This window comes from Bubalus kerabau, chromosome 10 (genome assembly GCF_029407905.1).
Source record: "Bubalus kerabau isolate K-KA32 ecotype Philippines breed swamp buffalo chromosome 10, PCC_UOA_SB_1v2, whole genome shotgun sequence".
NCBI classification, from domain to species: domain Eukaryota; kingdom Metazoa; phylum Chordata; class Mammalia; order Artiodactyla; family Bovidae; genus Bubalus; species Bubalus kerabau.
Genome location: NC_073633.1, coordinates 103,831,701 through 103,975,879, shown reverse-complemented (window position 1 = coordinate 103,975,879; position 144,179 = coordinate 103,831,701).

The window sequence follows — 144,179 nt, the reverse complement described above, 5'->3', positions numbered from 1 at the left end:
TCTCTCTTTAATTGCTTGAAATCATAGAGTTTGGAGATTTCACTAGACTTGGCAGCAGTTCAAACTGAGGACTGTTCTTTTTTTGGTAGGAGGCTGAGAAGCCTGAAATGTGGATGATACCTTTAGGAAAAAAGGCAAGAAAAATAAACTAGGGAAGATAATGGAGAAGTTATAGCTAGAGATGCAGAAAGAAGTTCAATTCCATAACCTAAGGGAAACTAAAAGAGAAGGAAGTTCAAGGAAGTCTAGAATTGTTATCTTCAAAGGCAGAGAATTTAAATATCCTAGACTGATACAAGTTAATATATTAAAAAAAATGGTAGTTTAAAAAAAAAAACAACTCAGCATTATATAACTGGGAGTAAAGTTTCAATAGAAGGAAATATAGTACTGGGAATTTATCCAAACAATATGTACTTGATACCCGTAGGCAGTTAATTTGTTAGCAAAACAGGCCATGCTGGGATAATTAAATATTATGAACCATTTCTCATTTCTTTTCTCTCTGAGATGTCCAGTTAGTAACTTTCCTTTTCCTAAATAATATTCCATTAAAAAAACTACCAATAAAAATGCAGTTGATACTGTAATTGTGTGATCAGTGGTAAGATTTCTATGACTTTCTTTCTGTGTGAATGTGATGGTGTATATTTCTGTGATTTGAGGGAGAGAATTCATTATGTATTCACTCAATAAGCATTATGTAGACAATTATTCTGAACCAGACTCAGAAGCAAAAGATTCAGCTTGAAATTCAGAGATATATCTAATATGGTAGGATATTAGTATCAGTCAGAGTTCCATACAGAGACAGAACTTTTTTCTTGGCATTATATTTTATCATTTCTATAAAGCACATATTTTCACTTTCTTCATCTTTGAAATGATAAAATTGATGGTATTATTATAGCTTAATTAGATATTAAATTTAGGTGTTATAATTTAATAGGTATACCTATTAAATTAAATATCTAAAAATAGGTATTATTATAATTTAATTATAGTTTAATAATTCTTTCACAATTCAGGGGGGTGAAGGTCATGGAGAATTGCTTCTAAGTGTAAAAAACGAGAAATAAGAATTATTGGAACCACAGGAAGCTATATCTGTTTATTCTCAACTGCTTGTAACATTGAAGGTGTCTTTTTTTTTAATTAAAATTTTTTTAATTTAACTTTACAATATTGTATTGGTTTTGCCATATATCAAAGTGAATCTGCCACAGGTATACATGTGTTCCCCATCCTGATTATCTGGGTCATTGAAGATATTTTTTGTACAGTTCTTCTGTGTATTCTTGCCATCTCTTCTTAGTAGCTTCTGTTTCTGTTAGGTCCATACCATTTCTGTCCTTTATCAAGCCCATCTTTGCATGAAATTTTCCCTTGGTATCTCTAATTTTCTTGAAGAGATCTCCAGTCTTTCCCATTCTGTTGTTTTCCTCTATTTCTTTGCATTGATCGCTGAGGAAGGCTTTCTTATCTCTTCTTGCTATTCTTTGGAACTCTGCATTCAGATGTTTATATCTTTCCTTTTCTCCTTTGCTTTTCACTTCTCTTCTTTTCACAGCTATTTGTAAGGCCTCCCCAGACAGCCATTTTGCTTTTTTCATTTCTTTTCCATGGGGATGGTCTTGATCCCTGTCTCCTGTACAATGTCACGAACCTCATTCTATAGTTCTTCAGGCACTCTATCTATCAGATCTAGGCCCTTAAATCTATTTCTCACTTCAACTGTATAATCATAAAGGATTTGATTTAGATCATACCTCAATGGTCTAGAGGTTTTCCCTACTTTCTTCAATTTCAGTCTGAATTTGGCAATAAGGAGTTCATGATCTGAGCCACAGTCAGCTCCTGGTCTTGTTTTTGTTGACTGTATAGAGCTTCTCCATCTTTGGCTGCAAAGAATATAATCAACCTGATTTCGGTGTTGACCATCTGGTGATGTCCATGTGTAGAGTCTTCTCTTGTGTTGTTGGAAGAGCGTGTTTGCTATGACCAGTGCATTTTCTTGGCAAAACTTTATTAGTCTTTGCCCTGCTTCATTCCGTATTCCAAGGCCAAATTTGCCTGTTACTCCAGGTGTTTCTTGACTTCCTACTTTTGCATTCCAGTCCCCTATAATGAAAAGGACATCTTTTTTGGGTGTTAGTTCTAAAAGGTCTTGTAGGTCTTCATAGAGCCATTCAACTTCAGCTTCTTCAATGTTACTGGTTGGGGCATACACTTGGATTACTGTGATATTGAATGGTTTGCCTTGGAAATGAACAGAGATCATTCTTTCAGTTTTGAGATTGCATCCAAGTACTTGATTTTGGACTCTTTTGTTGACCATGATGGCTACTCCATTTCTCCTGAGGAATTCCTGCCCGCAATAGTAGATATGACGGTCATCTGAGTTAAATTCACCCATTCCAGTCTATTTTAGTTCGCTGATTCCTAGAATGTCGACATTTACTCTCGCCATGTCTTGTTTGACCACTTTCAATTTGCCTTGATTCATGGACCTGACATTCCAGGTTCCTATGCAATATTGCTCTTTACAGCATTGGACCTTGCTTCTTTCACCAGTTGCATCCACAGCTGGGTATTATTTTTGCTTTGGCTCCATCCCTTCATTCTTTCCAGAGTTATTTCTCCACTGATCTCCAGTAGCATATTGGGCACCTACTGACCTGGGGAGTTCCTCTTTCAGTATCCTATCATTTTGCCTTTTCATACTGTTCATGGGGTTCTCAAGGCAAGAATACTGAAGTGGTTTGCCATTCCCTTCTCCAGTGGACCACATTCTGTCAGACCTCTCCACCATAACCCGCCTGTCTTGGGTTGCCCCACGGGCATGGCTTAGTTTCATTGAATTAGACAAGGCTGTGGTCCTAGTGTGATAACACCTAAATACTCACTTTAAAATATTTTAGTATTCAAACCCTCATATATTCTTATATCAGGGTAGATATTTTTTATCATTATACATATATATTTTTTCTATTGTATTGCCAGTACCATCCTTTTTTTTTTTTTTTTTTTTTTAACTGTATTGCTATGACCTGCCTCTTGAGAAACCTATATGCAGGTCAGGAAGCAACAGTTAGAACTGGACATGGAACAACAGACTGGTTCCAAATAGGAAAAGGAGTACGTCAAGGCTGTATATTGTCACCCTGCTTATTTAACTTATATGCAGAGTACATCATGAGAAACGCTGGGCTGAAAGAATCACAGACTGGAATCAAGATTGCCGGGAGAAATATCAATAACCTCAGATATGCAGATGACACCACCCTTATGGCAGAAAGTGAAGAGGAACTCAAAAGCCTCTTGATGAAAGAGAAAGAGGAGAGTGAGAAAGTTGGCTTAAAGCTCAACATTCAGAAAATGAAGATCATGGCATCTGGTTCCATCACTTCATGGCAAATAGATGGGGAAACAGTGAAAACAGTGGCTGACTTTTTTTTCTGTGGATGGTGACTGCAGCCATGAAATTAAAAGATTCTTACTCCTTGGAAAGAAAGTTATGACCAACCTAGATAGCATATTCAAAAGCAGAGACATTACTTTACCAACAAAGGTCCGTCTAGTCAAGACTATGGTTTTTCCAGGGGTCATGTATGGATGTGAGAGTTGAACTGTGAAGAAAGCTGAGCCCTGAAGAATTGATGCTTTTGAACTGTGGTGTTGGAGAAGACTCTTCAGAGTCCCGTGGACTGCAAGGAGAGCCAACCAGTCCATTCTAAAGGAGATCAGCCCTGGGATTTCTTTGGAAGGAATGATGCTAAAGGTAAAACTCCAGTACTTTGGCCACCTCATGCAAACAGTTGACTCATTGGAAAAGACTCTGATGCTGGGAGGGATTGAGGGCAGGAGGAGAAGCGGATGACAGAGGATGAGATGGCTGGATGGCATCATCGACACAATGGACATGAGTTTGAGTGAACTCCGGGAGTTGGTGATGGACAGGGAGGCCTGGCGTGTTGCAATTCATAGGGTTGCAAAGAGTTGGACACAACTGAGTGACTGAACTGAACTGAACTGAACTGATGATAGCTAGTACTACAAATCCATCTCATTAGTCTTGTTTTCCAAACTGTCTGATATATATTCACTTATTTTATCATTTTGGCTAAGTTTAGAAAGTTTTCCAATCCTCCTTCCAAAACACACCTTTAAAATTTTTGCTTAGATTCCTTTATCTTCTAAATTAAACTTTCAATTGGAATCATTCCTCTAGGGGTTTTTCAAATTACTTTGTTTTAGGATTTTTTCTATTTCCCCCAGTGATTCTCTGTAGATTTTCTCATAATGGTTTTCTTAAACATTGTTTTTGAGCTTACTCCTAAATACTTTGTGATATGGTCAGTATTAACAATGACAGTTATTTTTCCCTTGCTGGTATCAGAAAATGTTAGTTTTTAAAAATGTTCATTGCTATCTACCCAAATATTCCAACACAATTTAATACTGTGTTATTGTCTTATTACACAGTTGTATAATCTATAATTAATCATAATTGTCCTATTCTTGAATTTTATCGCTACACTTTTTCCTTTCCCCCTTCCTCTTCCTTTTCTTCCTCTATCTCCTTTTTCTTCTTCTCTTTCCTTACTCCTCTTTTTCCTTTTCATCTTCTTCCTCCTCTTTCCCCCTCCCCCATTATCCTCCCCTCTTCTTTCTCCTCCTTCTCCTGTGACAGTTACTAGAACTTCAGACATTGGTAGATATTAATGATAGAAAGTGATAGAAGTAGTGGAAGTCTTGCCTCTGATTGTATTGGTCGTGGTTGGTGTTCCATTCAATTGTCAACTCTACCTCGCTGCCTTCTTATACCTGAAACATTCTTCCCACACATACACACTAGATTTTTCACCTCACTGCAGGGTTTATTCAAAGCTCACCCCCCGTTAGAGTGTAAACTCCATAAAAGACAGGGACTCTCTGCCTTGGATATTCTTTATGTACTCACATCTTAGGTGGAACTGGGTAAATATTAATTCAATCAAAATCAGTGAGTCATTGAGAGTAGTGTTAGTTGATTGCTTGAGAGAGTTATCTTTTATTTTGTTAAATACATTCATTGCATGCATCTACATACCAGACCTGCAAGTAGATTCATCTGTACCACTTTTCTAGATTCCATAGATGGGTGGAATGGAGGGGTGGCAGTCAGGTCCAAGAGAAAGGGAATATATGCATACATAAATCTGATTTATGTTGTTGTACAGCAGAAACCAACACAACATTGTAAAGCCATTATACTTCAATGAAAAATTAAATAAAATAAATTGAAAAGGAACTAAACACACACACACACACACACACAAGAAATTCATTGTATTCCTCTTTTGCTTACAGTTTGCTTGGGATTGGACTTTGAGTTTTACTAAACATTTTAGGATATCATGAAATGAAAATGTAAAAATTTTTGATCTAATGATATAAGACCTATGTTATTAGATATTCTAATATTAAACAACCTTTGTATTCTCATCATAAACACTGCTTGTTTGCATAGTGTATTATATTTTAGTATCATGCTGAATTTTATTTGTTGGTATTTTTTTTAGATTTCACATTTAAACTCAAATGTGAGAGTTTTCTGTAATTTTATTTTTGTTTGTTAGGTATAGGTATCAGGATTATGTGAGGTTTAAAAGCAGCAACTGGAATATTTTCCACATTTTGTTTTCTTAATGTTGTATCAAATTTTATAACTATATATTTCTAAATTTTATGCTTAACTGATTTTATTACTTACAACTGGTTATTTTATACTAGCACTTGGATAGTAGCTGCTTTATTCATCTCTTATTAAGAGGGAGTTACTAAAATCCATTGCCTGCTCTATCCCTCTTGCCAGAATGTCACAGGTAAGGCCTATTTTCTGCATTTCCTTGTCATTTTATTTACTTTCACCTAAGGAAAGTTATGACCAACCTAGATAGCACATTAAAAAGTAGAGATATTACTTTGCCAACAAAGGTCCGTCTAGTCAAGGCTATGGTTTTTCCAGTAGTCATGTATGGACATGAGAGTTGGACTGTGAAGAAAGCTGAGTGCCGAAGAATTGATGCTTTTGAACTGTGGTGTTGGAGAAGACTCTTGAGAGTCCCTTGGACTGCAAGGAGATCCAACCAGTCCATTCTAAAGGAAATCAGTCCTGGGTGTTCATTGGAAAGACTGATGCTAAAGCTGAAACTCCAATACTTTGGCCACCTCATGCGAAGAGTTGACTCATTGGAAAAGACTCTGCTGCTGGGAAGGATTGGGGGCAGGAGGAGCAGGGGATGACAGAGGATGAGATGGCTGGATGGCATCACTGACTTGATGGACGTGAATCTGAGTGAACTCCAGGTGTTGGTGGTGGACAGGGAGGCCTGGCGTGCTGCAGTTCATGGGGTCGCAAAGAGTCAGACATGACTGAGCGACTGAACTGAACTGAATAATGACTTCATTGGTTTTTGTTTTATTTTCACAAAACTCTGTTTTAGTGTCCAAGAAAATAAAATCTGTCACTGTTTCCAGTGTTTACCCTTCTATTTGCCAAGATTTCACGAATGGGAACAGAGAGGAAAGGTATCCAGAGGGAGAGAACAGCAAGACACAGAAGAAAGTACAGACCATATACACAGACAAGAAGAAGAGTACAGACCATGTACACAGATCAAGAGGAAGAGTACAGATCATGTATGCAGATCAAGAAGAAGAGTACAGACCATACACAAGGATCAAGAAGATAAGTACAGAACATGTACACAGATCAAGAAGAAGACTGCAGACCATGTACACAGATCAGGAGGAAGAGAACAGACCATGTGTGCAGATCAAGAAGGGTACAGACCATTTACACAGATCAAGAGGAAGAGAACAGACCATGTACGCAGATCAAGAAGGGTACAGACCATGTACACAGATCAAGAGGAAGAGAACAGATCATGTATGCATATCAAGAAGGGTACAGATCATGTACACAGAACAAGAAGGGTACAGACCATGTACATGGATCAAGAGAAAGAGAACAGATCATGTATGCAGATCAAGAAGGGTACAGACCATGTACACAGATCAAGAGAAAGAGAACAGACCATGTATGCAGATCAAGAAGGATACAGACCATGTATGCAGATCAAGAAGAAGAGTACAGACCATATGCACAGATCAAGATGAAGTCAGTGTAAGCAGCTCAGGTGACCTGGTCACCTCAGGTTCTCCTCACCGAAAGTCTGCAAAAATACCTTATCTGGGATTCACTTGGAAGGTGACTTGATAGCAACCACAGATCTTAGCCATAGCTGACCTTGAATTTTGCTTCTTTTTTATTTTTTAAAAATTATTTAGATACCCATGCCCTTAAATGTTGGCTCTAAAGCTTGAGCATGTCAAGAATCACCTAGAAGATTTGTTAAATATAGATTAATAGGTCCTACATAGAGTTTCTGATATCATAGCTATGGAATGGTGTCTAAGAATCTGCTTTCCTAACAAATCCCAGGTAGTGCTGATGCTGCAGGGTTAGCGGCCAAGTTGAGAACCACTGCCTAGAAAAATATTCTTCAGTTCAGTTCAGTTCAGTCGGTCAGTTGTGTCTGACTCTTTGCAACCCCATGGACTGCAGCATGCCAGGCTTCCCTGTCCATAACCAAATCCTGGAGCTTGTTTAAACTCATGACCATTGAGTCAGTGATGCCATCCAATCATCTCATCTTCTGTTGTCCCTTTCTCTTCCCACCTTCAATCTTTCCCAGCATCAGGGTCTTTTCCAATGAGTCGATTATTCACATCAGGTGGCCCAAGTATTGGAGTTTCAGATTCAACATCAGTCCTTCCAATGAATGTTCAGGACTGATTTCCTTTAGGATGGACTGGTTGGATCTCCTTGCAGTCCAGGAGACTCTCAAGAGTCTTTTCCAACACCACAGTTCAAAAGCATCGATTCTTTAGTGCTCAGCTTTCTTTGTAGACCAACTCTCACATCCATACATGACTACTGGAAAATCCATAGCTTTAACTAGACGGACCTTTGTTGGCAGAGTAATGTCTCTGCTTTTGAATATGCTGTATAGTTTGGTTATAGCTTTTCTTCCAAGGAGCAGGTGTCTTTTAATTTCATGGCTGCAGTCACCATCTGCAGTGATTTTGGAGCCCCCCAGAATTAAAGTCTGTCACTGTTCCACTGTTGCCCATCTATTTGCCATGAAGTGATGGGACCAGATGCCATGATCTTAGCTTTCTGAATGCTGAGCCTTAAGCCAACTTTTCCACTCTATCCTTTCACTTTCATCAAGAGGCTTTTTAGTTCTTCTTCACTTTCTTCCATAAGGGTGGTGTCATCTGCATCTCTGAGGTTATTGATATTTCTCCAGGCAATCTTGATTCCAGTTTGTGCTTCATCCAGCCCAGAGTTTCTCATGATGTACTCTGCATATAAGTTAAATAAGCAGGGTGACCATATACAGCCTTGATGTACTCCTTTCCCTATTTGGAACCAGTCTGTTGTTCCATGTCCAGTTCTAACTACTGCTTCTTGACCTGCATGCAGGTTTCTCAGGAGGCAGGTCAGGTGGTCTGGTATTCCCATCTCTGTAAGAATTTTCTACAGCTTGTTGTGATTCACAGAGTAACTACTGCTTTTATGCTTTCTTCAGGACACTTGAGCTTGAAATAAAGATACAGTACTCTAGATTAAAGTACACAAAGCACATCCACTTGTAGAGGATATACACTCATGACAATGTATATGAGACACATGAACTAACTTATGTGATTGGACATGTAAACAGAGATTTGCAGTTTTGAAAGTTCACTCTAGGCTTTGTATGTAGGATACTTACTAAATTTGCAGATAATATTAGAGACTAGTGCTAAGGTAAATAAGAATTTAGTTAAACACTTTTTAAAAATCTATTCAAGTCATATCACATGATACCCTTGAACATACACCTACATCTTAGTCAATAACATTATTTCAATTTTCCAAAATCAACTACCACTTTATGTTAAGGCGAGAAGCAATCCTTATGTAAGTTTCTGCTGTGAATCACATAATTCTCACACCTATCCTCCTCCAGGCATTTTGTCTTTTAGAATTGTATTTTTGAGTGCATTACAAGATTAAAAAAAAATCAAAAGTAACTCTCTTGCCTTGGTACACAAATGCATCACTTCCAAGGGATGTGGCAGCAGCTTGTTGACAGTATGAAAATAGAACTAGTAAGCGCAGCTTCCAGATGCCACGCACAAAAAATACCACGTGAGGCAACTGAGTGGCCTTTAATTTTAGCTTGTGTCCCGAGATCTATTCCTTCAAGTTTGCTTTTTTCATTATCTTTATAATACCTGCCTCATGGTTCAGTGTTAATACCAGAGAACCTAACTCTCAAGTTGCCCTAAGAGATCAGCATTCATTCATTGGATTAAAAAGTATCTGCTGAATATCTAATATGTGCCAGGCACTATTTTATGTCCTGGGGGTACAGCATTGAAAAGGACACACTCTTGCCATCATGAAACTTATAATCTAGTGAAGAAGCAAACAGGCGATTAAATGCATGTGTACATAAATATGGAGAAGGAAATGGTAACCCAATCCAGTGTTCTTGCCTGGAGAATCCCAGGGACAGAGGAGCCTGGTGGGCTGCTGTCTATGGGGTCACACAGAGTCGGAAATGACTGAAGTGACTTAGCAGCAGCAGCACATAAATAAATGCATGACTAAACCATCCCCATGGGAAAGACATGCAAAAGCAAAATGGCTGTCTGGGGAGGCCTTACAAATAGCTGTGAAAAGAAGAGAAGTGAAAAGCAAAGGAGAAAAGGAAAGATATAAGCACCTGAATGCAGAGTTCCAAAGAATAGCAAGAAGACATAAGAAAGCCTTTCTCAGTGATCATTGCAAAGAAATAGAGGAAAACAACAGAATGGGAAAGACTAGAGATCTCTTCAAGAAAATTAGAGATACCAAGGAAACATTTCATGCGAAGATGGGCTCGATAAAGGACAGAAATGGTATGGACCTAACAGAAACAGAAGATATCCAAGAAGAGGTGGCAAGAATACATAGAAGAACTGTACAAAAAAGATCTTCATGTCCCAGATAATCACGATGGTGTGATCATCACCTAGAACCAGACATCCTGGAATGTGAGGTCAAGTGGGCCTTAGAAAGAATCACTACGAACAAAGCTAGTGGAGGTGATGGAATTCCAGTTGAGCTACTTCAAATCCTCAAAGATGATGCTGTGAAAGTGCTGCACTCAATATGCCAGCAAATTTGGAACACTCAGCAGTGGCCACAGGACTGGAAAAGGTCAGTTTTCATTTGGATCCCAAAGAAAAGCAATGCCAAAGAATGCTCAAACTACCGCACAATTGCACTCATCTCACATGCTAGTAAAGTAATGCTCAAAATTCTCCAAGCCAGGCTTCAGCAATATGTGAACCATGAAATTCCTGATGTTCAAGCTGGTTTTAGAAAAGGCAGAGGAACCAGAGATCAAATTGCGAACATCTGCTGGATCATGGAAAAAGCAAGAGAGTTCCAGAAAAACATCTATTTCTGCTTTATTGACTATGCCAAAGCCTTTGACTGTCTGGATCACAATAAACTGTGGAAAATTCTGAAAGAGATGGGAATATCAGACCACCTGACCTGCCTCTTGAGAAATCTGTATGCAGGTTAGGAAGCAACAGTTAGAACTGGACATGGAACAACAGACTGGTTCCAAATATGAAAAGGAGTACATCAAGGCTATATATTGTCACCCTGCTTATTTAACTTATATGCAGAGTACATCATGAGAAATGCTGGACTAGAAGAAACACAAGCTGGAATCAAGATTGCTGGGAGAAATATCAGTAACCTCAGATATGCAGATGACACCACCCTTATGGCAGAAAGTGAAGAGGAACTAAAAAGGCTCTTGATGAAAGTGAAAGAGCAGAGTGAAAAAGTTGGCTTAAAGCTCAACATTCAGAAAACGAAGATCATGGCATCCGGTCCCATCACTTCATGGGAAATAGATGGGGAAACAGTGGAAACAGTGTCAGACTTTATTTTTCTGGGCTCCAAAATCACTGCAGATGGTGATTGCAGCCATGAAATTAAAAGATGCTTACTCCTTGGAAGGAAAGTTATGTCCAACCTATATAGCATATTCAAAAGCAGAGCCATTACTTTGCCAAAAAAGTTTCGTCTAATCAAGGCTATGGTTTTTCCTGTGGTCATGTATGGATGTGAGAGTTGGACTCTGAAGAAGGCTGAGCACCGAAGAATTGATGCTTTTGAGCTGTGGTGTTGGAGAAGACTCTTGAGAGTCCCTTGGACTGCAAGGAGATCCAACCAGTCCATTCTGAAGGAGATCAGCCCTGGGTGTTCTTTGGAAGGAATGATGCTAAAGCTGAAACTCCAGTACTTTGGCCACCTCATGAGAAGAGTTGACTCATTGGAAAAGACTCTGATGCTGGGAGGGATTGGGGGCAAGGGGAGAAGGGGACGACAGAGGATGAGATGGCTGGATGGCATCACTGACTCAATGGACATGAGTCTGAGTCAACTCCAGGAGTTGGTGATGGACAGGAAAGCCTGGTGTGCTGCGATTCATGGGGTTGCAAAGAGTTGGACACGACTAAGCTACTGAACTGAAGGAGAAAAAATGATCAAGTGACAGGAAACACTGTGATGAGTTACTTTATTTATTTATTTTTTTTTTATTTTTTAACTTTACAATTGCCAGAAAGATGAGGTACTTTAGATGATGCGGACAGGAATTGTCTCTTTGTAAACGTAACATTTGATGTAAGAAGTAAATGTCAAAAGAAACTCCGCTATGCAAATACAGAGAAGACCATTCTAAGACGGAGGAAAAGCACAAGAGTGAAATTGCCAAAAAATTCCATGAGTTTATGAGGTGCTCTACTTTACCATTATTGTTGTGAATTTCTAAGAAACTCAACTGCTTTAGCAAAAATCAAAATTTAAAAAAAAAAAATTTCAATGGAGAATAAAAGAAATGGAGCACTAAAACATTTCAGACCTGCAACAACAGTTAGTTTTCTTGAAATAATTACAGTAAAGGGATTTCTAAATCTCTCAGCAGAGATGGCATTAAAAATATTTAACGTCAATCAGAATGGATACTAACAGTGATCCTGCTTGGAAGTTAAGTTTTCAGGGTTTTGCTATAAGACAAACATCTATAAAGTAAACACAGTGCTGGCTGGTGAGCCAGGAATAGTTCTACAAAGAATATTAGCTTTACTTATCATAGAGCATTAGAGCTACAACCGTCAGCATCATGGTTTTCATAATTCTTTGTCCCTTGTGTCACCCATTGCTAATAAAGCACAAAACCATTTAAAAGATAACTGGATCCAAAAGATGCCCATCTCCATTTCCACAGTGATAGGCACTCACCTTAATGGTAGTTCCAGATGGAAATTGCAAATTGGAACGGAAAATTCTGGATATTGCAAATTGTACACTGAAAGCAATCAATTATATTATCACCATTTTGTTATCCAATCTCATTATTTACTCATGCTATAGAGATTTCTTGAGTCCCTGTGCCAACTAAAAGTTGTCACTGGGCATTACAAGAACAAAGTCACTAACCAATGGAGTCACTAACCTCAACACACTCTGGAAGGGCTTCAGGGCTGAGATCTGTAACGAGGCACTCCCTGGCAGGCCAGGCCTGCAGATAGATGTTTGCAGGGGATTTTATCAGCCCAACTGCACGTATCTTCTCATCTGAAAAAGCAGGACTGCCATTAGTGGAAGCCTGCTCCTTTGACTAGCAGCGACCTGCTTGTGACTAGCAGCAACTTTCTGCCAAAATGTGTGCATAGCTGCATGCATCTGTCTTCACCAAAATCACATATGAGCTTGCCATTCCCTGCAGTTCCTCAGAGCTGTCTGAGAGACCATCTCCTGGGCAACAATGCCCATGTTGCCCCCCAAAAAACTTAACTCATAACTCGCAAGTTGGGCAGTTTTGTTTTATTTTGTTTTTTCAGTCGACACTTAACTATGTTCCCTGCTCTGTTCTGAGGTCATGGGAGTGAAGAAAACAATAGAATTCCTGCCCTTGTGAGGCTTATGTTTCAATGAAGGAGACCAGCAATAAACAAGACGTATAAATGAAATGTAAAGCATTTCATATAATAATAAGGAAAAAAAAAGAAACCAGGCAATGAGAACAAAATGTCAATGAGAGATTAAAATTGGAAGAAGCATGGATTTCTCAGAAGGTGAGTTTAAAAATAAGACCCTCAAGGCGATGAGGAATCAAACTGTACATTTGTTTGTGGTGAGAACTTTCCAAGGAGAAGGAAGGACAAGTGCCATGTTACTGAGGCAGGAGTGAGATAAGGAAAAGCTGAATAGGAGATGGCTCAAAAAAGCAAGGAAAAATATCATCCATGCTTCAGAGGGCAAACATAAGCCATAGCTTTTGCTCCGAGGAAAACAGGGAGCCAATGGAGGTTCTGAGCAGAAGAGGACTGGCTGAGGAACCCTCCCTAAAAATGCAGTAAAACCCACAGAACAGAAACAATGTAAAAAACAGAAGAAAGCTAAATGATATTAACAATTCAGTAATCATAATCCAATGATATAGCATAAGAGTTTTGATTTACCAGGAAAACTGAAATTTCAAAAGATAAATTTTGAGGATTAAAAAAAAATTCAAAACACATCTAGGCAGAAAGAGCTGCTTCTGCATAGACAAAATCATAGAATGATTTCAAACTCCTTTTCCAAGAGGAGAAGGAGGCAACAGATGGTGAGATGGTTGGATGGCATCATTGAGTCATGGACATGACTCTGAGCAAGCTCTGGGAGAGAGTGAAGGACAGGGTAGCCTGGCATGCTGCAGTCCATGGGGTCGCAAAAACTGGACACGACTAAACGACTGAACAACAACTCATTTTTAAGTATTAAAAAGATTCCTTTCTTTGAAATTTTTCCCTTCATACCAGTAATGTCGATAAAACTTACTTACCAGTTTTTATTCCATTTACTATTTAAACCTTTTTTTTTTAATGAATAATGGTGTGCATACAAAAAGTGCCAATACTTCACATGTATAGCTCAAGAAAGTGGTCACTCAGTTGTGTCTGACTTTTTGTGACCCCATGGAATGTAGCCTGCCAGGATCTTCCGTTCATGGGATTTTTCAGGCAAGAATACTGGAGCAAGTTGCCATTTCCTTCTCTAGGGAATCGTCCCAACCCAGGGATCGAACCTGGGTATTTCACACTGCAGGCATACTGTTTACCTTCTGAGCCACTAGGGAAGCCCTGTACAGCTCAAGGGGATTTTTATAAAAAGCTAAACATACCTATGGAAGTGTATTGTATCGAAGAACAAAGCATTTCCAGCAACCAGAAACACCTTCACACTCTGTTTTAGTCACTAGCTACCCCTAAGGTGAAAGTAGCAACTATCTTCATTTCTAACAGCACATTATATTAGTTTTGACAACTCTTACCTGTAATTGTTCAATCTGTGTTTGTTTCATTCAGCCCAGTAGTGTGGGTGTGGAGCCTTGATCACTTTATTAGATTGCTGAAGGATCACTTCTAATAGCAGCATTGAACCATTACAATATCACTTCTAATAACACACTGTGTTTGATACACCTCTGGGAGAATCCATCCTCTTAGAGACTGAAAATTAGGAAAGAAATATATCATCATATTATCTACTACAGTCAGAACCATGCAAACCTGCTTACTGACAAGGCTTCTGAAAATCTTTCTTCAGTCTTCTTTGTCCTCTGACACCTGTCTTAACTAGCCCTTTCCTTTGTTTTCTTAAAAAAAAAATATTGGAATATAGTTGCTTTACAGTGTTGTGCTAGTTTCTGCTGTACAGCAATCAGCCATACATATGCTGCTGCTGCTGCTAAGTCACTTCAGTCGTGTCCGACTCTGTGCGACCCTATAGACGGCAGCCCACCAGGCTCTGCTGTCCCTGGGATTCTCCAGGCAAGAACACTGGAGTGGGTTGCCATTTCCTTCTCCAATGCATGAAAATCAAAAGTGAAAGTGAAGTCGCTCAGTCGTATCCGACTCTTCACTACCCCATGGACTGCAGCCTACCAGGCTCCTCTGTCCACGGGATTTTCCAGGCAAGCGTACTGGAGTGGGGTGCCATTGCCTTCTCCAGCCATACATATACGTACATCTAATACTTTGGCCACCTGATGTGAAGAGAGGACTCAATGGAAAAGACCCTGATGCTGGGAAAGATTGAAGGCGGGAGGAGAAGGGGATAACAGAGTGTGAGTTGGTTGGATGGCATCACTGACTCAATGGACTCGGGTTTGAGTAAACTCCAGGAGATGGTGAAGGACAGGGAAGCAAGGTGTGCTGCAGTCCACGGGGTCACAAAGAGTCAGACATGACTAAGTGACCAAACAACAAGAAATACATATATCCCTTCTTTTATTGGATTTCCTTTGCATCAGGTCACCCCAGAGCATTTAGTAGAGTTCCCTATGCTATACAGTACATCCTCACTAGTTATCTATTTTATACATAGTACTGTATATATGTCAGTTTCTATCTCCCTTTTCCTTTGAAGCAAATGGCCTGAGATAAATCCTTCATTGCAATATATCACCCTCTTCTATTCTCTCTTCCTTTTAGCCTCACCTCCTTGACATGCCTTGCCCTTTTCCACTGTACTTGGTAACCTTTCCTGGAATGAGGGAGGTATTCATTGTTCAGTTCTCTGGAACGCTGGCTTGCCGTCTTCAGAAATGATTACGTGTGCATTTATTTCCCCTTTGGTGTGCATTCATGAGACCCTAAAGTATAAACTGCAGAGCAGGATTCCTGTCTTGTTTATCATTGTGCCTGTTGTTGTTCAGCTGCTAAGTTGTGTCTGACTCTTTGTAATCCTATGGACAGCAGTATGCCAGGATTCCCTGTCCTTCACTGTCTCCCAGAGTTTGCTCAAATGAATGTCCTTTGGGTTGGTGATGCTATCTAACCATCTCATCTTTTGCCACCCCCTTCTCCTCCTGCCTTCAATCCTTCGCAGCATCAGGGTCTTTTCCAATGAGCTGGTTCCTCACATCAGGTGACCAAAATATTAGAGCTTTAGCATCAGTCCTTCCAATAAATATTCAGAACTGATTTCCTTAAGGATGGACCGGTTTGATCTCCTTGCAGTCCAAAGGACTCTCAAGAGTCTTCTCCAGCACCACACTTCAAAAGCATTAATTCTTTGGTGCTCAGCTTTATTTATGGTCCAACTCTCACATCTGTGCATGACTACTGGTAAAACCATAGCTTTGACTATAAGGACTATTGTCGGCAAAGTGATGCCGTTGCTTTTTAATATGCTGTCTAGTTTTGTCATAGATTTCCTTCCAAGGAGCAACCGTCTTTTGTCCCTGTAGCACCCAGAATGACCTGACACATAACTGATGCCCAACAAATCCTCATTGAAAATAATGAATTGTTTTCATGAGCAATAACTTTTTAAAATAATAAACATTTCAATGAGAGATTTTTAAATTTGAAATGTCCTGTCTCTGCCAATGACTAACCACTTGACCAGTCAAATCATTAGCTTCCCCATGTCTCAGTATTTCCCTTTGTTAAGATGGGACTGTGGAAGTTATCAAAGGTCTTGATTGCAGGAGTGAGCATGAAGGAAATACATGAAGATGGGGACTATGGCGAACAGTCCTTCCAAGCGGCTGCCTTCATGAAGCCCCAGGAGATTATTACTAAGGGAAAGCTTACAACCAGTATTGCTTCTGTATTTCTAGAGCTGCTCAAACTCAATTTTTCTTCAGTGAAACTCTCATGAAATGTTCACAATGAATTATATCAAGAAACAAAAACACCTTTAAGTGAAAGACACCACAGTGTCACTCTTTGTTCTTGGGGCTAAGGAAGCACTAGCAATAATTTGACCCATTGATCATTTTCTCTTCCTAAGCAAAACTGTATCTTAGGGTACAGTTCATCACATTTCTTAAGATTTCTTAAACATCAAAAGAGGCTTGAAAGTGAATCTTTTTCTATTTCTGAAAGAGTAGGAGTAGCAATCATTCTTTCAAACTGTCTTCCTCCCTATGTATATACTTCTGTAAAATGGCACTTTGATATCAGATCGTTTTGATATATGTTTTCATATTAATAGCAGAGTGGCCATGAATCAAATTTCATGGATCACTGACTTTTTCCAGAATTTCATATATCAATGTCTATGAATATATACTCATAAAGTTAAATTTTCTTATACATTTAAATTAAATTAGCAATCATAAAGTTTACAAAAGAAGCTGACCAAAGAAAAATTGAAAAAAAAAAAAAAACTCAAACTACAATATAGAGCAATAGAAACAATAGGGAAATGATGGAGGAAACTAATCTGACAAAATATTAAAGTGTTCAAAAATGACAGTAAATCTTTTACAAAAATGAGAAGATAAATCAAGACCAAGGACAAATAAAGAGCAAAATACTATAGGATATTTGGAATATGAAGCTGTTTTTAAAAATGTTGCTGAATTAAACACTGATATAAAAATATGGCTAATGGATTAGGGAGGAAAATTTAAATGAGCTTTTTATCTTTTATCTCAATTTTCTGGATAGTGATCCTATCAATTAAATTTTTTCACATATTTGTGTATTTGTGAGTGTATGTGTATTATAGTGAGTTAGTTGCAAGGTCGTATCTGACCCTTTGTGACCCCAGGGACTGTAGCCCACCAGGCTCCTCCGTCCATGGAACTCCTCAGGCAACAATACTGAAGTGGGTAGCCATTCTCTTCTGCAGGGGACCATCCCTACCCAGATATTGAACCTGGGTGTCCTGGATGGCAGGTGGATTCTTTACAATCTGAGCCACCAGCGAAGCCCATGTGTATTATATCCTCTGCCAAATTTATTGCATAATACCGAATGCATTTATCAATGGAACAAAATGAAAACAAGTCATAATATCAAACTGTATTTTATCCTGCTATGTTCATGATTTTTATCCTGAGCTTGATTCTCGACTCGGCTTCACTCTGCCCATATGTAGGCCTTCCTTGCAAATTCATATGAAGGAAGATTTTAAATGAGACCAGATGCTAGTTTCCTGAGCATCTTCTCTTAGATAAATAGCCAGATGCTCCCTCAGTGGGGGAAAATGAGCTGTAGGGGTTGTCACAGAGATTAGAAGGAATGCCTAACGCAACACCTGCAGGAGCACGTGAGGATGGACGTGTCTCTGGGGGAAGCCCCCAGGGCAGGCTCAGGCCCTTGCTTGGGCTATCTGAGGTCAGCACAAGTGGCGAGCATGCACTTGACACCCTGAGAAAACAGAGGCTTCGAAAGAAATGTCAGGATCGGTCCAGGGAATTCATTTGTTGACACAGCTTTGTTGCAGTATTCTGGGGAGAACAAGATAAAACTATGTTGCTCAGAAGTTCTATTTAGAGTTGAAAGCACATTAAAAAAAATAAAATATCATGTTTAATCAGTTTTTACACTCTCAGACTCATTCAGATAGGAAGGAAAGGGCATGTATTCCTGGAAGACTCTATTTTTAGATCATGAGTAAGGTAGATTCAGTGATGGGGGAAGAGGTAGATTCATAAATGAGAGAGAAGCTGATAAATAGAAGCTGCTTAACAACGTTCATTGCTAAGCAGATGACAAAAAATAGCTGAGACCCTCGTGTCAAAACCCGCCTCTCATGGGAAGATTATTTGAGAGTATTCCAGACAGAGGGAATTAAGTCCACTATCATAAAGTAGGAATGTGTAGGCAGCTATTAAAACCTTATAGTCTGTGAAGACCTGGTAGGTATAGAGTGATGGTTGGAGCAGCTGGTCCTGAAGAGAAGACGGGGCAAAGTCATGCAGGGCTTTTAATCTAGGTTGAAAGATACTTTCTTAAATGCCTAGGAAGCCACTGAAGGTGTTTACCTGGGGTGATGGGGGTGATCTGATTGCCATTTTTTAAAGATCACTCTGGCTTATGATGACATGCTTTTCAATATTTTGCATTTATAGTCTCGCCTTTGAATATCTAGGCTCTAATCCAAATCAGCAGACACAAAATGGTGACATGATTAGGAAAAGGCTGTCTTTATAGTACCCATTCTGGACCAATCTGTAGCTTTTATGTGCACATTATCATTGCCCCGGAGCCATAATGGGCCCCAGATTGGAGGCAGCAATCCACCTGAGTCATCATCCACACCACTTCATGAAGCCGTCGTCCGTATGAGCCTCCAGACGCTCATTCAATCACTCATAAGGCCCGACCTTTCTCAGCTTATGAGGAATATCAAAATCACAGGTTTGGATGCGCCTATTAACACCAATTTGAGTGATTCTGTTTTCACAAAGGGTCTGCAAGAATCCTTCCACACCTTAAATGTAACAAATATGACAACGATACAAAACAAGACAATGATACAAATGCAACAATGATATAAACAGTTTTGTAAGTCAGTGAAGCTTTTGTTTTTTCTAATTTTCGTTTCTCACTTAATTCTATCCTAGCAGTGTCTTGGCAAAAGGCAAATCTCAGTATTTTGCCAGACTCATGTTATTTCAAGCAAGAAAGAAGGGTCATAAACACAGAAATAAGTCTTGGGGGAAATTACATATATATTTAACTAAACCACCACAAAATCAACCCTAATTTGGGTATACATGTTCTCAGCTCACCTCCTTCCAAAGCTCATAGCTGGAGAATTGTCTTTCTCCTCAATTTCCCAGAACTTTAAGGAGAGTCTGACCCTCACCAGAGAAGTTTCTGGATGTTTGTGGTGGAGAAAGGGAGAATGGGCACATGGAAGAGCTGAGTGTCATGAGACATAAGTGCTAACAAGATACAGATCAGGTTGGCGTTAAGTGGGAGAAAGGAGAAAACAGAAGTGGTCTTTCAGCTGGGCTTGCAGGGATCGAGACAGGGGGCATATTATGAAGATGAGAGGGCCTGAGAGATGGGGGAGAGGCTTGGGGGGAGGGAAGGAGATTTGAGAGAAGTGATCTGGGAATGATGATTCTGACCAGAATTCTCTCTCTCTCTCAGTTTTTCTTCAGACCCACTTGAAGACAAGTACTTGAGTGATGGGATCAGTAATTTCAAAGGGAACAAGTAAAACTTTTCTTTTTTTTAATTCATTTGGTAAGAAAGAAGGTACAAGAAAATCTAAAAGAGGAAAGAGAGGGAGATCTATGCAGGAAAGCAGATTCGAATATGGGAGGAAAAGACGCACACATATTTAACAGTTAAGGGTTTCATCACTTATATTTTCTAGCTCTTTTCCTGTACAGAGGTCTTCTAAGCTGTGAAAGAAGCCTTCTCTTTCACATGGAAGGCTGAGCCATGTGATGGAGGAAGAGCCACCTCTTCCTCCTCAGTGATATCGGGTAGTTTGCTGGGTATGGAAACGACGTGCCACCTGACACGGAAATCAAAAGTGCTCGAGAGTCTAGACTAAAGCTGCCTGCTCTTCCAGGCTCATCTCCCTTCAAAGTGTCTCCAGCTCTTCACATCTCAGTCAGAGGCTGTGGCTTACTCTCCCCAGGCACACACCGGCCTCAGCGTCTTATTTTCTCACCAGGAATGCCTTTCCTTCCACTTCCCTTCATTTATTAAACAGTGATCTATTTTATGTATTCTTTTTTTTTTTTTTGAGAACAAATATTCAATCTTCCACTTCCCAGAACTGCTTTTGAAATTATATGAAAATGTTAACATTTTCAGTATAATACGTTCGGCAAGAATTCCTATAAACATGCAACCCTAGAGTAATTTTCCTAATCCTCTTATCTTTCTCTGCATCACACACGAAGGCACACACGTGTACACAGCTACAAAACACGTGCACAATTGTACATCCTTTCCCCAGCCTCACACATATATTAAGGGTAGCAGATCTTTTAGTTAAAAAAAATCATTTCTAGAGTCCTGTTTTCCATTTTGCCTTGGTCAGTGACAGCTGTGGTCCCAAAGCATTGCATGTTCCCTCACCAGCGCCAACGAGTTAGCTGCCGTCCAGCGTCAAGATCCTAGTAAATATATATAATCTGCACATTATACACACACACACACACACATGCATTTATATATGAATGCATGCATGCACGCTAAGTCCCTTCAGTCATGTCTGACTCTTTGTGACTCTATGGACTGTAGCCCACCAGGCCCCTCTGTCCATGAGATTGTTTCGGCAAGAATGCTGAAGTGCGTTGCCATGCCCTCCACTGTGGAATCTTCCTGACCTGGGGAGCGAACCCCTGTCTCCTGCGTTGGCAGATACGTTCTTTATCACTAATGCCACCTGGAAAACCCATATGTGTGTGTGTGTGTATATATATATATATATATATATATATATATGAAGATTCTCACATACATTCTTGTTTATTATATATCTTATTTACAGAATTTAAAGATTGTGATACAGCTTGTTATAGTTATTAACAAGGAAGAGATAGGATTTTCAGTTGAATAACTATGACTGCAATCACCTAAAACTCAATAATTAACTTTGTCTAAACATGTAGGCAAAGCATTACTATGGCTAATCAAATACTGTAAGAAATTAATCTGACTCCATGGTAGCAGCTTGACTAGGAATAGAAACCTAGTCAGCAGGTGGGGGTAATGATCACTAAGGAGTGATTTTATTTTACTGTTTGGAGAAAGGAAATCCATTCATGTGCCAAATGAAATTCTAAATCAATTCTTCAGTTTACTGTTTAAATGCAGAGTACTCAAAACATTACTTGATTAAGCACTTAATTTTGTGAAGCAGGATTCTTGAAAGAAAGAAGCTTGATTGTATCAGTGCTACAATGATTTTCATTTATAATACACTAACAAAAAGGCCAAAGCTCTCCAAGGAGTAAACATGAATACAAAGTGCTTTGAATTATGGAAGGGTGACATAAAGTACAGGAAGATTACTCTCAATTACACTCTTTATCAAGGATAACATTTATGATTCTGACTTTAATAAAATGAAGACAAAGCAGATGAGGAACTTGAAAGATTTGAATAATAAAAATAATGATGTATCCACTTCCTTGGCTCTATTTCCCCCAGAATTCATGAATAATTCTAAAATCTGAGTAGGGGTCAGTCATCTGTGGCTGACTCCAAAGTAAAGCTTCTACATGCCCTTATAATTATTTACATCAATTGAAATAGATTAAGTACTTTAAATAGCTTAGCACACAGCCCTAGATTAGATTAACTATTTGGGAATTAATTACTGGACACTTACAAATCAGTTACCTATTTTTTAATAAAAGGGATTGTAAGAGATATTAACGCATGCTGTTTTGTTTCACAGATATATCATGTCAGAAGCAAGATTTGAAAATTTTCCAAAAGTTTTAAAAAACATGTTTCAGGACCTTTATTGTAGTTTCTCAGTACAATTATACTTAGTAAATGAGCTTATTGTTTTCTTTTTGGCCTATTTTTGAGAGAACAAATGAAGCACTTGGTATATCTATATAAACCATAAGTGATTGAAAGGGAGAAAAAGAATGATTTTCATGAGAAGCAGTGGAAAAGTGAAAACTCTATCAAAAATATCTCCAATAAAAGCAATTAATTACGTTTAGAAACTCAGTAGTTTTTGGCCACTGTTATGAGCTGGGAATACAACACAATACAGCTAATATAAGGAATATATAACAGTAAAGGTTCATACTTTTAAATGAGAAAGGACAAACTCCTATTCTTCTAAGTATAGCCACAAGACCATTAACATATGCACTTTACCTATCCAGAAAGGGTTTCTGAGCAAGATTCTGCAACTCAAACAAGAACATGAGATATTATGCAAATCAGACTTTGAAACGTATAAATTGTAACTTGTAACATGAAAATCTGAGGTGCAGTGGAGAATACAGTACAAACAAGTCTTTGCCGCCACTGCTTTCAACATATTTCAAGGAAAAGCCTTCCACCTTTAAGAGATCCCTCTTTCCACTAATGCCCTTACACCAGAAAGTGGCAACCCCACTAACAGCATTTAACCGGCACGTGGAGTGGACGCTTCTCCTGTGCGTAGATCAACTTCCAGCAAAAACAGGTTAGCACTTGGTAACCAAAGCAAGGCTTCTAGCTGAAAAACTACCTGGTCAAAGTATACACATTCGACTATTTTAATTTTTTTTTTTTAATTGGGATGGTTACCTTACATTATAGTGTTAGTTTCTGCAGTACAATGAAGTATTTTTTAAGATCAAATTATGGGTTATATTCCTTTTCTGAACTCCAGAAGTCTCAATTCTGTGAAATTTCAGAGTTAAAATCTAGAGTATTTCTTTCTGACTTCACTCTGGGTGGCAGATTCTAGGTATATCCACCTTTCTACAAAAGAAAAAGGATTTACTGTATATTAATGCATGTATGTCAGAGAAGGCAATGGCACCCCACTCCAGTACTCTTGCCTGGAAAATCCCATGGGTGGAGGAGCCTGGAAGGCTGCAGTCCATGGGGTCGCTGAGGGTCGGACACTACTGAGTGACTTCACTTGCACTTTTCACTTTCATGCATTGGAGAAGGAAATGGCAATCCACTCCATTGTTCTTGCCTGGAGAATCCCAGGGATGGGGGGAGCCTGGTGGGCTGCCGCCTATGGGGTTGCACAGAATCGGACATGACTGACATGACTTGGCAGCAGCAGCAACGCATATATGTGGAATCTAGAAAAATGGGACAGATGAGCCTATTGGCAGGGCAGGGATGGAGACCCAGATGTAGAGGATGGGCATGTGAGCACAGGGCCAGAAGGAGGGTGGGATGAATTGGGAGAATAGGATTGATATAGATGCACCACCATGTGTAAAATAGCCTACTGGGGGCCTTCAGTGTAGCTCAGGGAGACCAGCTTGATGCCCTGTGATGACCCAGAAGGGTGGGATGGGGTATGGTAGGATGGAGACCCAAGACGAAGGGGATATATATATATACAAACAGCTGGTTTACTTGGTCGTACAGCAGAAATCAATACAACATTGTAAAGCTACTGTGAAAGTGAAGTCGCTCAGTCGTGTCCAGTTCTTTGGGACCCGGTGGACTGTAGCCTACCAGGCTCCTCTGACCATGGGATTCTCCAGGCAAGAGTACTGGAGTGGGTTGCCATTTCCTTCTCTAGGGGATCTTCCCAACCCTGGGATCAAACCCAGGTCTCCCACATTGCAGGCAGACGCTTTAACCTCTGAGCCACCAGGGAAACCACTAAACCACAATACATTTAAAAATATCCTGAAAAGAGGCAGAATCTGTTTATAAATGAATGCACACTATTCCATCTTTTTCTGTTTTTTTCTATTCTCAATACCCTTTCATCTTCCCCATGCCTTATCACAAAGGAGGTCTACTGCTTGTCACTGTTTCATATCTTTCTGTTTTACATGCATACTGCTGTTTCACTGAAGATGTCATTGGCAGAAAGTAGTCAGTATCTAAGAGAAAACTATGGAATCTTCTTGTGGAAATAAAATTTATGAATAAAATAAACAACCCTAAAATACAAGATGAATGTTAAAGTCTGGATATAAAAGTCAATATAAAAATAAGTTATGTCTACCCAAGTTGATATTTCTTTACACAATTAATGTTTTCCTAAAAATTTATATAAACTGCCAATGCAAAATTTTGCAAGAGATTATCTAAACTGTATGTTAACCAGAATCATTTCTTATAAAGAGTATGAAGTTAATGCTGTCTATAGTTAAGACTTATTCAAAGTTTAAACACCCATTTGCTTTTCTATAATAGGGGTTTGAAATATTTTCATAAAGCAATGAAATTTGATTCACACCTAGTGAATCAAAATTAAATAGGAAGTTGAGTAATTGTCTGGTAGCTCTACTGATGCTAGACACTCTATGAGATGGGCTTCCCAGGTGGCACAGAGGTCTAAAACCCACCTGCCAATGCAAGAGACACAAGGCACTATGGGTTTGATCCCTGGGTCGGGAAGATCTCCCTGGAGAAGGAAATGGCAACTCACTGCAGCATTCTTGCCTGGAAAAGTTCCATGGACAGAGGAGCCTGGTGGGCTACAGTCCATGGGGTCGCAAAGAGTTGGACAGGACTGAGCGACTGAGCACACACACATATATTGGGTAATAATTCACTTTCCAACTTGAATAACTTATTTCTTTTTGGAGAGATTGGGGGACGGGAGCATGAGATGTGGCATTCGAGTGTTGCCCTATTTATTTTGCCCACAGAGATACTGCGTTTAGAATGGGCACTCTATGTTGAAGTTGCCTTCCTCTGGGCTATGACATATGCCAGTTTGTGCTAGCCAAATTTTCTGGCAAATACTCAAAATGGAATTATTTCCAGTATTTTTAGTCAGGACTCTCATTCACATTTAGCCTGTATAATCTTTTAGTCACAATTCTTCTTTCCAAATATTGTCCTTTATGTATCTTGCCTCGGAAATAATTATTCATCACTCTTGTCATTTTTTCTGAGCATATATTTAATAAAAACCCATATATTTTACTCTAGGGTTAAACTTCCAAAACTTCTGATGCTCCATGAAGTTCATGAACAATTTCCATTTCCAGAAATACCTTCTGAGATGCTGTTAAAGCCTGTTTTAATATAGCATGTGTTTATTTAAACTCAGAGCCAAATAGCTCCTTGGTGGTGGTTTCTGCCTAGAGCCAAAGGTTGAAGAGCCCACAGAGAATAATTTGAAGTGTGGAAGAGTTTGTCCTGTGACAAGTCTAAAGCCCTCTAGGGAAGAAAGTGCTAGCAATTGCACCTTTCACCTTTCAGGAGGAACAGTTCTGTCTTCATTTCTCATTATTGGGTCATTAGGCTTGTCAAAGTCTAATACATGTTTAAGGTTCCATAGGAACCCAGATATTAACGCCCCATTTCTCCTTCCTGGAATGGAAGAAATGTACCTAGTCATATCTCTTAACATCGAGATGTCAGACAACCTAGCCAGAAAAAGATCAGAATACAAGTTTATTTTATCATATGGAAATAACTCATGATTCATTTTTGAAGAGAGAGAAAACAGCCCTTTAAAACTTCAGAAAGAATTGAAAATGGATACACAGCATAAACAATGTTCCTTGAGTGCACCTAATGCAATTGCTTGAAAAACCACAAAGAAAAGGAATTTGAATGTATCAGCCACTGAAGACAAATTCATAGTGATTTAAAAATTAAAAGGTTGTTCCACAATGTATCCTTGAAAGGGAAGAAAAAAATGTTTTTCTTTTCTTTTTTCTTTTATTTCTCTTTTTTCTATTTAAACGCCTGGAGCTGGTTGTGTGCTTGTATTTAAACATCCTCTAGGAGCTGAGCGTCCTGATAGTCGCTTTGGCAGAGCCACCTGCCTGCAGGGACACAGCCCTCCTCTCCTCGTCCCGGCCGAGTCGCGGCTCTCCGGTGTCCCCAGCAACAGGTGTCTCATTAGCACCTGAGCGGTGCCAGCTCCTGCGGAAGGCTGTGAACTGATTAAACACATGCTCCATTTTTATATCTTTATGAGTCATTACTTAAAGGCTTTATCACCAGATTGCCACACTTAATTATGTGAAGCCATAATTAAAGATGAGCATTCCTAGGCCTGCCTTTTGAAGTTCTAGTTAAAACTTCAGTGACAGGTTATGCCATCTGCTAATTCAAAACTATCTTTAAAAGAACTGTAGGAGGTGCTTTTTTTGAAGGGGGCATAGCAGGGTGGGGTTTTTATTTTTTCAGACCTAAGTTACTGTTTTTGTTTTTGATTCTTTTAAAGTCGATTAAAAAAAAAAAAACCAACTTCCACCAGCATGTGAAGACCTTCAGAGTATCACCCAGAATAGGATTAATTAAATAATTAAACGAGAGTGCACCCAGTTTGTTTTTCTAGGGTGCAAGAAAGTAGAGATTGCTCGCCTTACAAGTTACATTTTAACAGAGACACTATGAAACCCCAGGCAGAATCAGATGACTAACTGAATTCTTCACTCTTCTTGTGTTTTGAAGACATCCATTAATTGGTTGAGGACAATACAGAACAAGTTATCCATCTTATTAAGATTAAAACCACGAAGATTTTCTTTGACCCATGTTTATTTGTTCTGATCTTTTAAAAATTGTCCTAAATGTATAACTCAGGCATGAACTACAGCCCTTATCCACGTCTCTCATTTGCCCACCATTGGGTGGGCAGGACCAGAAGGTTTAATTTTATTGTTACCATCACACTGGCCCTTGGACTTGCCAGGACATTCTTATAACATCACAAATCTTTTAATGTTCTACAAATTCTTAAAGGATGGTCTCCGTTACCAGTTTTATTAGAGGACACCATAAGCCTTAAACCCTTCATGGTCTAAACCCCACCCCACTCCCCACCTAGGACCAATGAGGAAAAATAGTCACCAACTTCCCTCCTGTTCTAGAAAGAATGCCAGATTGCGTAAGCTATAAACGGTGCACAGTTAGAGGGCAACCACACAGAGGCACTGTGGAAAAGAAAGTGTAGCTCTCCTTCTGAATATTACATGAGAAGGTGCCTGAAATCTGAGGGTCCCAGGAGAAGGACATTCTAGAAGAGACTCATGATCTGTAATGAATATAACTCACCTCTCAAGCACCCTATTTTTTGAGACTTACAGGCTGAAACTCAATTGACTTTTGAGGGAAAATTTCTTCTATTATCTTGAGAAAGGATTTCACTTTAGTTTCCTCTAGGGCCATTCCAGTCTTGAGAAGTACTCTGGACATCAGCCACATGGAGTTTCTTTTGCCTTTTCCTATATGACTTAGAAAAGGTTTCATGGGGTGATGGTGAAGGACAGACTGTGGTTCCATAAACAAGGATCCAAGTTGATTCTTTGGTGCAAGTTTTGATTTTCAATCTCCCTTCATGAACTGCAGATCTGCTGGTTCTTTTACTAGTTGACCAACTATTAAACTATATAGTTGACCAAATGTAAAAGAAAAGAAAAATGAAGACCAACATGAAGCTTCTCAACTCTCACTGGATTCAGCAAAAAGGAAATAGGTTGACTTTCACTCATGAGAAGCCTGTGAGTGCATGTTGCTTCAGTGGTGGCTTGACGGAAGGGCTTAAACAGTATCACCGGGACCTGCAGTCTTTCCCTCCTTTCCTCAGTCCCTTTCGAACTGGTTCACCACTGACTACGTGAATTGAAAGTGGGGGAAATGTCAAACAAAAAAAAAAAAATTGTACTGGATGGAATTAAACCAGTAAGAGCAACTTTATTCAAGACTTGTGATGGAAGAAAGAGACTGAACTCAACTTCACTCAACCTCACGGTAAGAGGACTTTTAAGCCCTAGGGTGTGGGAAAGTACTGGAGGAGGTTAGTGGGGAGGTTGGCCAATCATCTGTGTTTGCTAACTGACTTGATAATTACCAAGAAGTTAGGTTCCTACCCTCTCGTAGAAACTGGGAGACAGGGGTTCTGTATTTCTTGAGGATAGAAATGATTATGCAGTAAGCCCTCTACAGGTGAACAAGTTCCATTCCAAGAGCATGTTTGCAAGCCCACTTTATTGGTAAGTCCAACAAAGTTAGCTCAAGTACCCAACTAATACAATTGGCTAAATAGTACTGTACTATAATAGGTTTATAATTCTTTCTGCACAAATAATACAGAAAAAAACAAACACAAAAAATAAGCATTTAAAATCTTATAGGATAGTACATTAAAAAGTATAATAGTGTACAACAGCTGGCACATGGGGGCTGGCATCGAGTGAACAGGTAAGAAGAGTCACTGACTGGAGGGGGATCGGGGTGGGAGATGGCAGAGCTGAAGGGTGGTCTGCGATCAGACCCGGGGCAGCGGGGGGCGGGGGGGCAGGGGCAGATGCAATGTCACTCATGCCTGATGCTGATGGCACAGGTATTGGTTCCTTGCTGGATTCAATCCATTCACATCTTGGAAAGTTTGCAACTTGAAGGTTCATACTTTTTTGAGAAAAGTATTCCTTGATTGTAAAACTGGCAAGACGCAGGAGATTTACTTCTCCAAAGAGCAGAGAAAGAATTTACAGTTGAAAGTTTCTAAAGTAAAAGCTCTGAGAAAAGGGAGATGAAGGGCCTATCATCAGGAAGAAACCTGGTTCTAGATAATTTAGTCAAACTAAGAGGAACGTCTTGGTGAACACCCAAATGAGACTTAGAGGCTTTGAAAGAACTTATGCTAACAACATAAACCACCAATAGTTAGCCACTAATCTCTTAAACTAAATTCATTTTGATTAAAAAAAATTAGTTGCCCCAAAAAGCCAGACTTTAGCCATGGCAATTCAATGACGGTTTTGGGAGACTTACGTTCTTCCCTGTTTTCAGATTGTAGCTGGCAGAACCACCCTCCAAGCTTTCTCTATAATGCATAGGTAAAGGAGACAACAAACAAAACTAAATTAAGTTAGTCGGATTTGAGTACCATTTCTAGACAAGTCCACATATTTTGGAAAAAAGTGATGCCAACTTTGGACACAAAGGTTTTGATCAAGTTTTTCCAAGTTGTAGCACTAAAGATTCGATTCCCTGTACCTACTTCTTGGAGTGTACCTAGATCTGCACCACTTGCAGTACCTCTCCCCTTAAAGGCATTATCCCTCGTGTCTTCAGAAAACTATCTTTCTCTAAACCAATCACTTCTCTTATAACCTGAGCACAAGTCTCAGTCTCATTTTTGGCCTCAGAAATATGTTGTGACCTACTTATTTAGAGGTGAAGTTGATGTGAAGAAACTTGATTTTCAAACTAAAAGGATTGGCTGCCTTTCCAGCTACAGAATTTGCAAGAGATATATATATATATATATATATATATATATTTAATTTCATTAGGTTCCTATAACAATGAGAACAGGATAAAAATTAGTAATTCTATAAATTATTCTGCTATATAATTTTTAATGCCTCCTCTCTCTTTCACCCAGGAAATGTCTCTGGCCTTAACTGAATTATTTTGATTTATATTTTCTCTCTGAAAAAAATGTGTGGGCTAGGATGTGGTAGAGAGGAATACATTCCACAATTTATAGGAATGTGATTACACAGTTTATTTTGCATTTAAGTAGGACCATTCCATCCTGCTAGATCTGCACTTTACAGTCATCTCTTATGAATTTAATTTTTGTCCTGTAGGCTAACTGCCTTGGCAAAAGAATAAAGGCAGAGGTTAATCTTATGCAGTCCTAGCAGTACTTAATTTTTGCTTCACACAATTGTTTGCAGACCTCAGAGGGAAGTGCAACATTTGTTGATGTCATTTTGTTGCTAAGTCATTTCCAACTCTTTTGTGACCCCCATGGACTGTAGCCCACCAGGCTCCTCTGTCCATGGGATTCTCCAGGTAAGAATGCTGGAATGGGTTGCCATTTCCTTCTCCAGGGCATCTTCCTGATTCAGGGATTGAACTCATATCTCCTTCACTAGCAGGTGGATTTTTTTACCACTGAGCCACCATGGAAGTTCAAAGTGCAATTTAAGATTAAAAAAAAAAAAAAAGGCTACTTAGAAAAAAGAAAATGTGAGAATAAGTAGGGGTTAGTTAGAATGAAGGGGAAAATCTGGGAAAGAAAATCATATTATTCATAAGAAAGTATTACATACATTTTGGGGAAAAAATAGAGAAATTACTCAAAGGTGGAATAGTGATGAGAAAAATGTGATAATGCCCCAATTGTAGGTGAAAATAGAGAAAAAGTGATTTTTGTGTGCTTAGAAAAAGGGAACTCATAAAACTGTGAATACCTTGGATCAGAATTTGACCTTCTTAGGTGTGTTTATAATTTTTAGCTACACTTGCATATAGTATATAATAATTCAACTGCTTACCATTTTTCCTGAACCATAATTAGTGCCCAATATACCAAGGAATTGATGTATTGAGGGGAGGGAATTCACCTCCGATTTTTAAGCTTTGTTAATAAGTTTTAATAATGCCAAATCTCATCTTTTAGGGCACCACTGGCGATGGCATCCCACTCCAGTGCTCTTGCCTGGAGAATCCCAGGGACGGGGGAGCCTGGTGGGCTGCAGTCCATGGGGTCGCGAAGAGTCGGACACGACTGAGCGACTTCACTTTCACTTTTCACTTTCATGCATTGGAGACGGAAATGGCAACCCACTCCAGTGTTCTTGCCTGGAGAATCCCAGGGACAGAGGAGCCTGGTGGGCTGCCGTCTATAGGGTCGCACAGAGTCGGACACGACTGAAGTGACTTAGCAGCATGATGCTTTAGTTTGCAGTGGAAATGGCAGAGTTTGATGCCTCAGAAAATAAAGGAAGTGTGCTTTTTATAGCATGCAATTTCTTTAAGGGACATTTATTATTCACGGTATTCTTGAGATAAAGACTGAGGATATTCAACTCCCTGATATTGGCTGCAAATAATCCTCACTCCCTGCCCACACTTGGGAATTTTTTCTTCCAGGGAAATTCTATGAAGAAACAGTATGGCAATTCAAAATGTCTTGTTTATCCATTAAGAATTTATGTAAAAAGGAAACATTCTAAGGAATTTACACTGCCAGTGGTTAATTCAAATGTGGACAGCATGGAGCCTTTAGGAACCTCTTGGGATCTTAGAGGACAGTCCTTTCCGCCCTAGTAATGCAGGGACTCTAGTGGGAGCCGATTCCCATTTAATCGAAAACTCCTTTTTAATTCTCAGCACTTCTAGTTCAAATGTTTGATGTAACATCTTTGTTGTGCCTGCTTTGCAGTGACTTTTTTTCCCCCCAATGAGGGTTTATTTGTCCATATTTTAGTTTAAAAGTTGGGGATAATCGAGCATCTATATTTTTCAAATGGTTAGTGGAGAGTTTCAAGTATGATATTGATATAGAATTTATATTTTTAACTAGTAAAATAAATAACACAACAACTTTCCCAACGTTGAAGATTTTAAAGGATGTATCATTGGAAGGACTGATACTGAAGCTGAAGCTCCAATACTTTAGCCACCTGATGTGAAGAGCCAACTCATTGGAAAAGAACTGGATGCTGGGAAAGAATGAAGACAAGAGGAGATGGGGACAACAGAGGATGAGATGGTTGGATGGCATCATTGATTCAATGGACATGAGTTTGAGCAAGCTCCAGAAGTTGGTGAAGGACAGGGAGCCCTGGTGTGCTGCAGTCCGTGGGTCACAGAGTCAGATATGACTGAGCAGCTGAACAACAACAATTAAGTGTCTGCCGTGTCAGTACAATTCTACGAAGAATTTTCTACTGTTTTTCTTTTTTTTCAGATGTTATTAGAAAGCAAAGATAAATAACACCAGAATGTTTTCTTTTCTCCAGAAGATTACAGTTTGGGACAGAGACAGAGTGTGAGTTTTTTTCTCCTACACCAAGCAACCTGGGGGCATCAGCTGTGTGTCCTACAATTTAAGTCAATTTTGACACTACCTACCAGAGAAGGCAATGGCACTCCACTCCAGTACTCTTGCCTGGAAAATCCCATGGACAGAGGAACCTGGTGGGCTGCAGTCCATGGGGTTGCTAAGAGTTGGACATGACTAAGTGACTTCATTTTCACTTTTCACTTTCATGCATTGGAGAAGGAAATGGCAACGCACTCTAGTATTACCTGGAGAATCTCAGAGACAGTGGAGCCTGGTGCGCTGCTGCTTATGGAGTCACACACAGTCGGACATGACTGAAGCAAATTAGCAGCAGCAGCAGACACTACCCACCTGGAGACACTGTCTGATCCCACCGTTAAAGGGCTCAGTCCCATGTTGCCAACTCTAAGTAGTAAGTTCCCAGGTTACCTGCATCTTGTAGGACTCAGCTACAAGTTGGAGGTTCCTGTGACTTCCTCCTCTTTGGATTTGGTTATGTGCTTGAACTGCTCACAGAACTCAAGGAAACACCTGTTAGTTTATAAATTTATTAAAGAAGCTATACAGGATACAGTTAAGTCACCAGATGAAGGGATGCAGAGGGTGATGAATGGGAGGGTCCTTATCACAAGAGCATCTCCCCTCGTGGAATTGGGGTGTGTCAATCATCCTCTTTGTACATGGATTTGTTCACCAACATGAGAAGTCCCCAAACTCCACACTAATTAGCGTTTTTAACTCCTGTTCATTTTTTAACTCCAGTTCTTCTCCTCCTCCCTTCTCTAGAGTATAAGGGACAGGGCTGAAATTTTCAAGATTCTTTCATGGTTCGGTCTTGATTGGGGTGACTAAACCTCATCCAAAAGCCATCTAGAAACCCACCCCAGAGTCATTTTGTTTGAACAAAAGACACTTCTGTCACCTAAGAAACACCAGGGGATGTAGGAGCCCTGTGTCAACAACTCTGTTCTGGAAAGCAGGGGCAGAGACCAATAAATATATTTTCTGTTAACTCACAGGTGGGCAAACAAAGAAAAATAAGCACAATACAGGTAAAAACCAAGCGACTATCACTGTACTGATTGTTTTGGAGATAACAATAAATTCTCATAAATATTAGAAAATAAAACCAAAAAACAAAGACTCCAGAGAGCAGACAGATAAAGGAGGAAAACTGAATGTAGAGGGAGGGGATGGATCTGGTGAGTTTCACATTTTCATAGCTTCTACCTTGACAGCAGATCCAGCCTGCCCTGTGGGGGTAGCCAAACTCCCACGGAAAACTCATTTTGTGGTGGGAATGACAAAAAAAAAGAATTCAAGACAACCATAGACCCTGAAAAGTAAGGATGGAAATGCTTGTGAGGAGTGAGCCTGAGCACAGGAGACCTGTGATCCTAACTTTAGAAGCAAAGACTAAGAAAACTCAGAAAAAAAATATTCATCAATATGGAAATAAATGAATAAATTTTGGTATATTTCAAATTGGAATCTTATGCAGCACTTAAGATACAGTGACTTTAAAAGTTTCAAAAGTATAATATTAAAGTGAAAAATGTAAATTATAGAACGCTATTACTACAGACTGAATATTTGTCCTCACCATTCCCCCCAAAATTCGTATGTTGAGATTCTAACTCCCAATATGATGACATTGAGAGGTGGGGCTTTGGGGAAGTGATTAGGTCACAAGGGTAGACCCCTCAGGAGTGAGATTAGTGCCCTTATAACAGACCCCAGGGGCTTCCCAGGTGGCTCAAGTGGTTAAAATATCTGCCTGCCGATGCAGGAGACATAGGACATGCAGGTTTGATGATCCCTGGATTGGGAAGATCCCCTGGAATAGGAAATGGCAACCCACTCCAATATTCTTGCCTGGAAAATTCCATGGACAGAGGAGCCTGGTGGGCTACAGTCCATGAGGTCACAAAAGAGTCAGATACAGCTGAGGAACTGGGTACACACACTCACAGCAGAGAACCCAGAGACCTCTCTCATCCCTTTCATCTTGTAATGGCATAGCAAGAAGGTGACCCTTTTTGAACCAGGAAGCAAGCCCTCTCCAGCTTTCATCAGATATCAAATCTGCCAACCCCTCCATCTTTACCTTCCCAAACTCCAGATTTGTGAGAAATGAATTTCTGTGTTTTATAAACCATCCTTTCTATGATATTGTTATAACAGCCAGAATAAACTAAGATATCTATAACGTTGTCTTTCACATGCAATTTTAAAATCAAAACAGACTATAGTATATATAGTATGTATTTATAAATGTATGTAGGCACATATATAAAATATATATGAAAAGATATATACCAAATTAGGCTTGTGCTTACCAGTTTGGGAGAGAAGAAAAATTGGGGAGGATAAAATAAGCAAAAAGCTAATTTCAATTTACAGGTAGAAATATAATTTTATCTTAAAAATTTCAAAGGAGAAAAAAATACCTGTGAATTTGCCAGTAGAAGCTGAATGTTTACCTCCAGTCAAAAGTATGAAAAGATGGCCTTATGGTTTCATAGAATTTTATGGTGTCAGGTAAATAAATAGCTGCTATATCTACTTGTAATGTTAGAACATAATTTTTCAATAGATACATCATTATTGTGAAAAATTAATCCGAAGTGTTTTGCAAAACTCATTTAAAATTTTAGTTCTGATGTAGTAAATGTGCAACTTCTCATTTCTTCTTCTAAAAAATTCCATAGGTGATTGGTGATGCTTTTAGCAGAAATGAATGCAACAGATTGAGTTTACCATGTTATGGAGTTGATATTAAGAACATTTATCATAAAAGTAACCTTTTGCTGTTTACCCAATGAACTGCTAATCTGAGAAAAATCTGATTAGTTCCATCCAGAGTTGGATTCAATTTAGTGGAGACAACATTTGCTTCCAACTGAATAGGCAGAACTGTTTCTCTCTTTTCCCACTTATCTTCTCTCAATCATTCTTTATGGGTTCAGGAGCAAATTTAATCACTTAAATGTAACTGATCTTAAAATTAATGGCAAGCATGGCCAGAACCTCTACTGTGGAATAGGTCATATCCTCTTCTATAATATTAACTTCACTGCTTATCAGTTCCTTTTACCTGTCATATGTTTGGAGAAAGATGAATAATTGTGAAACCATTGCAATCCTGCAAGCAAGCATGCAGATAATGGGAAATAAGGTTGCATAGAATTAGCTTAAAATATGCAAAATAAAACTGGAGACAAATTAATAAGATATAAAAGACTTTCTAAAGACTATTTCTTCTCATAGGAAACAAACAAGGAAACAAACAAACAACAAACAAACAAACCAGCCCAAACTCACTTCTACCTGAAAAGCAATGTTTCTATTTGTCAGGAACACAGAAAGGAGTTGTAAGCATCTTTTAGACATTCATTTTAGAAACTTAGTCCATCTTCGACAGACTAATTGCTTGTTCACTGGAGAAAAATCCCAACAATGGTTAACGATCCCCTTTAGTTAAACAATCCCTCTTCTGGTGATGTCAGCTATGCTGGTGTTGGAAAGAGCTTCTGAAAAATGTTTTGCACTTAAAAGGCACTTTCTCTCTGATGGAAACATCGATTTGTCCCCATTAAAAAATAGTAAAATAAATGCACATTAACAGACATTTAAAGAGTGGCTGCAGTTTTCCTATTTATTCAGCTAGTCCGTTTCAACCTTGGTTGCTTTCTTTATATTTTCTATTTTAACTATGCATCATTAGATATCAGTGTCTCAAAGACCCAGCAGTGCAACCATACAGATGTTTTTCTTTGTTTGCATTTGGTCTTGAGATATTTGCTTTCTGAAGGACTATAAAACAAAAACAAAAAAACAAGTCAGCTTGCAGGGCACAATCAAGAGAAAATGAGTTAAACAAGTAACCTGTGTGGTTCCTGACACTTTGAGTTTAATGTAACACAAATCCACCTTTCCCTCAGTGTAAGAGTGGTTGCAGCTTCAGAGATTACTTAGAGTAAATACATGTTTGACTTTGTGGTCAGAGCTCATGTGAAATTTTGCAGAGGTTGCGTTTTAAGGGTCAGTCATCACATTGAAAGCATCTAGAAAGAGAGCAACTAGGAAGGTGAAGTGTCTAGAATCCACATGCTATTTGGATCTCTTGATGAATCTTGGCAGAGTTACCTTCTCAGAGAAGCAAGAGAAGGTTAAGAGTAGACAGGTATGTTTGCTCCCTGTAACTGGGAAATGATCGTTTGCTAACAAACATGGCAACTGTGCTATTTCAGCAGTGGAGTTAGTACCAAAGGATGAATGCTGCAGCAAAGCATTTTTTAAATCAATGTAGCAAAGAATTTCCTTACAGTCTAAAGATGCAATTGTTGATGAGAATATGAACTCACTGCTCCTGATTTTACTTATGAAGTTAGAAAAAAAAAAGTCTCTGAGAAAGAGATGCACCTAATGCTTTCATGCATTGGAAGAATGAATGTTTTACTTACATCTCTTTGAATTTGTGACATCTGATTTCTCTTCCTGGTGCTAGAGCCCAAGTCTGCCTTTCTGAAGTAGTCTGATGCAATCTCCATAATAGTTTCCTTAGACAAGAGGTTGGTATGATTAGATAAGTAAAGAAATATTTAACATTTCTCGGAGATCCAGTGGAAACAGACATCATGATAATCTGAACTGAATTCAGAACCTAAATGTCAGATAGAGGCCTTACTGGCTTTTAGCACTTAGAGGTGATACTAACTGACACCAATTTCAATCAATTTCAGGACCTTGGTTGCTTTGTGTATATACACAAGAATAAAAACAGGACAAATATTCTTAGAGAGACTTCCACAAAAAGTGATGTTTTAATATGACATGGCTATTTGCTTTAGGAATAGAATCCCTCATTACACTTTTCTGGTACTTATTTCATAGCACATATTACCAACTATTTGTTTCATTAGTTCATATGGTTTGTAGTTTACTGATTGAGTATTTTGCATAAAGTGCTAAATGTTGGCACACCAAATAATATGTTTGGGAAGATCTTTTATTTCATAATGAATCTATAATGGTATGTGTTGGGAGTAAGAAGCAATAAGAAAGTTAAAAGAGAAGGAATAAGGCAATTCCTTATTGTGAGAAGTGTTGCTTAAAAAAAAACCAAGGACTATAAAATAATAGAACAAGTCACACAATTGATTGTGCTTGCTGATTTAGAACAAGAGGGATTTCTAACTCTGGGGAGTCTATTAGTCAGGATTCTCAAGGTAAACAAAACCACTGCACAGAATGTGTGTGGTGGGTGAAGGAAGAGAGATTGAGAGCTAATGTTGAGGTCCAAGTCCACAGGTTATCAGACGGGATATCCAGAGAAAATCTGACATTGCAGTTCATGTCTGAAGGCCATCTGCTACAGAATTGCTTCCTTTTGCAGAAAGGTCAGTCCTTGGGCTTTTAAGACCTTCAACTGATTGAACTAAAGCTCACCCACGTTATGAAGTGCAATCTGCTTTAACTCAAAATCTACTGATTTAAATGTTAATTTCATTTAAAAACATCCTCAAAGAAACATCCAGAATAACATCTGGGCACAATGAACCAGCCAAATTGACACATAAGCTTCACAGGAGGTAACATTTAAGTTAAAACATGAATGCAAAAGATACAAGGGCAAAGAATTTCAGAAAATTTGAAGAATAGGTACAAAAAAAAGAGTTTCGTGTTTGAGAAGCAGAAAGAAAGCCAGCAGGACTGTACTGTAGTGAAAAAGCTGGAAAGTGATTGAGAAAGTAGGAGAATAGGGGTAAGTTATGTACAGTGACATTTTTAAACCTTGACTATTAGAATTACCTGGGGAGCTTTAAAAAAAAAAAAAAAGCTTCTGGGAGTATAACCAAAGCATCAGAAATTTCCCTATGTAATGTTCTCAATGTGCACGAGAACACTGAGAACACGTGTAAACCAAATGCCAATATTTTATTCCAATGAAAGATGACGTTACTGGTAAGTTTTAAGAAGGGGTGGTGCATGATATGTTCCATATTAAAAAAAAAAGTAATTAATGAATTCTGATTCCAAGAATGGCTGGACTCTGCTTCTAATAACAATCACAAAACTGAACAAAAGTACTCAAAAACAAATAAATCAGTGGCAATGGAGAGCGATCTACAGCAGTCAGAAAATAGGGGTAATCTGATACTGAAAAAGGAAAGTGGATGGATGATCATGTATATGATTTTTTCCCAAGGGCACTTCCCAGAGTATGCAGTACAGGTTGGCTAGAACTAAAGAGTAAATCTTTAACTCCAAAGAAGGCAGAAGAAGAAGGTGGGGGATAACAGCGTGGATACATATGAACCAAATAGCAACATGTTATAGCTAAACCCACTATGTTTGTTTAGTCACTAAGTCATGTCTGTCTCTTTGGTGATCCCGTGGACTGTAGCCTGCCAGTCACCTATGTCCATGGAATTTCCCAGGCAAGAATACTAGACAGTTGCTATTTCCTTCTCCAAAATCCTACTATACAAATAAGTATATTAAAAATAAATAAATAACTTAATTAAAAAGTTACCATCACTTTTGGTTTTGTTGATTTTTGCTATGGTCTCTTTTGTTTCTTTTGCATTTATTTCTGCTCTAAGTTTTAAGATTTCTTTCCTTCTACTAACCCTGGGGTTCTTCATTTCTTCCTTTTCTAGTTGCTTTAGGTGTAGAGTTAGGTTATTTATTTGACTTTTTTCTTGTTTCTTGAGGTGTGCCTGTATTGCTATGAACTTTCCCCTTAGGACTGCTTTTACCATGTCACACAGGTTTTGGGTTGTTGTGTTTTCATTTTCATTCGTTTCTATGCAAATTTTGCTTTCTTTTTTGATTTCTTCTGTGATTTGTTGGTTATTCAGCAGCGTGTTGTTCAGCCTCCATATGTTGGATTTTTTAATAGTTTTTCTCCTGTAATTGAGATCTAATCTTACTGCATTGTGGTCAAAAAAGATGCTTGGAATGATTTCTATTTTTTTGAATTTACCAAGGCTAGCTTTATGGCCCAGGATGTGATCTATCCTGGAGAAGGTTCCATGTGCGCTTGAGAAGAAGGTGAAATTCATTGTTTTGGGATGAAATGTCCTATAGATATCAATTAGGTCTAACTGGTCTATTGTATCATTTAAAGTTTGTGTTTCCTTGTTAATTTTCTGTTTAGTTGATCTATCCATAGGTGTGAGTGGGGTATTAAAGTCTCCCACTATTATTGTGTTATTGTTAATTTCTTCTTTCATACTTGTTAGCATTTGTCTTACATACTGCGGTGCTCCCGTGTTGGGTGCATATATATTTATAATTGTTATATCTTCTTCTTGGATTGATCCTTTGATCATTATGTAGTGACCATCTTTGTCTCTTTTCACAGTCTTTGTTTTAAAGTCTATTTTATCTGATATGAGTATTGCTACTCCTGCTTTCTTTTGGTCCCTATTTGCATGGAAAATCTTTTTCCAGCCCTTCACTTTCAGTCTGTATGTGTCCCCTGTTTTGAGGTGGGTCTCTTGTAGACAACATATGTAGGGGTCTTGTTTTTGTATCCATTCAGCCAGTCTTTGTCTTTTGGTTGGGGCATTCAACCCATTTACGTTTAAGGTAATTACTGATAAGTATGACCCCGTTGCCATTTACTTTATTGTTTTGGATTCGAATTTATACACCATTTTTGTTTTTCCTGTCTAGAGAATATCCTTTAGTATTTGTTGGAGAGCTGGTTTGGTGGTGCAAAGCTGGTTCTTTGAAAGGATAAATAAAATTGACAAACCATTAGCCAGACTCATCAAGAAACAAAAGGAGAAAAATCAAATCAATAAAATTAGAAATGAAAATGGAGAGATCACAACAGACAACACAGAAATACAAAGGATCATAAGAGACTACTATCAACAATTATATGCCAATAAAATGGACAACATGGAAGAAATGGACAAATTCTTAGAAAAGTACAACTTTCCAAAACTCGACCAGGAAGAAATAGAAAATCTTAACAGACCCATCACAAGCACGGAAATTGAAACTGTAATCAGAAATCTTCCAGCAAACAAAAGCCCAGGTCCAGACAGCTTCCCAGCTGAATTCTACCAAAAATTTAGAGAAGAGTAACACCTATCCTGCTCAAACTCTTCCAGAAAATTGCAGAGGAAGGTAAACTTCCAAACTCATTCTATGAGGCCACCATCACCCTAATACCAAACCTGACAAAGATCCCACACAAAAAGAAAACTACAGGCCAATATCACTGATGAACATAGATGCAAAAATCCTTAACAAAATTCTAGCAATCAGAATCCAACAACACATTAAAAAGATCATACACCATGACCAAGTGGGCTTTATCCCAGGGATGCAAGGATTCTTCAATATCCGCAAATCAATCAAGGTAATACACCACATTAACAAATTGAAAAATAAAAACCATATGATTATCTCAATAGATGCAGAGAAAGCCTTTGACAAAATTCAACATCCATTTATGATAAAAACTCTCCAGAAAGCAGAAATAGAAGGGACATACCTCAACATAATAAAAGCTATATATGACAAACCCACAGCAAACATTATCCTCAATGGGGAAAAATTGAAAGCATTTCCTCTAAAGTCAGGAACAAGACAAGGGTGCCCACTTTCACCATTACTATTCAACATAGTTTTGGAAGTTTTGGCCACAGCAATCAGAGCAGAAAAAGAAATAAAAGGAATCCAAATTGGAAAAGAAGAAGTAAAGCTCTCACTGTTTGCAGATGACATGATCCTCTACATAGAAAACCCTAGAGACTCCACCAGAAAATTACTAGAACTAATCAATGACTATAGTAAAGTTGCAGGATATAAAATCAACACACAGAAATCCCTTGCATTCCTATACACTAATAATGAGAAAACAGAAAGAGAAATTAAGGAAACAATTCCATTCACCATTGCAACGGAAAGAATAAAATACTTAGGAATATATCTACCTAAAGAATCTAAAGACCTATATATAGAAAACTATAAAACACTGGTGAAAGAAATCAAAGAGGACACTAACAGATGGAGAAATATACCATGTTCATGGATTGGAAGAATCAATATAGTGAAAATGAGTATACTACCCAAAGCAATCTATAGATTCAATGCAATCCCTATCAAGCTACCAACAGCATTCTTCACAGAGCTAGAACAAATAATTTCACAATTTGTATGGAAATACAAAAAACCTCGAAAAGCCAAAGCGATCTTGAGAAAGAAGAATGGAACTGGAGGAATCAACCTGCCTGACTTCAGGCTCTACTACAAAGCCACAGTTATCAAGACAGTATGGTACTGGCACAAAGACAGAAATATAGATCAATGGAACAAAATAGAAAGCCCAGAGATAAATCCACGCACATATGGACACCTTATCTTTGACAAAGGAGGCAAGAATATACAATGGATTAAAGACAATCTCTTTAACAAGTGGTGCTGGGAACTCTGGTCAGCCACTTGTAAAAGAATGAAACTAGATCACTTTCTAACACCATACACAAAAATAAACTAAAAATGGATTAAAGATCTAAACGTAAGACCAGATACTATAAAACTCCTAGAGGAGAACATAGGCAAAACACTCTCTGACATACATCACAGCAGGATCCTCTATGACCCACCTCCAAGAATATTGGAAATAAAAGCAAAAATAAACAAATGGGACCTAATTAACCTTAAAAGCTTCTGCACATCAAAGGAAACTATTAGCAAGGTGAAAAGACAGCCTTCAGAATGGGAGAAGATAATAGCAAATGAAGCAACTGACAAACAACTAATCTCGAGAATATACAAGCAACTCCTACAGCTCAACTCCAGAAAAATAAATGACCCAAACAAAAAATGGGCCAAAGAACTATATAGACATTTCTCCAAAGCAGACATACAGATGGCTAACAAACACATGAAAAGATGCTCAACATCACTCATTATCAGAGAAATGCAAATCAAAACCACTATGAGGTACCATTTCACACCAGTCAGAATGGCTGCGATCCAAAAGTCTACAAGTAATAAATGCTGGAGAGGGTGTGGAGAAAAGGGAACCCTCTTACACTGCTGGTGGGAATGCAAACTAGTACAGCCACTATGGAGAACAGTGTGGAGATTCCTTAAAAAACTGGAAATAGACCTGCCTTATGATCCAGCAATCCCACTGCTGGGCATACACACTGAGGAAACCAGAAGGAAAAGAGACACGTGTACCCCAATGTTCATCGCAGCACTGTTTCTAATAGCCAGGACATGGAAGCAACCTAGATGTCCATCAGCAGATGAATGGATAAGAAAGTGGTGGTACATATACACAATGGAGTATTATTCAGCCATTAAAAAGAATACATTTGAATCAGTTCTAATGAGGTGGATGAAACTGGAGCCTATTATACAGAGTGAAGTAAGCCAGAAAGAAAAACACCAATACAGTATACTAACGCATATATATGGAATTTAGAAAGATGGTAACAATAACCCTGTGTACAAGACAGCAAAAGAGACACTGATGTATAGAACAGTCTTATGGAGTCTGTGGGAGAGGGAGAGGGTGGGAAGATTTGGGAGAATGGCATTGAAACATGTAAAATATCATGTATGAAACGAGTTGCCAGTCCAGGTTCGATGCACGGTATTGGATGCTTGGGGCTGGTGCACTGGGATGACCCAGAGGGATGGAATGGGGAGGGAGGAGGGAGGAGGGTTCAGGATGGGGAACACATGTATACCTGTGGCAGATTCATTTTGATATTTGGCAAAACTAATACAGTTATGTAAAGTTTAAAAATAAAAAAAATAAAAAAAAGTTACCATCACGGTAAAAGCAGTCCTAAGGGGAAAGTTCATAGCAATACAGGCATACATCAAGAAACAAGAAAAAAGTCAAATAAATAACCTAACTCTACACCTAAAGCAACTAGAAAAGGAAGAAATGAAGAATCCCAGGGTTAGTAGAAGGAAAGAAATCTTAAAAATTAGAGCAGAAATAAATGCAAAAGAAACAAAAGAGACCATAGCAAAAATCAACAAAACCAAAAGCTGGTTCTTTGAAAGGATAAATAAAATTGACAAACCATTAGCCAGACTCATCAAGAAACAAAAGGAGAAAAATCAAATCAATAAAATTAGAAATGAAAATGGAGAGATCACAACAGACAACACAGTAATACAAAGGATCATAAGAGACTACTATCAACAATTATATGCCAATAAAATGGACAACGTGGAAGAAATGGACAAATTCTTAGAAAAGTACAACTTTCCAAAACTCGACCAGGAAGAAATAGAAAATCTTAGCAGACCCATCACGAACACGGAAATTGAAACTGTAATCAAAAATCTTCCAGCAAACAAAAGCCCAGGTCCAGACGGCTTCACAGCTGAATTCTACCAAAAATTTAGAGAAGAGCTAACACCTATCCTGCCAAACTCTTCCAGAAAATTGCAGAGGAAGGTAAACTTCCAAACTCTTTCTATGAGGCCACCATCACCCTAATACCAAAACCTGACAAAGCTGCCACAAAAAAAGAAAACTACAGGCCAATATCACTGATGAACATAGATGCAAAAATCCTTAACAAAATTCTAGCAATCAGAATCCAACAACAAATTAAAAAGATCATACACTATGACCAAGTGGGCTTTAATCCAGGCATGCAAGGATTCTTCAATATCCGCAAATCAATCAATGTAATACACCACATTAACAAATTGAAAAATAAAAACCATATGATTATCTCAATAGATGCAGAGAAAGCCTTTGACAAAATTCAACATCCATTTATGATAAAAACTCTCCAGAAAGCAGGAATAGAAGGAACATACCTCAACATAATAAAAGCTATATATGACAAACCCATAGCAAACATTATCCTCAATGGTGAAAAATTGAAAGCATTTCCTCTAAAGTCAGGAACAAGACAAGGGTGCCCACTTTCACCATTACTATTCAACATAGTTTTGGAAGTTTTGGCCACAGCAATCAGAACAGAAAAAGAAATAAAAGGAATCCAAATTGGAAAAGAAGAAGTAAAACTCTCATTGTTTGCAGATGACATGATCCTCTACATAGAAAACCCTAAAGACTCCACCAGAAAATTACTAGAACTAATCCATGATTATAGTAAAGTTGCAGGATATAAAATCAACACACAGAAATCCTTTGCATTCCTATACACTAATAATGAGAAAACAGAAAGAGAAATTAAGGAAACAATTCCATTCACCATTGCAACGGAAAGAATAAAATACTTAAGAATATATCTACCTAAAGAAACTAAAGACCTATATATAGAAAACTATAAAGCACTGGTGAAAGAAATCAAAGAGGACACTAATAGATGGAGAAATATACCATGTTCATGGATTGGAAGAATCAATATAGTGAAAATGAGTATACTACCCAAAGCAATTTATAGATTCAATGCAATCCCTATCAAGCTACCAACGGTGTCCTTCACAGAGCTAGAACAAATAATTTCACAATTTGTATGGAAAAACAAAAAACCTCGAAAAGCCAAAGCGATCTTGAGAAAGAAGAATGGAACTGGAGGAATCAACCTGCCTGACTTCAGGCTCTACTGCAAAGCCACAGTTATCAAGACAGTATGGTACTGGCACAAAGACAGAAATATAGATCAATGGAACAAAATAGAAAGCCCAGAGATAAATCCACGCATATATGGACACCTTATCTTTGACAAAGGAGGCAAGAATATACAATGGATTAAAGACAATCTCTTTAACAAGTGGTGCTGGGAACTCTGGTCAGCCACTTGTAAAAGAATGAAACTAGATCACTTTCTAACACCATACACAAAAATAAACTAAAAATGGATTAAAGATCTAAACGTAAGACCAGATACTATAAAACTCCTAGAGGAGAACATAGGCAAAACACTCTCTGACATACATCACAGCAGGATCCTCTATGACCCACCTCCAAGAATATTGGAAATAAAAGCAAAAATAAACAAATGGGACCTAATTAACCTTAAAAGCTTCTGCACATCAAAGGAAACTATTAGCAAGGTGAAAAGACAGCCTTCAGAATGGGAGAAAATAATAGCAAATGAAGCAACTGACCAACAACTAATCTCGAGAATATACAAGCAACTCCTACAGCTCAACTCCAGAAAAATAAATGACCCAAACAAAAAATGGGCCAAAGAACTAAATAGACATTTCTCCAAAGCAGACATACAGATGGCTAACAAACACATGAAAAGATGCTCAACATCACTCATTATCAGAGAAATGCAAATCAAAACCACCATGAGGTACCATTTCACACCAGTCAGAATGGCTGCGATCCAAAAGTCTACAAATAATAAATGCTGGAGAGGGTGTGGAGAAAAGGGAACCCTCTTACACTGTTGGTGGGAATGCAAACTAGTACAGCCACTATGGAGAACAGTGTGGAGATTCCTTAAAAAACTGGAAATAGACCTGCCTTATGATCCAGCAATCCCACTGCTGGGCATACACACTGAGGAAACCAGAAGGGAAAGAGACACATGTACCCCAATGTTCATCACAGCACTGTTTATAATAGCCAGGACATGGAAGCAACCTAGATGTCCATCAGCAGATGAATGGATAAGAAAGTGGTGGTACATATACACAATGGAGTATTATTCAGCCATTAAAAAGAATACATTTGAATCAGTTCTAATGAGGTGGATGAAACTGGAGCCTATTATACAGAGTGAAGTAAGCCAGAAAGAAAAACACCAATACAGTATACTAACGCATATATATGGAATTTAGAAAGATGGTAACAATAACCCTGTGTACGAGACAGCAAAAGAGACACTGATGTATAGAACAGTCTTATGGAGTCTGTGGGAGAGGGAGAGGGTGGGAAGATTTGGGAGAATGGCATTGAAACATGTAAAATATCATGTATGAAACGAGTTGCCAGTCCAGGTTCGATGCACGATACTGGATGCTTGAGGCTGGTGCACTGGGATGACCCAGAGGGATGGAATGGGGAGGGAGGAGGGAGGAGGGTTCAGGATGGGGAACACATGTATAGCTGTGGCAGATTCATTTTGATATTTGGCAAAACTAATACAATTATGCAAAGTTTAAAAATAAAATTAAAAAAAAAAGTTACCATCAGACTAGGGAAGAAAAGAAAAAAAGAAAAATATTTGTCAGTCATACAGAATTAAAAAAATCTAGTGACAAATTTTTTTAAAAATGCAAAACGATATTATTCAAAATATAAGGAAACTATGTGGCTTCATTGATATGCTAGTAGGTTACAAGGTAAGTGTATTTCTCAGACATGAAAAGAGATTTCATAATGAGAAAGGATTTATCAGGGAGGTATAATGATCATAATTGTGTAAGACAATAACAGAGCTTTAAAGTACTTTTTTTAATGGGTAGAACTATAGAGAGTGATAAATTCACATACATAGCTGGAGATTTTAATACCCTTCTCTTAATACTTGTAAAGCAGCACACAACAAATTAATCTGAATATGTAAAGCATCTGCTTGTACTTTTAGATAGTCTATGAAAATGGCAGGTCTGCTAATTTTATTACAGTAGATAAAAGGCTATATTCGATGCACGATACTGGATGCTTGGGGCTGGTGCACTGGTACGACCCAGAGGGATGGTATGGGGAGGGAGGAGGGAGGAGGGTTCAGGATGGGGAACACATGTATACCTGTGGCGGATTCATTTTGATTTTTGGCAAAACTAATACAATTATGTAAAGTTTAAAAATAAAAAAAATAAAAATAAAAAAAGGCTATAGGACTTAAGATCATGCTTTGACTTCTAGCTGTGCCATCGAAAAGTGCAACTTTGGGCAAATTTGTTAATGGCATAATTCTCTTCTATTTAAAATCATGATCATAATTATATTCACAATGTGGGATACCTGTGACGACCAAAGGAAATGTATAGGATGAAGTGCAGCATAGGTAGTTGTGAGAAATGTAAATGCTATATGATATAGCATGTGTGCGTGCGTGCTAAGTCACTTATGTTTACATCTTACTCTTCGAGACCCTCTGGACTGCAGCCGGCCAGGCTCCTCTGTCCATAGGATTCTCCAGGCAAGAGTGCTGGAATGGGGTGCCATATTGGATTGGGTTGCCATGCCCTCCCCCAGGGAATCTTGCAGACCCAGGGATCGAACCAGCGTCTCTTATGTATCCTGCATTGGAAGGTAGGTTCTTTACCACTAATGCCACCTGGGAAGCCCATGATATAGAATATGTAAGTGATACATATATGTATAATATATATAGTTATTTATTATCTCAATGGAATATTCAATGTCATATTTCTACCAGACTGTACTTTCATAGCAATCTTGTTAAATCATTAGCCTGAAGATGACTACAATGTCTCCTTGAATTTTAATTTGTAATAGCAGATGGGAAAGTCCAGAAAGCTTGCATCTTAAGTGGAAAATTTACCAAAACCTGTGAAAGCCTGAGGAGGAGCGGTTTCCAAAAGGCTGTCCTGTGAAACTCCACACATGTTGTGGAGGATCATCCGTTGGTAGACTGGCCTTGGTTTGTAGACTGGCCCAAGCACAAACAGACTGCATCTGCCTTGGAGCAGTCATCAAAGGGTTTCATCAGACTTTATTCTTCGCTGAAGGCACCAAGGTAGCAGGCCCTATGTTAGAAGAATCCCATCAACTCCCACAACCTTTTTCTGCCAAGGTGGAAGATGGATGAGGCCAGACAGCTGCCCTCCTGACTGCGCTGAGAAACAGTTAGAGTGAGGTCTCAGCCAGCACTCGGCGGGCGTGCATCCGTGATCCAGGGTTGAGTCACTTCCCCCAGCCCAGGTGGTGGACGGCTCTGGGTTTGTACAGCTGAGTAGGATCACAGAGGCCTGGGGAGCGTCTCAAAGATGGAGAGAGTATCATGGGATGTATCATGAACACAGATGCCAAGACAGCTGCTGCTGGCTGGGGCTCCAAGCCACATCGTGTAGCACTGGGACTCCAGGAGACACAGTTACTGGTGACAGTCTTCCCTAGAGCCTGTACGATCCTTAGGACTCCCCAAGCTCTTTCAGCAACACATAGCTGGCCCAAGTACAAACGCATTGGATCCATGTTAGTAGTCCTGAATTTGAGTTTTTGTTGCTTGTAGTTACCTTGTGAACTTGTGCAGTGTTCTTTCTCTCCCTGTTCTATAAAACTGGGGAATATTATGACTTATGTGTTAGAAATAATTTGAAGATTGTATGATCTAAATTGTAGAATATCTATCATGCAGTCTGGCATACTTTAGGTATTCAGAAACAGTTAATCCCATTCTGTTTATCCTCTCTATGGTCTAAACTTTTGAACTGTGGTGTTGGAGAAGACTCTTGAGAGTCTCTTGGACTGCAAAGAGGTCCAACCAGTCCATTCTGAAGGAGATCAGCCCTGGGATTTCTTTGGAAGAAATGATGCTAAAGCTGAAACTCCAGTACTTTGGCCACCTCATGTGAAGAGTTGACTCATTGGAAAAGACTCTGACACTGGGAGGGATTGGGGGCAGGAGGAGAAGGGGACGACAGAGGATGAGATGGCTGGATGGCATCACTGACTCGATGGGCGTGAGTCTGAGTGAACTGCGGGAGTTGGTGATGGACAGGGACACCTGGCATGCTGCGATTCATGGGGTCGAAAGGAGTCGGACACAACTGAGCGACTGATCTGATCTGATCTGATCTTATGGTCTAAACTAATATAAACCAAACATATATTTTAAATTTGCTTATAGTCACATTAAAAAAGTAAAAAGAAGCAAAATTAATCTTAATAATACATTTTATTTAGCATAACAAATCTACAATACTACTGTTTCAGTAAGTGATATAAAAGTATAAATGAAATGATTTTGTATTTAAGTTGACTAAAATTAAATAGAATTTAAAAATTCAGTTCCTTGACCTGACTCTGCATATTTTAAGTGCTCAGTATTTACATGTGGGCATGGTGTTGGACAGCAAAGGTCTAGAAGGATATTCATTGTGAGGAAATAATGGCCAGAAGTAGGGAGAATCAAGTTAGATTGACTAAGACTTGACAGTCACTAAGATAAGAAACATAAGATGAGTTTATCAAAAGATGGTGTTGAATATGTACATGGAATTGTTGTTCAGTTGCTCAATCATGTCCAACACTTTGTGACCCCATGGACTGCAGCACACCAGGCCTCCTTGTCCATCACCATCTCCTGAAGCTTGCTCAAACTCATGTCCACTGAGTTGGTGATGCCATCCAACCATCTCATCCTCTGTCATCCCCTTCTCTTCCTTTCAATCTTTCTAGCACCAGGGTATTTTCTAATGAGTCAGCTTTTCGCATTGGATGGCCAAAGTTTTGGAACTTCAGTCACCCCATGACTGTACGGACTGTAACCTACGGACTGTAGCCTCTGTCCATGGAATTGTCCAGGCAAGAACACTGGAGTGGATAGCCATTCTTCTCCAGGGGATCTACCCAACCCAGGGATCAAACCTGGGTCTCCAGCATTGCAGGCAGATTCTTTATCATCTAAGCCACCAGGGAAGCCCCTGAACATGGAATATAGGCTTATAATTTTGTAGAATAGAGAAGTTAAAATGATTTTGAGGGGTTTGGATTAGAGATTAAATGTTCAATTTTATACATGCTGAGTTAGAGTTGATATCAAGAGACCTTGGTAGAGACACATAGAAAATAGATGGACATGTCTACTTAGACATGTCTACTTATGTGTCTACTCGTGCTTTGCTTAGAAAACCTAAGCAGAAAGGACTCTTTATCAGTAAAGGTGTAGACGTCAAGTTATGGACAAGTCCTCCAAAAGAGAAGGAGATTAGAGGAAAGGAGGATTGAGGAACTTTGGTTTGCCAGCATTTAGACAGTGAAAGGAAAGGGAACCAACCCAAAAGTGACACAAGCAGGCAGAAAAGCAGAAGAATCAAGCTGATGTAATGTCATGGAGGCCTCAACTTAAGTGACTTTCTGAGAAGCAGTGAGGAGGTATGTCAGGGGTCCCAGAGAGAGGCGGAGGGAGACGCAGCTCACCCCTGACCCCTGCATTACCTCCCCCCCCCTCCTCCAGGAGGAGGCGGTGTCTGTCCTGCCTGCTCTGGGTCACACGTCAGCCTCAGCATCAACTCAGCCAGGCTCCGGTCTGCTCCACCAGCCACATGCATTTAAAAGGACAGACTGTCACTCTTCCTCCTGAGTGTCTTGCACATCCCTTGGGGAACTTGGCTTTGTCATTTGATTTCTTCATCCATTAAATTTGCATTTATTCAGCTCCTCAACCCTGGTGCTCAGCTCTGGGATCACAGTGATGAACAAGGTCCTTCATTCTCTAAAAGATCTGGCATTGCACGAGACTGTCAACTACAACTGACTACTTTGATCATTTCCAAACCAGTGTTTGTAAAGGGAACAACTTTACTTTTCCTATCTCTGGTGGGGTTCTTTTTCTGCTTGGGTATAAAAGGCATTTCTTGTTTCTCAGAAGTCTCTTAGCTTCAGCGTGCCTGATTTTATCCTCTGGCATTTTGAGGCTTACTATCTTTTTATGTTCATGATATTGGTTTTAAAACCAGTAATGATATTTCTTTTCAAAAACACATTATTTTAAAATAAGTATATTTAAAGTTAAAATGCAAATTGGCTAAAAATCAAGTAAATAATAGTTTCAGAAAAAATTATTTCTGAGTTTGGAAAACCCTGAATCAGAGAATGATAAATGCATATCATTAGTATCAACAAGGCTGCACAGAGTAGACTCTACATTCTCCAAATACAAACAGATTTATGTATGCTTATATACAAATATAAACCTTGATTTTAGCTATTTAATATATTCTACTATATTATGAAAAGAGGCTTCCCTGGTGGCTCAGACCATAAAGAATCTGCCTGCAATGCAGGAGTCCCAGGTTCGATCCCTGGGCTGGAAAGATCCCCTGGAGGAGGAAATGGCTACCCATTCCAGTACTCTTGCCTGAAGAACCCCATGGACAGAGGAGCCTGGCAGGCTACAATCCATGGGGTTGCAAAGAGTTGGACATTACAGAGTGACTAACAGTTTCACTTTTTCACTTTTCATGCTCCGAAAAAGCAACATTTATGTCAAGAACTGGGAAGTATCTGAAATTTTACCCTATTTGCAAGTGAATAGGCTATTTTCATGGCTGTATAGAAGACAGTTTATTACTCAATAGCAATAGCAGTAGTCAGAACATGAGTATTTTTGTATCAGTTTCCCAAACCTCATTTCCCATTGGGTAATACAAAGAGGAACCACATGATACCTGTACGTAGAGAGGGTTGCATTTCATGTAAGGAGCCTTAACCTTAGAGAACCCCAGACTTTTATAATGGGCAAAAGCACACTTCCCCATGTTGTTGAGGCCACATTGTCTTTATAATATTGAACTTAACCATGCCTGCTCTTTGCTCCACTAAACATTCATGACTAGATAGTGCACAGCACAGAGTAGTGGGTGCCTCCCTTCAAAAGACACAGAGAAGCGTGACAAACCCATGAAGAAAGGCCCCCCAACAATCAGTGTTTTAACATATCCCTTAAAAATCCATTAAAAAGCCATTTTGATCATTGTGATATACGATGTTTTCCAAATTGTTAACTTAGTCCACAAGCTGAAAACACTCAACACTCTTTCATTTAGGGACACACATATTTATACAAACCATCATTAAGGAGACTTGAAATGAGTTCTTTCACTAAAATGAGTATAACTTGAACAACCAGACATATTAGAAGCACAGGCACCTGTGGACATCCACTAATGCATGCAACTTATTGGAGATAAAACTTGTCTATTTTCTAACAATCATTTGGAAAAATGCAATCACAAATCTGATGGTTTTTTTTTTTTACATTTTTTGCATATCTGATTACCATGTCTTAGGCTTCTATTATATACTGTAATAACACTTATTATGTGCTGGCAGAGGTAGGAGTTTTGCAATTATGCTAAAATCTTACAATGTAAAGAAACTTCAGTCAAGCACAGTATAAAATGATTTTGCTAATTACTCCTAGTAGTTTCTGTTTTGTTTTCTTTAAATGCATATTGCATATGCCACATGTTTATGGAAAAGGCCATTTCTCTTTGATTACTGGCAAAATTTCAGAAATGTTTCATTGGCAAATTGCAAAATGCTAAACACTTTTATTATAAGTCGAAGTCCTGTTTCACAATATAAAATTTACCTCTTTAAGTCTGCATTTTCAGGCAAAAGTTGAATCTATTTTTGAAAACAGAAATCATTTGGTAGACAAAATATAGGGTGACTGATTTGGAGGAAATGCAATTATGTGATTGCATTGATTGCAAAGGTTGTATGAAAGGGTCACTAGGGTCATGATCATACGACCCTTTCTGTGTGAGTTTACTTTCTTCAACGTTCAGCATAGTCTTTAGAGGCAAGTTTTGAGAAAACAATTTGTTTATCAAAATCAAATATAAATGGTTTATTTAAACAAAACTGTGGCTGATCTTTTTCAAAACAGTTCTCTTCTAGTCTTACTTGAGAATGGACAATAATTCAACACTGGAGGAAGAGAATTATCCTTTGAGAGCAGGATCTTAGTGTGATTCAGCTCATCAGAAATGATGCAGTTTTTGTACTTAAATTGTATACTTTTAAATAAAGATTTTTATCATGAATTTTGCATAAGAATTTAATTGGGACTATACCTTATATTTTGTTAATTTTTTAAAAATTCTTTCTTTGTTGGTTTTCCCTTTTCTATTTCTCTTCTAGTTTTTTATATTCTTATCATGTAACTATCCTGAATGTATCCTTGTATATCTTTCTCCGTGCTCAGATAATAACACTTAACTTATATATAAAAAGCCTTAACATATTTTACAAAATGGATCACAAAACAACAAATGTATTATTATATTTTACATTTATAACAATATTCTTAGAAATCCTTTCCATTTAATATGCAATTTCTAATTCCTTTCTTTTTAACAAATGAATAATATGGCATGGTTATCCCATAATTTATTTTTGCATTTCCTTAATAATGAGCAAGTGTTCTGTTTCTAGACATTTTTGTCCCTATCAACAATGCTGTAATAAACTTCTTTGAATATGAACAGTTATATACTAGTGCTTTGAGTTAATCTTTGAGAATAATTAAAGATTAATGCTTTGAGAATAATCCTATGAGTTGATTTCTAGGATTTGGACTTCTAGGATGAAGGATATTTACATTCTAAGGTTTTTAATAAAGGTCGTTAGGTTGCTTTCAAAAAAAGGTGATGCATATTCTCATTTCATTCAGCAATTTAAATTTAAATTTAAATTGCAATTTAACATTTTAACTTTACTCCTATCAACTGCAGTTGTTTTGTTGTTGTTGTTGTTGTTGTTGTTGTTTGACTGTTTGTAATGTTGAATATTCTAGCATGGGGAACCACATAGTCAGGAAAGAACTTATCACTTCTCACAACCCTGGGAAGTTCCTTAATACACTGAACCTATTCAACAAGAAACCCTGGTGAGTACACCGGGTTGGTATCATATTCTATCCATGTCTCACTCTCCCCAGCTATGTGGCTCAGCAGTAAAGAATCTGCCTGCCAAGCGAGAGACGCAAGAGGTTCAGGCTCAATCTCTGTGGTGAGAAGATCCCCTGGAGAAGGAAATGGTAACCCGTTCCAGTATTCTTGCCTGGGGAATCCCATGGACAGAGGACCCTGGCAGGCTACAGTCCATGGGGTCACAGAGAGTCAGACATGACTGAGCATGCTGTGCCATCCGGACCCCAGGCTTGGCATCCTTTTTTCCCCACAGTCATTTCATTTTCAAGGTCAGTCTTGCTCTGGTCTCTGCTTTGTTTCAGCCCTTCCTTTCCTCTTCTACCACTTTGCCCACTACTATGAAACTATCTATAGGGGTGCTTTTCTCAAAGATAAACTTGTAACTTCACTCCCCCCTCCCCCACTTTTCAGAAGTCCAGAAGTCATGACAAGTTGATGATTTATGTGTATCCCTGGGGAGAAGAGTTTAGTCACTAATTCTGATACCACTGAATTTCAAGTTTGAAAGTCAATTGCCCAGGACATTATCTCCTGTTGAAACTTCTGCAAGACCTATTAGAGGGTGAATGACTATCAGGAGGTACTTTCCGTTGAGACTCATCTCAAAGGTAGTGCATGATATCAGCTAAGCACAAATGTATAATCAAAGCAGATTTTAGAAATTCGTATTTAAACACAAATTAAGGAAAGCAAATAAATGTCAAACGAATGGCATGTGAATAAAGAAACCTGTCATGGGTTAGAAGAAATAACTGAAAAGCAGTGATAACATTATAATCGGCATGTCAACAAAGATAAATGCCATTTATCCAGGTGAGAGGAAGCAAGATGACAGGTGGCAAAAATATTCGAGTACCTAAATGTCATTTGATAATGAGTGCTTTCTGACATTTTTACCTAGGATCAGGGATGAAATTCTGTTCAAGGTGTTTCATAACATTTTAAATAACGTGGGCATACTTTCTCTTGCTCTCCAACTCTTTTCTGTGTATTTATCATTTCTGCTCATGCAGTTTGCATTTCTTAATGGACCAGGGAATCTGTTGTCGGTTCTGTGTTTACCTCTCACAGTGAAAGGTGCACAGCAATGACTTAAAAATATTGATTACTTGAGATGTTGACACAGTGGACCTTGGAGGAAGAAGAAAGTGGGAATTATAATGGAAAATGTGCATATTAATAACCTGGCATTGCTACGGGTTACCACTGAGCTGAGAGCTCTACGTGGTGTCAATTAGAAATTCACCCTCTTGGCCCAGCCTGCCTGGGTTAACATCCCCTTCTGTCTGGATGCTCTGGAGCAGTAAATCAACCTAATCCTGCTTCATTCCCTTCCTGTAGCAAAGAGAGTTAATTGCTTCATCTACCTCATAGCTTTATGGTGAGATTTAAAGGAATTTATAGTTATAGAAGACATATCAAACTTACTGTTTGATATACAGTAAGCATCCAAGAATTGGTCATGGTTATAACTAACATGTTTGTGGATGTGATCATGATTCACATGACACAGAAATAGAAACTCAGAGTTTCTCAGTACATCAATATCTTTGGCCTGGATATGGTTTAGCGTAGGGATAAAGTGAGCAAAGCTTTGATCAGATAGATTTGGGCTCAGATTCTGGTACCTTCACTTTAATGACTCCCAGCAGGAAAGAGATGATCCGCATGCACTAGGAACTGAGGAGAGTATAAGAAAGAGACATTTGAAAAGTGTCATCAGGGTTAACATGAGCCGAGAGAGTTAGGATTGGATCTGATAGATGGATGTTCGTAACATTGCTCTGGAGGCACTGATCAAAACCATCCCCAATAAGAAGAAATGCAAAAAAGCAAAATGGCTGTCTGAGGGGGCCTTACAAATAGCTGAGAAAAGAAGAGAAGCAAAAGGCAAAAGAGAAAAGGAAAGATATACCCATTTGAATGCAGAGTTCCAAAGAAGAGCAAGGAGAGATAAGAAAGCCTTCCTAAGTGATCAATGCAAAGAAATAGAGGGAAACAATACAATGGGAAAGACTAGAGATCTCTTCAAGAAAATTAGAGATACCAAGGGAACATTTCATGCAAAGATGGGCACAATAAAGGACAGAAATGGTATGGACTTAACAGAAGAAGAATATATTAATAAGAGGTGACAAGAATATACAGAACTATAAAAATAAATAAATAAATAAAATAATCCACTACCCAGATATGTGTGATCACCCATGGTGTATAATGGCATGAATTCATCTAGAGCCAGACATCCTGGAATGTGAAGTCAAGTGGGCCTTAGGAAGCATCACCATGAACAAAGCTAGTGGAGATAATGGGATTCCAGTTGAGCTATTTCAAATTCTACATGATGATGCTGTGAAAGTGTTGCACTCAATATGCCAGCAAATTTGGAAAACTCAGCAGTGGCCACAGGACCGGAAAAGGTCAGCATTCATTCTAATCACCAAAAAAGGTAATGTCAAACAATGTTCAAACTATCACACAATTGCACTCATTTCACATATTAGCAAAGTAGTGCTCAAAATTCTCCAAGACAGGCTTTAACAGTACGTGAACCAAGAACTTCCAGATATTCAAGTTGGATTTAGAAAAGGCAGAGGAACCAGAGCTCAAATTGACAACATTCAGTGGATCATAGAAAAAGCAAGAGAATTCCAGAAAAATATCTATTTCTATATATTGACCATCCTAAAGCCTTTGTCTGTGTGGATCACAATAAATTGTGGAAAATTCTTAAAGAGATGGAAAGACCAGACCACCTGACCTGCCTCCTGAGAAATCTGTATGCAGGTCAGGAAGCAACAGTTAGAACTGGACATGAAATAATGGACTGGTTCAAAATTGTGATAAAAGTACATCAAGGCTGCATTTTGTCCCCCTGCTTAATTAACTAATATGCAGAGTATATCACGGGAAACGCTGGGCTGGATGACACACAAGCTGGAATCAAGATTGCCAGGAGAAATATCAATAACCTCAGACATGCAGATGACACTGTTCTAATGGCAAAAAGTGAAGAGGAACTAAAGAGCCTCTTGATGAAAGTGAAAGAGGAGAGTGAAAAAGTTGGCTTAAAACTCAACATTCAGAAAGCTGAGATCATGGCATCTGGTCCCATCACTTCATGGCAAATAGATGGGGAAATAATGGAAACAGTGACAGACTTTATTTGCTTGGGCTCCAAAATTACTGCAGATGGTGACTGCAGCCATAAACGTAAAAGACACTTGCTCCTTGGAAGAAAACCTTTGACCAACCTAGACAGAATGTTAAAAAACAGAGACATTTGCTGGCAAAAGTCCACGTAGTCAAAACTTGTTTTTCCATTAGTCATGTGTGGATGTGAGAGCTGGACGTAAAGTAAGTTGAACGCAGAAGAACTGATGCTTTTTTAAAAGATTTATTTTAATTAGAGGCTAATTACTTTACAATATTTGAACTGTGGTGTTGGAGAAGACACTTGAGAGTCCCTTGAACTGTAAGGACATCAAACCAGTCAATCCTAAAGGAAATGAATCCTGAATATTCATTGGAAGAACTGATGCTGAAGCTGAAGCTCCATACTTTGGCCGCCTGATGTGAAGAACTGACTTCACTGAAAAAGACTCTGATTCTGGGAAAGATTGAAAGCAGGAAGAGAAGGGTATTACAGAGGGTGAGATGGTTGGATGGTTTCATCTACTTCATGGATATGAGTTTGAGCAAGCTTCGGGAGTTGGTGATGGACAGGGAAGCATGGTGTTCTGCAGTTGATGGGGTCACAAACAGTCGGACATGACTCAGCAACTATATTGAACTGAACTGAAAGGCGAGTTAGTAAGCACCAAGGGTTAGAAAGCCTGGGACCACTTCAGTTCTTGGCTGAATGGGAAAAATGAAGAATTGGTCACTGAATCAGAGAAAAAGAGTTCTGCAAGGAGTTCCTACAAAAGCCGTAGTAGTGTCCCACTACGACTCTAGTAAGACGTTACTCTTCTCCCTGTTGCAAACTCATTTCTTGTTGGAGAAACCCGTGGGAAGCCAGAGAGGGCAAAGAAACCTTTAGATGAGATCCTTACCAGCCCTCCCCCCAGGGGCTGTGATGGGGGGAGAACTGATTTACAAGGACAGACTCTCCAGCTCCTTGCTGAACCCTTCTGAGCCCCACCTGCATGCGTTCTCTGTGCTCCTTTCAGTGCCTCAACCTTGAACACTGTCTCTTTGAAAACTTCAAGGGTGGCTCCAGAATTAAATATTGCGGACTTATTGGTATGCTTGGTTCTAAAGGAGGGGCCATTTGCATCTCAAACAGGCAGGATTTTATTAAGCAGGCCCTATTTGTTAGGACAAACTAGTTGGAGGTCAGTTACAGCTTAGTTCAAAAGCAGGTAGCAGGCAGCGAGCTCCCAAGACACAAGGGCAGCCCTACCCTCAAAGGGCCCCAAGTCCTCTTGGCACTTCCTTTTTGGCCCCTTCCCCTGGAGCCTGATTGGCTACACTCTATGCAAAATAGATGATGGCACCAGTATGCACCTGATTGGCTACACCCAGACCAATCAGAGAAGAGGGTGTGTTTTCCCAGGTTAGGCCCTAAGCTAATAGGGGCTGGTTGGTACTAGCCTTTAACCCGATTTGTTACACCCAGGACCAAAGGTTCTCCCTGAGGTCTCCTCAACCTCCCCTTTTCTGGGCTTTTCCTCCCTCAGTGTGGTTCTGCTATCTTGGACTCCTTTTTAATTTTTTTTTTTTTTTCTAACTACCAGACACAATGACTAATATCCTTTGAATCTCCTAAAAAGTATGTAACCAGGGCTTGACACTCTTGAGAAAATCATGTTAAATTTAAGCATAGCATTTGAGATACAAGTAATTAATGACATCTATGTTTAGAACAGTATTCCCTCAAACATATTTCACTGAATATTTAAAATGCTGTGTAGAATGCAAGCAAACAAGAAAGGTACGAATAAAGCAAGGAAGCAAATGAGTCAATCAAAACATTTGTGGTGAAATGAATTTGGAAATTTCTGGGTTCAACAAAGTGGTTCACGTACTGCAGGAATTCTCAGATCTCTTTTACTAGGTTATTACTATAAATCTTCAAGTTGGTTACATAGACTTAAGTCTCCCAGTGTAATTTGTCTTGAAATTGTTTTTTTCCACCAAAAATGGAACTTTGTAAAAATACACTTTGTACATTTAGAGAAATATAGAGCATTATCTTGCATTTTGTAATTTTGGATGAAATAAAACGTGCTATATCAAACATAGTCACTATATCAGCTTCTTTGGCAAGAAGTTATTTTTGCCAAGTGTCTATTACCTATATGTCAATACAGCCAAGTTTTGTTAGAGCTACATTACCAACCTGATCATGCACCAAGAAGCTACATAGAGCTAAATAATGGTTCTTCGGTCCTAACTTCCAGCATGAGGAGAGAACTATCCTCCTCTTATCAGGATACGATATCAGGGTACATGTGCGTGGAGGGAAAGACACAGTTAAAAAACAAAGTTGCAGAGTCTTTCTGGCTCACTTCACTCTGTATAATAGTCAAGAGTAACTGAGGAAAAGTAGAGATAAAATGTCTGCATTTTTCATAGGGAAAAAAAAGGAAGCAGACTTTTTAAAAAATATATTGCTTTTCTCATTTTTTTTAAGCAGATTTTTTTTCTTTTTTTAAAATTTTATTATTTAACTTTACAATATTGTATTGGTTTTGCCATATATCATCATGAATCTGCCACAGGTATACATGTGTTCCCCATCCTGAACCCTCCTCCCTCCTCCCTCCCCGTACCATCCCTTGGGTCGTCCCAGTGGACCAGCCCCAAGCATCCAGTATCATGCATCAAACCTGGACTGGCGACTCGTTTCATATATGATATTATACATGTTTCAATGCCATTCTCCCAAATCATCCCACCCTCTTCCTCTCCCACAGAGTACAAAAGACTGTTCTATACATCAGTGTTTCTTTTGCTGTCTTGTATATAGGGTTATTGTTACCATATTTCTAAATTCCACATATATGCGTTAGTATACTGTACTGGTGTTTTTCTTTCTGGCTTACTTCACTCTGTATAACAGGCTCCAGTTTCATCCACCTCATTAGAACTGATTCAAATATATTCTTTTTAATGGCTGAGTAATACTCCATTGTGTATATGTACCACCACTTTCTTATCCATTCATCTGCTGATGGACATCTAGGGCTTTCATGTCCTGGCTATTATAAACAGTGCTGTGATGAACATTGGGGTACACATGTCTCTTTCAATTCTGGTTTTCTCAGTGTGTATGCCCAGCAGTGGGATTGCTGGATCATAAGGCAGTTCTATTTCCAGTTTTTTAAGGAATCTCCACACTGTTCTCCAAAGTGGCTGAACTAGTTTGCATTCCCACCAACAGTGTAAGAGGGTTCCCTTTTCTCCACACCCTCTCCAGCATTTATTGCTTGTAGACTTTTGGATCGCAGCCATTCTGACTGGTGTGAAATGGTACCTCATAGTGGTTTTGATTTGCATTTCTCTGATAATGAGTGATGTTGAGCATCTTTTCATGTGTTTGTTAGCCATCTGTATGTCTTCTTTGGAGAAATGTCTATTTAGTTCTTTGGCCCATTTTTTGTTTGGGTCATTTATTTTTCTGGAGTTGAGCTGTAGGAGCTGCTTGTATATTTTTGAGATTAGTTGTTTGTCAGTTGCTTCATTTGCTATTATTTTCTCCCATTCTGAAGGCTGTCTTTTCACCTTGCTTATAGTTTCCTTTGTTGTGCAGAAGCTTTTAAGTTTAATTAGGTCCCATTTGTTTATTTTTGCTTTTATTTCCAATATTCTTGGAGGTGGGTCATAGAGGATCCTGCTGTGATGTATGTCAGAGAGTGTTTTGCCTATGTTCTCCTCTAGGAGTTTTATAGTATCTGGTCTTACGTTTAGATCTTTAATCCATTTTTAGTTTATTTTTGTGTATGGTGTTAGAAAGTGATCTAGTTTCATTCTTTTACAAGTGGTTGACCAGAGTTCCCAGCACCACTTGTTAAAGAGTTTGTCTTTAATCCATTGTATATTCTTGCCTCCTTTGTCAAAGATAAGGTGTCCATAGGTACGTGGGTTTATCTCTGGGCTTTCTATTTTGTTCCATTGATCTATATTTCTGTCTTTGTGCCAGTACCATACTGTCTTTATGACTGTGGCTTTGTAGTAGAGCCTGAAGTCAGGCAGGTTGATTCCTCCAGTTCCATTCTTCTTTTTCAAGATCGCTTTGGCTATTCAAGGTTTTTTGTATTTCCATACAAATTGTGAAATTATTTGTTCTAGCTCTGTGAAGAATACCGTTGGTAGCTTGATAGGGATTGCATTGAATCTATAAATTGCTTTGGGTAGTATACTCATTTTCACTATATTGATTCTTCCAATCCATGAACATGGTATATTTCTCCATCTGTTAGTGTCCTCTTTGATTTCTTTCACCAGTGTTTTATAGTTTTCTCTATATAGGTCTTTAGTTTCTTTAGGTAGATATATTCCTAAGTATTTTATTCTTTTTGTTGCATTGGTGAATAGAATTGTTTCCTTAATTTCTCTTTCTGTTTTCTCATTATTAGTGTATAGGAATGCAGGGGATTTCTGTGTGTTGATTTTATATCCTGCAACTTTACTATAGTCATTGATTAGTTCTAGTAATTTTCTGGTGGAGTCTTTAGGGTTTTCTATGTAGAGGATCATGTCATCTGCAAACAATGAGAGTTTTACTTCTTCTTTTCCAATTTGGATTCCTTTTATTTCTTTTCCTGTTCTGATTGCTATGGCCAAAACTTCCAAAACTATGTTGAATAGTAATGGTGAAAGTGGGCACCCTTGTCTTGTTCCTGACTTTAGAGGAAATGCTTTCAATTTTTCACCATTGAGGATAATGTTTGCTGTGGGTTTGTCATATATAGCTTTTATTATGTTGAGGTATGTCCCTTCTATTCCTGCTTTCTGGAGAGTTTTCATCATAAATGGATGTTGAATTTTGTCAAAGGCTTTCTCTGCATCTATTGAGATAATCATATGGTTTTTATTTTTCAATTTGTTAATGTGGTGTATTACATTGGTTGATTTGCAGATATTGAAGAATCCTTGCATCCCTGGAATAAAGCCCAATTGGTCATGGTGTATTTTCTTTTTAATGTGTTGTTGGATTCTGATTGCTAGAATTTTGTTAAGGATTTTTGCATCTATGTTCATCAGTGATATTGGCCTGTAGTTTTCCTTTTTTGTGGCATCTTTGTTAGGTTTTGGTACTAGGGTATTGGTGGCCTCATAGAATGAGTTTGGAAGTTTACCTTCCTCTGCAATTTTCTGGAAGAGTTTGAGCAGGATAGGTGTTAGCTCTTCTCTAAATTTTTGGTAGAATTCAGCTGGGAAGCTGTCTGGACCTGGGCTTTTGTTTGCTGGAAGATTTCTGATTACAGTTTCAATTTCCATGCTTGTGATGGGTCTGTTAAGATTTTCTATTTCTTCCTGGTCGAGTTTTGGAAAGTTGTACTTTTCTAAGAATTTGTCCATTTCTTCCATGTTGTCCATTTTATTGGCATATAATTGCTGATAGTAGTCTCTTATGATTCTTTGTATTTCTGTGTTGTCTGTTGTGATCTCTCCATTTTCATTTCTAATTTTATTGATTTGATTTTTCTCTCTTTGTTTCTTGATGAGTCTGGCTAATGGTTTGTCAGTTTTATTTATCCTTTCAAAGAACCAGCTTTTGGCTTTGTTGATTTTTGCTAAGGTCTCTTTTATTTCTTTTGCCTTTATTTCTGCCCTAATTTAAGATTTCTTTCCTTCTACTAACCCTGGGGTTCTTCATTTCTTCCTTTTCTAGTTGCCTTAGGTGTAGAGTTAGGTTATTTATTTGACTTTTTTCTTGGTTCTTGAGGTATGCCTGTATTGCTATGAACTTTCCCCTTAGGACTGCTTTTACAGTGTCCCACAGGTTTTGGGTTGTTGTGTTTTCGGTTTCATTAGTTTCTATGTAAATATTGATTTCTTTTTTGATTTCTTCTGTGATTTGTTGGTTATTCAGCAGCGTGTTGTTCAGCCTCCATATGTTGAAATTTTTAATAGTTTTTCTTCTGTAATTGAGATCTAATCTTACTGCATTGTGGTCAGAAAAGATGCTTGGAATGATTTCAATTTTTTTGAATTTACCAAGGCTAGATTTATGGCCCAGGATGTGATCTATCCTGAAGAAGGTTCCATGTGTGCTTGAAAAAAAGGTGAAATTCATTGTTTTGGGGTGAAATGTCCTATAGATATCAATTAGGTCTAACTGGTCTATTGTATCATTTAAAGTTTGTGTTTCCTTGTTAATTTTCTGTTTAGTTGATCTATCCATAGGTGTGAGTGGGGTATTAAAGTCTCCCACTATTATTGTGTTATTGTTAATTTCCCCTTTCATACTTGTTAGCATTTGTCTTACATGTTGCGGTGCTCCTATGTTGAATGCATATATATTTATAATTGTTATATCTTCTTGGATTGATCCTTTGATCATTATGTAGTGATCTTCTTTGTCTCTTTTCACAGCCTTTGTTTTAAAGTCTATTTTATCTGATATGAGTATTGATACTTCTGCTTTCTTTTGGTCTCTATTTGCATGGAAAATCTTTTTCCAGCCCTTCACTTTCAGTCTGTATGTGTCCCCTGTTTTGAGGTGGGTCTCTTGTAGACAACATATATAGGGGTCTTGTTTTTGTATCCATTCAGCCAGTCTTTGTCTTTTGGTTGGGGCATTCAACCCATTTACGTTTAAGGTAATTACTGATAAGTATGACCCCGTTGCCATTTACTTTATTGTTTTGGGTTTGAGTTTATACACTCTTTTTGTGTTTCCTGTCTGGAGAATATCCTTTAGTATTTGTTGGAGAGCTGGTTTAGTGGTGCTGAATTCTCTCAGCTTTTGCTTGTCTGTAAAGCTTTTGATTTCTCCTTCATATTTGAATGAGATCCTTGCTGGGTACAGTAATCTGGGCTGTAGGTTATTTTCTTTCATCACTTTAAGTATGTCTTGCCATTCCCTCCTGGCTTGAAGAGTTTCTATTGAAAGATCAGCTGTTATCCTTATGGGAATCCCCTTGTGTGATATTTGTTGTTTTTCCCTTGCTGCTTTTAATATTTGTTCTTTGTGTTTGATCTTTGTTAATTTGATTAATATGTGTCTGGGGTGCTTTGCCTTGGGTTTATCCTGTTTGTGACTCTCTGGGTTTCTTGGACTTGAGTGATTATTTCCTTCCCCATTTTAGGGAAGTTTTCAACTATTATCTTCTCAAGTATTTTCTCATGGTCTTTCTTTTTGTCTTCTTCTTCTGGGACTCCTATGATTCGAATGTTGTAGCATTTAATATTGTCCTGGAGGTCTCTGAGATTGTCCTCATTTCATTTAATTAGTTTTTCTTTTTTCCTCTCTGATTCATTTATTTCTACCATTCTATCTTCTAATTCACTAATCCTATCTTCTGCCTCTGTTATTCTACTATTTGTTGTCTCCAGAGTGTTTTTGATTTCATTTATTGCATTATATATTGACTCTTTTTTATTTCTTCTAGGTCCTCGTTAAACCTTTCTTGCATCTTCTCAATCCTTGTCTCCAGGCTATTTGTCTGTGATTCCATTTTGATTTCAAGATTTTGGATCATTTTCACTATCATTATTCAGAATTCTTTATCAGGTTGATTCCCTATCTCTTCCTCTTTTGTTTGGTTTAGGGGGCATTTATCCTGTTCCTTTACCTGCTGGGTATTCTTCTGTCTCTTCATCTTGTTTATATTGCTGAGTTTGGGTGTCCTTTCTGTACTCTGGCAGTTTGTGGAGTTCTCTTTATTGTGGAGTTTCCTCACTGTGTGTGGGTTTGTTTAGGTGGCTTGTCAAGGTTTCTTGGTTAGGGAAGCTTGTGTCGGTGTTCTGGTGGGTGGAGCTGGATTTCTTCTCTCTGGAGTGCAATGAAGTGTCCAGTAATGAGTTATGAGATGTCTATGGTTTTGGAGTAACTTTGGGCAGCCTGAATATTGGAGCTCAGGGCTGTGTTCCTGTGTAGCTGGATAATTTGCATGGTATGTCTTGCTCTGGAACTTGTTGGCCCTTGGGTGGTGCTTGGTTTCAGTGTAGATATGGAGGCATTTGATGAGCTCCTGTCAATTAATGTTCCCTTGAGTCAGGTGTTCCCTGGAGTCAGGGTTTGGACTTAAGCCTCCCGCTTCCAGTTTTCAGTCTTATTTTTACAGTAGTCTCAAAATTTCTCCTTCTATACAGCACCATTGATAAAACATCTAGGTTAAAGATGAAAAGTTTCTCCACAGTGAGGGACACCCAGAGAGGTTCACAGAGTTACATGGAGAAGAGAAGAGGGAGGAGGGAGTTAGAGGTGACCCGAATGAGATGAGGTGGAATCAATAGAGGAGACAGCAGGCTAGCCAGTAGTCACTTCCTTATGTGCACTCCACAACTGGACCGCTCAGAGATGTTCATGGAGTTATACAGAGAAGAGAAGAGGGAGGAAGGAGACAGAGGTGGCCAGGAGGATTAAAGGGGGAATGAAAAGGAGAGAGACAGATCCAGCCAGTAATCAGTTCCCTAAGTGTTCTCCACCATCTGGAACACACAGGAATTCACAGAGTTGGGTAGAGCAGAGAGGGGTTAGGGAGGAGACACAGGTGACCTGGTGGAGAAAAAGGAGAGTCCAAAGGGGGAGAGAACAGTCAAGCCAGTAATCTCTCTCCCAAGTAAAAATGGGTACTGAAGATTGGGTTCTTAAAGGTACAAAATTGGTAACAAATACCAAAAAGCAAAAATTAGAAATCTAGAGTGGAATTGGAATTTCAAAAATACAATGTTAAAGAAAAGAAGAAGAAAAAGAAAGAGAGAGAAAAAAACAAAGTCACAAAAATTATAAAGAAAATATAGGTACAAAATTGATAACAAATACAAAAAAGCAAAAATTAAAAATCTAGAGTAGAGTTTGGAATTTCAGATATACAATGTTAAAGAAAAAAAAAAAAACAAAGTCACACAAATTATAAAAATATATATATGATTCCTGGGTGGGAAAGATGCCCCGGAGAAGGCAATGGCAGCCCACTCAAGTATTCCTGTCTGGAGAATTCCATGGACAGAGGAAGCTGGTGGGCTACAGTCCACGGGGTCCTAAAGAATCAGACACAACTTAGCAACTACACACACACACACACACACACACATGCACACACGCACAATTGGATAATATCCTTGATCTGAGGGAGTTCGTATTATGTGGGATGAGTTGGAATATCGCAATGAACAGCAGTGTGTCTCATCTGTTGGAAAAGGTGTGGAGGAATGCTGAGAGGTTGAACTGATAGGGGAGGAAAAGCCTCTATTGGGTAGTGTCCTCAGGGAAAACCTCTCTGGGGACATTGTAGACAGCAGAGTCCTCAGTTAAATGAGAGAATGTTTGACCATGAGAGGCAGAGTGTCTTAAAAACTGAGGGAAAGGAAAGTAATCAAGACCTGAGTGGGAACCTGTCTAGATTAATCTAGAAACACAGGGAGTCTGGAAGGTACTTTTTCTCATTTGCTTTTAGTGAAATTCTGCAAGTGTTAAACCAACTGAAATAAGAATATTTTTGGCAGAGATCGATGTTATGTTATATTCCCAATCATGGATAGCATTCTTTCTCTGTCCATTTTGCCTTAGACATCTTCTCCCATATCTGGTCACGGCTTAATGCCGTGATTAAGGATTCAGACCACAAGCCACTAGTGATGTGTACATTATTCTTGTCTTTCTGCTCATCTAACCTATATGTGTGTGCGTGCTAAGTTGCTTCAGCTTTGTCCAACTCTTTGCAATCCTATGGACCATACCCTGCCAGATGACTCTGTCCCTGGGTTTCTCCAGAAAAGAATGCTGGAGTGGGTTGCCATGCCTTCCTCCAGGGGATCTTCCCACCCAAGGATTGAACCTTCATCTCTTGTCTGACCTCAATTGGCAGGTGGGTTTTTTACCACTAGCACCACCTCACCTATACATCTAGTACCCAAACATAGTCTTTGACCTTTCCCGGAGAAGGCAATGGCACCCCACTCTAGTACTCTTGCCTGGAAAATCCCATGGATGGAGGAGCCTGGTAGGCTGCAGTCCATGGGGTTGCGAAGAGTTGGACACCACTGGACGACTTCACTTTCACTTTTCACTTTCATGCATTGGAGAAGGAAATGGCAACCCACTCCAGTGTTCTTGCCTGGAGAATCCCAGGGATGGGGGAGCCTGGTGGGCTGCCATCTCTAGGGTTGCACAGAGTCAGACATGACTGAAGCAACTTAGCAGCAGCAGCAGCAGCAGAGGTTCTCTAGTTTCATTAGTGATAGGAACTAAAATATTACTTTTTTTCTTTGCAAATTATGGGTATAGTCAATTTTAAGGGTGACTCTCACTTAGCACCCCTCCTTAGACACATAACCAGGTCATGTGACTTTGCAGCAGTTCCTCACTTTGGGTGGAGCAATGTGCCTGTCCCTTTGACTCTGTACTCATCCATGTGACCTTTTTTGACTAAAGAGATATTAGCCAATGCACCACAAATACTTAAATAACTCATGTGTGGTTGAGCTTGCCTGCCCTCTCTTGTGCCTCCATTATGAACATATGCTGGGTCTAAACTTCTGGAGGAAAAGAAACACTCGAGATGGGGCTGAGTTGTTCATGCCATCCCTGCCAACACCAGCTTCGATGAGTCAGCTACCAGCTCACCCATTTCATTCAAGTGAGCCCAGCCCAAGAACAGAGCTGCCTAGATGGCCCCTCAGACATATGAACTATATGAAGGTGAGTTGTTCTAGACCACAGAGATTTTTGTGGTTAACTGTTACACAATGGTCTCTTGGTAACAGGTAGGTGACACTGTGAACTACACAAAGCAGATGTTTGTTTACACCGTACACTACTAAAACATGTTGTAGTAGAGTGTCTGGAACAACCTAACACATACATGTGAAATCAAGAAAAATGGTACACATGAACCTATTTGCAAAGAAGAAATAGAAATACAGAGAACAAACATATGGACTCCAAGGGGAGAAGAGGGGAGTGGGATGAATTGGGAAATTGGGATTCACATATATATGCACTATGTGTAAAATGGATAAGTAACAAGTAGAGTCAGGGGACTCTACTCAGTGCTCTATGGTGACCTAAACGGGAAGGAAATCCACAAAGGCAGGGATATCCCTTGTGGCTTAGCTGGTAAAGAATCTGCCCTCAATGTGGGAGACCTGGGTTGGATCCCTGGATTGGGAAGATCCCCCGGAGAAGGGAGAGGCTACCCACTCCAGTATTCTGGTCTGGAGAATTCCATGGACGGTATAGTCCTTGGGGTCGCAAAGAGTCGGCCACGACTGAGCGACTTTCACTTTCACATATGTATACATAGAGCTGATTCACTTTGCTGTATAGTAGAAACTAACACAACATTGTAAAGTAACTATCAGTTCAGTTCAGTCGCTCAGTCATGTCCGACTCTTTGCGACCCCATGAACCGCAGCACGCCAGGCCTCCCTGTCCATCACCAACTCCCCGAGTTTACTCAAACTTATGCCCATTGAGTCAGTGATGCCATCCAACCATCTCACCCTCTATCGTCCCCTTCTCCTCCTGCCTTCAATCTTTCCCAGCATCAGGGTCTTTTCCAGTGAGTCAGTTCTTCGCAACAGGTCGCCAAATGATTGGAGCTTCAGCTTCAGCAACAGTCCTCCCAATGAATATTCAAGATCTCCTTGCAGTCTAAGGGACTCTCAAGAGTCTTCTCCAACATCACAGTTCAAAAGCATCAATAAAATTAACTATATCAATTAAAGTAATTATACTCCAATAAAAATTTTTAAAAATAAAGTAACATTCTTAAAATGAATTTTGTAAACTTTAAAAAGGAAGTGCTTTTATGGTTGCTGCAGCTGCCAGTGTTCTCTTTGCTGTGTGATAATCCCTGGCATAATCACATACAATGTAATAGTTTATTTATCTGGTGCACACATTTGTGACAGTCTCTGTTTTCTTGGGCACAGCCTCAAGCTCAGAGAAGAGGATAAAAGACCTTTAATGTCTTGAATCTGTATAAAAAGCTATTATATCTACAGAAGCTCTTAATAATTATTAAGAATATTTTGAGTATTTTGGCTGTCTGGCACAATGTGTAGAAGATATTATCCACATATTGTTCATAACCAAATGGAGAGGTGAGCTTTAGGTATAAAATTTGAGGAGAAAAAAATAGAATTATATTCCAACTATACAAAGAAACTAAAGAATTGGGACTGTCTCAGTAGTTAAGAAATGTTTTTAATTGGTGTCAGATTTGTTTTTGTTCAAATGCCATTTTTGAAAACTTGGTAAGATTCCTCTTAAATTCAGAACTTCAATTTTATATAGAAAACCTTGCATGATGCTTATTCCTGACCTGTGAAAAAGAACAACTGCTCTATAGAAGGAAGTGAGCATGAAATATTTAGAAAACAGAAGCAAAATTTACCCTTTTATTTGAATAAATGATCATCCTTTGCATTTGTTGGCCGTTCCTTTCCTTGTGGCAATAACCACCCCTCTATTTTCTATGACAAAAAAAACTTAAGTGAAGATGTTTTCCATGCCCAGAAGAAAGACTTTGCATTTTTAAAATGCAATCTACCAGGGCTTTGCCTGGAAAATGTCTGATCCTCTGCTAACTCTAGGCCTTTGAAGTTGAGAGTTTTGTATTTTAAAGGGAGTCTAGTTTCAATCTTCAAGGAGATCTTAGTTCAGAGAGGCTGTCATCGGCTCTGTTCTATGCTTCTTTGCAGTCAAATGAAACCATACCTGAAAAAGGATGAGTCCCTTTCCTCCCACAGGTGCACAGGTGTGCCTGTGAGAATCAGATTACTGATTTAAGGCAGGGGCAACGACTCAAAGCCAGAAACCAGAATGAAAGTTGCTGTTCTGTCCCATGATCCTCAATGAAAGCAACTACAAGCTCAGCCCTCTGGAGTCAGGAGGAGTTTCTCCAGAACTCTGCTTACTTGATGGAGGGGAGAAATTTATCCCTAACATCCAACTCAGATGCTCAGCCTACATTTGTCTACACTGATAGCCTCTGTGGCTAGGTTTCCGATATAAAGGCCAAGCATTTCCGAGACAAGTGATGCCTCTCCCTAAAAATGCTGTGTGCTGCAATTTTCTATTTAGTCGGTATTTGCTTTTGCTCAGTTGCTATATCATGTCCAAACCTTTTCGACCTCATGGACTGCAGCATGCCAGGCTTCCCTGTCCTCCATTATCTCCCATAGTTTGCTCAAATCCATGTCCATTGTGTCAGTGATGCCATCCAACCACATCTTCTGTTGCCCTCTTTTCTTCCTGCCCTCAATCTTCCCCAGCATCAGGGTCTGTTCCAATGAGTCAGCTCTTCCCATCAGGTGCCAAAGTATTGGAGCTTCAGAATCAGTCCTTCAAATGGATATTCAGGGCCGATTTCCTTTGGGATTGTGTGGTTTGATCTTGTTGTCCAAGGGGTCTTGTCCAAGGGACCCTCAAGGGTCTTCTCCAGCACTTCAACTTGAAAACATCAATTTTTTGATGCTCAACCTTCATTAGGGTCCAACTCCCAAATCCATGTATGACTACTGGAAAACCATAGCTTTGACTATGTTGACCTTTGTTGGCAAAGTGATGTTTCTGCTTTTTAACACACTGTTTAGGATTTAGTCAGTATGGTTAATGGCTAAGATTGAAGTTTTGGGAACCACACTTCCAGGGTTTAAATTTTAACTTTATATCACCTGGGCCTTCTTGAGGGAGCTTCACACTTCTCTATAATTCACTTTCCACATCTGTCAAATTAGTGTATTAAAGGCATGCACCTCAAAGGTTTCTCGTGAGGATTGAATTTCTTAGCATTTTTAAAGCAATTAAAACAGTACCTGGTACTTGGCCAGTGTTATACAAGTGTTAACTTTTACTATAACGTTGACAAGTCATTTTATGTTACTATTTTGCACTGACTTACTGCCATTAAATGAGAAAGTAATGCCAGTTTTTGGAGTCTGTTGCGTCAACTAGAAAAGAAGTTTGTTACAGCATACAAAGCTAAGACCCTTGCTCTGGAATTTTAGGATGCACAAATATGAATATATGCTTTCCGTTCAGTTCAGTTCAGTTGCTCAGTTGTGTCCGACTCTTTGCGACCCCATGAATTGCAGCACTCCAGGCTTCCCTGTCCATCACCAACTCCCTGAGTTCACTCAGACTCACGTCCATCGAGTCAGTGATGCCATCCAGCCATCTCATCCTCTGTTGTCCCCTTCTCTTCCTGCCCCCAATCCCTCCCAGCATCAAAGTCTTTTCCAATGAGTCAACTCTTCTCATGAGGTGACCGAAGTACTGGAGTTTCTTTAGATTAATAGTTCCAAAGTGTTTATATAACATTGCAACTGTATGTGATCACCATTTTCCATTTAATCAGGTATATTAAAGATTTCAGCCATTCATAAATATTTATTAAGCACTAGTATATGTCTGGAGGTGAAGGCAATGGCAGCCCACTCCAGTACTCTTGCCTGGAAAATGCCATGGATGGAGGAGCCTGGTGGGCTGCAGTCCATGGGGTCACTAAGAGTTGGACACGACTGAAGCAACTTCCCTTTCACTTTCCACTCTCATGCATTGGAGAAGGAAATGGCAACCCACGCCACTGTTCTTGCCTGGAGAATCCCAGGGATGGGGGAGCCTGGTGGACTGCCGTCTATGGGGTCGCACAGAGTCGGACATGACTGAAGCGACTTAGCAGCAGCAGCAGCAGCAGCAGCAGCAGCAGCAGTATATGTCTGGAGAAAGCAATGGCAACCCACTCCAGTACTCTTGCCTGGAAAATCCCAGGGACAGAGGAGCCTGGTGGGCTGTAGTCCATGGGGCCGTGAAGAGTCGGACACGACTTAAGCAACTTAGCTGCCACTGCTGCAGTATATGTCAGATATTGTACTAGAAGCTGGGGCTTTAGCAATATTCAAATATCCTTCTACTCGTGGCATTTCCATCTAGTAGTTTTTTCTTGGTCTGCAGCAGTGTCAATTACTTGATGGAATGTTCAATAGGTAACTATGTAACTAGGATCCCAATTCTGGCAGTATATTTAAATTATTTGGGGGTAATTTAATATAACACTTAATGAAGTTTTATTGAGATCCCCAAATGCAAAACTTAAGAGTCTTACATGTCACATTAAATTGCTAAATGTTGTCCTTTTCCCCGAAATTGACCAACAAGTCCATAACTTTAAAATCAAAGGGCTAAGTTTATGCTTGAACTCTTGAAGAATATTAAATACTTCTATTAATTAAAAAAAAAATGAGACAACAAGAACTCCACGTGCAAACATCCAAAATGCAGGCCAGCTTGTTTAAAACAAAATACATGTTTCAACTTCAGTACAAATTTATTGTTATATAGACAGATAATCTGTGTAGTTTAAAAGATAGATTTAAAATTCTGATTTACAAATTGCTCTCAGTATTTCTATATATGAAACAGAGGGAGACCACAAGCAATGCTCAAACTACCACACAAGTGCACACATTTCTCATGCTAGCAAGGTAATGCTCAAAATCCTTCAAGCTATTCTTCAACAGTATGTGAACTGAGAACTTCTAGATGTACAGGCTGGATTTAGAAAAGGCAGAGGAACCAGAGATCAAATTTCCAACATCCATTGGATCATAGAAAAAGCAAGGGAGTTCTAGAAAAAAATCTACTTCTGCTTCATTGCCTATGCTAAAGCTTTTGAGTGTGTGGATCACAACAAACTGGAAAATTCTTAAAGAGATGGGAATATCAGAACACCTTACCTGCCTCCTGAGAAACCTGTATGCAGGTCAAGAAACAACAGTTAAAATTGGACATGGAACAATGGACTGGTTCAAAATCGGTAAAGGAATATGTCAAGGCTATATCTTGTCACCCTGTTTATTTAAATTATATGCAGAGTACATCACACAAAATGCTGGGCTGGATGAATCACAAGCTGAAATCAAGATTGGTGGGAGAAATATCAATAGCCTCAGATATGTGTATGATGCCACTCTAATGGCAGGAAGTGAAGAGGAACTAAAGAACCTCTTGATGAATGTGAAACAGGAGAGTGAAAAAGCTGGCTTAAAACTCAACATTCATAAAACTAAGATCCTGGCAACTGGTCCCATCACTTCATAGCAAATAGATGGGGAAAAAGTAGAAATGGTGACCGATTTCTTTTCTTGGGCTCCAAAATCACTGTGGACAGTGACTGCAGATATGAAGTTAAAATATGCCTGTTCCTTGGAAGAAAAACTATGACCGACCTAGACACCATATTGAAAAGCAGAGACATCCCTTTGCCTACAAAGGTCCATGTAGCCAATGCTATCGTTTTAACTGTAGTCATGTGTTGATGTGAGAGTTGGATGGCAATGAAGGCTGAGCATCAAAGAACTAGTGCTTTCAAGTTGTGGTGCTGGAGAAGACTGTTGAGAGTCCCTTGGACTACAAAGAGATCAAACCAGTCAACCCTAAAATAAGTCAATTCTGAATATTCATTGGAAGGACTGATGCTGAAGCTCCAATACTTTGGCCACCAAATGGGAAAATCTGACTTATAGGAAAAGACCCAGATCCTGAGAAAAATTGAGAGTAGGAGGTGAAGGGGTCAATAGAAGATGTGATGGTTGGATGGCATCACTGACTCAATGGACATGAATTTGAGCAAACTCCAGCAGATAGTGAAGGTTAGGGAAGCCCCGTGAGCTGAAGTCCATGGAGTCACAAAGAATCTGACATGACTGAGGGACTTAATAACAACAATAACAATAACAAGCTAAATTAGAGTTTAATTCTTAGCTGGCTTTATTTTAGAGGCACCCTTGAAAATGTTGAATTTGAAATAACTTTCAGTATCTAAAAATGTATGGTTAAGCTATACAGTATTGCTGATTTTTTTTTTGATTTATAGAAAGAACAATTTTTTGTAGTTCAACCTAATATTATATGCTAATGTCTTAAAAGATAGTCTAATTGAGCTTCATAGTGTTGGAAAGGTTCTCTATCTGCCCTGCTCAATGTGGTAGCCACTAGTCATCAGTGAAATGTGGTTAGAGTTGCAGAAGGGCTGATTTTCTAAATTCTATTTTATTTCAATCAATTGAAATTTAGTTAACATATAACTTTGGCTGCCTTAGGATCCAGAAAAGTTTAAAGACTGAACTCAGAGAATGACCCACATCAGTATGGACTAGAAATTTTTGTAGACACAATGAATGAACTTGTATATTCCTTTTAGCAATCTTGCCAAAAACTAGCATCCTGGTTTTACTTTATTATTTTTCTTTTTTACAATTAATTTTTATTGGAGTATAATCGCTTTACCGTGTGTGTTAATTTCTACTGTACATCAACATGAGTCAACTGCACATGTACATATACCTCCTCTTTCTTGGATATCACTCCCATTTCATAGATGAGGAACCTGGAGGCAGAGAATACGTCATTTGCTCTGGCTCATCTGCATCTGATGAGGGGTAGAGAGACATGGAGTTTTAGGTAAGTGAAGGTCAGATCATTGGAAACAGAGTAAGAAACAATCATGGGCAGAAGGCAGTGACATGACTTTATCTGAAGTTTTGAGAGAGCACTGTAGTGATGATTTGTTAAATGAGTTGGAAGAATTAACAGGCAGAGTAATGACCCTCCACCCTCCAAAGATATCCATGCCCTGATGTCCAAAACCTGTGAATAAGTTACCATCCATAGTAAAGGATATTCTGCAGGGATGACTAAGGATTTTGAGATTAGGAGATTATCCAGGTAAGCCCAATATAATCACAAGAGTGCTTCTAAGCAGCAGAAGAAGGTGGAAGGGAGAGAACCAGAGAGATGAAGAAGAAAAAGGCTCATCCCTATGTTTCTGGCTTTGAAGGCAAAGAATGCAGGTGATGTCCAGAAGCTAAAGAAGGCAAGGAAATGGATTCTCTCCCAGATCCTCAAAGGAAATGTAGTTCCAGTAACATCTTGATTTTCATCCACTGAGGCTCTTTTCTGACCTCTGACCTCCAGACCTATAAGGCAATACTTTTTTGTTATTTTTAAGCCATGGATTTGAGGTGATTTGGTGTAGCACCAATAGGAAAAAAAATATAGAAAGTAACTAGACTAGAAGTGGGAAAATGAGTTACAGGTTGTTTTAATAAAAGAAGAAAAGAGGTACAAGTAGCCTGAATTCACCAGGGGTATTGGAGAGAAAAGACTCGATATGAGAAAATCAGAGTTCATGGAAACAAAATCAAAAGGCCGGGTTTAAACAAAAAGTTTGGGTTTAGACAAAAAGCTGGAGTCAAGATTGCTGGGAGAAATATCAATAACCTCAGATATGCAGTTGACACCACCCTCATGACAGAAAGTGAAGAACTAAAGAGCCTGTTGATGAAAGTGAAAAAGGAGAGTGAGAAGGTTGGCTTAAAGCTCAACATTCAGAAAACAAAGATCATGGCATCTGGTCCCATCACTTCATGGGAAATAGATGGAGAAACAGTGGAAACAGTGGCGGACTTTATTTTTTGGGGTTCCAAAATCACTGCAGATGGTGACTGCAGCCATGAAATAAAAAGACGCTTACTCCTTGGAAGAAAAGTTATGACCAACTTAGACAGCATATTAAAAAGCAGAGGCAATACTTTGCCAACAAAGGTCCATCTAGTCAAGGCTATGGTTTTTCCAGTAGTCATGTATGGATGTGAGAGTTGGACTATAAAGAAAGCTGAGCACTGAAGAATGGGTGCTTCTGAACTGTGGTGTTGGAGAAGACTCTTGAGAGACCCTTGGACTGCAAGGAGATCCAACCAGTCCATCCTAAAGGAAATCAGTCCTGGGTGTTCATTTGAAGGACTAATGTTGAGGCTGAAACTCCAATACTTTGGCCACCTGATGGAAAGAGCAGACTCATTTGAAAAGACCCTGATGCTGGGAAAGATTGAGGGCAGGAGGAGAAGGGGACGACAGAGGATGAGATGGTTGGATGGCATTGCTGACTCAATGGACATGAGTTTGAGTGAACTCTGGGAGTTGATGATGGACAGGGAGGCTGCAGTGCATGGGATTGCAAAGAGTTGGACACAACTGAGCAACTGAACTGAACTGAGACAAAAAGATGGACCACAAGTCCTCAAGACAGGGGCTTTTCTCAAAGGTTTTCTCAAAGGCTTCAGTTCAGTTCAGGTCAGTCGCTCAGTCATGTCTGATTCTTTGCAACCCCATGGACTGCAGGACACCAGGCCTCCCTGTCCATCACCAACTCCCCTAGAGTTTACCCAAACTCATGTCCATATCTCAAAGGCTTACTCCTTTTCAAAAATCTATATGGTAACCTCATATGTATGTCGAGAGAAGGGCTGGCAGTTAGACTCTCCAAATCCAGCTCACGAGGGATCTCAGACAGCCGCCCACAATTGGCCCAACTTACCCACTCTTGGCTTTATTCTGCATGCCCCATATAAAGCAACAGCTGCTGGCTGCATCAACATTGCTGTCTTATGAAAATTATGGGGGGTGTAATTTTTTACATGGCTTGGCAACACATTTCTGTCCAGGTGTTTGAGAAACTCAGACCATAACTATGCCAAAGCAAGAGCAGATGAGAAGTTCAGTCAAGGAAAACCAGATTGCTTTTTGTCAAGAGAGTCTGTCGAGAGAGAGAGCTGGGGATGGTGGAAAGATCATAAGCATTGTAGAAAACGCTGAATTTGCATTATGAGTCCACCGCTTACTTGTTCTGAGATATTGTACGAGGAAATTTTAAGCTTGCTGAGCCCCATTTTAGCATTTGTTCAGCACAGGTACAATCTGATCTAGCTTGTAGGATTGCTGCATGGAGGAAAGGAGCTTATAAATATAATATGTGGGAGTGCAGTGGAGGTTTAGTAAATGCTATACACTATGTGCTCAAAAAGGACCCTAGAAAGGTAGAAATTAAGCAGATGATCATATTTTTAAGTATATGTCTTCTCTGTTTTAAAAAATGAAAATGGTTTTTATCAGTCAGAAATAGACCATGTGTTTGCAGTGGAATAAAACTGGTCACAAGACAGATAGGCATGATCTCTAGAATCTAGAATTAATAAGTTGGGCTCATATACAGGTGGCAAAAATAACTTTTACATCTAGTGTTTCTTCTGTTTTCCATACTGGGATAGTGTATCTGATATTTCATTATTTTACTGCTTTTTTATAGACTAATTAATTTACAGTGGAATGTTGTGGGGATTATTGGAGGATGGGAATTTTTGTACAGGATATAAGGTGAGGGAGAATGACAAGGAAGGCAGAAAGGAAACAGAAAGGAAGGAAAATGTTGGCAACAAGGAAAGAAAAAAAAGGTAGGGGACAAAGAAATGACAGGGATAGAAAAATAACTAGGGAGGAAAATATTTGCTAGAAAGTAATGAAAAAGTTTGGATAGGAAAGGAAGTTATGAAAAACAAAGATGCATAATTATTTATTCTGCCTTTTTACCATGCTTGGAGTTAAATAACACATATAATGTGTTAATTCATTCATCTGCTCATTTATTCATGCAGTGGCTATTTATTGAGTTCGTTAGAAACTAGGAACACAGAACTATAGAAGATGGACTTAACCCTTATCATCATGGAATGTACAGCAAAGAGAAATATATCAGAACAAAGTTTAACTGATTGAATTCTTTCAGCCACCTAATAATAACATTGATATTGTTATTTTTACTGTTTTACAGCAGTGGAAACTTCACTAGTCAGTGACTGAGCAAGATTCCAAACCTGGTTTATTGGGTTTCAAGTTAAGTTATTCTACAGCTGCAGGAATCCATGCTCACTTGAAGTTAAAGAAGCAATTCATTTTGTCTGTTCTGTGTGTGTGTAAGATTTTGAAAGTTCACCCATTTTATAAATATATATATATATATATTTTAACACTGAAAGCATTTTGTATTGAGGTACAGTCTATTCACAGCATTGTGATAGTTTCAGGTGAGCAGTGGAGGGACTCAGCCAGACATACACGTGTATCTGTTCTCCCCCAAATGCTCCTCCCATCCAGGCTGGCACATATTTTAAAATTTTATTTTGTTTTTGATTAGAAGATAATTGCTTTACAGTATTGTGATGATTTCTGCCATACGTCAACATGAACCAGTCACAGGTACACGGATGCTGCTCCTCCCTGAACTTCCGTCCCGCCTCCCTCCCCGTCCCACCCCTCGAGGCTGTCACAGAGCACCTGCTTCCGGTTCCCTGCTTCATACAGCAAATCCCCACTGTCCATCTGCTTTACATACCATGCGTTTACGCTTCAAAGCTACTCTTTGAAATCATCCCACCCCCTTCCCCCACTGTGTCCAAAAGTCTGTCCTTTATATCTGCGTCTCTTTAGCTATCCTGATTCATCAGTACCATCTTACTCGTTTCCATATGTGTGCATTAATATACGATGTTTGTCTTTCTCTTTCTTACTTCACAACGGAATACATTTGAGTCAGTTCTGATGAGGTGGATGAACCCAGAACCTATTAGAGTTAGCCCATTTTTGAACAATGTAAAGAAGGTATTCAGTAATTTTTCAGGGTCAGTCACGTTCCATGTGTCTTTTCTTAACAAGCAACAAGAGGAATTTGTCCACCAAAATAATAAAATAACTTTAGAAAGAGAAGGGTGTGAAACACGGGAAGGAGAAATAATGCAAGAGAGATGTGAATGCAAAGGGAATCTTAGGGCAGAATGGAGATTCAGCATGAGAGTTATTTCAGTTCAGTTCAATTGCTCTGTCACGTCCAACTCTTTGCGACCCCTGGACTGCAGTGCAAGAGAGTTATTTAGCTAGCTCTTATTGGAGGAAGTCAGAAAACTTCTCAGTCTGCTTCTGGAAGATGTAGTGGAATCCTTGATGTGGTTGAATGTATTGAAATAAGTATCCTGTGAATAGGGGAGAGCTTAATTGTAAGTGCATCAAACATTAAGCATATTATGAACCAAAAACACTCGTAGCTCCAGGAGAAAAAGGAACACTGTGTAGAGAAGGAAAGACAACTTATCAATGGCCTTGCTTCATTTAGGGTAACATTTATATAATAATAGCAACAGCAATGATAACAATAATTCAAACAAGTTATGTGATGGGATTTTTGAGAATCTGGTGGAATAAGAATATATGTGTAGTGTGGGTGGAAAGAGCCAAGAGGTATAGGGGAGATAATTAAATTTTATATTCCTTAGTAAAAATCTCAGGTGCTAGAAGTAAAGAATCAGCCTGCCAGTGGAGGAAACACAAGAGATATGGGTTCAATCCCTGGGTTGGAAAGATCCCTGTAGCAGGAAATGGCAACCCGCTTCAGTATTCTTGCCTGGAAATTTCCATGGACAGAGAAGCTTTGTGGGCTTCAGTTCATGGGGCTGCAAAGAGTCAGGCATGACTGAGCAACTGAGCATGTAGTGAAAGTCAAGAGATGTTGACTGAAACTAAAAAATTCAATAAATAATAAAAAATCAAACATGTTATTAAAACACTTGCTGCTGCTGCTGCTAAGTTGCTTCAGTCGTGTCCGACTCTTTGCGACCCCACAGACTGCAGCCTGGCAGCCCACCAGGCTCCCCTGTCCCTGGGATTCTCCAGGCAAGAATACTGGAGTGGGTTGCCATTTCCTTCTCCAATGCATGAAGGTGAAAAGTGAGAGTGAAGTCGCTCAGTCCTATCCGACTCTGAGCGACCCCATGGACTGCAGGCTACTGGGCTCCTCCGTCCATGGGATTTTCCAGGCAAGAGTACTGGAGTGGGGTGCCATCGCCTTCTCCGATTAAAACACTTAATAGGGGGTAAATCCCAAAGAATCAGAAAAAATAGAAAAGGGTTATTCTTAGGAGCAAGAAATGGATTTGAGGAGATAAGATAGAGGATCAGCGTTTGTTAATTGTCATCACTGTTTATAAAACTTTGTGTGGATGTAAGTTTAATATTTTTATATAAACTAATTAAAAATTAAAATCTGGCAGAACTCTTGGGAAGTAGGAAAGGTACTTGTGAGAGTAGGAGAAAGATGAAGGCATGGAGTGGTAAGATTTATATTTATCACAGCACAAGCTGCTCTCCATTTCTGCATATTCTGCATTTGTGGATTCAACAAAAATTTTGAAAAAAAAAAAAAAAAAACAATTCCAGAAATTTCAAAACATAAAACTTGATTTTACCATTTGCAGGCTACTATTTACATAGTGGATGAAGAATCTGCCTATAATGCAGGAGACCCATGTTTGATCCCTGGGTTGGGAGAAGGACATGGCAGCCCACTCTTGTATTCTTGCCTGGAGAATCCCATGGACAGAGGAGCCTGGAGGACTACAGTCCATGAGGTCGCAAAGAGTCTGACACAGCTGAGAACAAGCCCACACATCTGCATAGCATTTGCATTATTAAGTATTAAAGTATCTAGAGATGATCTAAAGTGTATGGGAGGATATGCATAGGTTATATGAAAAGGCACATTGTTTTATATAAAGGTCTTGGGTATCCTCAGATCTTGGCATCCAAAGAGAATCTGGAACCAATCCCCCACTGATACTGAGTATTACTTAAGAAATGTCAAATAAGGTTCAAATATAAATAAATGTTTATTTTTAAAGGTGAACAAACAGGGACTTGCTGGAACCACAGGAAATTACAGATACCTTGACATTTTATGTCATTTTTCATAGTTTTTTTGCTCTTCACAATAAGGGTTTTCTTTTAATTCTTGCAGCAGCCCTGTGAGGCTGGCAGGGCACGGAAGACTGCAGAGATGTTACCTGCAAGCAGAGAGTGTGTGAGAGCTGAAGTCATCACTGAGAAGAGTTAGAAAGCACAGAGAGAGTGTCATTGCCCTCATTATTGAAGATTCTCTGTTTGCACCATTTGCTTGAAATCTAACGTTATTTTTTTCTAAGCTGTTTCTTGCTTTTGCATTGTTATACTGAGACATAGTAAGAAAGAAATATTTGGTCTTTGTCCCCAGCTCCTGACTCAGAGCTCCTAAGTCCCTTGGACTTTCCTAGGTGATAGGAGAATCTTTTGTTCTAATGAGGTAACTCTTAGGCTCCTGAACAGCTCTGGGTGGGGGTTAGTCATCTGAATGTAACCAGTCCTGAGAGCAATACTTGGTGGTGGTGGCATAGTGGCTCAGTCATGTCCGACTCTTGCAGCCTCGTGGGCTGTAGCCTGCCAGGCTCTTCTGTCTGTGGGATTTTTCAAGCAAGAATACTGGAGTGGGTTGCCGTTTCCTTCTCCAGAGAACAACACTTAACCTCCCTGAATCTGAATGTCCTCACCTCTAAATAGAACCACGGTCACCTCTCTTTGTTTGCTAAGGATTTAAACAGCTGGTGTATGGAAAAAAGTTAGCAATGTCTGGTTCACTATAAATGACCAATTAATGCTAATTATTGACTTGAAATACATAAAATAATACAGTGAACAAATAATAAATTAATTGCTTAATGAAAGGCAGTAGGAATAGCATTACTAAAATTGCAGTCACTGCAGTGGCAGAATAGAAATAACGTTCTTTAAAGAGAGTGTGATCATGCATTTCCCACCTGGCATACGTCACATAAAAGCACTCCATAGTCCCGCAAGCAGTTAAATAATGTCTCTTCTGCACCATTTTCATAGTTCTTTATTCTGACATTGTAGGATTATCACATTAACATGAACATGTTTAAGTATGTAATTATGCATGTGCTATAATTATGTTTATACCATAATTAGGGCTTCCCTGGTGGCTCAGATGGTTAAGAATCTGTCTGCTATGCAGGAGACCCTGGTTGAAGATCCCCTGGAGAAGGGATGACAACCCACTCCAGTATTCTTGTCTGGAGAATTCCATGGAAGAGAAGCCTGGCAGGCTACAGTCCATGGGGTCACAAAGAATCAGACACAAGTGAGTGACTAATACACATGCCATACCATAATTATATGTCCCTTGAAACTCTGGAAGGCAGAGCTTGCGTTGTGTCCATTTTTGGATTCCCCAAATTTGAAAAGTTTCTAATATTTAGTAGGTACTAATAGTTCTTAATAAATTGGGACTTCCTTGGCAGTCCAGTGGCTAAGACTCCAAGCTCCCAATGCAGGGGGCCAAGGTTTGATACCTGGTCAGGGAATTATATCTCACAAGCTGTGACTAAAAGATCATGTATGACACAACTAAGAACTCGTGCAGCCAAACAAATAAAAATTAAAATTAAAAAAATATCAATAAATAGTTTAATTAACGTATGGTAGGCTTTCTTATAATCTGTCTCTCGTTTGTATTAGATACAGGCAAAACTCTGAGAGGGTGAGCCAGTATTCAACTTCTGTTGAATGCAAAATGAATCTAGCATTAGTGTTAGGTGAGCCATTTCTTGGCTTCCAAGGTGGCATAAGTGTTAAAGAATCTGCCTGCCAATGCAGGAGATGCAGGAGACACAAGTTTGATCCCTGGGTCAGGAAGATCCGCTAGCAGAGGAAATGGCAACTTACTTCAATATCCTTGCCTGGAAAATTCCCAGGGACAGAGGAGCCTCGCGGGCTGCAGTCCGTAGTATCTCAAAGAGTCAGACACAACTAAGCACGCATGCACTCAGCACCCTGAGCCATTTCCATTCTTACAGAACTGTTTTGTAAGTGACCACTAATAGACAACCAGGGAAATATCACACTTATTTTAAATATTTTGTAGCAGTGAGATGGAGTGTGGCTCTATCAATGAGTGCAACCTGACTGGGGGATACTTCACACCAATTATCTTCATTGCTTCTTTGTTTCTGGGATGCAGACTCACATCATTCCATATGGCACAAGTTCAAATGTGAAGCTAATATAACTTGACATTCCATCTTACCGCTTAGCCTGGAGTTGGTAAAATGTCCAACTTTTCTGAAAAAATTATCACTTACTGAAAGCAAGATTCTGGGTCTTTATTCTTATTGAAAATTGATTAATTCATTTTATTGCACTTGTGCCCAGAATACAGCTTATTTTTAGAATAGCTCATGAATGAATAATTTGAACATATGCTTACATTTTAATCCTTGAATATTGATTTACTTTTCATGGAAGCAGGTGCAATTTATGCTGCACGTTCGAGCGATGTAATAAAGCCAAGAAGATGCTATAGAAAACAATTAGTCTTTTTACTGATCAAAATATACTCAATATCAATGTCTGTATTATCAAGAAGCCAATCTGAATTTTCACTTAGAGTTATAGAAAGAGTACTGTTAGAATTTAAATGTGCCATAGCCTAGTTTTCCCCCCATTAGCCAGAGATGTATATTGAATTCAGAGAGTTTATATAAAAGTTAAAAATTAGAAATACGTTATTAGTTGTACCTAGGTTCTTTAATACCACGATAAAAACATATATGTATATATAATAAGATATATTAAATATATACATGACAAGGAGTTTTTATATTAATAGATATGTTAACATTAATATCTGAAATAATTACAATGGGTACACATTTTTTTGTACGATGTCAGAAGTTTTACATACATTCTCTTAATCTCCATAAAAAATACACAAGGAAGGTGTGCATTTTTTAATTTTGCAAATGAGATAACAGATTCAGAGAGATTACAAGATTTAATTCAGCCAGAAACAGAGATAGGATTCAAATACCGATGTGAATTCTTAGGCCAGTTGATTTGAATTCTTAAAGCGGTCTGCTTCATAACGCTGCTTTTGGTTTATTGCTTTTTGTTTTATATTGGAGCATAGCCGATTGACAACATTGTGATTGTTTCAGGCTCACAGCAGAGGACTCAGCCACACATACACATGTATCCATTCTCCCCCAAACTCCCCTCCCACCCAGGCTGCCACATGACAGCAAGCAGGGCTCCCTGTGCTCTGCAGTAGGTCCTTGCTGGTTATCCATTTTAAATATAAAACCCTGTTTTTTCTTCTTTCTTTGTTCCTTTTTATGTACAATATAATTGGTAAATAATAAAAACATTGAAATCCATAAACACCACTTTATATATCTCCCCCACTTCTGAGTGTCTCCTCTTCCACTTTTAAACAAAATGAAGGAAAAGGAGGAATCAAAGAACACGGAGGCAGCAGAGAAGAAAGAGCCCGTCTTTGCAGATGTGACGGAAGTGTAATTGGTTTCTTTGTTTGCTGGTGGCCCTCTCCCAGTGGTGTTCCCACACAGGGGAGACTGAAAATGGATGCGGCAAGAGGAGAAGGAAGGTGGGAGAAGCAGGGCAGGGGGGAAGGAGAAGAATGAAGACAGAATTAAGTACAGTGTGGAGCAATGAAGAACTTAAAATTACAGCCCATTTTCTTCCTGATTAATCTTTTGAGGTGTCTTTTAGAACTTTAATAAATTCTGTATTATGTGTACATGAAGTGAAGATTTCCTAGGGATGTACCTTTCACAGAAAAAAAAGAAAGAAAGACAAGTTTTTGGTTCAAGTAAAATTGGAATTCCTGACATTAAAAAAAAAAAAAAAATCATGGGATGTTTAGCTGACCTGAAGTCAGCAGTTGCTTCCAATTGTACACTGAGCCTAGCATTTTTTTTAGTGTATATATCATAAGCTTTTTAGCTACAGAAAATATTACCCAGCAGCATCGAGGAGGGCTTGGTATGTCCACAGAACCAGTGTGGGTGCAGAGTGGTGTGGTCTCCTTTTTGCAAACATGCCAACTAGGATATCCAGAAGCAAGCTGTTCTAGGGATGCAACTTGCCAAACACAAGACTCAAGTTTTAATTCCTACTCTTAGTCTGCGGCCAGAACTTGGGTCTATCCCTAGGGCATTTTATTTATTTTTTAAATATTTATTTATTAGGCAGGGTCTGGTCTTAGTTGGGGTACATGGGCTCAGTTGCCCAGCAGAACGTGGGATCTTAGTGTGCCAGGGATGGAACCCACGACCCCGGCTTTGCAAGGTGGTTTCCTAACCACTGGACCACAGAGGAATTCCTGCCCCTAGTATATTTTAAAATAATTGTTCTCTAGCCCATGGATCATCTGTCATGATGCTATCTGGAAGAATTTAAAGATGCTGATGTCTTCATATTTGAAGAGCAAGATATCTAGAAAGACTGAAAAGCATGAGTAAAATGTGGGAGGGGGGAGGTCAGGTATCAGGGTAGCCCCAGGAGTCTGAGGCCACTGTTTCACTTACAATCAGATGAATCTGGATGCAGCTCAGAGCGGGTCCATCCAAAAGCTGATTTGGCAAGAAGAACACAGCATGATTCTGTCTCAAGTATTTTAAAGTGTGAGGAATGAGAAATGAATTGGACATGGCATAATAATTTTATTTAGGAAAGGTTGCTGAATGTCGAGGAAAGTCTGATCTTGTTACGTGTTCCCTCTGTCATTCTCCAGCTGATGATAGTCCTCATTAAGGTCATCAGTGTGATTATGTGCCTGTTCCTCTCTGAGATTCTAAATTTTGGTCTCTTGACCCCTGTAGAGAAGGATAGTTAGAAACTGCAGCTGTTAAAAAAAAAGAAGAATAAAAAAAAGGCAAACAATTTTTATTTAGTAGGTGACTTACAAGTTTCTCCTTATTTTAGTTCTGAATTCTTATGAATATGTTTACTAACATCATTAAAACTCATTTAAGGATACTATTATTGAAACTTTAAGTGGTGATTTAAAAAACGTAAAGCCAGCTAAAAATTTCTGGAATCTACCCAGTGCCAATTCTCCTTGGCCTATCACTCTGTGTTTGCCTCTCTGCAGCAAGCCTGGCAAACACTCCTGGCCAGGGGTAGGCAACAAGCTGGCCAGTGCCACGTGAAGCGAAAGCAATTTATTTAGTGATATCCCAGAAGGTGTTTCTCTAGGAACAGCTCTGAGTATGTATCAGGAGAAGAAAAGAAACCCAATTCAGTGCATACCACCCACTCTTGGAAGGCTTCCCCGGTGGCTCAGGTGGTAAAGAATCCGCCCGTAATGTGGGAGACCTGGGTTTGATCCCTGGGTTGGGAGGATTTGCCAGAGAAAGGTATGGCGACCCACTCCAGTATTCTTGCTTGGAGAACTCCATGGACAGAGGGGCCTGGCGGGCTACCGTCCATGGGGTTACAAAGAGTCGGAAATGACTGAGTGACTTTCGCTTCTCTTCACCCACTCCTTGAAGCATTCCAAAGACATTCACAGCAGACATTTCACCCAAGTTTTTTCTTTCAATGTCACTCTCACTCAGTCTTATTCTAATGTATTGAGAGTATATTAGTAGGGGTTCTCCGGAGAAAAAGAACTAACAGGATGTGTGTGTGTGTGAGTCTCTCAGTCATGTCCAACACTTTGCAACCCCATAGACTATAGCCCACCAGGCTCCTCCGTCCATGGCATTCTCCAGGCAAGAATACTGGGGTGGGCTGCCATTGCCATTTCCTTCTCCAGGGGATCTTCCTGACCCAGGGGTCGAACTCAGGTCTCCTGCACTTCAGGCAGATTCTTTACCACCTGAGCGATAGGAAAAGCCTGGGGAGAGACAGAGAGAATGAGATTTATTGTAAGAAACTGGCTCAAGCAGCTATGAAGGTACAGAATTCCCATGATCTGCGTTCTATAAGTTGGAGATCCAAGAAAGCCAGTGGAATAAATGCCAGTCAAGCTGACGCATACAATTAACTATCACAGAAGCTTTAGAAGGAATTCTATCACACCTTGTTTTTAAGTTAATCTTAGATTTCTTCCAAGAAGCGTTAGTGACCAACAGACATCTGAATGAGGGATCAGTAAGAGCAGAGAAAGCCCTTCTTTCAGTTTACATCGCAGATGGTCGTTTTCAATTTTATCTTCTTCCAAAGCAAGATGAGGGCTGGTGTTGTCCATGGAGGGGTGGGCAGAGTTATCACCCTTACCCAGGAAGACCGAGGGTCCAGAAGAAGCACACAGGCTGTCGTAGTCCCTTCTTATCCCACGCGAGAATGCATATGGGAACTCTGAATGAGATTCTGTTAAAGTTCATTATTATGGTTTTAGAATAAGTGGGGAACATGTGTACACCCGTGGTGGATGCATGTTGATGAATGGCAAAACCAATACAATATTGTAAAGTAAAAAAATAATAATAATAAAAAAATAATAAATAATAAAAAAATTTAAAAATGAAAAAAGAGTGTCAACAAACAGAATTCTTAATACTGTTCAGATCAGATCAGATCAGATCAGTCGCTCAGTCGTGTCTGACTCTTTGTGACCCCGTGAATCGCAGCACGCCAGGCCTCCCTGTCCATCACCAACTCCGTAAATACTGTTAGGGATTATCAATTTAGTCACATCTCATGACCTAACCTAATACAAGTATGCCTTGAAACTGAAGTTGGGAATCACTAAATAGCTTCAATTTTTATAAACTCATGATCCAATTGCACCTTCATCATAGATACTGCCAAAGTGAATAGAAGTTAAGCACAGTGGAATCAGGGTCCTGTTTCAAAACAGTGAAGAGTAGAATTAAATCCTTCCCAAATGCACGGCCCCTATTGATAATACATGGATGTAGCTGGAAGATCTGTAGAGCTGCTCTGTATTTGATTATAAGGTCTTCAAAGACATACTACTGGCCAGCTTTATGAATCTGGAAAGTTATTTAAACATTCTCAGCATCATTATTCTTTTCCTAAAGTGGGGCTGCTCCTATTTTTGGTGGGATTTGTTAGTAATAAAAGAGACGATCTAGATAAAATCTTTAGTATAGTCTGTAGCATAGCTAGCTCTATTTCTGGCCTAGCTCATTTTCCATTAAGTATTTGTTTGTAGGCATGATGTTTATGCTATAATCAATGAGGCACCATTTGAAGAAATGACATGGGAATTCTGGAAGGGAGCGCTTATTACATGGCAACACTCCTGCAAGCTTGCTTTACACATCATCAGACCTAACCCTCATCATGACTCTCCCCAATAGATTTACTTTTTCTTGTTTTACTATGAAGACTCTGAGCCTTCTGAAATTGAAATAACTGATTAAGAATGTGACATAGATGGGATCTGAACCCAGATTCATACAAGCTCAAAGTGTATGCTCTTATTGCAATACTAAGAAAATAAAGCAATTTCAGCCTGACCGTTGTCAGGGAACTTCTGGAAATGCACAAATGAGTCTCCCTAAGAAAAGGACTATTACCATGTTTTATTCTGAACCACCTTGCTGAAAAATAACACAACACTCTCTAATGGGTAAAGTCGCAGAAGAAGAAATGCATTGTATTCTTAGTGAAAACATAGATTTCAAAAAATGCCTGTCTTTGAAAAGAAAGGGCTAATAGAAATAAGCTCCTGACATACCCAGAAACGGCAATAAACCTGCGAGTCACAGTCTTGGTTGGTGGGAGAGCCCGGAGGCCCCCAACACACTAATGTTGACTTAACACAGTTCACTAAATCAACAGGGCCTACGAACTCAGGGTTCAGAGCACAGCGCACACAGCAGAAGGGTGGCTTTCAAGTCCTTCTCCATCCCTCCTTCTAGAAAAGACCTTGATTAAGTATGAGCAAAAGGGAGTACAATGCTAATGAAATGCAAACAAAGCAACTATTTTTATTCTGTTTGGAAGGAGGCGAGGTGGGGCGGACAAGCCCAAATCTCAAACCCAATCCTGCTCCCTCCCTACCGAAAGCTCAAGAAATGAAAAGATGGCTTTGTTGACAGGCCCGCTCCCACCCCCGCCTTGGCAGTGGCTTGTTCCAGAAGGAAATGAGGGATGGTGTGCACACCCAGTGTAAACACTCTCATTCACATGAGCTCCTAGGGCTAGGAGTTAATGTATTTCTAACTTCAAAATAGACGTAGTCACCATATTTCAAAGGATCCCCATTGCAGTGCCTATAAAAACTTCATCTCGTTAGCTCTTCCCCTCTCTCATTACCTTCCTGTAGTATATTTTAGCCCCATCCATGATTTAGGGAATGTTTCTCATCAACACCACTTTTGGTCCAGCGGATTTTGTCAAGTGGATGGAGAGTCACATTTATTCCATGAAAGTGATGGAAGGGGAGTGGATACAGCCATAGATTTTTCTCTTCCTGACTCCATGTTCTGGATATTACATCGTAATGAGATACGGCTCAGTTTTGGTCAGATCACATAAAATCTTCCACATTAAAGTTTCAAAATTAGGAATGCTTTTCATTTTTAACACGCTAAGCACAGTTTTTGTGGCTTGGCTAGCTTTGTAGCTTTGATTTCACATTTCGTATTTTTACTGCTGTGTGAGTATCCATTCTCCTTAAAAATACAAATTTGAAAAAGGCCAAACAAAATGTCAAATGTGCTGACTTAGGGGCTAGAAGGCAATACTCCATCCCTTTGTATGCTGTGGAAAATTGCTGCTTTCCATAAGAAATTTAATTATTTTCTCTATAGTCATCCAGACAGATGAAACTAGATGGAATAAAGCTCCTTCAGACAACTTCGCTATTGTGTTAATAATTTGATTAAAATTAACACAAGCAAGGACCTAGCTTTTCATTTACTGATAGTGAGATTTAATTTTTCTGTTTGAGAGTTATCATTTTCAAGATCCAGGTCCAACATACCTTTGTGACATGAAGATTAAAGACATGGAAAACTGCCATCATTTTCTCCTTTGTTCTTAAGGGACCGCTAAAACTCAGAAGACATTCACTCTCTATTCAAGTACAACGCTAATGGCTTGCAGCTTCAGAGATTAAGAATGGTTGGGAGAAATATTACTCCCAGCGCTCCATTTGTGTGTCAAGGAAGGCAGGAAAATAAATTTATTCTAAAATAAGCAAACTTACTTTCATCTTTTCTCCTTATGCCTTAGTCTTGTAACATTTGCTTTAGACTAAGGAACACTTTGTCACCAAATTGCTTACATCTTAAAATATTATCTTCAGACTCACAGAAGACTGCAAGCTATAAAATGCTTATTTATTGCTATTACACTGTAGCATAAGAATTAATATGAAACCTCATGATGAGGGCAGAGGTACAGAGCTCAGGCTTGAAGCTCTACTCTTTGCATCTTTACTTGCAGCCTGATAATGTCATCCAGTTTCACGGTTTTCAATGGCATCTATGTGGTGACAACCCTCAAATTAATATCTATAGCCGAGACCTTTCACTTGAACTTCAGACTCATATATCCCACTGCTCCTTGACATCACCACTGGGATAACAAACAGGCATATCAAATTTACATGTTGAAACTGGCTTCACCCCTTAAACTTGTTTTTTTCTGCAGTCTTTTCCATCTTAGTAAATGGGAACTCTAGCTCTTCAATAACTCAGATTAAAAAATCTTGGCTTCCTTTCATCTTTCACTTCCCTCACTTTCCACTTTTAATTTAGCAGCAAATGCTATGGGCTACACTTTAAAGGTAAATTCGAAAACACATCAACGTCTCATTACCTCCACTGTGACCACCTTGGCCCAAACCTCCATCATCTTTGCATGCATTGCTACAGACCATCTTACCTGGGTGCTCTGCTTTCACCCTTGCTCTTTTCTCAACAAAAGAGCCAATATGCTTCTCCTAAAGCATGGTTAATGAGGTTATGGCTTTGCTCAAAGCGTTCCCATGGCTTCCCAATTGTCTAGAGCAAACACAAAAGTTCTTTTAATTTCTACAAGGTCCTGCATCATCCAATTTCTTCCACCTCTCTCCTTTTCAACCACACCAGCCACTTTGTAATATTTTGCTCATGCTGAATACAACTTAATAAAATAGCTTTTAGCACCTCATCTGGTTTACTAGTACATGGCTAGTAAGTGTTATTTTGAGTGAATGAATGAAGGAAAAACCAAAGAGAAATGAGGAAAGCTTTTAGAATATTTCACTTGTTCTTAGTCCTCAATATCTTTTCAGTTGTTATTCTTTAATTTGGGTATTTCTGATATCATGTGGACAGATTTAATTTTATGATAGTTTCAATCAATATTTACTTAGTGACTGCTGTGTACAAGGGATGATATATATTGGCCCTCAGATATACAAAGTTTCAACCCGTGTGCTCACTTGACCTAGGAACTAGAATCTTGTGTCTGCGTTCTATTTGTACCCTGTTCACATATGATACATGAGAGAAGTACCTGCTGTGTATCTGATTATGCACCACCTGATCTGAGGACCAACTTATTTTAAACAGAAATGGATACCAGAATCCAATGGCTGTTGGCAGTACCAAAATTTGTTTTGTTTATTCCCTGGATTAACTTAGTTACCAACATTGAAAACTCGGGGATTGAAGTGGAAGAGAGTTGTACAAAAATGCATATTTCCATTTTCTCTCGAAAATCAGCAAACCTGGCAGTCTTGAGCCTCTGTGCAGCATTCAGCTGTAAATGAATAGCAGTTGCCCACCATCAAAGAGGGTTCTTGGCTCCAAATTGTCAAAGGGGTTCACAGCTCCAGGGGGAAGAAAAACATGATGCAATAGCAATTTTTCTTTTGCATAGCCATTTGTATTTTATAAAAGTTTCACATATTGTGTTTCATGGTGTCCTAAAGACTGAATATCCTAAAGAGTGATTATTGTTATCTCCAGTTTTACAGCTAAAGGAGCTGAGTCTGAAAGAGTTTAATGACTTGCCTTAATGACTCAGCTTATAGGGAACTGTCCCCATCATCCCCTTCTTCATCATCATGATGATTTACATAATTGATTGCTTACTATGAGCCAAACACTGTCTTAAGCATCTTTTACATGTAGATGCATTAATCTTCCCAGCAATTCTGAGAAAGTCACTGACTTTCTTCTCATCTTCCAGTGAGGGGATGAATGACTGGTAACAGCAGTAACATTCCCAGGCTCTCAAAACTGGTAGTGACTGGGCCAGAATGTGAATTCGGACGGTGACGTTCACATCCCAGTTTTAACCACTGGACCATAGTATCATATTTAACAGAGCCAGTGGCTGCCTAGTTTCAATGACACCACACTCTTCACACAGATTGTGGAGGCCACAGTGACAGACTGAGCCAAATGTCACTCAGTATTGTTTGACTCTGTGACCCTGTGGACTGTAGCCCACCAGGCTCCTCTGTCCAGGGATTTCCCATGCAAGAGTACTGGAGTGGGTTGCCATGCCCTTTTCCAGGGAATCTTCCCAACCCAGGGATTGCACCCACATCTTTTATGTCTCCTGCATTGACAAGTGGGTTCTTTACCATCTGACACACCAGGGAAGCCCTCAAAACAGATATGGATCCCCCCAGAAACTCCATCAGTCAGTTGTGTAGTCATTCTTGTCTGACTTTTTGCGACTTTATGGATGATAGCCCACCAGGCTCCTCTGTCCAGGGATTTCCCAGGCAAGAATACTGGTGTGGGTTGCCATTTCCTTCTCCAGGGGATCTTCCTGACCCAGGGATTGAACCTGTGTTTCTTGCATCTCCTGCACTGGCAGGCGAGTTCTTTACCAGCTGAGCCACCACAAACATTAGTGGAGAAAAGAGGCTCTTGGAGATAGTGGGAAGTATCTTAGTGTCTTTCCCCTTAGGCACTATGAATCTACAAGGATTCATTCTGCCTATGCCCCCTACCCGCCCTGCCCCACACCCCCGCCATGACTTGATCATGCAGTCTGCCTTAGGGATATTCTCCTGTAAATAAAAGGAAGCATCTCTTCATGGACATTCATTCAATTAGAATGCTTTTTTTTTTTTTCACTTCTGAATCCCTAGTGCATATTGCTGTGCCAGGTTCCCTGTAGAGTTCTGCTCACACAATGATTTCCGCACTGGCTTGGAAATTGACTAACTTTCCCAAAACCTGCTCCCATTATTTTTTTAATTTTTTTGATTTGACCAAGTTGAATGCTGTTAAAGTAGACACAAAAGAAAAAGTGGATGTCATGGTCAAGGTAAAAATGAAATTGGTGTTAGTTGACTTCAGATTCTGGCACATGTAGGAATAAAAAATATACTCCCAGGTAAGACCTTCTTTCTTAGGATGGATGTGTCTGCTAACAGATGTATCCTTAATGACATCTCTCAGACCACAGGTTAGCTGCAGTGAGACCTTGTTTCCAGTAGCTTGCCTTGCTGTTATGAAGGAAGTTATCAGAATTTGAATGAAAGTCAGTGTATCATTTTCACAAGCAAGATGAGCAATATAGTATTCCAACCACTTAATAGGAAATAATGTTTCTGATTTCCACCTCCCACATCCATTCAGTACAGTTTCTTTTCTATGGCTATCAAAAGGGCAGAGGTAAATTTTAATTGGCATAATTCTCCCTAAAACTCAATTGGAGGGATAAGTCTATTTTGGGCTCAATTCCTTTACATTACTTAGGGAGTCAGGATCATTAACAATATTATAATTAAACCAATATTCAAACTGGGTCACCTTAATTTGTGTTAATTTATTTATTTTGGTTTATTTTTTCATGCTTTTACTCAAATCATGGTCAAGAAGTGAGCCAAAACCTAGTCCCTATTACTTTTGCGTCTCCTTTATCTTCTCGTCTCTGTTCTTTTCAACTGGGAAATGAATAATTTCATGAGTATTCTGTGAGAACTTCTCCAAATTTTACATTTTCTCACTAATTCCATGTTATCTTGGATCTGCCTGCAATGCAGGATACCCTGGTTCGATTCCTGGGTTGGGAAGATCCCCTGGAGAAGGGAAAGGCTACCCACTCCAGTATTCTGGCCTGGAGAATTCCATGGACTGTATAGTCCATGGGGTCGCAAAGAGTCGGACACAACTGAGAGATTTTCACTTTCAGTGATAAATAAAACAATAAGAAATCTTCCCCACAAAAAAACACCAAAAACATATTGAATAGGTAATGCGTGTGGATGAGGATTTCCGAGTTCTTCCAGGCGCCTCCTGAACCCTCATTTCCACTCCTAGAAAACTCATACTGACTGTGAGCCATTGCATTACCATGATTATACTGACATTTTTGGTTGTTATTAGTTTGGTTGTTATTATCTGGTTGTGCTTTATTAGTTTCCTGGGGATATAGTCACAAAGTACCACTATCTGGTAACTTCAAACAATAGAAACTAATTCTCTTACAGTTCTGAAGTCTGGAAATCCAAAATCAGTTTCTCGCTCTCTCTCTCTCTCTCTCTCAAGAATCTAGGGACAAATCCTGCCTGGCTTCTTCCTAACTTCTGGTGGAGCTTGATAACCCCTGATGTGCCTTGACTTACAGACTCTGAGTTCAGCCTTCACCGTCTCATGGCCTTCTTCCTTCTCTGTCTCTGTGCATGTCTCAGTGTCTCTTTCCCCTTTCTGAGAGGACGCCAGTCGTTGGTTTTAGGGCCCACCCTAAAAAGTGACTTCATTTTAACTAACTATATCAACAGAGACTATTCCAGGTAAGGTCACATTTTGAGGTTCTGAGCACCATTACGGTAGGTAGAAGGAAAAGGGTACACTAAATTCAAGCCTGAACTGGAGAGTAGGGCCATGTATCTGTAGTGTGAGGTTTTACGTTTGCCAGACATGGAGGTTCCTGTGCTTATTGTTTGCTGTGGCTGTTGTGTCTGAAGCTAAATTTCCTCCACTGTACTTGTTTTTGTCTCTTTTCATTTTGAGTTTTTTTTTTTTTTAAGATATTTCTTAAGTAGGATCTGATATTTGCAGCTCTTTGAGCTGTAGTCATTTGTTATTATACAGGACTCCTATTGATATGGTATAAGAATGCTTTTAGGGAAAAAGAAGCATTCTACAGTCTTATGATTACTTTTCAGGCTTTCAGTGAACCTGAATTGGGTAATTCCTTTCCTCCATACTGAAGTCTGGAGGAGACTTCATCCAACTCCAGCAGCTGGATCTTTCCTACTTCCACTGTGGAAGGTTAGAGGGGCCTGGAGTTAATACCCTCCTTGCCCCCCACCCCCACCCCACTGCACCCCTACATCTGTTTGTTAGGCTTTGGTAAAATCCCAGGTCATTCAGTTAAACGCTGGTAAAATAGGTTCCCTTCAGGACAGTTCTAGTTGAGTAAAATAGAAAGCTCTGGGTATATTTCAAAATGGGTTTTGAAATATTTCAAGACAGAAACCCTCTTTCTTGCTAGAAGATTGAGGGTTTTCTACAGCATGAGGATCTGGTAGGATTTGCTAGAGATGAAACTCACAAGTGTGCCCTTTCCTGGTGCTGTATCCCGTTAGAGTTCTTAATTCTCTTCAATAAACTATACTGAGCATCTAACAGTTTTTCAATTATAGTTTAAACTTTTCCCAAGAATATTGGCAATGGCTGGTGGGATTCTTCTGGTAAGCTGTGATTTTCTGTATCTTCCTCTCTGTCTCTCATTTTCAAAATATCAGTGTGCCCTGTGACCTCAATAGGTTTCAGAAGAGTTGTTGACTTTCAGTTTGTTTGCCTTTTATCTTTCTGTCAGCACAGGAGGATGATGTCTAAGGTCTACACATTGGACGGGAAACCCCAGAGGTCTGAGACAGAGATTGTGATGGTAGCAGCCTGTACTGACTCCGTGCTGGACTTCCTAGTCACCATAACAAGCAAGCAGCATGTTATTACCGAGCATCCCAGTTGTAGAACTTGCAGCTGGAGTTGGTTGTACAACTTGTTCAAGAGGTGAAACAGGGACTGGAAATCAAATCACCATGTGCAAATTGTAACTACCATGGTACACCATGATCTTCAAAAACGTGTGTCTCTGTCTCTACTTGAGAGAATCAGAGTAAGTCTTCTGGCTTCACAGGGATAGGAGCTGAATAAGCAATAAGGCGTATGCACAGTGTGACCTGAGGAGATCAAATGTGCCGTCAGGAACTTTAGTTACTGTTTTCCACACAGTTGTCCTCCATGAGCCATCACGGGAATGCGTTCCGTGATCATCCTGACCCTCTGGATGCAACACGCTTCCCAAACCACAGCTGGGCTGGAGAAAGAAAGCTGTCATAGCTAACAGCTGGAAACCTCCTTGAAGTCTACTTAAAAGCAGAGCAATTAAATTTGTACAATTGAATCTGCAGGTGTCTGTGTATAGAAGCGTCCTATGAGTTTATTCTGAAGATCCAGATTATCCCCTACTCTTTTTCTAACCATCGGGGCCCAGAACACAGGTCACAACAACTCATCTGGGTCTTAGATTTCACAAAGGAAATATCAGGCAATTTCTCAAGTCGTTTTTTCAGTCTAAATGTCTAAGTATTAACCTAAAGCAAACAAAAGGGTAAGGAGGGGAAGAGGGTGGCATTAAGTGATCTGTGTAGTACAATGTACACTTTGAAATCTTTTTCTATTCACTGGGAAAACTAAATCATGCCAAGGCATTAATTACTAAAGTTTGCTATTCAATATGTCTAAACCCAGGCTATCCTCCTGATTCTTTCTTCACCTGACAGTGGATTTTACATCATTTTTACCCCATTAGCCATAGCTGATATTTATTATTTTCTTAAAACAGAACTCAAAACCCTCTCTGTATTAAAAAAAAATAATCAATGTCCCCTAAGGTAGTTTTTCCAGTAGTCATGTGTGGATGTGAGAGTTGGACTATAAAGAAAGCTGAGCGCCGGAAGAATTGATGCTTTTGAACTGTGTTGTTGGAGAAGACTCTTGAGAGTCCCTTGGACTGCAAGAAGATCCAACCAGTCCATCCTAAAGGAGATAAGTCCTGGGTGTTCATTGGAAGGACTGATGCTGAAGCTGAAACTCCAATACTTTGGCCACCTGATATGAAGAACTGACTCATCTGAAAAGACCCTGATGCTGGGAAAGATTGAGGGCAGGAGGAGAAGGGGATGACAGAGGATGAGATGGTTGGATGGCATCACTGACTCTATGGACATGAGTTTGGGTGAACTCCGGGAGTTGGTGATGGACAGGGAGGCCTGGTGTGCTGCAGTTCATGGGGTGGCAAAGAGTCGGACACGACTGAGCAACTGAACTGAAGGTAGTTTTCTGGTGTCATAGAGAGGATTGGGGTCAAAAGAGAGTATTCTACTTTGACAAGATTTCCCTTCTAATGCCTTGTTATGCAGAAATCCAAGCATATGGGACTCAGGAGTCTCTCGAGACAAAAAGGCTGCAGATTACCATTCCTTTCCTTCTTGAGCTGTATGATTAATAGAGCCTATCTCAAGACTGACACAGTCTTAAGTGAATTTAATGAGCAATAAAAGACACTGATCTCCATGGCACTCTTTCTCATGAGAGAACTTAATAGCAAATGACTGAGTCACTTGAATTGTTGACCCAAGCTGTACATCCAAGCCTGATAATGACGAGGAATTGCTGATTCTCTTAACCCAGCCATTTGGTATTATGGATGCACTTTGTCATTACTGTCAGCAGATATAAATTTTAAATAATGTACCGTAGTAAAGGGAGCAGAAGCATGAGAAGTAGTCCATGTGGTATCAGCAAGGTATCTTCTTGTTACCACTCCATTCCCCAAGAGACTCCAGCAGAGGCGTGAGTACAGCATGACTGTACCTGAGGCCAGCCTGCTTCATCAGTGATGCTCATGGCAAAGACAGAGGACCTTCCAATCTACGCCTGGTGGGTCCAGTTGATTCTTGCTAGGTATCTCCACAGCGAAGTCCTTGTCATTGGCCAAAGTTATAACACGTTATAACTAGTTATAACACGTCGGTTCTTCCACAGTGGTGACAGGGAAATCTAGGAGTCTTGGTCTAAATAAATCTGCTTCTGATGGGTATTTTGCTGGTGTTAAGTCTCCAGGTAGATACCCTGATTTCTACTCAAAGGCAAATCCAAATCATGACTGAATTGTATGATCATGCACCTTAAAGAATGCAACCGACCTAGAGAAAAAAAAAATTGTGTCCTAGTAGGAACATTAATTATATATAATATATAAATATATTATATAATGTATATATAATTACAATTATATATATTAAAAGACTTGTGATTTAATTCACCCCCCAGACCAATAAAGTGGGACATGCTATTAATAATTATGTTGTTCACCATTATGTCTTTAAGTCTTGTTGCCATGAAGTATAAGAGTCTATCATTAGTTTTGTGGTTAATAATATTAAGTACAGAGAATGAAAGGATGCATTCCAGGACCAGAACACCTGGAGTAAAGTGTTGGCTCCACCACTTTCTAGCTTTATGACCTCAGCTGTATGTTAGTCTCTTTGCTCCTTCATCTCCAAAACGTGAAGAAATAATAGTCTATATTTCAGAGTCATTTCAAGAACTAAACAAGCTCAGGAAAAGTACTTAGAACTGTCCCAAGGAAGAGATTAAGTCTTTAATAACTCTTCATATTCTTATGTATGTGCATCTTTCATAAACAAAAACAAACTTCTTAAGGAGTAATTGCACCTTAGAATTGCCATTGTGGGTAAATGTGCCTCTAAATCTGTCATCAACAGAGAAGGGCTGGCCAGTTGAGAACACATTCCTGCTTAATGAGAGGGCCTTACGTTGCTGGATGAATTTGTTCTTTTACTAGGAAAGCAACTGATGACCTTGGCTTGGGTCAGCCAGGATCTGAAGTTCACACCATCTTGGATTTTCTAGAGACAGAAGCAAGTGTTCTTTCCTGTTGCCCTGTGCCTGCCCGGCATCTGTTAATTGAGAGAAGGGTGGATGCATCAGATACCTAGTCAGCCCTGAGCGCAGATGAGAGAGTCCCCCAGAGAAGCTTTAAAAGCCTATTTTCTTTGGAGCCAGGCCTTCTAAACCTGACTTCATTTTTCCAGCTGAATCTGAATGACAGTGTGTATGTGCCTGTGTATTTCTTCAGACCTTCTCCCCCTTTCCTCAGAGAAGCAGAGGGGCCAAAGCTCACATTTTTCACTCTGTCTTCCAGAGAGGTGTTTGGGAAAGGATTGTTTTTCTTTTGCTCTTTACTGGACCCACTTTTAAAAAATTTTTTTTTATGATGATGGCTTTTCCCAGGGCCTCTTCTAAGATGGCAAATTGAGTTAAATTTCAGGAGCTGTACAGTTGCGGTTGCAAAGGAGTAGCAAGATGTCAAGGGCTGAACTGCAGGCAGACCTCACCTAGGGAACAGCAGCATTAAGCTGATCAACTTCACCAAGACCCCTGACATCAGCACGTTCTTCTAACAGCAAGCTAGGAAAACCATGTAGAGGAAATATACAGTCATCTGAATACAAAAATCAACAGTTGTTTCCATGCAACTGAATTTTTGAGCTCGTTCTTCAACGATAAGGAAATAGAAAACATAGGAAAAGAGAGTAAATATTGTGATAAGATAAATGGTAATTCCTTAATGAAAAGCAATTCATAATCACCCATTTTTCTTCAAAAAGCAAAATGAGAAAGATAATGTTTAGGACTTAAAAAAAAATCTCTTTGTTAAATGACCAATTTTGTGTAAACGTCTGTTAATATGAGCTTTTATCATGCAAAATCCCAAGGTTTCTTTGGTCCATTATCTACAAGTTAGAAATAAAAATCACATGTCATTGAAACCAAACATCTGTTTTTAGGGAACTGCTCTGTAAAACTCCAGAATTTCTATTGCCTTGTATTTTAAACAATCTTAAAATCTCTTGTATGGCATAACACTTATCTATTCATTCTTCAAATATTCTTTGACTGCCTATTAAGTGATCCTCGTCAATGACCTAGCTAGAGCTGGAAAAACATGCTCCTGACCCTTAAAGAGTTTCAGGACTGGAGGGAAAAGAACGATTGCTTATGACAGTTGTTGCTAACTACTTAGCTTACTCTGCTTTATCATTAATTAGCTCCTTGATGGCAATGTTAATGTACTATTCTTTATATTCTCCCTGGCACCTAGTGCCATGGTAGCAAAGTATAGATGTTCAACTCACATTGATTAGCACGGTGTTAAAGAAATGAGTCTACTTGACAATTATCTTTTTCTTTAAAGATACGTGTAACTATAAGAAATAAAGCAGAGATCCTGATCTGAAGCCAGGTTTTTATCTCTTCCACTTCTTTACAACTTTATCCAGGCACTTGTTGGAGGCAGTCTTCCGCTGTTTCAGTAGATTCCATGACTTTGTCTCATTATTCTTAGATCCCGTCAACACTCTAGATCATAGATAGAGTCTCGAAGCACTAATTAGCTTCTTCAGTCAAGGATAAGAATTTAAGCTTGAACTTGGCATAGAAAGAAAGAAAGTGAAGTTGCTCAGTTGTGTTCGACTCTTTGCGACCCCATGGAATGCAGCCTACCAGGCTCCTCTGTCCATGGGATTTTCCAGGCAAGAACACTGGAGTGGGTTGCCATTTCCTTCTCCAGGAGACCTTCCTGACCCAGTGATGGAACCCGGGTCTCCCGCGTTGTAGACAGACGCCTTACCATCTGAGCCAGTGTAGGGTTAAATATTTCCATCTCTCAGAACTGGTTCACAGAAGGAGTCTCCCCCTTCCTATTCTTGCTCACCTCCTGCCTTTCTTTCTTTCTTTTACTGCTGCCAAGGTTTCTCTGAGTATGAGTGCGTTGCTCAGGGGTCAGTGGAGGGTGGTATGGGTGCCCAGGCTGCCTGGCTGTGCTCCATCCTCTCTGGGTCTCACAGATTAGTAATGGGGCCTGTTGCCTTCTCTCGTGGTGACTTCATGGAATCTTTGGTTGTTCCTTTTCTTATTCTTGAATTTTGGTGGTATAAATCCTGATGCCTCTCCATCACTGCTCAACGAGTGTGTGGGCAAAATTTGCAGAGGATTACATACCAGTTCCTTCAGGAGTGGTATGTAAGCCTTCATCTTACTTCAAGTGGACTTTGGCTTGTAGGCCTTGACAGTGTAAGAAAGACTCTTCCTCTACCCTTCTAGGTTCTGTGACTGAGGTCCTTGAATGAAATGGAATAAAGACAGATTAGCTAAGAGTCATGCACGACTGAGCAACTTCACTTTCACTTTTCACTTTCATGAATTGGAGAAGGAAATGGCAACCCACTCCAGTATTCTTGCCTGGAGAATCCTAGGGACAGAGGAGCCTAGTGGGCTGCCGTCTATGGGGTCACACAGAGTCAGACACAACTGAAGCGACTTAGCAGCAGCAGCAGCAGGAGAAAAATCGCATACACAGTTTATTGATTCAATATTTTTATGCGGCATAAGGGGCTTCATAGGAAGAAGTAAAAACCTCAAGTAAGTGGATAGATTCAAGATTTTATATATCATTTTGACAAAGAGTGATGAATTGTGGTAACATGAGAAGACAAAGGCCAAAGGGATTTGGATCTAAGGGTGGTAAATTATAGGAGAATTTCTAGAAAATATGTGAGGGAAGGTGATGGAAAATACAAGTTATTTTGGCAAGGTTTGTTTGTAAAGACTCATCTCAGCAACCACTCCCCATCTCTGGTTTAGGGTTTTTCTCTTCCAGGTACAGGGAAGGGATATGTCTCATGGGAATGCATGTCCTGGTTTTAGATAGAGAGGGGGAGAACAGAGAAACAACCTACATCTGCAGTTTTTCAATTTCTTTCTGTTCAAAATAATGTTCAAAGTGGTATATTCGGGGTGGCATATTTTGTTCAGGGGACAGGAGTTTCAGGACCACGGCTCTTGCCTGGGATGGTCTCCAACTCACCTTACAGGGCACCACTAAATTTCACAGCAGAACCTGGTCCACAGAATGGTGTAGCTTTCTCATACGATCTGCACTATGACTTGTGCGTTTCCTCTGTGGAGGAAGTACTTTGTGGAGCTTCCTGAGCTCCTTTTGAAATTTTCTTTTCCCATACTAAACCACTGTTTCCATTGTTTCTCCATCTATTTGCCACGAGGTGATGGGACTGGATGCCATGATCTTCATTTTCTGAATGTTGAGTTTTAAGCCATCTTTTTCACTCTCCTCTTTCACCTTCATAAGATACTCTTTAAATGGAAACAGTGACAAACTTTATTTTCTTGGGTTATGAAATCATTACAGATGGTGAGTGCAGCTCATTGGAAGAAAAGCTATGACAAACATAGACAGCATATTAGAAAGTAGAGACAAAGGTCCATGTAATCAAAGCTATGGTTTTTGCAGTATTCATGTATGGTTGTGAGACTTGGACCATGAAGGAGGTTGAGCACCGAAGAATTGATGCTTTTGAACTGTGGTGTTGGAGAAGACTCTTGAGAGTCCCTTGGACTGCAACAAGATCCAACCAGTCCATCCTAAAGAAAATCAATCCTGAATATTCATTGGAAAAACTGATGCCAAAGCTAAAACTTCAATACTTTGGCCACCTGATGCAAAGAACTGACATATTTGAAAAGACCCTGATGCTGGGAAAGACTGAAGGCAGAAGGAGAAGAGGCAACAGAGGATGAGATGGTTCGATGGCATCACTGACTCAATGGAGATGAGTTTAAGCAAACTCCGGGAGTTGGTGATGGACAGGGAAGCCTGGTGTGCTGCAGTCCATGGGGTTGCAAAGAGTCGACTGAGACTGAACAACAACTAAATACACACACACACATACACACACACACACACACACACACCCTGGGCTTAGGGCTAGAAAGCAGCAAGCCTCCCCTTTGTTATGAAGGAGAAATGCTCACAGCACAATGATAGTTCTTTGCAAATAAATCTCTCCAGATCCCTTCTGTATCCTTTTTCACAGGGAGGGATCCCAGTGTGGTGGGACTGTTTATACTGCCCATTTATTTTTATATCAAGAGAACTTCTTCCTGTGTTTCAGAGTGGTCCAGGTCTTAGAGCCCAACTGTGGTATCCCTGCCTTGCTTCCTCTAAGAGTCATTGTGTGTGCAAAAAAGGCTTGGTCTTGTATGTCTGTAAGAAAGAATTATCCAAATGACATTTACTGCTTGCAACCTGCTCTAGTATGACAATAAAGAGCAATATCAATTAGTTTCTCAAGGCCCTTGAAAATAGTGATTATAGAAAATGTTTGGGGCTTGATGATAATGGCCTATGGAGAAACAATACAAGTGGTCCTTCCCATTCATGGGCTGAGAATCTTTCATTCAGAGCAGGTGTAGGCAAATTATCGTCTATGAGCCAAATATAACCAGTACTTTTGAATAAAGGTTTTTCAAATACACACATATTCATGTTCTTATGTATTGTCTATGGATTATTTTGTGCTATAATGCCACGGTTGAGTAGTTGCAACAAAGAACATGTGCATGAATATGTGCTAAGTCACTTCAGTCATGTCCGACTCTGTGAGACCCTATGGACTGCAGCCTGCCAGGCTCCTCTGTCCTTGGGATTCTCCAGGCAAGAATCCTGGAGTGGGTTGCCATGCCCCTCTCCAGGGGACCTTCCCAACCCAGGGATGGAACTGGAGTCTCCTGCATTGCATGTGGATTTTTTTTAGTGTCTGAGCCACTAAGGAAGATCGAAAGACCATGTAACCTAAAATATTTACCGTATCAGCCTGTAGAGAAAATATTGTGATCTCCAGTGTAAAAGGACTCCCAAGTTGATTACTGTATTAAATATATGGAAATCACATCTATGTGAGTGGTCCTTCTTCCAGAAGCTAAATTAAGGATAACACCCTATTTGGTTTTAATTGTATTGCTGAGCAAAAAGAAGTCTTGTTGCTGCTTCTGTCCTGCATTCTGTTTCACTTGATTTTTTTTTTTTTTTTTTTGAGTTGCAGTGTTTCTAGATTGCTTTGAGTTGCAACTCTTCTTCTTGAAACTGTGGATATATTTTCTACTCATGTGTTCATTTGATAGATATTGTTTGAAGACCTGCCATAAGATAGGTACTGGACAAAATGTTAGGGATATATCATGAAGTGGATCTTGTGACTTATTCACTCAGTCTCTTGGAATCTAGAGGGGAGGTAGGTCAGTAGTTTTAGAACCCTGGAGAGACAACCAGGACAGAGCCAAGCATAGGGCTGTTAGGATGTTAGCCTAGGATGTTAGTCAAGGATGTTAGCAGGCTGATGGAAGAAGCTCCTGATGCAGCTCTGTGGGGCTGCACAGGTGCCATGGAAGAAAGCCTGCCAGAAGGAACAGCACCAGAGATGAGAACCTTTGGCTGAATAGAGGTGAGATGACCATAAGGGAACTAGCAGAAAGGAAAGTTATTTCCAGGCAGGGGGAACAAAAACCCAAAGGCCTGGAAGAAGGCATGCTACAGTGCATTTGATAAGTAGAACCTACAGTGTTTCCCAAACTTCTTCACTTAACAAAAGTCACAGAAAATGCTAACATTGTCATTCCACTGTATCACTCAGAGTTCTTCAGGAAAAATAGAACCAATAGGACATAGTTACAGATATTTATATAGATAGATATAGATATATCTATAGATATAGATGGGCTTCCATGGTAGCACAGCTAGTAAAAATCTACCTGCAATGCAGAAGACCCCAGTTCCTGGGTAGGTAAGAACCCCTGGAGAAGGAATAGGCTACCCACTCCAGTATTTTTGGGCTTCTCTGGTGGCTCAGATGGTAAAACACCTGTCTGCTTTTCCTGGGTGGGAAACCTGGGTTCTGTGGGAAAACTGGGTTTGATCACTGGTTGTGAAGATCCCCTGGAGGAGGGGATGGGAACCCATTCCAGTATTCTTGCCTGGAGAACCCTATGGGCAGAGGAGCCTGGCAGGCTACAGTCCTTAGGGTCGCAAAGAGTCAGACACGACTAAGCACAGCATAGATATAGAAAGAGATTATTATATAGAACTGGGTCATGAGATTGTTAAGGATGACAAGTCATTTGCAGAGTGGTCTGAAAGGCTAGACACCTAGGAGAGCCAATAGGCTGAAGTTCCAGCCTGAAAGCTGGTAGGTGGGAGGCCCAGGAGAGTCAATGTTTTAGCTTGAATAGGAAAGCAGTCTTCTATATAATCAGGAAGAACTGATATTGCAATGAAGTCCAAAGCCAGTCTGCTAGAGAATTCTCTGCCAGTCTTTCTGATCTATTCAAGGCTTCAACTGATTGAACAAGGCTTACCTACATTGCGAAGAGCAATACACTTTACTCAGAGCCCACTGATTTAAATGTTAATCTCCCACAAAAATACCCTTACAGAAACACCTGTATTTTACTAAATATCTCAGCACCATGTAGTCCAGTCAGGCTGATACACACAAATAATCCTTAGCCATCCTGGAACAATTAAAAGAGGCTGTCTCTAGCTCAAACCATTAGCCTGAGTCTTAGGTTTCTCAGGTTAGGAGAGTGTCTGTATTTCAGCACATGTCTAACCCCTTTGTTACATTACAAAGGGACTTATAAGCCTTGCTGAATGATTTGAATTATATTAGGAGAAAAATGCAGACTCATTGAAGGGTTTTGTGTTTTGAACTTTTATGGTTTGTTTTGCAAGAGAGTATGACAGAAGACTCTACACATGGACATCACCAGATGGTCAACACCGAAATCAGATTGATTATATTCTTTGCAGCCAAAGATGGAGAAGCTCTATACAGTCAACAAAAACAAGACCAGGAGCTGACTGTGGCTCAGACCATGAAGTCCTTATTACCAAATTCAGACTGAAATTGAAGAAAGTAGGGAAAACCACTAGACCATTGAGGTATGACTTAAATCAAATCCCTTATGATTATACAGTGGAAGTGAGAAATAGATTTAAGACCTAGATCTGATAGATAGAGTGCCTGATGAACTATGGACTGAGGCTTGTGGCATTGTACAGGAGAAAGGGATCAAGACCATCCCCATGGAAAAGAAATGCAAAAAAGTAAAATGGCTGTCTGGGGAGGCTTTACAAATAGCTGTGAAAAGAAGAGAAGCAAAACGCAAAGGAGAAAAGGAAAGATATAAGCATCTGAATGCAGAGTTCCAAAGAATAGCAAGAAGAGATAAGCCTTCCTCAGTGATCAATGCAAAGAAATCGAGGAAAACAACAGAATGGGAAAGACTAGAGATCTCTTCAAGAAAATTAGAGATACCAAGGGAACATTTCATGCAAAGATGGGCTCGATAAAGGACAAAAATGGTATGGACTTAACAGAAGCAGAAGATATTAAGAAGAGGTGGCAAGAATACACAGAAGAACTGTACAAAAAAGATCTTCACGACCCAGATAATCACGATGGTGTGATCACTGACCTAGAGCCAGACATCCGGGAATGTGAAGTCAAGTGGGCCTTAGAAAGCATCACTACGAACAAAGCTAGTGGAGGTGATGGAATTCCAGTTGAGCTACTTCAAATTCTGAAAGATGATGCTGTGAAAGTGCTACACTCAATATGCCAGCAAATTTGGAACACTCAGCAGTGGCCACAGGACTGGAAAAGGTCAGTTTTCATTCCAATCCCAAAGAAAGGCAATGCCAAAGAATGCTCAAACTACCGCACAATTGCACTCATCTCACATGCTAGTAAAGTAATGCTCAAAATTCTCCAAGCCAGGCTTCAGCAATACGTGAACCATGAACTTCCTGATGTTCAAGCTGGTTTTCGAAAAGGCAGAGAAACCAGAGATCAAATTGCCAACATTCACTGGATCATGGAAAAAACAAAGAGTTCCAGAAAAACATCTATTTCTGCTTTATTGACTATGCCAAAGCCTTTGACTGTGTGGATCACAATAAACTGTGGAAAATTCTGAAAGAGATGGGCATACCAGACCACCTGACCTGCCTCTTGAGGAATCTGTATGCAGGTCAGGAAGCAACAGTTAGAAATGGACATGGAACAACACACTGGTTCCAAATAGGAAAAGGAGGACGTCAAGGCTGTATATTGTCACCCTGTTTATTTAACTTCTATGCAGAGTACATCATGAGAAACGCTGGACTGGAAGAAGCACAAGCTGGAATCAAGATTGCCGGGAGAAATATCAATAACCTCAGATATGCAGATGACACCACCCTTACAGCAGAAAGTGAAGAGGAACTCAAAAGCCTCTTGATGAAAGTGAAAGAGGAGAGTGAAAAAGTTGTCTTAAAGCTCCACATTCAGAAAATGAAGATCATGGCATCTGGTCCCATCATATCATGGGAAATAGATGGGGAAACAGTGGAAACAGTGTCAGACTTTATTTTTCTGGGCTCCAAAATCACTGCAGATGGTGACTGCAGCCATGAAATTAAAAGACGCTTACTCCTTGGAAGGAAAGTTATGACCAACCTAGATAGCATATTCAAAAGCAGAGACATTACTTTGCCAACAAAGGTCCATCTAGTCAAGGCTATGGTTTTTCCTGTGGTCATGTATGGATGTGAGAGTTGGACTGTGAAGAAGGCTGAGCACCGAAGAATTGATGCTTTTGAACTGTGGTGTTGGAGAAGACTGTCGAGAGTCCCTTGGACTGCAAGGAGATCCAACCAGTCCATTCTGAAGGAGATCAGCCCTGGGAATTCTTTGGAAGGAATGATGCTAAAGCTGAAACTCCAGTACTTTGGCCACCTCATGCGAAGAGTTAACTCACTGGAAGACCCTGATGCTGGGAGGGATTGTGGGCAGGAGGAGAAGGGGACGACACAGGATGAGATGGCTGGATGGCATCACTGACTCGATGGACGTGAGTCTGAGTGAACTCTGGGAGTTGGTGATAGGCAGGGAGGCCTGGCGTGCTGCAATTCATGGGGTCGCAAAGAGTCGGACACGACTGAGTGACTAAACTGAAGTGATGACTATAGGTACATCTAGTTGCAGAAAGGGAAACCATCACCAAGGAAATGCACTTTTTAAGTGTCTCCCCTTCCTCCCAAAAAAGTGTTTCCCGCACTAGAACAGTGCGCTTTGCTACTCTCACGCGTGCTTCACGACCCTACCTTTCTAAAATAAGAGATAATGGAAGCATGTTTATTGTGGACTATAGGCCTGCACTTTTGAAGAATAGTATCTTATTAAACTTAACTGTCACTCAGTCAGGTAGATATTATTATCTCTCTCTCTCTCTTTTTTTTTTTTTTTCCAACAATGAGGAAGGAAGCTCAGAATGCTTAAATCATTATTTAGAGTTATCAACACAAAGCTGGGAAGGGGCAGAACCAAGGTCTGAAGGCATGATTGCAGACATGAGTGCATTAACCAGGCAGAGATAAAGGCAAGTGTGTTCCATGGAAAGGAAGCAGCACTGTCCATAACCAGTGGTGAGAGTGAGGAACCACTTTGTGTTCAGGGGATGAGGACGAGTTTGTTTACTAACAAATTTAGACTGGCACTTTCCACAGTTTATGCTAGATATCGATGGATATTACATAACTGGATTTCATGTTCAAATATATTTTGAAAGTGAGGAGGGGGAAGTCAAATAAATCTACTATTTTAAAAAATTCAGGAGCATGGTGAGAATCTTAAATGCATTTTGAGCCTCTAAAATATGAAGTCTATGGTACTGCAGCAATTTGTTTGACTCCCAAGCTCTAGTGTGGTGTATCCCTGGGGCACATTTCAAAGATAGCTGCTGCTGAGTTCAGGGAGACAGTAGAGTCTGATCTGCCATTTACTGACTCCCTTGGGTCAGGGAAAGTGAAATATTATCTGGTTACCTTACTATGATCAATTACTCACAAATAATAAGAATATATGATTTCTATTTTTGAAAAATTTTCTAGTATTTTATTATAAAATGTTTCAAATATTTGAAATTATTTTTTAAAACTACAATACTGTTGAAATTCATGTTATTTGTGTTACTACACAGCTTAATCTTTTCTATGCTTGCTTTAGGGCATCCCAGGTGGTAAAGAACCCACCTGCCAATGCAGGAGATGCAAGAGTGTGGTTTTGATCCATGGATTGGAAAGATATCCTGGAGAAGGGAATGGCAACCTGCTTCAGTACTCTTGTCTGGAAAATTCCTTGGCCAGAGGAGCCTGGCAGGCTATGGTCCATGAAGCCACAAATAGTCGGACGTGACTTGGTGACTAAATAATAAAAAAAAAAACTTGCTTCCTTCATTTTATAGCTATCCATGTATCTTTTACATGCTATCCATTTATCTTTATTTTATAGCACTCCTTGTATCCATGTGTTAGTCTATCCAGCTAAGTTTTTATTTACTTTTTTATTTTTAGGGGGAAATATGGTGGGCAGAGATGACAATATGTTTAAGTTTGATCATATTGAATTTGAGGTGGGTATCAAATACCCAGATGTTGAAATTCAGTAGCCAGAGGTAAACACAAATCTGAAGGAAGTGGGTCTTGCCGGAGCTAGAGACTGGGAGACTGGAACCATAGGAAAAGGGAACGTTTACAAAGGTAATATATAAAGATATTGAAAAAACAGTTGGAAGTATGACCATAAGGAAAACCCATATTTACAGGGTGAGTGCAGAGGAAAGAATAGAGAATTACATTATCAGGTTAGGCTGAATGCTATTTAAAGATATTGGTAGCTTAACATAATAGATGTTAAATTCTTGCATATGATACAGCTCAGTGTACATCAATAGACTCTGCTTAACACAATTAGATCGTTCTTTCTTCCTGTGGGTCACTCTTTTCGTCATATTCAATTGCCAGAACTCAGTCACATGATCACATACAATTGCAGGGAGGCAGATTACTGTGATATAAGTGTGCTCCTAGGAGGAAGAGATGCACACAGATATGATGGAGTTCCAGCAATCTGTGCCACAAGAGGGGATAGCGAGCATGGAAGAAGGAGATCCAGTCTTGTCACAGAGGCAAGAGAGTTCCAAGATATATGGCTTTATGTTCAAACTGTATCTTCAATGAGACTTTAACATTTCAGTTATTGCTGACCCTAATAAAAGGAGTTTCACTGTAGTGGCTGAGAGTTCGGGTCAGGGATAAAGGAATGAAGGGGAGAAGTGAAGAGAGCAGGTCCAGTTAAAAACAAAACAAAACAATTGCATTGAAGGAAGGGAAATGAATGGAAATATAGCTTTGACAAATCAGCAGGAATTTTTTTCTTTCTTTTTTAAGGGTGGGAAGTGGTAAAGAACCTGCTTGCCAATGCAGGAGACATAAGAAACTCGGGTTTGATCCCTGAGTTGGAAAGATCCCCTGGAAGAGGGCATGGCCACCCACTCCAGGATTCCTGCCTGGAGAATCCCCATGGACAGAGGAGCCTGGAGATAGGGTGGCAGAGCTGGACACGACTGAATCGACCTAGCATACACACACACAAGGGTGGGGAGTGCATATTTTTAAGAATGAAGGAGAGGATAGAGTGGAGATAGAAAAGTTAAAATGTAGGAGAAAGAGAGAAAATTTGTATGGCACATTTCCGATGTGAGGCTCTTTAAGCTCTAGGTCAAGGAACTAACTTTTAAAAGTGAAAAACAACTTTTTTTCAGAGATATTTCAAAGCCCATATGTAAACAGATATCTAAGATAAGGAGAGAAAAGTCATTGTTCCACAAATGCATTTGGAGTGTCGGAGAGAGAGACTCCAACTTGATGAATTCAGTGTTTCTGGAACCCTGAAAGGGAAAGGGAAAGTCATTCAGTCATGTCTGACTCTTTGCAACCCCATGGACTGTATCCATGGGTGATGTTCAATTTCTGTGAAAGGGGCCAGTGAAGAATGGAGGAAAGTTAGACGTACCTGGAAGAGCCTCTCTGGAGATGGATAAGAAAGAAATAAAAAAAGTATTGCGATGCCAGAGAACTTAGACATTCTAAGATAGATGGTCCAAGAACCTTCTTTCCCAAGAAGAAATTTGCCTGTTCTTCCCCTCCTGTTTACACATCTATCTAGTTGTCACAAATAGTTGCATGTGTTTTGACCACACATAAAGCCTTACATATGCTGAGAATGGGTTCCTACCGAAAAGAGAAGAGGGAAGTTCAGAGTTAGTTTTAAGTAACATATTTTACCTTTCTTTCCTAAAATTGTGCAGGAGAAAAGCCCTGCTTTAGATGTGCAAAAAGATATCCTCACTCATGCACACACAAAGAATTGGAAGGGTGATGATTAAATTCTCTATGAATCAACATTCTGATAACAGCCAGGGTTTAATGGTCATATAGGGCTTCGTTTCAGTGGCCTCTCTCTACTTAGGGATGTTAGGCAGTTAGAACAGGAAAATGGAGTCCAGAATGGGGGTGGCTAAAAGACAAGGAAGGGGAAAGCCTGCAAAACAGAACAAAGTAAGGTCCAGGGACCGGAGTGAGGACTTCAGGTAAGCAAACAGCACTCCTGGCTAGCCCAATTTACATAGGGCAGGCCCAGGGGGAGGAGGAAAAACATATGAAAAGAGGAGCCAAAATTGGGCTGGGGGCCTCTCTTCTCCAGGTCTTTTGGGTCAGCATGTCCTCATGTCTATAGGATGTATTTTCCTTTACTTTCTAAATAAAACTGAGCTGTAATACTGGTCCGTCTGAGGGCTGTAACGCTGGTCCCTCGGTTACTTTAAATTTTTGTTACGATGAGACAGAACTGAGGAAATTACAAACTCCCCCGATAGGGAGAAAAAAAAAATTGATATGTTTTGGAGCTCAAAAGTATCCCTTTTCAAAAGAACAGTTAAACCCAAGGCACAAGTGATTGATTTGAATGTAGGTAGGTTTCTTCTTCAGAATTGGGAAAATTCAAATTGCTAAATTTTGATCATTGATCCAGCTATCCCTTTAAGCATTTATTTGTATAGTTAGTGTCTTTGGAAAGCTTTCTAGATGCCAAGTAACATGCTGTATGCTTTGGATGGAAATTGGTATAAAGCCCGATGCCTGCCCTGGAGGTAGTCATACTCAGTCTGGGAAGGAGACAGGGAAGTACCTAAAGTTCACATAGTGTGAGCCAGAAGTCACTGTGGGGCTTGCAAAGTGCTCAGGTCTCCCTGGAAAAGTCCTGCAAGGGGACGTGGACTTGAAATACAAGTAGATGTTCACTAGACCTTCCTTGTTGTTCAGGAAATAAAGTGACTATTCATGCAGAAACAGTCTAGGCCATATCTCTGTCATTTGCTTCCCTTGTGGCTCAGCTTGTAAAGAATCCGCCCACAATGTGGGACACCTGGGTTCGATCCCTGGGTTGGGAAGATCCCCTGGAGAAGGGAAAGGCTACCCACTCCAGTATTCTGGCCTGGAGAATTCCATGGACTGTATAGTCCATGGGGCCACAAAGAGTCGGACATGACTGAGCAACTTTCACTTCACTTCTGTCATTTCTGCAAGGATGCCTTTTGAGAGTTTGTCATTTACTTTTTTTTTAAACTTTTTATATTGGAGTTGATTAACAATGTTGTTTTATTTTCCAGTGTACAACAAAGTGATTCAGTATACATATACATGTATCTTTTCATTTTAAAATTCTTTTCCCATTGAGGTTGTAATATTGAGCAGAGTTCCCTGTGTTATACAGTAGGTCCTTGCTGATTATCCATTTTAAATAAAGTATGTCCACTACCTAGTTCTTTTCTTTAAAATTGGAGTATAATTGCTTTAGTGGTGTGTTAGTTTCTGTTGTACAGCAAAGTGAATCAGCCATACATACCTTTTCTTCGCCAGAACTTACTGCAGAAAAGCCATACTCAGATGAAACCAAAAAAACAAAAAGTTGGCCTTCCTTTTCCTAATAACCAGCTGCATTGTAAATATTAGTCTCGTGGCCACAGAGCCACAGTAATCTGGAACCTTGGTAATGAATTTATGAAGCACCTATCACCTTAAAAGAGGGCTGTGGAAGTGAGATAAAGATGAAGTCCAGAATGAAAAGGGCTCCACCACAGGATATAAGGGAATCAAGAAAGTGTGCAGTGAGTGGCTGAAAAACTCCGTGGTTATAGGTCTCCATCAATCACAAGGTAAGAAGTCACACAGAGGACTAATGGGAAAACTGGGACATTTAAAAAAAAAAGTGACGAAAGTTATGGAAACAGTAGAATAACCAAAAGAACATTATAATGTGCTTTGCAGGTGAAATAGGAGAGGTGCTATCAGAGTCCTTTCGCTTTTCCTAAAGTGATGGTCAGGGGAGCTAAGCCCGGTCAGCCAGGATGCTGGGGCCTGGATACCCGGAACGGACTGCACCCTTGACCTCTGCTCTGTGAATCTGCTGTCCCAAGGAGAGAAGCCTTCTCGACTGCTCTCAAATTCATGGCGATTGAACAGGAAGAAATTTTTCTTGGCGTTCTCTAATATTTTCTCACTTTCTGGCAGATTTTTCCACCAGCCGAACAGAAACTGAAAGGAACAGAGGAAGTCTCACATGCAGTTTGATTTTACAGATGTCTACTTATACATGACCTCAGAGGAAAAAAGGTCTCCAACGTGAGAGCCACAGGCAAAGGATGTATTTCGGCCAACTTACGTTCCCTGGGAAAGGGGATGCTTTATCTCTGCCCCCTAAACTATGCATATATGTTTGGGTGAGTGTGTGTGTGTGTGTGTGTGTGTGTGTGTCTGTGTGTGTGTCTGTGTGGGGAGTGGGTAGGAGGAGTGTGTTTCATTGCAAATGTTCTCCACAATGACTCATTAAATATTTGCTGACTGTAAAACAAATATTTGGTGATCATATATATTGCAAAAGGGTATTTCAGAGAAGAAATGGATAGAGCTGCTAAACAAATATATACGCAAATAAAGTGTGACAGTTTTTTTTCTTTTCTGCTCCAGCTATAAAAACTGTTAGGCATCCACACACCCAGCAACTATCTTCCCCTCTTTCCATGAGAACCTTGAGGGCTACATAAAACATCTTGCTCCCAGAGTTAAGGTGCTATGAGCCAAATAGCCCTCTGATAGAGTGGCTTGCAGCTATGAAACTCCATCCCCACAGGCATTAGAATAACAATTTACAGAATTGCCAGGGATAAATCTTGGGTGGAACCGAGGTGTTCACGTCTGAGCCGCAGCCGCAGAGCCTCAGCCCTAGCAGCAGCACACACTGATGCTCTGTGACGGATGCTACCAATTACCTCTCAAAGTCCCTGGCATCTCTGGTTGGGATCAGCGGTGCTTTTTATTTCCCAATGTGTTTCAGACCACTTCCTATACAAAGACCGCAAATGGATAATTATGGAAATAGATACGATTTGAGAGCTGGAAGGGATCCTAGAAATAATAGGAAGCTAGGTCCTCACTTTGCAAACGAGTAATTGAAGCCCAGAAAGGAGGACTGCTCCGTCCAGCATCATGGAGCCTGATTTTGGCCAAGTCAGGGACAGAGCATATGTGTACTGATATCTGGTCCACGCTTGTTTCTGTTGAGTTTCTTTTCTTCAACCAGCAATGGCTCCTACTCACCAAAGAAAACAAAAATCCATTCTGGTATGTGACTCTTCAAGATCTGCTGAAACCTGCCTATTTCTCTAACTTTTTCCCCCTTTGTTTTACCTTCCCACTTCCATCACCTTCCTTCACCAAGTGCTCTTATTTTGAGCCACTTCAAACTTCCCACGGTTCTCTTAATCCACCGTGAGTGACTTGTTCTCCCCTGCAACAGGTGGAATTCCTCTCCATTCAGCTTTTAATATCTTGGATCCTCCACAAAACCTTGCCTACTTCCTGAAAGTGAAGGTAAAAGTCACTCAGTCATGTCCAGCTCTTTACGATCCCATAGACTATAGAATCCATGGAATTCTCCAGGCCAGAATACTGGAGTGGGTAGCCTTGCCCTTCTCCAGGGGATCTTCCCAACCCAGATATCGAACCCAGGTCTCCCACATTGCATTTCTTTCCTCAGATTCTTTACCAGCTAAGCCCCAGGGGAATTCCTGCCTACTTCCTACTTCATAGTAAGTTGCTTCCTCGCAAGATTCTCGATAAATATCTCAAAGCATCTATTCAGTAGTAACAGTTGAAACAATTTTTAATAAGGGTTAGTTTTTTTTTTTCTTAATGATCAAGATTTTGTCTTACTTATTTCTGTATTCTCTCTCCAATCTTTCCCTCACCTAGCATTTGGCACAGACCCTAAAACAGGGCAGAGTTTCAGTACATGTTAAACCAGGAAAAAATGAGCAGCCCAACTGATCCTATTGACAAAATGGAGTGTCAGTGACTAAGACATTCATATAACCTGTAACTGGTAATGGCCATAGGAAAAGTTCTTATGTCCGTAGTGGCAGATTATACAAAGTTCGAGCTTAAATGACCAAATGATAGATTTGCTATCCTTTTTCCTGTTAGTAGCACAGACTTTAGAACCAGGTGTTTGGGTTCAGAGCCCAGTTCTGCTACTTACGAGCTAGCCTGTGATAAGTTCCTAGATTACTTGCCCTTTATGAGTCTCAGTTCCTTTTCCTGTAAATTGACAGTAATAATGGTATTTCTTAGGAATTTTATAAAGACTAAATGAATATATATATTGAGTATGTATATAAACGTTCACTCAGAAAGGACTTTTGGCAAGTTCTGCATAAAAATGAATTTTTTGTCTCCTTTTCCTCATTCCTCTTTTTACTCTTAATATAATAACAGTTACACTAAGCTTCATTGAATGGGCTTAATCTATTAGGATGAGAGAGAAGCCAAACAAAAGAGATACCGATATGAATTTGTCGATTTCTAATTCTTTAGGTTGTAATCAAATACTATAGTTATTTATCATGTTGCTCTCAAGTTATTCCAAGCAGAAGCTTTTCACAAATACTAATTGAAATCAATTATACATGTAAAGTGTTAAGAGTAGAGCCCTACATATACAGTTGTTCCTGCTCTGGTAGACCGAGGCACGTTTGGTCAACCTGCTCTTTTGATCAAGTTACACGGAGGTCCTGTTGTTGTTCAGTTGCTCAGTCATGTACAACTCTTTTCAACCCCATGGACTGTAGCACATCAGGCTTCTGTGTCCTTCACTATCTCCCGGAGCTTGCTCAAACTCATGTCCATTGAGTCAGTGATGCCATCCAGCCATCTCATCCTCTGTCGTCCCCTTCTCCTCCTGCCCTCAATTTTTCTCAACATTAGGGTCTTTTCCAGTGAGTCAGCTCTTCGCATCAGGTGGCCAAAGTATTGGAGCTTCGGCTTCTACATCAGTCTTTCCAATGAATATTCTGAATTGATTTCTGAATATTTCTGATTGATTGGTTTGATCTCCTTGCAGTCCAAGGGACTCTCAAGAGTCTTCTCCAGCACCACAGTTCAAAAGCCTCGATTCTTTGGTACTCATCCTTCTTTACGGTCCAGCTCTCACATCCATATGTGACCACTGGAAAACCCATAGCTAGACTATGTGGACCTTTGTCGTCATTTTGCATTTCTTCTATTTAAACGTATGGACAGTATTATGAAATTTCTAAATAATGCAGAGGAAAATGAAGAAAATAAATTGATTCTTGCTCCCTAGACCTAAAATGATACTCAAGTTCCCACCCCTTCTCTAAAAGCTGAAGTTGAGTAAATGTGTGACTGCGTTGATTCCATCTAGTATAACATTAAGTGGGAATGCATGCTGTGGCCTACACAATTACGTCATGCCCAAGGAGAAGTCTTTGTGGTTTAGATGAGACTCTGTTTCTCTTTGAAGAATAGAAGAAGGCATCTGGAATCACAAGTAAAGGTGGTTTGTCCTTACAAGCATATCCATTTAATTTGCCAGATTGGGTATATAAGTGCAGATAGGACAGTAGTGGAGTGCAGAAAAGAGAGTCTTTCATGGGTCTACTAGATGACCAGCATTCAGCCATGACCAAGGTCTATGCCAAGGGCTCATTATGCACATAGAACAGCAACTATTGAGAATGACTTTTGCCAGGCGTCAGTTCATCTGGTGCCACAGATCAACGGGGACAGGAAACAACTCAGAACACAAGGCCAATATGCACACAAGTGTCTCTGTAGCATGTATACAATTCAAACAAAGCAGATGCAGGGTTTCCGGAACAAATCATTTCTATCCCCAACTCTCACTTCACTAAACTTGATCCATTACACATACAGGATTCCAAAACACTCTATAAAGATGACATAACTCATTTTAATTAGTGCTTGCTAAAAGCTTCTGGTTGGAATAAATTGAGCAACACAATAAATACCTATAGTATTAGATTATAACCTAAAGAATTAGAGAACTACAAATTCATATTGATATAAATTTCTAGCTGAATAAATAAATGAAGGAAAAGCCAGCAACTCTTCCTTACTGGAGAATTTCAATGAATAACTATGGAAAAATTGAAGACATTAGGAAACCACCATTGGAATGCCATGGTTATAATTTCCAATGACAGGAGCCACCAATGGATACTGACGTGAGTAAGAAAATTTAAGCAGAAAAAGGAGTATTTGCATAGTCTCAAAGTATCTTTTTCCAAAATATTCATGACTTACAAATAAAAATGAAAAGTTCACAGAGGGAATTACAGCACACACCATCTTAACAAAGTAATCAAAGTCAAAATCATTGCTACTGTGTATTAGCATTGTTAACTCCTTGCTGTCATGCCCTGAAAAGTGTATAGCACTTCTGTATTGTCCTTTTCAGTAATGCATTTGTTGTTGTTCAATGGCTGAGTTGTGTTCGACTCTTTGTGACCCCATGGACTGCAGCACGCCAGGCTTCCCTGTCCTTTGCTATCTCCCGGAATTTTCTCAAACTCATATCCATTGAGTCAGTGATGCCATCCAACCATCTCATCCTCCCACTTCTCCTCCTGCCCTCAATCTTTCCCAGCATCAGGGTATTTTCCAATGAATTAACTGTTTGACTCAGGTGGCCAAAGTCTTGGAGCTTCAGCCTCAGCATCAGGCCTTCCAATGAATATTCATAGTGGATTTCCTTTAGGATTGACTGGTTTGATCTCGCAGTCCAAAGGACACTCAAAAATCTTCTCCATCACCACAATTCAAATGTACTAATTCTTTGGGGCTCAGATTTCTTTATGGTCCAACTCTCACATCCGTACGTGACTACTGGAAAAACCATAGCTTTGATGAGACGGACCACATCATCTCAATAAAATTGTGAGAAAACATCAGACAAACCCAAGCCAAGGAACACTGCACAAAATAACTGATTGGTACTCTTTATTTTTTTTTTTTATTTTTTTTTAAATTTTATTTTATTTTCAAACTTTACATAGCTGTATTAGTTTTGCCAAATATCAAAATGAATCTGCCACAGGTATACATGTGATTGGTACTCTTTAAAAGTGTGACGGTCATAAAAGGCCAAGAAAGACTGAAGACTTGTCACAGACCACAGGGAATGTGAGAACTCAATACAGTGTTGCCCTTGGATTCGATCCTGGAACAAAAAGAAGACATAAAGAAAAAGTGGTAGAATTCAAGTGAGTTCTGTACTTTAATTAACAGTGTTTTCCCAAGTTAATTTCATAGTTTTGATAAAACGTTCCATGGTTATGTAAGATGCTAACATGACAGGAGCTAAGTGTGCAATCTCTGCAGTTCTCTATACTACTTTGAAAACTCTCTTGCAAATCTAAAGTGGCCTAAAAATTAATGGTTAAAATAAAAGTTTTCTGAAAGGGGCCATTTTCCATTTGTCATGTAATGTGTTTTCTTCCCTATTTTGGGGCTGAATATCAGAAAGCTATTAGTCTTATTATGGTGCATCTACTTGGAAGGACAATGTCTTGCATTTCAAATTTATAGTCATTGAAGCAAAAAAAAAAATATATATATATATATATCAATACTAAAAACTTGGTGAATCATATTTTTTGCTCTCCTACCCTAGCTAAGATAGCTTTTCATACAGGAACTAATAATGTTTTAGCTTTTCTTTTTCATAGAAGAAGTCATTGAAACAAATATTGGATCCATAGATAAAAGGAGATGGGGTAGAGAACAGCAAGATATTTGAAATAGGGCTCAAATTAGGCAATAATAGAGAAAAAAAACTTAAGGTGTCCCTGAGAGTCTGTGTGAGAGTTTGAGCTGGTGTTTCCCAGAGAGCATTCAACTGAGTAATAATCTTGCAAAATGTCTGGCAAGAAGTGTTCCATTACAAATAACTTTGGGATGCCCCTACGTATTCTATTTCTTTGATGATGAGAAGGCATATTTGTAATAGCCTATTTTCTCTTCAAGGGGCAGAAGGCATATTGCTAATTGAAAGCTATAGGAAATCTTGCGCTAAGAAAATAAAGAGAAATAAAATTTAATTTTGCTTATACTACTGAATCTTAAACATTTGAAATAAGAATTTTTTCATATTCTACCTATTAACATTATGAAAGGTGAGTGTTTCACAAAATTTAGAGAATGCCATTCTAGCACATAATTTCCTCCAACAGCTCCACATATAAAGAAGCAAAATTGGAAATGAGAGAGATGATTGAGAGCAGTATGGCCTTTTCTCTTCTTCCTCTTTCTTTGAGTGAAAAAAAAAAGTACAAATTTTAATATCCTGTGGAAAAGGAAGCTGGAGATTAAATATGGAGGGGAAAGGTAGGCAGTAAAATGAAATTTCATGGTCTGGGAGCATTAAAATGTTATTGAAAAATCTAATATTTTTCTTTTTCTCTCTTCTTTTTGCAGTAAGCAGTAAGGACTGTAATCCCCTTAGCATTCTGGAGTCACATGTTAGGACAGAAATAATTCAATTTAGAACATAGAAAGTATGTATATATAAGAATATTTTGTTAAGCTAAAGAACATGAAATTAATAGTACTTCTTCCAATATTTTGGGTTAAGTTGTACTCACTTTCAGTGTTCTAAACACTATTACTGCTGTTTTATTTTATTGTACCTTTCCTTATTCAAAATGACACATAAAATATTCACACTTTATATACTTGATATATAGAGAGCAACCTGAATATGAACTGCTACTTCATGTGCATGTCTGAACACATTGATCAAGGTTAAAAAGAGGATATTTTGTCTAGAATAAAATCAGTATGTATCTAAGCAGACTTCAGGGAAATTTTATTTCCTTTCTTTCTAATCATTTTCAAGTGGTAGAAACATGACTATTTATGATTCTAATGAAAGTCTCTTAGTTTTCTGGCATTTTAGAGATTATTTTAGCTTTTCTTAAATTTCACCTATTTGAAAAAAGAGGAAATAAATACAAGTTATTAATAATGTGAATTACATTGTCATGGCAACACATTTTTCCAGGTACTCTACGCTCATACAACCATTAACCCCTAGTCTCTATTTAATATTCAAGAGAAATCATTTTTGGAAGAAAAAAAATTGCCTGTCTTCAAAAAGGACAAGCCCCTTCGTGTAAATTCAGATTATTTGCTCAAAATGAAAATAGCTTTCCAGTCCTAAAATGATTACAATTTGCATTTTTCATATTTTCTTCTTGGTTGTCTTTTATTCTTATGGGAAATTTATCACTGAAATAAAAATTCACTATCCTGGCTAAAGGATTAACTTGAGATTTGTAACAAAGACAGTTGTACATAAAAATCTGTGTTCCTGTGCGGATACTTTAGCTGCAAGTAGCCATATTATAGGGATGTTCCCAGCCTGCCATGCACTGAGGTGGGGCCAAGTGTTTAATTCTTTTCTGTGGAATATTAGACAAGGTGATATATTTCATTTCCATGCCAAGGTAGAAGATGAGCTAGATATGGTTCCTCCATATTGCTCGCCCTTCCTCTGGAGGATGCAAAGAATATTGAGGTCATAGTCAACTAAGAAGAAGGCACAAAATGGAAATAATTTGCATCCTCAAAGCACTTGGAGGTCAGCCTTCACTGACCAAGAATACCTGCACAGATATATTAGAGAAATAACTTCTATTGCGTCTAGCCATGGACATTTTGATGCAACATTTTTAATACTAGATTGCAACCCAACCTATTATAATGCTTTGCTAGTTAACTGGTACGGAGAAGGCAATGGCACCCCACTCCAGTACTCTTGCCTGGAAAATCCCATGGATGGAGGAGCTTGGTGGGCTGCGGTCCATGGGGTCACGAAGAGTCAGACATGACTGAGCGACTTCACTTTCACTTTTCACTTTCATGCATTGGAGAAGGAAATGGCAACCCACTCCAGTGTTCTTGCCTGGAGAATCCCGGGGACCAGGGAGCCTGGTGGGCGGATGTCTATGGGGTCGCACAGAGTCAGACACAACTGAAGTGACTTAGCAGCAGCAGCAGCATCAGTTAACTGGTACAGTAATCCATTAAATGCACTCGGAAATGTTAGTCATGTTTGAGTGCATTTACCTATTAAAATAAATAGATTTTATTGTACATGATGGATGACTAAAACCAATGGATGACCATTGTTCTCTGCCATTTTAATTTTCTAATTCTCATGCAGTTTTAGATTCAATGATTTTAGGTTCAGTACCAAATTAATTAAAATCTTGGTCCCAAAGCAAGTCTCACAAATTTTACTTATGCTATACTAACCATTGTCAAGGGGACAAAAACATTACTGGCTAAAATTTCTTACAAAGAAAAGCAACTTAGAAAATGAGCAATTTTCTAGCAAAATTTCTCAATCCTTGAGCAAGAATTTATGTTTGTTATATGAAATTCAGTCCCTTTTCCTGTCTTTTGGTATTCTGATTACTTTGTAACCGATATCTATCCTATTGATCAGCTCACCTTATTTAGGTTCTTTCTGAGTCAACTATGAATAAAATGTTGAATAACCTAGATAGCATCACCAATAGGGTAATGTCACTGATTCAATGGAGATGAACTTGGATAAACTCCAGGAGAAGGCCCCTAGGGACAGGGAGGCCTGGTGTGCTGCTGTTCAGGGGACACAGAGTCAGACATGACTTATCGACTGAACAACAACAACAACAAGGCCAGAAAGGAACTGAGGAAAGAATTATGTGACGTGACATTGGAAAATTTCCACAAATTTAACCCTGATTGGTTGTTCAAACCATCACTTTCACACATTGCTCTACTATTGGGCATCCCCTTCTACCTTCACCTGGAAGCTGACATGAGGCCCATCAACCTCAGGGCCCTTCCATGACTATTCCAGAGGATTTGTGGATCTTTATCCCTTTTCAGCTCCAACCAGTGACATTCACCACCTAATTCATATTTAAATATCAATATAATTTCTCCAATATTCAATGTTTTTGTGTGTGTTGCAAAACTGTTCAACAGGTCCCATGCTTCTTTTGAGATCATTCTCAAACTCCAGGGTCAATAGCACTGTGCTGGCCATGTAATGAGGACAAAGCATAATTTCTGGCTGCTATTCTAACCTCAGGTAAGGAGTATTTTGCCATATTTGTTGTTTTTGGAGCTTGCTTTGCATATATAATACTGTATTAGTTTGCTGGGGCTGCCACAGCAAAATATCCCAGACCAGGTGGCTTCTGATTCCCAGGTGGTGCTAGAGGTAAAGAACCTGCTTGCCAATGCAGCAGGCTATAAGTAGATGCGGGATCGATCCCTGGGTAGAGAAGACCCCCTGGAGGAGGGCACAACAACCCACTCCAGCATTCTTGCCTAGAGAATCCCATGGACAGAGGAGCCTGGCAGGCTACGGTCCATAGAGTTACAAAGAGTCAGACACGACTGAGTGACTTAGCACTTAGAAAGCACAGGCGGCCTCACCAATAGACATTTATTTCCTCACAGTTCTGGAAGCTGGGAGTCTAAACTGACGGTTTGGTTTCTTCCGGGCCCTCTCTCTGCGGCTTGCTTGCAGACGGCCACCTTCTGGCAGCATCCTCGCGTGGCCTTTCCTCTGCGCCAGTGCATCTCTGTGTCCCTCTGTGTGTCTTGATCTCATTTTCTTACAACACCATTCAGATCACATTAGGGCCTATCCTAAGGGCCTTCTTTTCATCTATTCACACTTTAGAGGCCCTATCTCTGAACTGTCACCTTCTGAGGTCCTGGGGGTTAAGGATTCAGCATATGGATTTGGGAAGGACACGATTCAGCCCAAAACGAACATCTTGAGGATTAGGGTTTTCGGCGAACACCTAAATCAGTGTTGCCATGGGTAGTTTTCAAATCATCTGCATCACGCTTTAATATGCAAACCCCTGTCTCTTCATTCTGGATACTGTGAATATAAATCATTCAGGGTATGGCTTGGGAAACTTTATTTTAAATAAATGTCAATGGTGAGTCTTACGTACATTATTTAGAGCTGGAAAACAACTCGTATAAAACATGAGAGTTTTCTTTATAGTCTGAGCAAAGGGTGGGGGCAGGGCAGAGACTCATTTGCTCTTTGGTTACTGAGTTATTTCCACTCACGTCTAAATATGGCTAGGATGACCACACTGTCACTCAAGTTTAACCCTGTCTCCATTCTAATTGACAGTTTCTTGGAGACGCCATCGCCTGTGGGTTGTTGCTATGGTAACCCAGAGAGGCCCACAAGGTGGGCTTAGAGGATAGCTAAGACCCTAGTAGAGTCTGTGCTGGATGGGATCTAAAGAGACCCCCTGACTTGCTAACAAGCCAGGTGATTGAGTCTTTGCAGAACTCCACCGCAGAGGTGATGAGAGAGTTTTCTGGCCAATGGTGTGTCACCAGGCAAGAAGAGTGACTAGAAGGAAATCAAAATCCTTCTCCTCCCTTAAGCCCACCGATCACTCAATAACAGGCAGTGCCCACCGAGTCTCCATTTCCAGGACTCGAGGGACTTAAGGTAGGTTGGTAGGAAAATGGTCCCTGAGTCTTTGGAAGACTGACTGGCTGGGTTCAAGGTGAAGGCTTGTCTTCAGTTTGGTCTTTTCTCACAAGTCTAGGAATCACAGTAAAAGGGCTATTAAAGAAGGAAGGAATCTTTCTCTCCCCACCTACCGGATAGCCTACAGTAGAGTCAAATTTGGTGCCATTAGCTTAAAAAAAAAAAATTCCACTCAGCATTTCCCATCATGATGACTTTGGGATCACTGCTCATGGATTCTGAGGAGCAGGGCCAATTCTTTGACTGGTGGTTGTGGTGGTGGAGGTATTTGTAGTAAATAAAGGTTGACTTTAAAATTTTTTTTTATTAAGAATATATTTTTCAAAGCAGTCCTAAGTTCAAGGCAAAATTGAAAAAGAAGTACAGAGATCTGCCATGTACTCAGAGCCCCAGCACATGCACAGCCTTCCTCTTTTTCAATAGTCCCCACCCACGAGGGTGGTGCATTTGTTACAGTTGAGGAACCTACAATGGCCCATTTTTGTCACCCCGACTCCACAGTTTGCATTAAGGTTCCCTCTTTTCAATATTTTTGTTGGAATATAGTTGGCTTACAATGTATTCATTTCTGTGTGTGGGTGTATGCTCATTTTCTCAGCCATATCCAACTCTTTGCAACGCCATGGACTGTAGCTCACCAGGCTCCTCTGTTAACTAAGGAATTTTCCAGATAAGAATACTGGAATGGGTTGCCATTTCCTACTGCAAGGGATCTTCCCAGCCCAGAGACTGAACCTGTGTCTCTTGCATCTCCTGTATTGGCAGTGGATTCTTTACAACTGAGCCACCTGGGAAGCCCCTGTGTTGGTTTCTGCTAAAGAGTGAAGTGAATCAGTTAGACACATACATATATCCACTCTTTTTAGACTCTTCTTCCATATAGGCCATAACAGAGTACTGGGTAGAGTTCCCTGTGCTATACAGTAGGTCCTTAGTTATCTATTTTACATTCAGTAGTGTGTATATGAGGATTTATTCTTGATGCTGTCTATACGTTCTATGCATTTAGACAAATGCATAGTGACACGCATCCTTAATTATATTATCACAGATTATTTTCACTGCTCTATAAATCCTGTGTGCTTCACATATTAATCTCCCATCAACCTCTGGCAACTTCAAATTTATTTTTCCATAGTTTTGCCTTTTCCATAATGCTGCATAGTTGGAGTCATATATAAATATATATTATATGAAAGTGAAAGTCATTCAATCATGTCCGACTCTTTGTGACCCCCATGAACTATATATAGCCCACCAGGCTCCTCTGCCCATGAGATTCTCCAGGCAAGAATAATGGAGTGCGTTGCCATTCCCCTTCTCCAGGAGATCTTCCCAACCCAAAGATTGAACCCAGGTCTCCCGCCCTGCAGGCAGACTTTTTTACCATCTGAGCCACTGGGCTGACTATCATGTATTAATAGTATGTAATGTCTTGTGAGTCCCTTGGACTGCAAGGAGACCCAACCAGTCCATCCTAAAGGAGATCAGTCCTGAGTGTTCATTGGAAGGACTGATGCCGAGGCTGCAACTCCAATACTTTGGCCACCTTATGCGAAGAGCTGACTCATTGGAAAAGACCCTGATGCTGGGAAGGATTGGGGGCAGGAGGAGAAGGCGACAACAGAGGATGAGATGGCTGGATGGCATCACTGAGTCGATGGACGTGAGTCTGAGTGAACTCCGGGAGTTGGTGATGGACAGGGAGTCCTGGCGTGCTGCAATTCATGGGGTCGCAGAGAGTCGGACACGACTGAGTGACTGAACTGAACTGAATGTTTTCAGAATGAACTTTTAAAAATTATGTAAAATATACATTTGTGGCACATGAAAATTTCTCATCTCAATTATTAATATTATTGTCATTGCTATTATTACCAGTTATACTGAGGAAGCCACCAGTTGCTGGGGAACAGCTCTTAGGCTGCAGTAAACACAGGGAATATTGCTTCAGAAAGCTATATTGACGGGATACCTGAATGAGAGCTCTGATTCATTCTGCCAGAATTCTCAGGGAAGTCATCCCATGATAGGTACAGATCTTCTTTATTTTATTGGGGAGGAAGTGGTAATGGTAGATATACATAAATATTTGATTATTTCTAAGTTTCCCTGAACTTTAAAAAAATTTTTTTTAACAGATTACTATTCCAATTCCTGTAAAGGCTACAGCAAAATACAGTGTTCCTACATAGGATGAGGTACCTGCCAACATTTTATTCTGTCTCAGTAAGCTGAGTGCAGAAATTTAGATGATGCTTAGAAGGGCTAGAGTCTGATTTATTTTTCCAACTCTGTGAATTGTTAGGATCATGCTTGTATGACTCAGCACAGACTAAGCCTGAAAAGAGTACCTAACTTGTTTATATGTTTACACCTGGTCTTCATTATCTGAAGATCACATATGTACTCATTAATATGACACAGACTTAGCATTAGAATTTAAAGGCATCTAATGGAGAAAAAGATGGGTCACTAAGGTCTAAGTCATTCTGATGCCAAATTGACCTCTTGCTGAGGTCTTAGAGATGTCTTCTTAATCGGATTTCCTGAAAACAGAGCCTGAAATAGAAGCTAATATTTGGGTAGTTTATTTGGGAAGATGATCCCAGGGGCAGCAAATACTGGATAATGAGAATCAAATGAAGAAGGAGCAAAAGTAAGAGGAAGGTGTTATCCATCTCATGGGCTATAGGCACTTGAGTTTGCCTGAGCCTCCTGAGAAAGCTTCGGAAATGCAGTTCAGAACATTCCCTGAGGAATCAAAGACGGAAACACCTATCTGCTTCTTCTTACTGCATTGGTTAAAAAATGGTCCCTGGGCATTGACCTCCATCCCCAAACACACACACACACACACACACACACACACACACATTTTAGCTGTCAGGGTATAAGAGAAGCCCTGAACAGCAAGTAAAAGCTACTTCGTTGGCCTCAGGCAGAGGTTGTACTTGCTAGAAGAGAAGCCGTTGGAAGCTTAGGAGAAATTGGCCCCTGCAGCCATAAATGGAGTAAAGTTAGAGAAAGATGCTTTTGACACGGCACAGGACAGGGTTCTGATACAAAGAGAAGATTCCTTATATGACTCTATATATACATTTATCCCTATTTTGTACCAAGTTTCCTGTTAAGCATAGTGTATGTGGACATGCCATGGTAGAAGTGCTTTCTTAGGAAAAACTCCTTGATCTTAATGAGCAAGTCAGGGAAAACTGATATATTTGAAGCAAGTTCTGTTCAGCTCTTTGCGACCCCATGAATCCCGGCACATCAGGCCTCCCTGTCCATCACCAACTCCTGGAGTTCACTCAGACTCACGTCCATCGACTCAGTGATGCCATCCAGCCATCTCATCCTCTGTTGTCCCCTTCTCTCCTGCCCTCAATCCCTCCCAGCATCAGGGTCTTTTCCAATGAGTCAACTCTTCACATGAGGTGGCCAAAGTACTGGAGTTTCAGCTTCAGCATCATTCCCTCCAAAGAACACCCAGGGCTGATCTCCTTCAGAATGGACTGGTTGGATCTCCTTGCAGTCCAAGGGACTCTCAAGAGTTTTCTCCAACACCACAGTTCAAAAGCATCAATTCTTCGGCACTTAGCTTTCTTCATAGTCCAACTCTCACATCCATACATGACCACTGGAAGTTAGAGACTGCTAAAGGCAATTCCAGTGCCAGAAATCCTGACTTAGGTTAAAGCAATCACTGAAGACTCTTGGAGAGGAGCTATTTAGCTCGTTCTGGAAGGTGAGTGGTTCTTACCACTCTGCTGATTTCCAATGTTAATCTGGTAGCAATAGTAATGATTGATCTCTATGTGTATGTGTTTATAGGAATTTATAGTTTACACATTGCTTTCACACACATGAACACACTTTAAGAACATTTTAAGAAGTGTTAGTGCCTTTACATATACAAGGTAGCTAAAAAGTGAAGTGAAGTGAAGTCATTCAGTCGTGTCTGACTCTTTGCGACCCCATGGACTGTAGCCTACCAGGCTCCTCCATCCATAGGATTTTCCAGGCAACAGTACCAGAGTGGGTTGCTATTTCCTTCTCCAGAGGATCTTCCCGACCCAGGGGTTGAACCCACGTCTCCCTCATTGTAGGACGATGTTTTACTGTCTGGGCCACCAGGGAAGTCAAGGCAACTGAGGCTTAGTGGAATTCAGTGACTTAGTAATCCCACATTCAGTAACTGGGGGAGGCAGTACTAGCACTGGGGCCTCTGGCTTCCAAGCCAGTGACCTTTCCAGGACAGAATCACATGGGATAGAACTGGGCATGAGTCCTAGTCATAACTCGGAGACTCAGCAGTGCTTACACACTGAAATGCATGTAGACTGAATCGGATGGAGTAAAACATGCTCCAAGGAAACCACGCTAGTGTTTCCCAAACCAGTCACAGTGCTAGGAATATAATAAATTCTCAAATAATATCAATAATCATTGCTATTCTAATTCCATAGGTATAAATAAAGCAAGTTCTAAATGCCTGGGGGATGAACTTAAAGAAGATGCATATGGATAAAAATAAGGAGGATTAAGCAGATATAAGCTCTTAATTGGCAAGGATAGATATGCTTTCTACTTCTGCAGTAGATGGCTGGAGAGAAGCCATTTCTAGGCAATGGCACCCCACTCCAGTACTCTTGCCTGGCAAATCCCATGGACGGAGCAGCCTGGTAGGCTGCAGTCCATGGGGTCGCTAGGAGTCGGACACGACTGAGCGACTTCACTTCACTTTTCACTTTCATGCATTGGAGAAGGAAATGACAACCCACTCCAGTGTTCTTGCCTGGAGAATCCCAGGGATGGGGGAGCCTGGTGGGCTGCCGTCTATGGGGTCACACAGGGTCGGACACGACTGAAGCGACTTAGCAGCAGCAGCAGCAACATGAGTGATGTAGGTATTCTAGATTTTAATACACAGAGGCAGTTTTCAGCTTCTCAGTCTTTTTCACTATTTATTGTTTCTAATAAGCGTTTATTGTTCCTAATAGGCTCAAAGCGTTGTACGTCTGACTGCGAGGCCATAAGGCCACTATTCTTAAGTCATGATTGACAGTCTAGCTAAGGAGATAAGCCTTGAACACATGCACTTTTAATCCAAGGCGGTAAGACAGTGCTGGGAGAGACTTTCAGACAACATGTGTTAACAGCGGGGGTGAAACAGGATGATTAGCAACTGCTTTGCGTCTTTCCGCGGGGATGTCCGCGGAAGCCACCTGAGGTGACAAGTGCAGCTGGTCTCCTTGGCAGGCCTCTGGCAGAACCTGCAGTACTTACTGCCCTGCCCGAGTCTGTTGAATTTTGCATGTTTTAAGAAATGCTATCTAGGCCAAGATCAACTTTTGGCCTTCTTTCCTCCAGGCATTGCCCCAGGGTGCTTTCCACAGGGTCCCACACTGACTTTTAAACCCAGTGTCAGAAGACTGATGAAGGAAGAATATTTTGCAAAAAACCTCTATAGATCAGAGATCTTGTCAAAATCTGGATTGGGTATTTCTGGCAAAATAAAAATCTGTGAATAAATATGGGTATGTATTTCAAAATAGTGTTCTAAATATTCTTTCCTTACTTAGTAGTTGTAAATACTAAGCATGATTCCAATTTATAGGATAGAAAGATGGTATATGAAGATAAGATAATTTTATTACTGGCTAGAGAATATAGGATCGCAAAGGCTAAATGATTTATGACTTCCAAATTTATTTCAAGTGACCAACATAAATTTACCTTAATATTTAATTTTTATTCTTGCTTAAAAGATTTGCTGATAGCCAACCAATAAAAAACATTTTTTATAAGGTGAATATTCTAATATTACTTTAAACTTGGAATTTTGACTTATCTTTCCTTCACTTTTGACTCACATATCTTCAAGTCAAATAAAAATCTATTAAGTAAGGAGAAATAAAGCAAGGTGATATTGACCAGATATTCTCCTAAAATCCCCAGAGTTAATAACTGTCAGGAAACACCTGATTCCTGTATGAACATTGTGGGTGAGCCTAGATGTCTAGGCTCATTCTGATCAGGAATTTACTGCCAGCCTATAGATGGCAGTACACTTACATTCCATTGCCAGAGTCTAATCTTATTTCTCCTTCCAGTTATTCTGTTCTGCTAGTTTTCTCATTTATAGCAAATAACTGGAGAAGGAAATGGCAACCCATTCCAATATTCTTGTCTTGAAAATCCCATGGACAGAGGAGCCAGGCCAGGCTACAGTTCACGGGGTCGCCAAAGAGTCGGACTTAGCGACTAAACCTAACAAATCATATAATGAAGAGAAAAATTCATGACTTTCCTGGGACATAATTTGAGAGACTACTGGAAAATTAAAGGGAAGCAAAAGAAAAATGAAAAAGAAAAACGCTTGAGGTAAAGATTGGCAAAAGACATTTTCACAGTCATAACTTGTTTTTTTGTATTAGTTTTACTGAGTGGTAACGTGGGTACTGCTTTTTTATTAGACCATCTGACATGATATGTTCTTTAGCACTAAGTTGAAGGATGGTGCCCTATTGTATAGTTCAATGATGTGTCATGCTGCCAATAAAGACATTTCTCTTAAGCAAGTAAGCTGGAATTGAGATATTTATGGGGAGACATAACCAGTACATCTAAAAGAATAGCTAGCGATGACCAATTAGCCATAACGTTAAGTTTCAATGGGTGAGAACCATCCGCTGAAAGTCCTAGTGCTATGGTGTTATATCTGTTGCCCTGTCTGAGCAATCATTACTGCTAAGGAGAGATTTAATTCAATTTATTGATGGCAAGGCCATTAAACCTTTGATATCAGTTGTATTACATACACCAGATTTCTTAGCTAAAAAATGGATTTTTTTATGGGGAATAATAGAAGATAATGAGGATAGAAACAATTACTGAGACTAGGGTTCAGCGATTATCAGCATATCAGTATTTGCATTTTAGGCCCCGAGGAACTACGCAGAGGACATCTGCCTGATTAGCAAGTCTTCATGAGCCATAAGAGATTTTGCTTTGCATTATTTATTTTTTAACAAAATGTCATGGGAGCTAGCCTCATTTGCTTTTTTAAGCCACCTGTCTCCTGGAATAAACAGGTGTGCTGTGCAGGTAATGTTCTCAGTGTAAATAAGCACGGACCAAAGAGAGGGCATGAGAGAAATACATTTACAACAGAGAAGTTAAATTCCTGACAGCTTGGCCATTAGCGAGTAAGTGTTGGGTCTGCAACACCTTTTTGTGTTAGCATCTGTCGAGGTTAAAAATTTGAGCTCTAAATGTGATGGTAGACTACTCAGATATCAACCTCCTAAACTGGCATTTTTGAATGATTATCTATTAGATGATAATCATCACACTTTTATTATATCCGAATGCAGATCTGCCATGTTTTTATTTATGATACTTTTTCAAGTGAACTTTAAATTGACTAAGCTCCCCCCACCCCGCCATGTTTTATTCAATACAAGGATGTCAGGAAAATCACAAATGTACCATATTTTGTAATAATATAAGAAGTATATCATTTAACATTTACAAAATGTTTCTGTGTTTAAAAAAACTTCTGATATGCTACATGTGGGACTTCCCAGGTGGCTCAGTGGTGAAGAATTCGCCTGTCAATGCAGGAGACACTAGAGACATGGGTTGGATCCCTGGGTTAGGAAGATGCCCTGAAGAAGGAAATGATACCCTACTCAAGTATTCTTGCCTGGGAAATTCCATGGACAGAAGAGCCTGGTGGGCTACAGTCCACGGGGTCGCTAAGAGTTGGACAGGACTCAGCAACTGAGCACGCCCATGCTGCACATACTGGATATATGCTGGCTATTATTATTATTTCTAAACTTACTAAATCTGATTAATGCTATCAACTAGAACAGAATCATTACTAAAGCACTGCTAAGTACTTTGAAAATTGCAATAATAATAAATTATCTTGAAATATTTGCTGATTGAAATAGGGGAATTTTGGAAAGGGAATGGAGTTTACTTATGGAGCATGTCCTGTGAATCAGGGTTCTTTACTTGTTATTGGGAAATCAGAGAAGCATTATAAAACAGAATTAATAATACATTTTAAAGATGATGCCACTGGGAGATGAATTTACTTTCATGAAGATGCAGAGATGGAAAGGAAGACATCCTTCAGTCCTCTGATCTGTCCTGATAGTGAGCTGCAGTGTCTCAGACAGAAAACTCACACACTCTCCACTGAGAAAGTGACACACTCATGGATTAGACCAGATGGACGAAAGTGCTCGGTGATCCTGGGCTCCAAAGGCAGGTAAATAATTAGGGAGCAGTCAGTCCTCAGGTGAACTGGAGAGGGGACGTCCTCTCTGAACATTATCCCTGCCACTTGGCTCCAGAAATGCTGAAAGAGTTCTTAGACCATCCCGTTTCTCAAAAGAAGCCAGAAATCCAGGATTGTTTGTTCCTTTGTTTTTCTCTGAAATCTCCCAGTTTTTCGATTTTTGCAACTAATTTGAATGCAGACAAAAATTAAATGAAAACCATTATCTAATGGTCATAGAGCCACTGCTTTTCAACTTCTGCTTTAGAGGGCGCTCCTGACCTACTGCCATTTCCAAACTGAAAGGCACGCTTGCATAAAAAAAGAACGTGGACATACCTGGCCCACTTGACTAAGGAGTGATTGCTTTTTAAAAGGAAGAAAAAGTAAAATAAGTGCATCCTGATAAAAAGTAATTCTCCTTGAGCCCACTTCCTTTGACTTCTTATTTCATTCCTCGAGCTATTTTTCTTATCTCTTTATAGTTCTGAGAGGGTGATAGCGATCATGACTTCTCTAGGTCTGGATCTGGGCATCACATCGGCCAATGAATGATGAACAGATTTTTGAGACTTATACATGTTTCAAGCAGTGTGGAAAGAGCTTGGGCTAGAAGACGAGAAAGCATTTTTTGTTTGTTTGTTTCTTTTAACCAGGAAGTCCCTTTTCTTTTATGAACTTCTATTTTCTCTTATATAAAACTGAAGACTTGAATTTCAGCATGACTGAATAAAATGACCAATGTAATTGGTAAAGAATTTCAGTACCTAATTTTCACCACCAGTTGAATTCATGTACTTGTCTGATTTCGAAGAAAGGATCAGTGTTTAGGTCATAGTGATTAAGGACATGTTTGCTCCTGTTGATTCTCTGAATGATTTGGTCAATACTGAAAATCCACTTAACAATTTCAATCAACCTTTGAGGATCACCATTAGAATAAATGGTGCAGGGTCACCCACAAAATACATCTTACTTAATTCAAATTTGATTTCCTATTATGTCTAATGGTTAGATCTAGGATGATCGTTCACTACCATTTTACAAGTTGTTTTAGTATTTCCTTCAAGGGATTCTTTATTTGGGAGATCCTGTCAACCAAACAAATATGTACAGGGAAAGCATAAGTAAACCTCTAATTTTGCATTAATCAAGACAAATAAACCTGAGCATGCAATAAAAGCAGTAATTTTCAAATGATATTAAATTGCCTTGTTTAATTAGATGCTTGATATTTAGCTAACCTGAGCTTTTTGTTTGTTTTGTCATTTTAATTAGTAAGCACATGCTTTCCTTAGATAATAACTGGAAGCCTCCTGTTGCTATCATAATTAACATCCAGGTATCCAGGGATCATAAAATGAGAATAACTTCTGTGATCCGCAATTTAGACATTAAACTCTGTATATAACTCTTGTGTCCTCAGAAATACTTCTGGATACCATCAGTAAGTCTCATCCTTTCAGGAGATTTTTGTAGATGAGTTAATGCTATGTATTCATGATTATTTTTTCCCATTATTTGATGGGGGCAGTGAAAGCCTACATTTTTAAGAACACATATTTCAGGTAGTGTGGTCTTCAGCATGAGCTCTAGGCAGGAGAAAGTGGGGAGACTGATTATATACCACTTCCTGAACTGACCCCAAATTCCCTATGGGATTCTTTGGCTTAATATCTCTTTTCACTCTCTGGCAAGCCAGATGCAGAAAATTCATCTGTGGTTCCGAGGGCCACAAACTTCATTTACGAAAAAGACCTCCCTTCCTCCTAACCTATAGGCTGCTTTAGGTTGTGGCAGGTGTGTACTATACAACTATACTGTGTTAAGATCCTGAGCTTTTAGGATTTCCTGTGTCAATACCTGGGTTTTATTCATCCTTTATCCTGATGAATTTCTGTCATCTTTCCATTCATTCTGCCCTTCCTCATGGGCTTGAAAGGGAACTTTTTTTTTTTTTTCAAATCAACCCTTGACCAGTTAATAGTCACATGATAACATTGCTGATGCTCAGAGTCTGAGTCTGGGAAGAAGGGCTGTGTGTATATCCCCGTGTTCTGGATTAATGGTTCTGAGACATAAAGATGAAACCACTTTGGTCACAGCCATGAAGCTAATAATGAGTGAAGTTGGGACCCACATTAAAGTCTGCTGCCTCCAAATCTTGGCCTTTTTCTCCTAAGATTATTTTATTAATTGTGGAAGCTAAAGTCTTAGATCCTTAAGGCTGCATGTGATCAACTAATCAATGCCAATAGAAGATTAACATCTTCCTACCAACCACTGGAAAATAAACAAAAACTTTGTATTTAACCTCCTAGACATATTGCTCAATTTTTATCCCCTTTATTTTTTAATCTAATTAGAATGATTTTATTTATTTACTTTTTAGGATTCAAATATGATTTTTAAATTAATTTTTTTACTGATTTACAATGTTGAGTTAGTTTCTGGCTGTACAGTAAAATGAATCAGCCATACATATATGTTGACCCAGGTCTCTTGCATTGGAGGCAAATTCTTTACCATTTGAGTCAACAGGGAAGCCCATTTATACATATATCCACTCTCTTCTAGACTCCATTCCTATATAGGTCATTACACAGCACCAAATATAGTTCCCTGTGCTATACAGTAGGTTCTTATTAGCTATCTTTTATATATAGCAGTATGTATATGGGCTTTCCTGGTGGCTCAGTGGTTAAAAAATCTGCCTGCCAATGCAGGAGATGTGGGTTTGAGTTCTGGGTCAAGAATATCCCCTGGAGAAGGAAATGGCAACACACTCCAGATTGCTTGTCTGGGAAGTCACATGGGCAGAGGAGCCTGGTAGGCTACAGTCCATGGGGTGGCAAAGAGTCAGACACAATTTAGTGGCTAAACAACAACAGCAACAGCAATGACAGCAAGTGTGTATATAGGACAGTGTGTCCATCGTAAGGCGTAAGATACTATCACTCATGGTGAGAGTGGTCAAGTGATAGTGGAAACACAAGCACATCAGGAGAGGTGTCTTGTGTCATATTGTTACGTAACTGTTTGTTTTATGGAAGACCATCCTGAGCCATATCAACCTTCTTTATCTATTTTCAAATAGTCTCAAATGTTTGGAAAATAAATTTTGTTTTTCAAGACATAGAGTAAAGATATAAGGGGATGAAGAGGATGAGATGGTTGGATGGCATCACCAACTCAATGGACAAGAGTTTGAGTAAACTTCGGGAGTTGGTGATGGTCAGGGATGCCGGGCGTGCTGCAGTCCATGGGGTCACAAAGAGTCAGACACGACTGAGCAGCTGAACTGAACTGAAGGATATAAGAAATATCAGTGTCAAAAATTGGCGATACAAAGAATACCTTATTTTTATGACAAGTGAACCCATTTCTTTGAATATTTATATTAAGATTCATTCTTCGGTGTTTCCATCTGAATCTATGCTAGCAAATACATCAGATAAAGGATGTATTGTGTCTCTATCTGGCACCTAGTACGTGATCCAAGATGAAAAATTGTTTTCTGAACAAATAAACGGATGAAAATATGAATGAAATAATGGTCCTCAGCCTGGAAACCCTCATTATAAACTAGCAGAGAGAGGCAAGTGGATGCTTTGCTTCCAGTGTTTTTAGAAATCTGGCAGCAACTGAACATTATTCTATAATGCTGCTGCTCTAGGTTAAGTGGATTACCATGTCTCTTTCCTTTTGCCTAGGTTTGGATCAGATCAGTCTGCCACGCTGGATGTCTCGTGTTGTGCAGAAACTCTGAGTGATATTTATATGTCTAATTACAAATGAGGAAATGGATTAGCTATTACACAATCAATGTTGTTGAATAGGCAAGAGTTTTTCAGAAGTGACTGATGGAAAAACAGTAAACTATATTATTATTGGCAGTTGCACATGCTGTAGTCAACATTAAAACAATAGACAATCAAGCAAAATAAGAAATAGTGTCTCCATTCCTTCCCTGTAAATAGGTTCATCAATTCCATGTATCTAGATTCCATATAAATGAGTTAATAGACTATGTTTGTTTTTCTCTTTGACATGTGGACACACTAGGGGAGGGAGAGTGTTGGACGGATGGAAAAAGAAGCATCAGCGTAGACACCCTATCAGGTGTAAGACGGAGAGCTGGTAAGAAGTTGCTGTGGAGCACAGAGAGCCCAGGCTGGGGCTCTGTGATGGACTGGAGGGATGGGATGTGGGGAGGGAGGGGTTTTGCAGGGAAGAGATGTATGTATAATTATGGCTGATTTCCACTGTTGTATGGCAGAAACCAACACAAAATTGTAAAAATTAAAAATAAATAAAATAATAATAATAAAAAAGTAAGAAATAGTACCTCACTTAACAGATATCAAATAAATGCTAAAAAAAAAACTACTGTCTATATGTCTTGATTAGTACCTCATTAAAAAGGCATGAAAGCAAGGAAATTTATGGTTAATCCAGGAGAACACATACCTAGTTTGATTTAGTCTGGGACTTGATTCAAAGTCTTTATTAGTGTTGCCAGATATTATTCTGTTCCAGTTTCTAGGGACTTTCTACTACTGTTACATTTAAAAGGCAATCCTATAAAACAATCAGAGATTTTCTCCACTAAGGGTGAAACAAGAAGTCACACTTCCAATCAGTCCCTAATTCAACCTGAATTAAGCATATCAACCACTGTATCTTAGAGTTGGTAGGCTTTCTCTGTTTTTTTCTTTTTTTTCCTGAATTATGCATCCCATTGGGATCTGTAAAGCCTGGTATAAATCTGGAAATCTCACAGAAACAGAATCTCATGAAATTTTCAAGGCTCTATGCCTTGATCAGTTTGAAAGCATGCTGGCACAGCCGGGATCGGCTCCAGCCAAGTCGTGGATGTGCAGAGGGGCCCAGCAGTACAGAATGCAAAGCAACTTTAGAAAGTTAAGTTCAAAGTGTTTTTGAAACTTCCCAGAAGTGGTGCCATAATTTCTGGGCAGTGGCTCAGGTACAAAAGTTCTTATTTCAAATGAATTTCTCCAGTAATTTCTGTACAGCAATTCTAAATGGAAAGGAAGCGAAGCTCTTTTTTTCCTTCTCAGGGTCATTCAAGAGTATTATTCTCTCCAATATAAATATTACCCTGCAGTTCTCATTCACTGAAAAAATAAGGTATCAGAAATTAAATTTTATCTATCTCTTTAATGAAGGAAATCAAGAATTATTAGGCCCTCATTTCATTATATTCTATTTGACACACTTTATAAATGTTATTCTCTTTAATCCTCATGAAAACTTTTTAATCTAAATATTCTTACTCTGATGTCACTGAATGTGAAAGTATTATTGGCTCAGTAATGTCCGACTCTTTGCAACTCCATGGACTGGAGCCTCCCAGGCTCCTCTGTCCATGGGATTCTCCAGACAAGAATACTGGAGTGGGTTGCCGTGCCCTTCTGCAGATGTCACTGAAGAGGCTGTTTACCGACGGTCCACAGATCAACGAGTGCTAGAGTTGGGATTCAAACCCAAGCAGATATGAAACCCCAAACTCTCTACAGTATACCAAGGATTTTCTTTGGAGATAGCTTTAGAATTTTGGAATGCAATATACTTTGAAATATCTTCCTAACTTTTAGTTTATTTCTGAAATATGCATGCAATTCCATTCATTATGAGTGATTACAATGGCTCAAAATCCACTTACTCCATGTTCACCAGACTCAGGGTACGCATGTTAATAATCAAAAGTTGAATGACTGTCTAAGCCTTGTAATTTCTAAATGACTTTATGAGTCTTATCAGAAATAGAAAGGAAATAACTCATACTCTGATCATTGATAGCAAATGAATTTTTTGTGTCTTCTTTTTTCTTTTGGCTTCTTGGCCCCCTTTCAGAGCTTCCTTCAGGTCATTTAATAGAAAATGAAGCTTAAAGCCAATAAAAAAAAAAAAAGGTGGGGGGAGTGTTGAGCTCACAGAAATAAAAGAATGGATGCTCACAGCAGGTGGAATAGAAGATAATGACCAAATATATGTGAGAATTAATACCATTCCACCTCTGTGTCCCCTGCCCAGGAAAACTTAACACCCCCACACCACTATATACTCCTGGAGAGTTAGATTAATTCCCATTGCCCTTAGGCTCGTGATGGGTGACTCTAAGAGAAGGGATTCCATTCATGGAGCATGAAACTTGCTGGAAGTGAAATTGATTTCTAATCACCTCCTGATGCTGTGAGTTACAATCAAATTGCTGGAGGTCCCATGGGAGCCCAATAACACAAGGGCCCATCTAAATTGAAAACAATACCAAAAAACAGAGACTCTCAGAGTTGGATATATCCTTCGGGACTGCTGCTGCTGCTAAGTCACTTCAGTCGTGTCCGACTCTGTGTGACCCCAGAGACAGCAGTCCACCATGCTCTCCCATCCCTGGAATTCTCCAGGCAAGAATACTGGAGTGGGTTGCCATTTCCTCCTCCAATGCATGAAAGTGAAAAGTGAAAGTGATGTCACTCAGTTGTGTCCGACTCTTAGCGACCCCATGGACTGCAGCCTACCAGGCTCCTCCATCCATGGGATTTTCCAGGCAAGAGTACTGGAGTGGGGTGCCATTGCCTTCTCTGACCCTTAAGGACTATCTGATCCAAGTTTTATCATTTAAAACTGAGACCAGGAAGATTAAGTAACTTTTCCAAATTCACAAAGCTCACAAGTGACGGAGCTGGTTTAAAAAAAAAAAAAAAAATCCATGGCTATGATTTCAAAGAACCAGCTTTTTAATGACTAGATATATCATATGGCTTTGAGCAATGAATTTCTCTAGGATTCCATTTGGTTATCTAGAAAATGGAAATGATGACAGCCAACTCACAGTACATTAGGGAGGAGTGTACAGCCATGTATGAGCGTGGAGGGGAGCGCGTCTCCCTGCGGCCGGCTCTGTAAGTCCCTCTCTACTGACATATGCAGCAGCAGTGGTCACAGCCACAGTTCAGTTGTAGTGGAATTTGAGAGAGAAACCACGCTTGGAATTCAGGCATTATTGCTCAGCTGAATGCCCTTTCCAATAAACCGTGTTTTAATTTCCTCAAACAAAACTCATTATTTGTGGAAGATTGTTTGGATGGTTTGATAATATGCAATTAGGACTTACTGGTTTTATTAGAAGCTTACAGATAATATTTTCCTATGCATGATTTGTGACTGCCTTTTTGGGGAAAAAATAGAAAAAGAAGGCAACATACACACTTGGATTTAATTTGTATATCTTTAGGTGACTAAGCATATTATCTTCTGCAAGCCATTTTGATCTTAGGAACCTTAAATTTCTCATATTTAAGACAGGGATAAAATGCTTCCCCACCCAAAGTAAAGGATCGTTGTAAGGACTGACATTTTAACACGAATGTGGACATACTGTTTAATCTTAATATGCTTCACTTTCTACTTCAAACGCAAGGATGTCATCTGCTAGCTGTCTTGCAGAGAGGCTACCTCTAATAACACATGACTCATGGGACACTGGGCAATTCCGTTATAGGGTCTAAGACTCAGTGTCTACATACACTTCGTGGGGTTATTTTTGAAATAAAAATAAAGTATATAAAATGAATGGCACATAGTCCACTTAAGAAATTATGTACATTATAATTATTTTTGGTAGACTTCAGACGAATGAGGCTTCCCTGGTGGCTCAGACTGTAAAGAGTCTGCCTGCAATGCAAGAGACCTGGATTTGATCCCTGGGTTGGGAAGATCCCCTGGAGAAGGAAATGGCAACCCACTCCAGTAATCTTTCCTGGAGAATCCCCATGGACAGAGGAGCCTGGTGGGTGACAGTCCACTGGTCACAAAGAGTCGGACACGACTGAGCGACTACCACACACAGTCCCAGAAGAAAGAGTCACAAAATCTTCAGTTATATGAGACTGAAGCTTCTGAATCGCATGCAGTGAACAGTAAAATAACCCTTTTTCTCAACCCTCATTTCTCTCTAGTGCCTAAAATTGTTTTCCAGGCTCTGAAGCATCAATAAATGTGATTCTGAATTTTGAAAGAAACACATTTGGAATTTTTGCAAATGTATGACAATTGATATGCTGGTTAGACTATTCTGTTAGAAGCAATCTGCTTTTTATAATAAGAACCTGGGGGCATCTCATACCTCCTGGTGAAGGGCATGAGAATGTCTCTGGCCAGGCTAGCCCCGATGATAAAAGCAGCAGCTGAACAGACGCCCTGGAGGCAGGTAGCTATCACGGTCACATCAGCTAATACTGGCAGGATGACGTTCATCCACACGGACAACTTTATGCATGTCTCCAGCTAAAAACCTAATTAACTTTGCTGATTCTTCCTCAGTATAGCAGGTAGAGTAATAGGTAGAATGACAGTCATCCAAAACCTCAAACTTTGAAAGTCAATGTGCTGGAGCTCAAAGAGAGACTGTGAGGCAATTTAAATACTCAAGGCTCCTTATGAACGAAGTTGGCATTTCTTGAGGTTTACCTTCTGAGTGTGTGTATGTGTGTGTGTGTGTGTGCTCTAGATGAGTGCTTGCTGCGGCAGGCACAGAGATGTTCTTCTCCTGCCCCCATCGGGGAAGGACTTGCTACCCTGCTGGAAGGGCGTGTTGTCAAGAAATATCTCCATATTTGCAGCAATTTCAGGGTCTGCCTCAGCTCCTGTGAAAGTGAAAGTCACTCAGTCGTGTCTGACTCTGCCAACACTTGGAATTCTCGAGGCTAGAATATTGGAGTGGGTAGCCTTTCCTTTCTCCAGGGGATCTTCCCAACCCAGGTCTCCCACATTGCAGGCGGATCCTTTACCAGCTGAGCCACAAGGGAAGCCCAAGAATACTGGAATGGGTGGCCTATCCCTTCTCCAGAGGATCTTCCGGACCCAGGGGTCAAACCTGGGTCTCCAGCTGAGCTACCGGGGAAGCCCCTGAGAGCTGCCTTTTCCGAGCTCACATCCTTCCAGGACAGTGACCATCCACAGCCGAGCCAGGCAGAGCTATGGCATTTTCTTCTGGAGCTGCCCACTAGATTCACCCCAGACTGTGTCAGCCTGCCTTGGAGTTTAACTTTTTTCCTATTTCCCGTATTTCTTCTGTCCTGATCTTTCCACAGATACTGATCCATCATTAATGCTGACACATTAGACTCCATTTCATCTGCTACCAGAGAACTTAACATGCAGGGTAGGGTATTGAGGATGATCCAAGTCAACAGGAGACAAAAGGGGCATTTGAGCTCAGTCACTTACAGCTCAGCTCGTGATGAAGGACCTATCATGGTGGGAGGCCGAGCACAGGTTGCCTCTGCCATGAAGTGGCCTTCCGATGGTAAATACTGACCAGTGGTGAATTGAGAGGATATATAGATAGAAGGGAATGTGCTTCTGGACATGAAATATCAGATAGTTGAGATGGAATGAGAAAAGAGCAGCTATAAGAATAAGAAATTAGAGGTTCATTACTAAACACCACTGGATGTTCTACATAAAGATAAAGGAAGAACTGAGGAAATAACATAGAACTTGAAAGTCAGGTACGCTACACACTTGGAATGCATGCAGAAAAAGTCTCCTTTCTTCTAGCAGGAAAAAAAAAAAATCAAGGATCAAGCCTAATCTTTACTAGTCAAAGTATTTTAACTTCAGAAAGAATTAAATGCCCAAATAGGACAAATAAGTTAGGGCCTTATTTGAAAATAGAAACCAAAAATCTGAAACCTTGACACTTGAAGACATCTGAATGGACATACACTCAAAGATCTTGATTCTCCAGTCTCCTTGGGAAAAAAAGAAAACAAAACAAAACATGCAAGGGCCTGCCATGTTCATAAAAATTATAAGGGCTGAGTGGTCACGTACGGATGTGAGAGTCGGACGTAAACAAGGCTGAGCACCAAAAAATTGATGTTGTTGAATTGTGGTGCTGGAGAAAACCTTGAGAGTCTCTTGGACTGCAAGGAGATCAAGCCAGTCCATTCTAAAGGAAATCAACCCGAATATTCATTGGAAGGACTGATGCTGAAGCTGAAGCTCCAATACTTTGGCCACCTGATGCAAAGAGCAGACTAACTGGACAAGACCCTGATGCTGGGAAAGATTGAAGGCAAGAGGAGCAGGGGGTGACAGAAGATGAAATGGTTGAATGTCATCACTGACTCAGTGGACATGGATCTGAGCAAACTCCAGGAGATAGTGAAGGACAGAGAAGCCTGGCATGCAGCACTCCATGGGTTGCAGGGTCAGACTATGTAATTTTTAGTTTTATTATAGCCACAATAAAACCTAAAAGGAAACAAATGAAATGGATTTTAATGTATTTATGTAATCCAATATATTAAAGTAGTATAATTTCCATATGTAATTAATAAAAATATTAATATGATACTTTTCATTCTTTATTTTTACTGAGTCTTTGAAATCCAAAGTATACATTTTATAATTTCAGCATATCTCAATGTGGACTAGCCATGTTTCAAATGCTGAAACTACACAACTGCCTATGTGCAATAGTGACTGTCATATTGGACGTGATGTCTATCCTCTCCACTAACTGAGGGGTTTGCTTCTTTTCCAAATAAGGAATAGTCTTACTATATTTCTGCTAAGATAGCAACCCCCAAAATGAGTTTTTGAGATACAATGAATAATTATAACTTCAGTACATCTCATCCTTACCAAGATACAGTTTATAAGTTTAAAAATATCGTAAATGTTGCCAATAACAATTTAAAATGCTTAGTTTATAACCAGATGATGCATTCACATGAATTAAAATTTGTAGTTATAACAGAGTATACCCCAAATTTTTCTTTCCCACCCCAGTCTCCAGTTTGCCTCACCAACGTAATTTTCCAGTTTATTCTTCCAGAAATACTTTTTGTTACCTATTTTAATAGCTTCAAAATTCAGGTAAGGAACATCTTGCTATGTGTGAAGTTCTGATTGGAAATAATATGGACCAGTTTATGTAAAGAACTATTTAGGACATTTCCATATAGGTCTTAATGAGAATGTCCTAAATAGTTTTGTGTTTTTTTCTCTCTCTTTTTTTTAACCTCAATAAGCCTTACCAGTTCTCTCTGGGCTTCCACAGTTAAGCTCTTCCTCCCATATAATGCAGTAGTGAGACTTTATGATAAATTTGGAACTGCAAACTAATAGTAATATGTACCAAAAGTGTGTGCACTTATTTTTTTAATACCTTAAAGTAATCTAGGAGAAGATAAAATGCATTTTATTTATATCATACACTGGTTGCTTACAGTCCTGTATGCATGCCTGCTTAGGACAATAGCTTGAAAGTTGCAATACAGTCAGAGAAGGTAAGGAATCCGCCTGCAGTGCAGGAGACCCCGGTTCAAATCCTGGGTCAGCAAGATCCACTGGAGAAGGGATGGGCTACCCACTCCAGTATTCTTGGGTTTCCCTTGTGGCTCAACTGGTAAAGAATCTGCCTGCAATGCAGGAGATCTGGGTTCAATCCATGGGTTGGGACAATCCCCTGGAGAAGAGAAAGACCTCCCAAGTATTCTGGCCTGGAGAATTCCATGAACTATATATATATATATATATAAATTTACATAATCCACACACACATATATATGTATATATATATAAATGAATTTCTACAAATCCTAATCTATCTTTGCTACACTGGCTGTAAATATGAACTAGCTATTAAATTAGCTGAGAGAGAGAGAGAGCTTCATTTAAAAATTCTGCAAATATATTTCTTTCAGAACCTGACACCTGATTATACTGCATGCTTTCTAAAATTCACATCCATTGGCAGCAGGGTAGAGAACAGTTGCAGTATTTATTTACTGGCAAAGTAAATCTTTGTATTGCAGATCCTCTTTTTATCATGAAGATTGTATTCAAGACTATCCTAACAAAACGCTCTAGTTGAGAACATGTCAGAGAGATCAGATTTATGCCTCTCGTGACAGCCATAACTTGGCCACAATGCATGTAATTAAGGTATCAATTTAACAGCCTGTATAATAACCCAGTTCTATAAACACACAGGAAGCAGTGAGTTACGACAGTCATGGGTCCTCCCTCCAGTGTTGAATTTCGTCTCTGCCGAAGATTCATCGTCAGGGCCAGACCGTGGTCCTTGTGGGGTGTGGAGTGACGGCTGTCCCCTGGTCTTCCTCTCCTCTCCCTGGTCCCTCTGTCAGCCTTCTTCCCTGACCTTCCGCGTCTAGCTCCCCTGTTGCACAGCACGGTGACATTCGATGGCTCTCTTTGAAAATGATCTCTGCAGCGCCTTGGGCTCTTTAGAGAGAAGGTAACATATACCCACTAAGCCACACCGAGGCTTTTATTGAAGAGATAAGTCATCTGCGGCCTGCACACCATTAAGCCTCATCAGCCTTTCTCTAGAGGGCACCTAATTCTGACCTGGAGCTTTCCCTTAGGAGAATTTCAGACAGCATACTGTGAAGAGAGACTAAAAGGTGATATTGGGTAAACTGTCCATGAGCTGACAAGAGCTCAGACTATGAAAAGAATTTATCAACTTTTTGTACAATACCAAGGTACTCAGGGCTGCACAGTTATTTCTTTAAAACTATATGAGGGGATATACGTA